At 43.3% G+C, this 144,179-nt stretch overlaps 1 protein-coding gene across 1 annotated transcript; it reads left to right on the top strand.

Annotated features, from left to right (window-relative positions):
* The first annotated feature begins 49,242 nt into the window (after positions 1 to 49,242).
* On the top strand, positions 49,243 to 116,420 carry MAPKAPK2 (MAPK activated protein kinase 2). The gene is made up of 10 exons (XM_088448553.1): positions 49,243 to 49,925; positions 86,075 to 86,214; positions 90,737 to 90,801; positions 91,075 to 91,154; positions 95,563 to 95,689; positions 109,878 to 109,953; positions 112,082 to 112,206; positions 112,596 to 112,681; positions 114,331 to 114,411; positions 114,705 to 116,420. The coding sequence occupies exons 1-10, from the start codon at positions 49,701 to 49,703 to the stop codon at positions 114,837 to 114,839; spliced, it is 1,140 nt and encodes a 379-aa protein (XP_088304679.1). The 5' UTR covers positions 49,243 to 49,700; the 3' UTR covers positions 114,840 to 116,420.
* Positions 116,421 to 144,179: the final 27,759 nt, after the last annotated feature.

Raw genomic sequence — 144,179 nt, 5'->3', positions numbered from 1 at the left:
AAAGTTATTGTGAAACAATTTAGTGTTCCTAAGGCATACAGAATCAATTTAGATCTGGCTTATAGTCATATAACTGCAGGATATCTAGGGGTAGATAAAACCTCTGAGAGAAATTTTCAGAGTTTTTCTGGCCAGGGGTCCATAAAGATGTATCTGACTACAGTACAGTACATTCTGCCCTGAGTGTCAGTACCATACTCCCAGGCCACATTATATAAGTCTGCTTTTCCAATTACCCATTATTGAGGTCCCATTTAAGAGGATAATTATGGATTTGGTTGGACCTCTAATAAAGTCTGCTCAGGGTGATCAGTATATTTTGAAGAAGTTTTTTTTTTTTTAATTTTCTTACAGAACAGAAAAACTGATATTTAAACATTGGATCAAATATCCTTGTTGTGACAAAATTAAATAGAGAGAAATAATAATAATAATAATAATAAAAAAATAAATAAAAGTAAAAATAAAATAAAATATAGTATATATATATATATATATATATATATATATATATCTACACATATACATACATACACATACACATATGTAGAAAATAGGAAAAATAAAAATTAAATATAAAAAACTATATAAGGAAAACAAAGAATGGGGGAGGAAGCAAGGGGGGGAAAGGGCAATACTGAGACATAAAGAAAGTATCACAGAGGGGCTCCCGGCAGGGAAGAAGTGTGGAAAGTAAACCAAAGATTCCACACCTGTTGATATGCGGATACAGTATTGTTTAGAAGGGAGGTAATGTATTCCATGGAGGAAACATACTGTACTCTGTTAATTAGGGCAGTTTTAGAAGGAGATTGAGGTGATTTCCAATGTTTGGCTATTAAGAGCTTAGAGGCATTACATATATGTACAATCAGTTTATTCTCAGCTTTCGACACCGAACGCAAGGGCTCATGAAGCAAAAGTACAAGCGGATCCATGGGAACAACACAGGAAATTACCTCTGACATTAAATCAACTGTCATAGACCAAAACTGTTGGATCACAGGGCAGTCCCACCAGATGTGGAAAAAAGAGCCCACCATACCACAGTTGCGCCAACATTGATCAGAAGAGTGTGGATACAAACGATGCAACCTTTCAGGAGTTAAGTACCCTCGAGTATATACTTTGAAAGCCGTTTCTTTGATGCTGACACTAATGGAAACTTTAGCAATCCGTTGTCGGATGCGGGACCAACCCTCGTCGTCCAATTGCAACCCGAGATCGCGTTCCCATGCCACTTCAAAAGTTTCTTTAGTGGGTTGTTCAGGGGCTAAAATAGAATGGTATAACACGGAGATTGCACCCTTACGTCCCACAGAGTACAAACACTGATGTTCAAATGGGGTAGGTTGGCGGAGACTCCTAGAGTGGCATTGGGTATGGACAAAGTGAGAAATTTGTAAGTAGGGGTAATGAAGTGTGGAGGGGAGGTTATAACGTTCCTGAAAGTCTGCAAATGTAGATGGAGCTAACTCACCAGATAAATGTAAAAAACGTGTAATCCCAGAGGAGAGCCAAGGTGCAGCCCATCTTGTAGAACAACCCATGGGGAATAGAGGGTGTTTCCAAAGAGGAGTTAGGGGAGATGGATAGGATGTGAGTGAGAGACGTCTATTAATAGCATCCCAGATTGACAGTGTAAATTGGATAGAAGGATGAGTGTAGGCCGAGGCTGGTCTGTGGACACGTGGTAGCCAGGGGAGAAAGTCTACACCCAAATCTGAGGATGAAGCACTTTCGATATCTACCCATTTCTTGGTACCAGGGGGAGAGTGCCATGAAATAATATGACTCAGACTTTTCTTCATTAATCTTGTAACCTGAGAGAGCACCAAATTGGCGCACTTCCTGAAACAAGGATGGAAGGGAGACAGTCGGGTTGGACAGTGTGAGAAGCACGTCATCAGAAAATAATGATATCTTATATTGGTGACACCCCAAGGACACTCCAGTAATGTTAGAGTTAGATCTAATGCGTGCAGCGAATGGTTCTATACAAAGTGCAAACAGCAGAGGCAAGAGAGGGCATCCCTGCCTAGTCCCATTCCCCAACCTGAATACTTCTGAATAAATACCATTAGATGAAATCATAGAGAGTGGATTTTGATATAGAGACCGGACAGCATGTAGAAAACGATCACCGAAGCCAAACACTTCTAAGGTATTGAACAAAAACGGCCAGGAAACCCTGTCAAATGCTTTCTCAGCGTCAATTGCCAGAATCACCGAGGGTAACTGAGAGCGATTGATACTGTGTATAAGATCAATAGTTCTACGAGTATTGTCCAGTCCCTGGCGGTGGGGTATAAAACCTACTTGATCCGGGTCAATTAGTACAGGCAAAATCTCATTGAGTCTATTCGCCAAGACTTTAGCGAATAATTTGATGTCCGTATTCAAAAGGGAAATGGGTCTAAAATTAGAGCACAAGTTATGGTCCTTGTCGGGCTTAGGAATAACAATAATTTTGGATTTAGTAGATTCAGCGTGGAAAAAGGATCCCTCTAAAATAGAGTTAAATAGATTTGTTAGGTGAGAGATTAAGGTGGCACCAAAGGACTTGTAATAAATCATCGGGAAGCCATCTGGGCCCGGGGCCTTCGAAGGCTTTTGGGATTTAAGAGCCTTGGTGACTTCATCTATCGAAATATCTCGACCAAGATGAAGCGCCGTGTGGGAGCTAATGGATGGAAGATTACATGAAGCAAGGTATTCCTTACAATGCCGTGCGGATGCTGAAGGATCAGAGGGTGTGGGCAGATCATATAGTGCCTCATAGTAAGCTTTGAATGTCTGATTGATAACCTTAGGATCAAAAGACAATCTACCTGAATTATCTTTTAGAGAAACTATCGCTTGAGCGGCACGTTTAGCTCTAAGTTTGTTAGCTAATAAGGTGTCCGCTTTGTTGCCTTTATCATAAAATTTTTGCCCAAGCCAGCGAAGACTTTTTGCTGTTTTTTCAGCTAGGAGATTGTACAGCTCGCCCCTGGCCTTATCAAGTTGTCGCAGTATCGAAGCAGAATGAGTGCGTTTATGTTCCGCTTCCAAGTGTTGAATCCGACCGTTCAAAACCGACACCGCAGCAAGTTGAGTTTTTTTACGCTGAGAAGCATATTTAATAATTTCCCCCCTAATTACTGCTTTATGCGCCTCCCACACCGTCCCCACCGACACATCAGGGGTAGAATTAGTCTCAAAATATTCTTTCAGTTTTGTAGTTAACATTGCCTGGAAATCTGGAAGCTTCAGGAGTGTCTCATTAAGCCTCCAGAAGCGCCCTCCCAAGCATGATGATGTCAGGTTTAATCGAATTACTAACGCAGAGTGGTCAGACCAAGGGTTAGCATAAATGGTCGAATCTACAAGAGAGTTAGTCAAAGAGACACAGCAAAGGAGCATATCAATCCTAGAGTAGGAGTTATGGGGGCGGGAGTAAAAGGTATAATCCCTGGCTGTGGGATAGAGAACCCTCCAGGAGTCAAACAGACCAGCCTCGACCATTTGTTTCCCCAAGGTCTTGGAGCTAGCAGAGCAGGAAGTGTAAGGGGAGCTACCTGAGCGATCTAGGGTATGTGAAAGAATTGTGTTGAAGTCACCTCCTAATATGACCTCCCCTTGGCGGAAATTATGGAGTTCTAAAAAAAAACTGCGGAAAAAAGCAGACTGACCTGAGTTTGGAGCGTACACTGTTGCAAGGGTGATGTCCCGTCTACCGAGCTGACCTTTCAGCATGAGGAAACGACCATTCTCATCGTGGCGCGAGTCAAGCAGCGTAAAAGGAACAGAATTGCGAATAAGGATTGCCACCCCACAACGTTTGGACCTATGTTTCGAATAGTAAATGGTTGGGAACCGCCGCAAGGACAACGAGGGATGGTCCGCTTGCTTAAAATGTGTCTCCTGCAAAAAAACAATGTCAGCAGAATGGGAGTGGACATAAGAAAACAACATAGAGCGCTTCTGTGGAGTATTGAGGCCCTTAGCATTCAGCGTCAAAACAGAAAACGTCATGATAAATACAAAGAAGGTAAGAGGTACAGACTGAGGAAAGATAATGAGAAAAATAATAGGGAAAAGAAAAATAAAAGGAAAAGAGGAAAAAAGGGAACAGGGAATGTGTGCGAGGACCCCCCAAGGAGGGAGACCGGCCACACTGTTAGAGCACCCTTAAGGAAGTGGGGCTCAGGGTAGGGTGTGAGAAAATTAAACCCACATGGGTAACAGTAGAAAATGTTTATCAGAAACAGTATAGAAACACCCTAAAAATAAAGTGGAGACGTGGAAAGATAAAGAAAAGAAACCAAGATATAGTGAGACACTTCCAGAGCCCTCAGATAAAGCAGAATATAGCAAGTACAACCATATTAAACAACATCGAACAGTCATATAATAATATAACACATGTAAATGTAAAGGTTGAACAACTGGTACCCAAACGAGGGAGTCCCAGATGTACAGGGGCATATAGCCCACACCAAACAGCTAAAGGGGGAGGCGTTTACAGTGGCGGGGCCACCGAGCCTCATAAGCATCAATATAACTTAATAAGATATGTATATATCAAAACAGTTCAGGTAATTGGGTCGTCATTTCCAGCAATCAAAGGGCCTGGAGGAGCAGAGCGCAGGTTCAACTGATGGAGAAGTTCTTTACCCTCGTCTGGGGATCGGATAACATGTTGACGACCTCCAATCTCTACAAAAAGACGAAAAGGGAATCCCCAGCGATATTTGTGCGAGAGTAACTTCTCTGAGATCCCTACGTTTGGCTATGGTAATAGGGGCGAGATCTTGAAAAATTTGAAGCTTTGACCCTTCAAAGGAAATGGAAGCAGCATTACGACTCGCAGATAGAATTTGTTCCTTAGTACGAAAGGATAGGAAACGTAGGACCACATCTCTGGGAGGCTCAGATTCTTTAGGTTTAGGACGTAGGGCACGATGTGCACGCTCAATGCCTATATCTGAAGGGGACAGAGAAGGCACTAATGACACAAACAGACGAGTGAGATAAGAATTGAGATTTGTAGGCTCAATTGATTCTGATATATTCCGGATGCGGAGATTATTGCGCCTTTCTCTATTCTCAAGGTCCTCATTCTTTTCCTTCAGGATATCCAGTTCACGACTAAGGTATTCCAAATCCTTGCATGATTCAGATTGAAAGTTAGAATGCTGGGAAGAGGTAGCTTCTAATGCTGTAGTACGTTTATCAAGAGCAGTAATATCCTGCTTCAGTTCGTCTACCATCTTGTGTAGTTCGGTAGTGAGGGTGTTGTTAAGGGTCACAAGTAGAGTCCGGAGATCAGAGATATCTTTCTTAGTAGCCGGTGGTTCTTCTTGGTCCATGTTGTGATCAGTGGAGCGACGAGGAGATGATCAGTATATTTTGGTGGTAATGGATTATGCTTCCAGATACCGGGAAGCGATACCATTGCACAATATGTGCTAGAGAACTAGTACATATCTTTAGCAGAGTGGGAATACCTATGGAAATCCAAACTGATCAGGCTACTCCATTTATGTCAAGAATAATGAAAGAGTTGTGTCGTCTGTTTAAGGTTACTCTGCTAAGGACCTCTGGGCCTGATTCAGGCCCGCTCACGAGCACGCATAGCTCGCAAGCGGTTCGATGGTCCCCCACTGCGCATGAGCGAGACCCAGCCAGCAACGCGCGCTTCGTTGCTACGGGTCTCGCACCAAAACGGGGTGGCTGTCGATTTTGATTGACAGCTCGCCCCGTTTGGGAGGCGGGCAGGGGGGGTGGCTGGCCAAACTGAGGCATTCCCGAAGGGACGCCTGCCGTTTGGGGGTGGCCTCAGTAGTGAGCTTCCCAACATCCACCTGCAGCACATAATTACAGCAGCCACTCCCCGTCCACACACATCTGCAGCACATTATTATCACTCACCAGCCCCCTCATGATTGGCCCCACAGATCACCTGACCACACACCCACTTCTGGAAGTAGAGGATTTAACACCTCCACTAGCATTGTACACTTACAACCTCCTTGAAGAAGGCACGCGTTGGAGACACCACCCATTCGCCCCACGATACCTGGCCTAATCCTCCGACGTTCCCCATCTCCACCAGGGACCGCCGGTGATCACGGCCGCCCCCCACCAAGCACCAGGATGCACTCCGGCTGGCCACCGTTCACACCTCCAGTGACCGACCATGCCAGCCTCCCCACGAGTGCACCTCTACCTCGAAAGTCCTGGGCAGACCACCCTCCACCAGTTGGTCCCCCCGGCATTGCAATACAGGAGTCACACTCCCAGCAGTGCCCCCCTCCAGCTTAACCGGCCCAGCTGCTCACACACCAGCAAAGGGGGACAAACCAACATGAACACTGCACAGTGGTCACCTGCCACCACAGGTCCAGTGACCTCCAGCAACAAGCAGCCCCACAGCCCGCAGCATGACCTGCGCTCCAATTGCCTTTCGCAACTTACCACCATTACAAGCATCATCCTACCACACGGCTGCAATGTCGACACACCACCTACCAAAAATTATACCGGTAGGTAAGTACTCCCAGACTATCCCCTCACTACGCGGGACGCCGCCTCGGTGCCCCACTCACCCAGCTCCAATACCCACTCAGTGAGACTCCACAGACTGTAGACCATAGGTCCAGCAGGGGAAACGTGCTGGTCACTGAACCACATGTCAAGGAGCCCCCTGAACTTCCCCACCTGGAGTCTCACCACTCCCACACCCCCGTACTGCCCGGGACCCATAAGGAGCAGCACTGTGACTTCTACAATAAAAATTTGGCCCCCAAACCTCTGCCTGGCTTTTTTAATTTCATCCATCCATACATTTTACATCTCCTCCCCCCACAACCTCCCCATTCTCATCTCCTCCCTTTTCACTTCACCACACCCATTAACCATACTATAACACCAAGGCAGAGTGCACCTTACCCCCGCCTTATCACCGATTTCTGTATATTGCAAAAGAAACATGGGAGGGGCAACCCAGTCCATATAAAACTGTTATTAAGCATGTTTGTAATACAGTTCTACATTTACCTCAGTATTCATATTGTCAATACTGACCACCATCATAATTTTGTTCTTCTGGTTTACCTTATCTTTACATTTTCCACACTTCAACACAGTAGGAACACATCTGACACATATGCCAATTACTATGATGACAACCAGTATGAGGATCAGGAGTTTACCTATGCTTGCGATCATTTCCTGGACCCACTCTCCTAGACCTGAGAACCATTTCACTGGGTTCAACCATGAAACCCATTCCTCTACCTTCTCCTCTACTTCAGCCATTAAAGCATTATAGTTCTTTCGAAACTCCCATTTTAGCTGCAGAATTTCATCCATCTTGTGGTCTATTACCTCCTTAGGGTCGCTGGTATCGTTTGTAATATAAGTGCAACACTTTACTACAAATTGGGTGGCCAAAGTTACGCAATACCCTCCAGTGACAGCTGTTAAATAATTTAACACTAGTCTGTGTTGCAGTAGTTCTTTCTTGTATGCTTGCAACTCCCTACCTATACCTGAATGTGTCATCATACATCTCTGTGATATTATCTATTAATTTAGCAAGATTTTGGATATATCTAAAATTTAGTGTACCCCGAGCGATCCTGGTGGGATCCAATGCTACTAAAACTTGAAAGCCAGTTGTCTCACTAATTAACTGAGTGGCTTTATGCACATCACCAGGTATCATATTTCTTTTGTCTCTGTGTTCATACTGTGTGTGAAGATATGGTGATGGTGTGTTTTTATGAATACCAAGCATTTCAACATGTGTGAGTGTCATAACCTCTGGGACTATTCTTCCCAGATAACACAAACCTTCAGAACTCGGAGAGAGCCACTTATACGCTTTCCTTCCACATATAAAATATACATCATCGGGGAGAACATAAGGAATAGTATGCATCATGATCATCAAACAATTTCCCTCACAAATGATCCTATCTCAGGTTCTCCCATCTGGCAAATACATGTTTCTGGTTGTATAACCTTAGCACAGTACCCTTTTGGTATTCTACCAACCATTTGGTGGAACTCAGTGTATATTTATACCGGAAGTGTCTCCCACCTGACCTAATTTTGCGTAACAGTTCATAATTCATAGGCTCACGGTCAGCTCTTAGTGAGAAGGTCATCGTCTGATTATTCCCAGTCACCTCCCAACTTCCTGGTTCATTGGAGTTGGTGATGTTTAAACATAAAAGTGATTTATCTACTTGGTACTGGTGGAGTTTAAAATGGGGTGGTTTGGTAGTAGGAAATTTTCCGTCCAGTGTCTTCCCTTTTTGCAATTCTAGAATTTCAGAGATATTTAACGGGAAGGGCACTAATCCTACTTTATGCTGTCCTTGTGGCACGTGAGAGCACACCCAACAGTCGGTTTGGTTCAAAATTTTGCCCACCATGGTGTGATAATCCTCTAAAGGATACCCACGCCAATACTGATTATACTTGGTTTGACACCGTTGGATGCATCTCTCATCAATTACGGACCCACAGAACTCACACATAGAATAATCCTCAGACGATAAACCTTCACACTGTCACCGAGTATCCAAAATAGCAGATCTCTTAACAATTACAGTACTAAGATTGGTCAAACACTCCCCTGATTGGCATAACACTCCTCCTTTCGACTCTACTCCATCAATTCTGCCATCAGCTCCCATCTCTTTTATTGGTCCCCCGTCACAGAAACCAGAAATCCCCGAACAAACCAGGATGATGGAAACTCTGGAAGAGAATATAAAAATTAACACAGCAGACCAGTCCATCGCCGCAGCAAGGACCTGCAAATTTCTTTAGCTCAGGTATCTCACTACAACCTTTTAATCCTCCCAGAACAAGCTCACAATCGACAGGTCCACGTTATCAGCCTCGTCTCCGCCTTGTTTCTCCAAGGCGGTTGACCTTTTTGCAGTTGACCTTTTTGCAGTGAGTGGAATGGACCCAGGTATCTCTCTCAGCCACCTTCAAAGATGTGGTACTCGTCAGCAACACCTGATATGGACCCTCCTAATGATCAGTTAAACAACCTGAACGCAAGAAATTTCTGATCATAACATATTCTCCAGGTTAAACATCATGATAGTTTGTTTCAGGCATATGATGGGACAACAATTTCAGTTTCTGCTGTTGCTGTTTTAACTGTTTACTCATTGATATAAGATACTTTACAGTTACCTCGTTGTTACCTTTCAAATCTTGCTGGGGACATAATCAAATGAGGTTGTCTACCAAATAGTATTTCAAAGGGGGACAGAGTTAGAGGGGGTCTAGGAGTGGTCCTTATGCTATGTAGGACCAACGGTAATGCTTCTGGCCATCCTAGTCCAGTCTCTGCCATGATTTTACTTAGTTTGTTTTTAATAGTTCCGTTCATCCTCTCCACCTTGGCACTGGCTTGCGGTCGGTAGGGGGTGTGAAGTCTACTATTAATACCCATCAGCTTACACATATTTTGAAAAACATCACTGTGAAATGAGTACCTTTATCACTCTCGATAATTTTAGGGATTACGTATCTACACACAAACTCCTGAACAATTCTTTTGGCAGTGAACACAGCAGTATTAGTGGCAGCTGGGTATGCCTCAACCCAATTGGAAAACATGTCAGTGCACACTAATACATACTTGAGATTCCTGCAGCGTGGTAATTGGATGAAATCAATTTGTATTACCTGGAAAGGTCCGTCAGTCGGAGGAATGTGAGATGATTTGGTAGGGATCGTTTTTCCAATGTTTTTCCTCAAGCAGGTCAGACAGGACATTGCTCTCTTTTCTGCTTGAGAAGAGAAACCATGTGCGCACCAGTATGCTCTCACCAATTTGCACATACCTTCCTTTCCCAGATTAGTCAGACCGGGCGCTGCCTCAGCCAGGCTGGGGTAGTATGCTTTGGGAGCCACTGGCTTACCTTGTCTGTCCCTCCAGAGTCCAGAGGACTCCTGCACACATCCCTTGGACCTCCAGACTGACTTTTCCTGGGTAGAACACACATTTTGCATCTCAATTAATTTCAGCATATCAATTGTTTGGAAAGTAAGATTTGTTCAGTTGGTACATTCATTTTTAACCCTGCTGCCCATTTTGCAGCTTCGACTGCCCTGTTGTTGCCCAGTGACACCGGATCATCTTCACATGTGTGGGCTTTACACTTTATTACTCCCACTGCTTTTGGCAATTGGATTGCTATTAATAGTCCTTTTATATGTTTGGAATGTGCCATTGGTGTGCCTGCTGCTGTCATAAATTTTCTCAGAAGCCATAAGGCACCAAAATCGTGTACTACTCCGAAGGCGTACCTAGAGTCAGTGTAGATATTAGCAGATTTACCTTTCGCTAATTCACACGCTCTCTTTAGTGCCACCAGTTCCGCCACTTGTGCCGAGTGTGTGTTGGCCCTAAAGGTTCGGCTTCTATGATGTCTTCATCATTTACAACAGCATAACCTGTACAGAATTCTCCAGTGTCAGTCTGTCTATGACAACTCCCATCCGTGTAAAATGTCACATCTACATTTTCTAAAGGTGTATTCCGTATGTCAGGTCTTGCAGTAAAGGTTTGATTCAGATATTCCATGCAATCATGTGCATCAATATACCTGCAGAACTCACCTGCTGCCAATGGCTCACCTCTCTCCACCTTTTGTGCATCATGTTGCACATATGGTAAATACGTAGCTGGATTTAACGTACTGCACCTTTTGATGGTGATGTTTGCAGGTGCTATTAAGGCTAGTTCCCATTTTGTGAACCTAGCTGAGGAGACATGTCTGGTTTGGGCAGAGTTTAGCAAAGCAGATACAGCAGGGGGAGTATAGACAATCATATCATTGCCTAGTACTACATCCTCACTCTTACTGCCCAATAGAGCAGTTGCTGCTATATTCTTAAACACTTTGGGAGTGATGTTGCCACAGTATCCAACTGTGCACTGTAGTATGCTACGGGCCTACTGGCATCACCATGTTTTTGTGCGAGGATGCCTGCTGCACACCCATCAGCTTCCGTACAATACAAAGCAAAAGGTTTTTCATAATCAGGTATTCCCAATGCAGGTGCTTTTGTCAGACTCTCCTTAAGAGTAAGGAAAGCCTGTTCTGATTCCTCTGTGTGTTTGACACGATCGGGTTTTGAGGAAGAGACTAAGGGCCTGATTCAGACTCGGTCGCAAGCGCTGAACGCTCGCCACCGGGTCGATGGTGGTCCAGAGCGCATGCGCACGACGAAGCCGGCTCCATTGTGCGCATGCGCAATCCATCGCTACGGGTCTCGCACCAAAGGGGGCGTGCTGTCGATGTTGAGTTACAGCACGCTACCTTTGGTGGGCGGGCCTGGGAGGTGGCAGCCCAGATGGAGGTGTTCTCATGAGAACGCCTACCACCTGGGGGCGGCCCCACTGACATCAAGTGATGTCAGTGGGAGAGCTTTCGGCTCTGTTTGAGCTGAAAGCTCTCTGGGGCTTGCGGCCACGAGACCCTACCACAAGGGTCTCATCGCAAGCCCGATGGTCGCGATGGTCTTGACCATCGCGACCATCGGGCTTGCGATGAGACCCTCATCATGGCTGCTCGCATTAGCTGTGGGTGGCAACCCACAGCAAATGCGAGCGGCCGGGAAGCCGCTCCATTAAAAAAAAAAAGACGCCCTGATTCAGAGCGAGCGCTCTGTCAGAGCGTCCAACTCTGAATCAGGGCCTAAGTCCTGTAATGGCAAGGCCAAAATAGAAAAACCTGGGATCCACATTCTGCAGTATCCACACATTCCCAAGAAGGTACGAATTTGCTGTTGGTTCTGTGGCAGTGTCATGTTCTGTATGGCCTGTATTCTGTAGTTTGTGAGATGTCATAACCCCTGAGTTAGGCAGTGTCCCAAATATTTAACCCTGGACTGGCATGGCTGTAGTTTGTCCTGAGCAACCTTGTGTCCTGTTTGCGAGAGATGAAGCAACAAAAGTTTAGTATCATTTAAACATGACATAAACGAATCAGAACATAACAATAAATCGTCCACATATTGTATTAGAACAGATCCATTGGCAGATTGAAAAGATTGTAAACAGTTGTGTAAAGCCTGGGAAAAGATACTGGGGCTGTCTATGAAACCTTGGGGCAATCATGTCCATGTGTATTGTACACCCCTGCATGTGAAAGAGAATAGGTACTGACAGTCAGGATGAAGAGACACAGAGAAGAAAGCAGAACAGAGGTCAATGACAGTGAAATGGGTTGCATTTGGTGGGATCTGCATGAGAATGACAGTTGAATTTGGCACTACGGGAAATTGGCTCTCTACCACCTTATTAACCACTCTAAGGTCTTGTACCAGCATATAACCCCTCCCACCCCTCTTCTTTACAGGAAAGATGGGACTGTTGGCTACACTAGCTGTATGAACTAAAATTCCTTGCTGTAACAATCGCTCAATTATAGGATAAACCCCTAATTCTACCTCCTGTTCTAATGGGTACTGGGGAATTTTTTGCCCACCGCTTTATAAATGTACCATTACGGGACTTATGTTTGTCATTATTCCAGTGTCCTGTCCATCCTTGGTCCAAAGTGTATCTGGAATTTGGGACAACATTTGATCTACCTGAGATGGATTCTCACTTAAACTGGTAGAGTGATACATTATCCTTTGGGGAGTGTCCAGCATATCCCTCACCTCGTGCGCAACTCTCTCTGGGATATCTAAAAATACACCATCAGGGGTACAATATATGACACATCCCAACTTACAAAACAAATCCCCAGTAGGTTAGTAGGAGCCGCTGCTGCCAGGAGAAAAGAATGTCTGGTATGCAATGGCCCGATAGTGACCTTTGTGGATTTTGTTAAAGGATAATGTTGCACTTTACCCATTATGCCCATTGCTGGTACTGTTTCGTTGGTTACCTGTAAATTAACAGGAGATTTTTATCACTGACCTGGTCGCCCCTGTATCTACAAGAAAAGGATATTTAGTACCAGCTACATCAACCATCATTACCGGTTCTTCCCTAGTACTTCCCATTAACCTGACTATCTGTAGACTACAAGTATGACCTGACCCCTAGCATTGTCTCCCACTCTCCAATAAAGCATTAACAGCCACAATTGGAGCTAGTGCCTGTTGGACATTTGCTGGTCTCTGTGTATATCCCTTATGGGGATATCCAGGTACTCCCTGGTTTGGGGGTCCTACCCTCTTCACTGTACAGTTCCTACTTACATGTCCTGGCTGGTTGCAGTTAAAGCACTTCCGTGAGTGGGGTGGATGAAAGGATTGTTATGTGGGTTGAGCAGGAGGGAAAGGTGGTGGGTATGGGTAAGGATATTGAGGGAGATATGGTGGTTGTGGATAGTCTAGGAGTTGTGGTTGTGTGTGATAAGTGGGGTAGGGCTGTGTTTGCGGTGGTGTAGGATTAGTGAGGACGTGTAGCTGTTCAGGTGCAGGTGTGTCTGCTGGCTGTGATGTTACCGTCATTTCTTCTAGCGCTTGAATACTAACATCCATTAGTTTCTCGCTCTGGATCTCTCTTTTTAGAGATGTTCTTGTCATGTTCAATAGCGGATTCTATGAGGGTGTCTACAGTGACTGGCTGTGAGGTCTGAACCCGGGTCTTTAGGTTCTCTTTAAGACCATCCATGAGTACAGTGACAATCATTCCCCTGTGGTGAGTGCTATCTTTAATATCTTCTAGCCTAGTGTACTGGGTGATAGCCTGCAGAGCCCGTTACAATAATCTTCTGCAGATTCACTCTCTTTCTGATTTATGGTGAAAATTTTGCTCCAGTTTACTACTACTGGAAAATATACACCCAATTGAGTTACAATGCTGGAAATGTTACCTTGGTTAATTTCATCTGTTAAGGGAACATCTCCATCCAATACACAATCCGTGATAAATTTTGTCACGTCGGTATTGCGTGGAAGACAAGCCCTTAACACCACTCGCCAATCTTTGTTGGTTGGCTCGTGAGAACTACCCAAATTTGTCAAAAATCTTTGACATTTGGCTAATTCCTTTTTGGGGTCGGAGAAATCATTCATTATGGAATTTAGCTCCGCTCTTGTCCAAGGACAATGCATTACTACTTCTCTTGAGGGCACTACACCGTTTGCATCCGCATTCCCATTCGGAACAGTTATTGTCCGGATGGGATGCAGACCGGCCGCACTGCTAGTTTTGACCTTATTACCTGGCTGGGGGTTTAGTCTATTACTGCTACGTATAACAACTTCCTCTACGGGTGCAGTGGATGTTCACTTCCTGTACTATCACTGATGGAGATGGTGGCACCACTTGTGCTTGCAGTGGTGGAGCATCTAACATGTGTACAGCATGGGAAATGGCAGACATAATAATAGGCTCATCATCCACATCATAAACATTTTCCTTATGGTTACTTAAGAGAGGGTAGAAATTACTTGTTACATTTTTATGTTTTTTTTTCAACAACTGTACCCGCACCCCCCGTCAGCATAGGGCGGCGGTGGTGTGCGTGAACCACTGGAAATACCGTCCACAATGCTACCTTGCTGCACGTGCGCACTATCTCGTGGCTCGCACGCACTGCAATTTAGCGTTGCGGGTGTACTTTCCAGTAACGTGCTCGCTACGCTAGTTTGCATCGCTTGCACATCTTTAAGCCACACATCTCCCTCATGCTGCCATAATTTTAAACATTCATTATATTTTACCTTTTTCACTCGGGAACGCACCAGACTGATGTGATCTCGGACATTGTTCAATACATTCTTATCAAAGCTACCAATTCTGGGAAACGGTCGAACACTCTTCATCATCTTAAACCATACATCACAGTACCTAATTGCATAAGCACTGTACTTAGTATGCATAATACGGCGTGCCGTCGCAAGCGGCGCCTCCAATCGCAGCACATCATTGTCTAACATCTCTACTGTTTGCGTGGCTTCCATCCTGGGACAACCCCTACGTTTTTCAATAAAGATTTAAACCGGTGAAAGACACTCAAGACACTTTCACTTACCTGTGGACGTCTTTGAAAAAGGGAATATCCACAAACCCTATGGAAGACCTCTAGACACCTCCACTCACCTATGGAAGAAAAGCTGCTTCCACGCAGAAATCCTTTTTTAACTACCTTTCAACTGCTAGGGGGTAATACTTACCCTTTGTTTTCCAGTTGATTTCGGCCACCCTCTCATCAGTTCACAATCACAATTTAGCCAAAACTATGCGGTTCAATTACAGTGCTCAAATAAGCCTAACCGATTACTGAATACTGTAATCACACTGAGAGCCGAACCCTAACAAAAATAACAACCCATACACCTGCCTTGTGTAAAGTAAATGGTACGCTGCTACCGAGCCACTAGGCCGCTCCTTATGCCTAGCACTTAAGGGTCCTTTGATACCCATAACATTTAGGAACCGTGTTACACCCTAAACAAATACTCACTGTTACACACTTCTTTCCTGTGCAGAAAATACACGTTAACCCAGCTATTGGCAAAACTTGAAAATGCAATTCAACGGCTTTGTTTAAAACACGTGGCAGCGAGACCGGAAATACGTATACGCTATTGTGCGACTAGTCGCATACACAATAATGCGACTACTACACAACACGTATTATGATTCTAACGCTATAATGCGACTTAGCCGCATACACAATGCGACTTCACCTTTTTAACACACAAAACAAAATCCAGAGAAAAACCTATCAATGAAGGAAAACAAACTTTTTCCTCCCTCGTCCCTGGATTCTAATCAGCACTCCTTTTACACAATAACCGGCAGTGCGCTCTCAGCAACAAAATGGTAACAGGCGATGGCTAAATTCGTCTCCTGTCATTGCGCCTCCACCCTTTTGCTGAGAGACAACTGACCGAGTGTTACCGTGTATTAGATAATGTGATTCACTCAGCAGAGTCCCCAACTGTTATATCCTGATTAAACCTTGGTACAATCCTGCCTATACCTTCTAGAATTGTCGCTATTTAGCGTAATGAGTCGCACAGTAAAATAAATGCCTTTAGACTTTGAATGTGTTTCCAAAGCACAAAAAGTGATTATTCAACATAAAAACAGATGGTTACACGCTGTGATCTACACAATTAGCGCAAATAAATCATACAGACCCAAGGTACAGTTGTGATATACGCACGCGCTCTGGCCCAGATACTGGCATCAGCAAGAAACCTCCGTCAACAGCATCGGCAAGAAGACTCCCGACTGGGGTCAGAGAGCACACATATATACCCTTGCAGGGATTTGGAAATACAATAGATAAGTTTAGCATGATTCCATTGGTTCTTCTTAAAGGTGTCTTGGTTACAGGGTCGTTTATTGGACAATTTCAAATGGACACAATGGCCTCCAACTGCCCTTTGTATTCTTTTCCCCCTGCATGTAAATCTAAGCTGCTAACATTACAGAGTAGATTTTTAATGTTTTAACTCTCTATAGTCCATAGTTTGCAGACGCAGGTTCCGATTTTCTCACCGATGGTACCGGAAATCTGTGGAGACACAGTGGATCAGTACAACACCAGACACGGTCTGCTTACCATGTACTGAACCTTAGATATCAAATAACCTTTATTACACAACATTAATAATCACTGAATAAACCTTGAATATTACACTTTAATACTAGGGAACCTTTCATGTAATTTGTGTATGTGTAAGAGAATATTGCATAAAGTTGCTAATATGCATGGTGCGTTTATTTGTAGAGTGAAACAGCACAACTGTGCGTAATGTGCGGTGTTTATGCATGTGAGTCTATGTGTGTGTGTGTTTTATGCATGTAAGTCTATTTATGATGGATTTAATATATGTATATATATATATATATATATATATATATATAAATATATATATATATATATATAAATATATATATATATATATATATATACAGTCAGGTGCATAAATATTGGGATATTGAGAGAATTTTCAGATTTTGGCCTCTATTCACCACCACAATGGCTTTGAAATGAAACAAACAAGATGTGCTTTAACTGTAGATTTTCAGATTTAATTTGATGGTAATTACATCCGATTCAGGTGAACAGTGTAGGAATTACAACGGTTTCTATATGTGCCTCCCACTTTTTAAGGGGCCAAAAGTAATGGGACAAACTAAACAATCCTAAATATAACTTTCACTTTTTAATACTTTGTTGCAAATCCTTTGCAGGCAATTACAGCCTGAAGTCTGGAACGCATAGACATCACCAGGCGCTGGGTTTCATCCCTGGTGATGCTCTGCCAGGCTTCTACTGCAAATGTCTTCAGTTCCTGCTTATTCTTGGGGCATTTTCCCTGCAGTTTTGTCTTCATCAAGTGAAATGCATGCTCAATCGGATTCAGGTCAGAGTTCTGAAGCATTTGACTGAATATGAGCATATAATATTGCCCGAAACACTTCAGAATTCATTCTGCTGCTTTTGTCAGCAGTCACATCATCAATAAATACAAGGGAACCAGTTCCATTGGCAGCCATACATGCCCACGCCATGACACTACCACCACCATGCTTCACTGATGAGGTGGTATGTTTTGGATCATTAGCAGTTCCTTTCCTTCTCCATACGCTTCTCTTCCCATCACTCTGGTACAAGTTGATCTTTGTCTCATCTGTCCATAGGATGTTGTAATGGCTTTTTTAGATGTTGTTTGGCACACTCTAATCTGATCTTCCTGTTTTTGAGGCTCACCAATGGTTTACATCTTGTGGTGAACCCTCTATATTCACTCTTGTGAAGTCTTCTCTTGATTGTTGACTTTGACACATATACACCTACCTCCTGGAGAGTGTTCTTGATTTGGCCAACTGTTGTGAAGGGGTTTTTCTTCACCAGGGAAATAATTATTTTGTCATCCACCACAGTTGTTTTCCGTGGTCTTCCGGGTCTTTTGGTGTTGCTGAGCTCTCCGATGCATTCTTTCTTTTTAAGAATGTTCCAAACAGTTGTTTTGGCCACACCTAACGTTTTTGCTATCTCTCTGATGGGTTTGTTTTCATTTTTCAGCCTAATGATGGCTTGCTTCACTGATAGTGACAGCTCTTTGGATCTCATATTGAGAGTCGACAGCAACTGATTCCAAATGCAAATGTCACACCTAGAATCAACTCCAGACCTTTTACCTGCTTAATTGATAATGAAATAACGAGGGAATAGCCCACACCTGTCCATGAAATAGCTTTTGAGTTGATAATCCCATTACTTTTGGCCCCTTAAAAAGTGGGAGGCACATATAGAAACCGTTGTAATTCCTACACCGTTCACCTGATTTGGATGTAATTACCCTCAAATTAAATCTGAAAGTCTGCAGTTAAAGCACATCTTGCTTGTTTCATTTCAAAGCCATTGTGGTGGTGAATAGTGGCCAAAATATGAAAATTCTGTCAATGTCCCAATATTTATGCACCTGACTGTATGTATATATATATATATATACATATATATATACATATTCCATCCCTTACTAACATATTTTTAAATCTATAATGCAAGGTGTTACAAACAGCTAGGTTCACTTTCAAGCAGGGTGGGGACCCCCAGCTGATTGTCGTTGCCACTGTGTCTGGTAAGCTAAACCTCTGACCATTGTTAACTCGGACAAATTCAATTGTGCATATCAATGTCTGGGTTATATTTCAATTGCCACAGCCATACTTGTCTATATAAAGGGCTTCCCAATTTATATGTAAAACACTCACAGTATCCTTTTTAATTACTTTTCTCAGACATGTATACAGAAGCTGTTTCTTGTTACTAACTAAACCCTGCATAAATATTGTGTTTGTCAGTGTGAAAGTGTTGTATATTATTCACTATTTAGTGTTGTGCGAATGTGTGAATACGTGCACACACTGGGTGCGTGCGCACGCAATGTTACATCGTGGATTGTACCAACATAAATCGGGCAGCGGACGACCAAATCGTCCGATAATAGTTGAATTGCGGTCGCATGCAATCATTCGACTTCGACACCATACATATAGTAGAGGGTGATAGATGAGAGAGTGAAGTGACTGCCTGGGGTGAAAGATAGTTGGAAATGCACTTCTGCTGTCGTGACAGTAACCACCCGTCTGTGCTGGTGTCAGACGACAGTGCAGCACTAGACGGGGGAGGTTCCGATGAGAGAGCGCGAACAACGGGGTGTCTAGGAGTATGTTTGCTGAAGATGACAATCATTTTGCCTAGATGGCTTGTTCACATCATGACAGGACTCACTACCTGCGAAGCTTCCTATCATCATGCAGAGCTCAGGCTGCGTATTCCGTCACTGGGGCTTAATTATGCACGTCCCTGTAACGGAGTTCAAAAGCACAGGTATGTCTGCGTTACTTTGACCACACCCTGTTTCCACCCACAAACGAAATTTGCTGTCAAAAATGTCTATGTTAAATTGCGTATCCACTGCATTCGCATACCCAATCGCTGTAGCCGGCTTGCGCACGCGCACTGCAAACGTAGAATGCAAACTGACTGGTATGAGTGCGTCTGCAGCCTTGCGACCCAACCTGAATCAAACCCAGAGTGCTTATTTTGGTTCCTACAGTAGAAAGTAAATTCTTGGCCAAATGGCATGGACCATTTGAAATCATTGAAAAAGTCGGGGAGGTTAATTATAAGGTCTACCAGCCTCCCAAAACAAATCCAGAAAAGATCTACCATGTAAATCTTATAAAACTTTGGAAAGATAGAGTACTGTAGCTATTTCAGCCACCCAGGTCCCTCCGGCAACCAGATCCTGGAGTAACAATAGCCAAAAACGTTTTGATTATTGAACAGCATGGGTCTCAATAGTTCATCGTAAGAAATAACAGCAACAGTCATTAAACATGACATAATCCCTGAACCATGAGTTAAGGTCCTAAAACCCTATTGAATGCCAGAAGCCCAACGGGAATCGGTGTATAAAGAAATTAAAAGAAAAATGTTGAAATTAGATATAATTGAAGATTCACACAGTATGTGGTCAAGTCCCATTGTACTCAGTGGGAGCTTATGCTTCTACAATGATTTCCATAAATCGAATAGCATGTCTGATGCCTATCCAATGCCTCATGTGAATGAACTTATTGAGGGGCTTGTGCAGGACAGTATTTAACCACTCTAGACTTAACCAAAGGGTACTGGCAAGTGCCGTAGACAGATAAGACAATAGAAAAGACAGCCTTTTCTGCACAGGAGGGTCTGTTTCAATAAATGATGTTGCCATTTGGGTTACTTGCGGCACCTACCACCTTTCAGAGAATGATGGAGAAAATTCTAAAGCACCATATACAGTATGTTGCTTTTTTTCTCGATAATGTAGTCAGCTATAGTCTTGATTGGCAGTCTCACTTACCCTGGGTAGAGGCAGTGTTGGATTCCATCCATGAGGCAGGACTGACAGCCAACCCCCAAAAAGTGTTGCTTAGGGATGGCAGAGGTGAACTATCTTGGATACACCATAGGCAAAGGTTTGATAGAACCAAAATTAGTAAAACTGAGGCAATACAAAATTATCCATTGACCCTATATAAGAAGCAAGTAAGAACTTTCTTGTGAATCACAGGGTAGTATTGGAGATTTATACCCAATTTTGTCGTCATTGCTACCCCTTTGACTGACCATACAGTACCAAGGGTAAAAAGTCAGTTATGGTAAAGCGGAAAAGGCAAAAGAGACTTTGCAGATGTTGAAAACATTGTTGTGCACCCAACCAGTATTGATGACGCATGAGTTTAGAAATGACCATCGCGACCATCTTCCTGGCCGCTCGCTATAGCTGTGGGTGGTCACCCATAGCTATGCGAGCGGCCAGGAGGCCGTTCTAAAAAAAAAATGACCGGCCCTGATTCAGAGCGAGCGCTCTGTCACAGCGACCGGCTCTGAATCAGGGCCTCTGATCATAGTATCTACAACAGAGCTAGAAAAACCCTTAGACTCTAGGAGGGATGTCTCAAGAGCCACGCCGTCAAAGACAGACGAGCAAGGTCCGGGCAAAGGCAAGGACCTTGAGACAACAGGTGCGGACATTGAGGCAACAGCAACGGAGTGTCAATGGAGAAACTCTGAAGATCAGAGTACCAGTGCCGTCTGACCATGCTGGAGCCACCAGCAGGACTGTGCCTCCTTCTTGTTTGAACTTCCAAATTACTTGGGGAAGCAGGGAGACTGAAGGGAACAGGTATGCAAAGTGTAATGTCCACTGTACCGACAGAGCGTCCACCAGGAATGCCTCGGCATCTCTTGCCCTGAACCCGTACACTGGCAGTTTGTAATTGTGTCGGGAGGCCATGAGGTCCACGTCTGGAAGGCCCCACTTGTCGCTTGACTAGAAGCTGAAACACCTCTTGGTGAAGAGACCATACCCCTGGATGCATGTCGTGATGGCTAAGGAAGTCCGCTTCCCAATTGAGAACTCCTGGAATGAACACTGCCGATATGGCTGGAAGATTGCCTTCCGCCCATGTCAAAATGCGTGAAACCTCTGTCATTGCCGCCTGACTTTGAGTTCCTCCTTGATGATAGATGTAAGCCACAGTCATGGCATTGTCTAAATGAACTTGCACGAGTTTGGCTTGCTGTAGGGCCCTGAAGAATGCCCGAAGCTCCAATATGTTGATTGGTAGAGCCGACTCCTCTGCTGTCCACCATCCCTGAAATGAGTGTGGACCTGCCACTGTGCCCCAACCCCAGAGACTGGCATCCGTTGTGAGAAGGACCCATTCCAGAATTCAAAAGGGGCACCCTTGGTAAGGTGACACAGTCGTAGCCACCAAGCCAGAGACAGACACACCTCTGGAGAGAGCACCCACCTGGAGAGGATCAATTTCTGCAGAGACCTGGAATGAAACTGGGCATATTCCACCATGTCGAACGTTGATACCATGGACCCCAGTATTTGCATTGTTGAGTGGATTGTCACTCGGTGACTGCAGAGGCATCTGCGTACTCACTTCTGCAAAGTGGACATCTTTTCTGCAGTCAGAAAGATTCTCTGCTGTTGGGAATCCAACAGGGCTCCGAGATGGAGCATCCTCTGGGATGGAGTCAAGGAGGACTTTGTCCAATTTATCAACCACCCGTGAGTCTGAAGCACAGAATTTGTCAGCTGTAGATGGTGGTGAAGTACTTCTGGAGACCCTGCCAACAATAAAAGGTCATCCAGGTAAGGCAACAGGCAAACCCTCTGATCCCGAAGATGGGCTGCCATGACAGCCATAACCTTGGTAAACACCTGAGGAGCTGTAGAGAGACCAAACGGCAGAGCCCGAAACTGGAAATGTTGTTGCTGTATAGTAATATGGAGGAAACGCTGGTGAGATTAAGCAATTGGAATATGCAGGTATGCATCCTGAATATCCAGTGATACCATAAAATCCCCCGGTTCCATAGCCAGTATAATTGAGTGTAGGGTTTCCATCCTGCACCGAGGTACCCTGATGAATCTGTTCAAGGACTTGAGATTGAGGATAGACCGATAGGATCCGTTCGGTTTCTGAACCAGAAAGAGATTGGAGTAATAACTCGTTCCTCTCTAAGGAAACGGGATCGGGATGACAACTCCTGCTTGAAGCAAGGATTGTATGGCTTTCTGGATTTGTAATGCCTTGTCTGTCTGACAGAGTGCTTGTGCAGAAGAATTGATGGGGAGACCTTTTGCGGAAGGCGAGGGCGTACCCGTGAGAGACCACTTCTCTTACCCAAGTGTCTGTGGTGGTCTGACAACAGCACTGGGCGAACTGAAGAAGTCTGCCTCCCATCTTGGGATCTCCCAAGGGGAGGCCCGTCCCTTCAGGCTGAGGACTTGTCATCGGACTTGGCCGCCGGATGTCTGATACTCCAGGCCTGCCTCTTGGACTTAGGCTGACTGCCTAGGAAAGGGCTGACCCTTAGGCTTACCTTGGAGCCAAAAGGACGAGGTCCGGGATCCTGAAGAAGTAGATGCTGAAGGCAGACACACAGACTTAGCTACTGCCAATGTATCCACAATCTTGTCCAGGTCAGGACCAAACAAGATCTTACCATTATAAGGTAAACACTCTAATCCTTTCTTAGAGTCTGCGTCCGCTCTCCAAGAGTGCAGCCATAAGGAACGGCGAGCTGACACCGCAGCAGCCGAAATCCTGGAGGTAAAGAGGGTGACATCCAAAGCAGCCTCGTTAATATATGCAGCTGAATCACGGAAGTCACCCACCAGAGCCACTTGATCTGTGGTAGCATCTGAAGGAAAGGACTCCTCTAGGGAGTCTGCCCAGAACTCCATAGCCTTAGCAACCCAGGATATAGCCATAGCCAGTCTGGAGACTGCCCCTGAAAGAGAATACATTGACTTTAAACACACGTCTACCTTCCTATCCGTGGTATCCTTTAAAGAAGAAATGGACGGCATAGGCAGAGTAGCACTTTTAATTAAGCACGTCACATGATTCAGAGCCGCTCGTTTGCTCCGAGCGATGTTTGCCCAACTGCGCATGCGTATGGATCGTTATACGCATGCGCGAACCAGTCAGTGCGGACGAAATTCGTTTGTTCGCTAAATAGGAATGCCTGCTATTTTGAGTGACAGAATGAGGCGTATGTGGGTGATAACAGGGGAAGGTGCTTGAAAACGGGGAGTGGAGATCCGAACGCAGGCGTGCTTTAAAGGTCAAAACGGGCGTTTTAAGGGTGTGCATAATTAATACAGCAGCGTCATTGACCACGTCACTGGGTTATTTTATAGCCAGAACTGCTCGCAAGATTGTGGTAGCAAAAACCAACCACAAGAATTGCGAGCAGTTCATACGCTGGTCGATGTACTTGATTAATCTAATAAATAGCGGACATGACGTAGGATGCGAGCGGCCAGGGGGCGTATTTTTCAAAAAAACGACCGCAAGTTTTGTTCGCTCGTTCAGACCTAGAGGCGTGAACAGACCGCAAAGAGCGAACGGTTCATTTGAATAGCCACCCCTATTTTCTGGACGAGCGAGCGCTAATTGCGTCCGGCTCTGAATCAGGCCCAAAGTCCAATGGAGGGGTAACTAGGTCATCTTTTAGCCGATCCCAAAGGCCGTTATAGAAGGCCGATGTTAATGCCTCTTCATTCCACTTTATTCTGATGCTAGCGTTTGAAACTGGATAACATACTGACTGACAGGAAGAATCCATTGTCTGAGGTGCATAATTTCAGAGGATGCAGAAGACGTTAAAGATTCTCCTGAATGATACTAGAATGTGTGAATAATTATCCAATAGAGGATCTGATCGCTCCCATAACAAGGAAACCCAGTCCAATGCTGGTCCGGACAGCAGGGACACAATATAAGCCACTTTGGTTTTAGGATTAGGGAAGTTGGACGGTTGAAGGGTAAAGTGAATAAGGAAACCACAACACATCTTGGTGTTGCCATCAAATTTATTTGGCGTAGGTAAGTGTAGACGAGGTGGAGTACTGGGAACCGGGACCGTCGGTGTGGGCTGATTGATGGTCGCTGGAATACTAACAGTGACAAGGGAAGCCTGCAAGGCATCTTGTCTGCGAGACATCTCCTGGAGGAATTGTGCCATGTGCTGCTGCAAGGCCTCCAGGCCTTTCAGTCGATTGGCAATACCCTGTAGCAAATCCATTCTAGACTCCTGTCCAGTGGCCGAGTCCATTTGGCCAGTGCAAACTGTCAGGTTTGGATTATTTTTTGAACCTGGGGTGGATGCAGGAGAAGACACTGGAACGGGTTTGCAGTATTAAAATGCAGCAGGTTTAATAGGAGTATTACAATTCATGAAATGGTGATGGATATATAAAGTGGCAGAAATAAACAAATCCAAGTGTTATGTGGCTGAAAACAAATGACTAGCAAGGAAACAACGTTCAATTACTGAGGGTGGAACCAGGTGCCAGGCAGGGAAAACAAAGTCCAATGGGGGTGTGACTGTGGAACAGAGGTCTGAAGTACTGGAGTGGGTTCTGAGTCCGGAGAGCTGAAGGGTTCACAAATCGTGAGGAATATTCACACTGCTGGATAAGTCACTGCTTACCTGTCAGTTTTGGATTATTTTTTTAACCCAGGTGGATGCAGTAGAAGAGACTGGAACAGGTTTGCAGTATTGAAATGCAGCAGGTTTAATAGGAGTATTATAATTCATGAAATGGTGATGGAAATATAAACTGGCAGAAATAAACAAGTCCAAGTGATGTGTGGCTGAAAACAAATGACTGGCAGGAAAACAAAGTCCAAATAGTGAGGCTGGAAACAGGTGTCAGGCAGAGAAAACAAAGTCCAATGGAGGTGTGACTGAGGAACAGAAGTCTGAAGTACTGGAGTGAGTCCAGAGAGCTGGAGGGTTCACAAACCGTGGGGTAACGGGGTATAGTAGGGTAGATGCGGGTATCCGGGAACAGCCTGTGATGGAGACAGAGCAGGAAACAGAGCACTGCTGTGACTGCAATAATCACACTGAGCTAAGGAGCACAGAGACTCTCACACAGCTTGTGCTGTGCATACGTTGCACTGGCAACTAGAGGGCCTGCTGAACACCCTTAAGTACTACGTTAAAGTGCATGAGTGGTTGCTGAGAGTAAACATAAGGTGCTCCAACCTGATTGGCCCATTCAGGTCACATACCCAAACCAAGATGACGGCGCCCAGCAATCGCCAGCGTGGCAGTGCTGCCAGTCTTACCTGTCGCCACATGGCTTGTACCCCTCAGGCATCCATGCGCATCTCGTGCCAACCTCCAGACACCAGCACCCCCACCGGTAGGACCATGCCAATGCACCCGCACAGGTAGAGACCGTGACTCACCAGGTGCAACAACTCTGGTCATGACATCACCTACTATTGGAGCAAAACTTTAACGTACAAGAATTGTGAGTACTGTGGAGAGCTGGGATTCTGGACGGCTCACTATTCCTTATTATCGCAAGTTAAAACATATGAGAATGCTCTCATTGTTGACATTTATTACTGGAACATTGTGGAGAGCTGTGTTTCCCGGCATCTGGCTGTGAGTGATCTAAAAGCTACATTATTTTGCTACATATCTTGCTAATCAGGGGCAGAACTAGCAGCATTCCCTTGCACCGGGGCCCGCTGTGGTGCAGGGGCCCATAGCCACCTGCATCCGACAGCGCCGCCGCCGCTGCCCGCCGACCAGATCCCCATAAATGGATGGAGCCGGAGTGGGACCGCTCCGGCTCCACCAACATGACAGACACCTGGCGCGGCCCTTGTTTTGACACGGGGTGCGTAACGTCATTTGCGCTGCTGGAGAAAGAGGTAAGAGCCGTGGTGAGGACCAGCGACGGGAAGAAGCAGACTCTGACAAGAAGAAGCCGAAGGAGAAGGAAACAAGGTAAGTGTAAGTGGTAAAAAAAAAAGCTGAGCGGGCAGAGTGGTTGCAGTGTAAAGTGTGAAAAAAAAGGCTGGGCAGCAGGACAGACACTGGATATAATGACTGGAGGGGGGGAGTGAGGTGGTGAAAAAAAAGGCTGGGCAGCAGGACAGACACTGGATATAATGACTGGAGGGGGGGAGTGAGGTGGTGAAAAAAAAGGCTGGGCAGCAGGACAGAAACTGCATTTAATAAACCAGAGGGGGGAGTGAAGTGGGGGAACAAAAAGGCTGGGCAGCAGGGCAGAGACTGGATTTAATAACCAGGGAGGGGGAGCTGGGGTGCCAGGATAGGGGGGGGAATGCATATTTTTACACCTGGGCCCACCACTCTCTAGTTCTGCCACTGTTGCTATTCATCTGCGATATAAAGTTACAAATCTGCAAAATAACAAAGCTTGCTGCATGGAAGTATTGCAATTATAAAAAAAGACTCTGTGGGACAGTGAGATCCTATTTGTAGTGGATGATTTAACTATCTTGATGTCTGCCATAAGCTAACCTACATGTGTTTGTTTTATTAGATGTATGTGCTCATTTTTTATGTATAGAGTAACATCTACTTTTAGATTGATGTATTTATAACCCCACTCCCGGGAGTTTTATAAATATTGGTTATTTACTGTCTGAAATATATCTGTTTTGTATTAATAAAATATTGATATACGATCCACTGTTGTGAGTGATAAGCTCCACCTACTATTTTGTTCTTTACCACTAAATCCACGGCTGCATACAGACATACACACACCCCTCTCAGACGAATCAGTACATGCCCTCTACACATAGCTGTTGCGTTCACCTTCTCCTTTAGAGATGGCCTCTGACAGGTCTACCATCAGAGTAGTGGCAGTAAACCATTAATGTGAATAATAATGCTAAAAAAAATGCTGCCTTTGTTCTATCAATGGTGGAGAACCATTGAATCTCTGATGTCAATGGCAAAACCATGAATGGTAAATGGCCATCCCTAAATTCACCTTGGAATGTTTTTTCAAAAGTAGGCAAGCATGTGTTGTGAGATATGATGAAAGTGATCTGCTAAGTTGAAAAATGAATGTATCTGGAAATAATTGCGCTGTCGGATGCAAAGGGCCTGATTCAGAGTTGGACGCAATGCTGATGTTTACGCAGTTGAGCGATGTTTTGCTACTGTGAAAAAAAGTACAGAAATCCCTTACTGCGCACGTGCGAAACAGAGTGTCCTATGCTGTTCGTATTTGTATACGGCATTGCTAACACTTGTGAAGGGGTTTACGATCCCTGGACGTTTCAGGGTGGACACTGGGAAGTGATTGCAAAAAGGGGCAATCTCACAGAGGTTTTATGGGAGTGTCACAGTTGGGTCTGGGAATACTGCTGCATTCTGAATCGCAAATTCACAGCTTCTGAGGCCATGATTAGTAGGATTTCAGGAGAGTAGCTAGACACTAGACTACTGGAAAAGTCAATGATGTGACCAATGTTGCTTCTATGTTGGAGAGTATACAATCTCCATTGCAAATGCACAAACCATGGAGTCTAAAAGTGGGTGTCTTAAAGCTTGTACACTCCATCGCATTGTCCAGCATAAAGACAAGGATGGGATTATTTGCATATTCCCACAACCGCTGCATGACCAACCATCTCTGGATCGGCACAAAATAGAGAATTACTATGGAGATGAATCAAACCTTAGAGAGAGTTAAAGTGATGAGAGATACCATCAGCTTCTCTCATTTTACAGGCTGTACTTGAAAAATGACAGTTAGGAGCTGATTAGTTGGTATGTAATCTCTCTCCAGTCTCTAAACTTAAATCTCCCCCTAAATCTGAAAAAGTAAGACAAGGAACCAAGGTTATGTAAGATATGGGTTTTTAAAGGCCAAAACTAGCTCTGGGTGCAGCAGTAACTAAGAACTTTGGGCCTAATTCAGAGATTTTACGCTTATGCAATCGCAACTGCGATCTCTGATGATTCGCAATAGCGAAAATATGCTAATGTCTTCCTAAGGCACGGGTGGCCAACCAGTCAGAGGCAAAGAGTCAAAAAATATCTTTAGTCAACTTGAAGAACAGATAGCATGCGCGTGCTTGCAAAAATGGGGCGGACCTAGCTGTCACAAGGCGACGCCCCATTTTAACTATTGAAGTAAAAGAAAAAGCCAGAAGAAAACATTGAAAAAGCCATGTTCTCATAAAATACACTGAAACAAGCCAGATCCACATAAAATATACTGAAAACAAGACAGATTAATATAAAATACACTGAAACAAGCCAGATCCACATAAAATACATTTTAAAAACCACATCGACATTAAATACATATTGAAATCCAGAACCACATAAAATATATTGAGAAAGCCAGATCCACATAAAATACGTTTTAAAAACAAAGGCCCTCATTCAGAGCCGCACGTTAACAACAGTACGCTCGTTGCGTTCCGATGTTGACTAACCGCGCATGCGTCGGTGTTACACTGCGCATGTGCATACGGCAGATTGCGAGCTTTTTTTCTCTCGTTCCTAAAATAGCGTACAGGAAGTGACATGTCAAATGTGATTGACAGAACAGGGCGTTTTTGGGTGTTGACGGGGGTGGAGATGAAAAAACGCAGGCGTGGCGAGGCGTTTTTGGGGCGTACATACATTAGCAGATGCGAACGTCAAATGTGTTCGGAACGTCTCATACGTCACTGGAACATCCGCTTTCCCTTCAAAATGCTCGCACAGCTTAGGGTCAGGATTACTCGACCACATTGGCGATGGCCTTCTCCTCCGTCCCGGGACTCAACGATGGTGCTGCGATTAATCGCGGCTGGTCAGTAAAGTAATTAGTGTTGGATTGAAAACCGGCTTGGTATGTGTTTGGAAAGCAGTTTATTGGGATAGCACAAAAGCGTACGCAGGTGGAAATCAGAGCTGCTAATGTCATGATTACACAATCAATTAGCGTACATTTTTGGTGTTTTATTTTGGCCACAATTTGTTGGTTATGGCCTATTGTAACAATAATGTCATCATGTTTTAATTAGCTCCCCTTTTTGGCCTAATATTTTGTTGCCTTTTTTTTGTGGCAAAGATATTTGTAAAAAAAAAAAAAAAAGCCATAACTGGTAACATAAACGTAAATACCAAAATGAAAAACATTTCACAAGAAGTGAGAGGGAAGTTTTGACCAGAAAGGAATATGAGCCAAGCACAGAAGGAGTGTGGGAAAAGTCGCCATTGCTGTCACCGTTTTCTCGCCCGTTTGGCTGGGTGAGGGTGGGCGCCAGACCGGGTCCGGGATGCCATCGGGCTGGCCTGTCCAGAGGCAGATGTTGTGGCCTCTGGACTAGGCACAGGGCTAGGCACATTTGGAGGATTGGCTGATGTTGTGCCAGAGGTGGAGGATCCGGATGTTCCGGCAGGAAGGGAGGTCGGCTCCACCATGTGCTGGCGAACGAGCTGCTCCAGGGCATCGGCGATGCGGATGTTGGCCCTGGTATTTTCCGCCAGGGCCTGAGCAATGGTCACGTTGGCCGCAGCATTTTGCTCCAGGGCCTCAGCCACCCGTATCAGACTGGCGTCCATCCTCTGCAGAATCTCCGTATGGAAATCCGATTTAAAATTGAGTTCTGTGAGGAGGCCCACTGCCTGCGAGGGGGCACGCCCTGGACTGGCTTCTGCAGGGTCCTCAGCCGGATGTACTGGTTCCTCCCCTGCAGAGCCAGCAGAAATTCTGCGGCCAAGGCTCCCCTCTGGAGCAGACTCATCCGCCTCTGTCTCTGTTAGGAAAAATGCGAAAAGACTCACATTAGAATCTACATATTGGCACAATAGCATTTCAGAGTTGGTGACATCACAAGACTTACCTTGGCCAACATGAGGAGCCGCAAAGTCTGGCATGTCCGTATCCATGTTGGACACGCCAAACACCTCCACAGCCTGCACACACCCCTGTGCCAGCTCTTCTAAGTCTGTCAACTCCAATGACACAGGGGTGGGACCCCCACCTGTCCCCCTTGCATGCCTAGCCCTGTCGGCAAGTTTTTGCTTGAGACGATATTTGAAGTCTGCCCATCTGTGGAATGAAATTGGAACCATTATCCTTTTTTTTACAATGGGGTTTGTTTATAGGATGGGAAAGTGTTTACTTACCGCCGTTTGACATCCCGGGCTAGACGGACATAATCACCCACCCTATTGACAGCAACGGCGACCTCCTCCCACATTCTCCACTTCTGGCTTTGGCTCATATTCCTGGCTGCCTGGGGCAGGATGTCAACGCACTTCTGGATCAATACCTCCATCTCCTTGCTTGTGAAATGTGGCTGCCTTTTTTTTTGGCAGCTTTGGCGGGTTGACTGGGGCCAGCAGTCTCTTCCATGTCATCCTCCTCACCTATTTGGGTAAATATGCAGATTTAGCCACTTCACAACTTGCACAATATTATGTTTTAAAAGAATCATTGAGACAAAATGCATGAAGGCCTTACCGCCGGAATTTTGGCCATTGTTTCCCTGGTCTGAAGCCATGTCTCTGCTTCCAGAATGAAATCAACCAGAAATGAAATGTGATTTCGTGACGTATTTATACATGCGTCCTTAGTTTGCGGCCGCATCATTGATTGTGCGTCCCTATGATTCATCCTTAATTTGTGCGGGAAAATAAACACTATTTATGGCTTGGTGTGTGTGGAGTCGAGGTTGCGTTGTTGGATTGTTGGCGGTTAAGTTGGTTGGATTTGGTTGTTTGCGGTTGGAGGATTTGGCGGTGTTTGTATTTTTTTTGGTTTGCTACAGTTGTTTTGGTTTTCCGTTCGCATTTTTTTGGTTTATTTTTTGCCATCGTTTCCTGATTTGGTAAGTTTTGTGCAGTCTAATTTGTGGCCAATTGGTGTCTACTTCTGGTTTTTTGTTTTATATATTTTTTTTAACACTAATTTCATCTATTTTAGTTTGTTTTGGCTTTCGGACCCAAAGACCTTTTTGAGGGAAATCTTATATATTCGATTTTGGTAAGTCCATTATTTTTCTTGCATTTGCGAACTAATTAACGCATTTTTGACTGTTGGTGTAGTGACTTGCATTTGCGAACTAATTAACGCATTTTTGACTGTTGGTGTAGTGACTTGCATTTGCGAACTAATTAACGCATTTTTGACTGTTGGTGTAGTGACTTGCATTTGCGAAATAATTAACGCATTTTTCGAGGCTTATTCATCATGTAAACCAGTTTTGCTTTTCCCTTTTCCATTTTTGGGGTCCATTTGACCCCTATTTGACGTACGGTGTGCAATGTCGTTTTCATCGATGGCCAAATGTGTGTTTCGCCTATTTTATGTGTTGGCTTGCACGAATTTGACAAACATAAAATCACCCTCTAAATTTTTGATGTCTCATTTTTGGCTTTTTTACAGTTTATACGTATCATGACAATACCCCGGCATGTAAGCAGCTATGGATGGTATCATAAAGCTAAGTTGTTTTATGTTACTTTTGGGGTGGCTCAAAAGCCTTACATTGTAAACTTTGAATTTCAGGTAGATCTGGGGCGAATTGTTCTGGCCCTGCTCCCGGAAGACGACCAACCTCAAACTCGTCCCAGGCGTAGGCATCGTAGGCATGCAAGGCCCCAGATATTTCGAACACATGTCACCCTTTTTGGAATGCCCGATGATGAGGTTTTAAGACGCTACCGTCTACCTCCCAAAATCATCATAGACACTCTCTCATTAATAGAAAGTGATCTTGAGCGGCAAATTGACAGTCCAACAGCAATACCACCACTGACGCAATTTATGGCGGTGTTACATTTCTGTGCCTCAGGATCGTTTCAAACAACGGTGGGAATAGTGGCGGGCATCTCCCAATCCTCCTTTTCCCGGATCCTGAGGGCAGTGATGGAGGCACTTTTCAAGCACCTCCATCATTTTATTAAAATGCCTTTGGATATGGGTGCCCTTAGTGTGGCCAAGGCCAATTTTTACCAAATAGCTGGCTTCCCACACATCATAGGGGTTGTGGATGGTACTCACATACCACTTCAGCCTCCAGCACGGCTGGAGGCAATATTTAGAAACCGTAAACACTATCACTCCCTGAATGTAATGGTGGTATGTGATGCCTCCCTCCAGATCCTGTCCCTGAATGCTAAATTACCAGGAAGTGCTCATGACTCCTTCGTCATCCGGCAATCAGGGATATGGCAGAAATTAACCAACCTACAAGCTGGTGATGCGTGGCTTCTGGGTAAGTGGAGACCTTTAGTACATAACAATGTTAAGCTTGATACACAGTATTCCTGATGTTGTCTATTTTTTTTCACAGGAGACAGTGGATACCCTTGCATGTCCTGGCTGCTCACTCCTTATTTGGCTTCCACACCAGGGCCACAAAGTGCGTATAATTCAGCACTTACAGCCACCAGGCAAGTGGTGGAGCGCTGTATCGGCCTTTTAAAAGGCCGATTCAGATGCCTCCACCGCTCTGGTGGCGAGCTCATGTATGTGCCGGATATGGTGTCTAAAATTGTGGTCCTGTGTGGGATATTTCACAACATTGCCATAAGGAGTGGTGTCCCAATGCAGCCAGAGGATGCCTTACCTGAGGATGGCCCCCCCGAGGTTGGTCGGAGGTCAGTATGTGGGGGGGCCATACGCGATGATGTGGTGGCCAGATTTTTTAGGTAAGTTGTAACAAAACTACAGTGTTTATACCTAATGTGTTTGTGTTTGTTTGCGAACATCTAATTTTGTGTTTTTTTTCTCACCATCTTCTGTTTGTTCACATAATCTTTGGCACTCCAACGCTCACTACTTCCTGCTACCCTTACCAAACCTGGATCTGGTCCTTTTGGGCATATATTCTGGAACCCATATCGCAACGCCATGTTTGTGGAATCATGTTGGCATGGTCCTTCGTAAACCAGTTCTTGATTTTTTGTTTTTATTTAATTATTTCTTGGTATGTGTTGTATTTGAATTTATCACTGTGTTCTTTTTTTGGGAGTGACCACTTTGTTTTCTCTGTTATGTTGTGAATAAATGTTTGGAGAGTGAAATGGTCTTCCTTTTTTGGGACGTTAACAGCAAGTGTAACCAGGTTAACACAAGTTACATTTGACTAAGGGGTAATCCAGTACTGACGCCAGTTGAGCTAAACTGAAATATGTTTTCAGCTTCCCAACCCACACCAAAAGGAAGCCTGGCCCAACCTTGGGATTTGTAAGATTGGCCTAAGCAGCTTGCGCACCAACTAGGAACCTGTAAAATGTAGAAATATGTAATTGACACTACACCCAAAAAGGGAAATGACATTGTTACTGTTATGTGTTTCTTGTGTCTGTTTGACATACAAAGACAAAACACAATCTAACTTTTAAAAAAGGGAAATCCTTGCAGGAACAGTCTACTTATGTCATGCTAAACTATCTTGGTTTTGGATTTAAAAAATGAGCCAGAACGTATATTTGTCTGAATAAATTTATTTTGAAAAGTTAACAAAAATAAAAAAACTACTGGCGAAGGAGGCCAGACAGCCGGTCGAGGGCCACCAGAATGCCAATTACATGTTGGCGCATCTGGCCAACACAATCCGCCACCTCTTGCCGACGCCTCTGTTCCTCTGTGGGTGAGAAAAGTGTGTGGGTTAATACAACAATAGGGAATCCACATTAAAAAAACAAAAACACAACGAAATCACTCCTAAACCTAAAAAAAAAAAAAAAAGGGGGTGCTGCCAAAAATACAAGGCCTATGTACAAATTCCCACAGGTGTGATATGTGTATGTTGAAATCACCAGGAAGAGGTAAAGGCAAACTGCAAAATCACCAAAAGTCAAGCCACAAAAACACGAAGAAAGGCACGACACATGATTACATACAAACAGTTTGTGCTTTAAAAAAAAACAAAATAAAAACATACCGGGAGCCAAAACGGGAGCTCCGGAAATGCCTCCATGATCCTCCTCGGAGGATCCGTCATTCCCCAAAGAATGGGGAGGAGTTATGATGGACTCCGGGGAGGGGGTAATTGGAAGAGGGGTGGGTGGAGGAGAGGGGGAAGTGGGACGGAGGGGAAGGAGGCCCGACATTTCCGGGAGAGGGTCTGGGAAGGATGGGGAGGAGTGGGGAATAGGGGAAAGATTTGGGGTGGAGTGTTGGCTGGGGGTTGGGGATAGTGGCCGGGAACGCCGTCTGGACGGACGGTGACGGCGGAGTCTTGGCTGTCCCCCTAAAATATGTCAAAGAAATTGCGGTTAGTTTATGGACAAATCCGGGGACCAAAACTAAAAAAAAAACACAACCCAAAAATAAGCCAAATAGGAGTAGAATGAATAAATCAGAAATAGAGGGAAAACATGCACACGCAGATATGAGTACAAATAATAAATAGGACAGACAGGAAAACATGCACACGCAGATATGAGTACAAATAATAAATAGGACAGACAGGAAAACATGCACACGCAGATATGAGTACAAATAATAAATAGGACAGACAGGAAAACATGCACACGCAGATATGAGTACAAATAATAAATAGGACAGACAGGAAAACATGCACACGCAGATATGAGTACAAATAATAAATAGGACAGACAGGAAAACATGCACACGCAGTTTGCCCCACAAACACAAACATTAAAACCACAATACATAACACTTACTTTCCAGGATCTGCATGCGAAAGCATGCCAGCAACCGGGGCGTTCGCCGTTGCAGGTCGGACCACCTGCGCTCCAGCTGCCCGATGTTGCGGCGTGAGCCGAAGGACCGCAGGCGGGACCGTGCCTCCGCATACGCGGAGCGCTTCTGCCGGTTGGTGATGGGTTGAGGTTGGCTGGTGATCCGGCGATCCATGACCTCCGTAAGCACCAGCAGCTCGCGCCTGGTGAATGCGGAGGCTCTCATGATGGCAATGGTGTTTTTCTTAAAAATCATTTTTGATAAAGTGTGTAAAAATTTTCTGATTGGCTAATGTATTTTGGAAATTAACAGGAGCAATTTTATTGGTTAGTGTATGAGTCATGTGTTCGACAGGGCCAGAAATCTCTGGAGAGTTATGATAGGCTTGATGCAGTGACATGCGTAAGCAAATTTAAATAAAGAAATGAACCCAGGGAAATATGCGGGGATCCACAGCAATAGAACAATTGTTTAATTGTGGTTCACATGTTTTTTGAACAATAAAAGCGAATGTTTCATCCGTACGTATTCTGCGGGTAAACACAAACACGGACAAGAGTAAAGTTTCTTGCATTGTGTTGAAAAAAAACAAACAATTAAGCTAATTGATACATTGATTGGCATGATACGATTGATGGAGGTAGGCAGAATAAAGGAGCAGGTAATCGACATCTGACAAGGCCACTTCCTGTTTATACTTGTGCGTGTGTTCCTTTCAAGCCATTTCGGGGATGTACGCTCGCTATTTCGTACGCTCGTTAGTTAGAGGAGGGGTCGTCAGAGTTTAGGGAGGAATTTTAGATGCGAACGAAAATACGAGCGAGCCATTGAATTTAAATATTTTTGTACGTACGCCTAACGTACGTGCGCCCGCTTGCGAGTGGGTCTGAATGAGGGCCAAAGTCCAAATAAAATACACTGAAAAAAGCCAGAGCCACATAAAATATGAGATATGGTAAGAACTTACCTTTGTTATCTCTATTTCTACGAAGTCCATAGGGTTCCACAGGACACCTTGGGGGTATAGGTGATGACGTCAGGCATCGGGCACCATAGAGTTAAGTTTTCAGCCTCCCAGGATGCACCCGGGTCCCCCTCCTATACCCCGCCCCCGAGCCAAGGCATCTCAGTTACGTGCCAAGCCATAGGCCGGAGAAGGAGAAGGAAGAGAGAGAAAAAAGATCTGGACACACACAGGGAGATGGAAAAAATCCGGTGACCAGAGTAAAGCTCATCTGCAGCACAGGTGCGACAGGGCGGGAGTCCTGTGGAACCCTATGGACTTCGTAGAAATGGAGATAACAAAGGTAAGTTCTTACCATATCTCATATTTTCTACATCAGGGTCCATAGGGTTTCCACAGGATACCTTGGGGATGTCCCAAAGCAGTATCCTTTAAGGGTGGGGACGCTCCTGTGCTGAAAGGAGAATCCGCTGCCCGAAGGAAGCATCCTGAGAGGCAAACGTGTCAAAAGCGTAATACCTCACAAAGGTATGGACAGAGGACCACGTGGCAGCCTTGCAGATCTGGACTGCAGAGGCACCACGTCGAGCTGCCCACGAAGGACCCACAGACCTAGTGGAATGAGCCCTCACAGAGGATGGAACCGGAAGGCCTTCATGAAGCTAAGCTTCTGAAATTGCCATACGAATCCAACCTGCCAAAGTTTGCTTTGAAGCAGGCCAACCGTTTTTATGGAAGCCATAGAGGACAAACAAGGCGTCCGACTTCCTAAATGAAGAAGTGCGGTCAACATAAATCCTTAAGGCCCGCACAACGTCCAAAGTGGCCTCACCCACTGAAAGATCAGGTGAGTTAAAAGCCGGCACAACGATTTCCTCGTTGATGTGGAAACTTGAAACAACTTTGGGAAGGAATCCAGGATGAGTGCACAGCACCGCCCTGTTCCTATGAAAAATCAGAAAAGATGGTCTACAGGAGAGAGCCCCTAAGTCAGAAACTCGTCTGGCCGAAGCAATGGCCAGAAGGAATATTGTTTTAGCTGTCAGCCATTTAAGGTCCACTGAGCCCAGTGGTTCAAACGGCGGTCCCTGGAAAGCTCTCAGGACCACAGCTAAATCCCAAGGCGCCACCGGTGGAACAAAGGGTGGCTGAATGCGAAGAACACCTTGCATAAAGGTGCGCACATCAGGGAGCGCAGCAATCCTATGATGGAACCAGACTGATAGGGTAGACACCTGCACCTTCAGAGAAGCAAGGCGAAGCCCATGGTCCAGCCCCGCTTGTAGGAAAGCCAACACTCTAGACAGACGGAACGCCCGAGGGGCATAACCTCTCGGTCGACACCACTGGAAGAACGTATGCCATACACGATGGTATATCCTTGCAGAGGACGGTTTCCGAGCTCTTAGCATGGTTTGCACCACAGAGCTGGAAAACTCCCTGGACCGTAACATGGCCGTCTCAACAGCCACGCCGTCAAAGACAGCCGAGCCAGGTCCGGGTGAGGACAAGGACCCTGTGATACCAGGTCCGGTCATAGTGGCAACCGTAGAGGAATGTCCACGGACAGACTCTGAAGGTCTGAGAACCAGTGCCACCTGGGCCACTCGGGAGCTATCAACAGGAGTGTACCCCCTTCCTGTTTGAATTTCTGGATTACCTGCGGAAGAAGGGAAAACGGAGGAAAGAGATAAGCAAATCGGAATGTCCACTGGCATCCACCAGAGATGCCTTTTCGTCTCTTGTGCGAGACCCGTACACCGGCAACTTGTTGTTGTGCCGTGATGCCATGAGGTCTATCTCTGGAAGACCCCACCTGTCCACCAGAAGTTGAAAGATGTCCTGGTGCAGAGACCATTCTCCCGGATGCACGTCCTGGCGACTGAGGAAATCCGCTTCCCAGTTGAGGACTCCCGGGATGAATACTGCTGATATAGCCGGGAGATTGCGCTCCGCCCAGACCAGGATGCGGGATACCTCTACAAGTGCCGCCCGACTTCGGGTTCCTCCTTGTCGATGTATGTAGGCCACGGTGGTGGCATTGTCCGACTGGACCTGCACGGGGTGACCTTGGAGAACCCGATGTGCCTGCTGGAGAGCATTGAAAACCGCGCAGAGTTCCAAGATGTTTATTGGAAGCTCCTTTTCTGCCGAAGACTGGCGTCCTTTGCTAACAGGACCCAGTTCACCACCCAAAATGGGCGACCCTGGTTGAGGTGGGTCATCTGCAACCACCAGGCTAGAGACAGGCAAACCATCGGAGTGAGCACCATCATCTGGGACTTTAGATTCTGAGGCAGTCCATTCCATTTGGACAGGATCAATTGCTGCAGAGGTCTGGAGTGAAACTGGGCATATTCCACCATGTTGAATACTGACACCATGGAGCCCAGCAACCTCATCGCCGAGTGCAGAGACACTCGGCGACTCTGTAGACAACTGCGCACTCTCAACTGCAAAGCAGAGATCTTTTCCCCCGTCACAAAAATCCACTGCTGTCTGGAGTCCAACAAGGCTCCGAGGTGCAGAATCCTCTGAGACGGGATCAGAGTGGACTTTTGCCAATTTATCAACCAGCCGTGACGTTGCAGTACTGCAATAGTCAGGTCCAAATGGCGTAGAAGGAGCTCTGGAGATCCTGCCACCAACAGACGGTCGTCCAGATACGGCAACATGCGGACTCCCTGCAGCCGCAGGTAAGCCGCCATGACCTTGGTAAACACTTGTGGTGCTGTTGCCAGACCAAAAGGTAATGCCCGGAACTGGAAGTGATCATTGCGGATTGCAAACCTGAGGAACTGCTGATGGCGCAAAAGAATAGGGACATGCAGGTAAGCGTCCTGTATGTCCAATGACACCATGTAAACCCCAGGTTCCAGCGCCAGAATGATGGACCGTAGGGTCTCCATCCGAAACTGCGGCACCCGCAAGGACTTGTTGAGGGCCTTGAGGTTGAGTATCGGACGGTACGACCCATTGGGTTTCTGCACCAAAAATAGATTGGAATAGAAACCCTGGCCCCTCTGGGAGAATGGAACAGGCACTATAACTCCAGCCTGGAGCATAGTGTGCAAAACCTTCCACAGTTCCAAGGCTTTGTTCCGGTCTAATGGAAGGCCTGTGGTGAAGAACCGGGATGGGGGCCTGTGCCGAAAGGAGAGGGCATACCCGTGAGAAACCACCTCGTGAACCCAATTGTCTGTCGTGGTTATCGACCAACACTGCGTGAACTGCAGCAGGCGGCCTCCCACTTTGGGATCCCCCAAAGGGAAGCCCGGACCGTCAGGCCGCAGGTTTGTCATCTGACTTAGGGACCGGACGTCTGGTACTCCAGGCATGTTTCCTGGGCTTGGCCGATTTCTTGGGCCCAGTCTGTTGGGGAAAAGACTGTGCTTTAGGCCTACCCTGGGCCCTGTAAGGCCGAAAGGACGACGTACCCTGACTTGAAGCGAACGCAGCAGACGGGAGACATGCAGATTTGGCTGCCGCCAGCGTGGCTACAATTTTGTCCAGATCCGGACCAAATAGGACTTCTCCATTAAAAGGCAAAGCTTCTAAGCCCTTTTTGGAATTAGCGTCCGCCTTCCAAGATCGCAACCATAAGGTGCGACGAGCAGCAACAGCTGCCGAAGAAATCCTAGATGTGAGGATACTGATATCCAAGGCCGCTTCATTGATGTAAGTGGCCGAATCCCGGAGACTGCCTACCAACTCGGCCTGTTCAGCCGAACAGTCGGAATCCAAAGACGCCTCCAAACTATCAGCCCAGCGCTCCATAGCTCTGGCTACCTAACATACGGCCATAGCCAGTCTGGATGTCCCCCCTCACAAGGGAATAAATGGACTTTAGGCAGATCTCCACCTTGCGGTCCGTAGCATCCTTCAAGGAGGACATGGGCAAGGTGGCACTTCGGACTAGGCGTGTCACATGAGAGTCCACTTGTGGAGGGGATTCCCACTTAGAAAAATAATTGTCCGCAAACGGATAAACCACGGCTAAGCGCCTCTGAGGCTGATACCGTTTACCAGGGTGTTTCCATGCCTCCTCTAAATGGTCTACTAACTGACCCGAAAGAGGAAACACTGTGGCGTCACCCTTAATATCCTTAAAAAAGGCATATTTGGACTTGGACACTGGAGGATCGTCATCCTCAATAACTAAAGCCGTGTGGACTGCCCGAATAAGGCCAAGAATATAAACCTTGGACTTAGCGTCTGACTCTTTAGTACGGAGAGGTTCTTGGTCAGATAGATCCAGAATCTCCCCATCATCGGACATCACGTCGTCATCCTCATAAGGAGCAGAGACGCCACTGGCCGCTTATGTGGCCGCAACACAGACTCCCCTTGTAACTCGTCCGACAAATGCTGTACCGAATTTGTCAGTGAATTAACCCATGCAGGCTCCTGTGAAACCTGGGGAGGGGAAATAGGGAGACTGTGGGGTACCATCAGTTGTCTCGGGAACCCCTGCATGGGTGACGACACCACTGACTGCTGGGACAATCCCATCTGGGAAAACGCAGGTGGCGGAGCTAACTGGCCCACTAGGGTTGTAAGCGCCTTAGCGAAACAAGCCCAGGGAGGTTCCTGTACCGGAGCCGTGACAGTAATTGGCCGCGCCAATAAATAACACTGCCGACATAGCCCCTCCACGTTACCCTCCCCCTCCGCTATTGGTACATTGCACTTAGTACACATAAGCTGGAGAGGAAATTCACTCTCAGACATGATGGTAAGTATGTGACCCCTCTCACAGATACTCGTTAGTATAGTGGGAGAACCACCCTGCAATCACCGCACCGCAAGGGCTTTAGCAGAGGAAGAGCAGGGACAGTAAAATGGGTGACAGTAGAAAGTGAAAGTACAGGCAGCAGATGCTAGCAGAAGACACTTACAATGCTGAAGAAATCAATCCCTGCACTATCAGCGCTGTTCTTCAACTACACAGACACAGAGTCTGGTAGGACACAGCGCTGCATACACAGACTTGTAGTCAACGGAGGAGAGGTATGCCGGGGGACCCAGACCGCGATGCCACCGATCAGCAGCTCCAGCAGCGGAGGAGGCGCCGGCTGTGTACAGGGAAGGTGCGCTCCCCTTGCATGCAATTAACCCCTGGGACGCCGCAGTGCTTGCCGCTCAGCTGCTGCCCGCTGTCCCAGGGGGGTAGTGGAAGCGCAGGTTAGTTACCTGGCTCCACGCTGCAGCCAGTCCCCAGGGAGCCCCCTGCCTGGGGACTGTGGACCATGTGCTCAGCAGGGACCCACCGCGGGACCCCCGCTGCTTACCTGCTCCCCTTGAATCCGGCCATGGTCCGAAACATCTGGGGTCACCGCTAGCCATGACCCCAGATGCTTACCAGCATCCCCGGATCAGTACCGGCGTTCTGGTACCGGCGGGGTGTAGGGGAGACAGCATGGACGTCAGCAGTGACTGTCCATGCTGTACTCCCAGATGTGCAGCCACAGCTGCCTTGAAGAAACTTCAGGGGCTATTCTTCGCCCCCTTCTAAACATGTGCTCCGACTCCGAGCCGGGCACCAACGAAAACTGAGATGCCTTGGCTCGGAGGCGGGGTATAGGAGGGGGACCCTGGTGCATCCTGGGAGGCTGAAAACTTAACTCTATGGTGCCCGATGCCTGACGTCATCACCTATACCCCCAAGGTATCCTGTGGATACCCTATGGACCCTGATTTAGAAAATACAGTCAGGTGCATAAATACTGGGACATTGACAGAATTTGCATATTTTGGCCTCTATTCACCACCACAATGGCTTTGAAATTAAACAAACAAGATGTGCTTTAACTACAGACTTTCAGATTTAATTTGAGGGTAATTACATCCAAATCAGGTGAACAGTGTAGGAATTACAATGGTTTCTATATGTGCCTCACACTTTTTAAGGAGCCAAAAGTAATGGGACTATCAACTCAAAAGCTATTTCATGGACAGGTGTGGGCTATTACCTCGTTATTTCATTATTCAATTAAGCAGGTAAAAGGTCTGGAGTTGATTCTAGGTGTGACATTTGCATTTGGATTCAGTTGCTGTCGACTCTCAGTATGAGAACCAAAGAGCTGTCACTATCAGTGTTGCAAGCCATCATTAGGCTGAAAAATATCAAAACAAACCCATAAGAGAGATAGTAAAAACATTAGGTGTGGCCAAATCAACTGTTTGGAACATTCTTAAAAAGAAAGAACGCATCAGAGAGCTCAGCAACACCAAAAGACCCGGAAGACCACGGAAAACAACTGTGGTGGATGACAGAATTATTTCCCTGGTGAAGAAAAACCCCTTCACAACAGTTGGCCAAATCAAGAACACTCTCCAGGAGGTAGGTGTATATGTGTCAAAGTCAACAATCAAAAGAAGACTTCACAAGAGTGAATATAGAGGGCTCACCACAAGATGTAAACCATTGGTGAGCCACAAAAACAGGAAGACCAGATTAGAGTTTGCCAAACAACATCTAAAAAAGCCATTACAGTTCTGGAACAACATCCTATGGACAGATGAGACAAAGATCAACTTGTATCAGAGTGATGGGAAGAGAAGAGTATGGAGAAGAAAAGGAACTGCTCATGATCCAAAACATACCACCTCATCAGTGAAGCATGGTGGTGGTGGTGTCATGGCGTGGGTATGTATGGCTGCCAATGGAACTGGTTCCCTTGTATTTATTGATGATGTGACTGCTGATAAAAGCAGCAGAATGAATTCTGAAGTGTTTCGGGCAATATTATATGCTCATATTCAGTCAAATGCTTCAGAACTCATTGGACGGCGCTTCACAGTGCAGATGGACAATGACCCGAAGCTTACTGCAAAAGCAACCAAAGAATTTTTTATTTTTTAAGACTAAAAAGTGGAATGTTATGCAATGGCCAAGTCAATCCCCTGACCTGAATCCGATTGAGCATGCATTTCACTTGATGAAGACAAAACTAAAGGGAAAATGCCCCAAGAACAAGCAGGAACTGAAGACATTTGCAGTAGAGGCCTGGCAGAGCATCACCAGGGATGAAACCCAGCATCTGGTGATGTCTATGCGTTCCAGACTTCAGGCTGTAATTGCCTGCAAAGGATTTGCAACAAAGTATTAAAAAGTGAAAGTTAGATTTAGGATTGTTTAGTTTGTCCCATTACTTTTGACCCTTAAAAAGTGGGAGGCAAATATAGAAACCGTTGTAATTCCTACACCGATCACCTGATTTGGATGTAATTACCCTCAAATTAAATCTGAAAGTCTGCAGTTAAAGCACATCTTGTTTGTTTAATTTCAAAGCCATTGTGGTGGTGAATAGAGGCCAAAATCTGAAAATTCTGTCAATGTCCCAATATTTATGCACCTGACTGTATGTTTTAAAAACCACATCCACATAAAATACATTTTGAAATACAGAACCACATAAAATACATTTAAAATGCAAGATTCACATAATATTCACATCAGCTCCTCTGTGTGTCAATTCAGCCCCCTCCCTTGCCATTCCAACCCATATTCATGTGTCATTGCAGCCCCCTCCATGCCACTGCAGCGACCCCTCATGTGTTACTCCAGCTACCCCCCCACCGCTCAACAGCCCCACTCTGCTCCCATAAACATGAAAGTAGGCATCATTGCCCTAGTACTCAGGCTGCCCCCCCCCCACCGGCTCTCAGGCAGTAGTGCCCATTATGCTGTGCCCCCTGAATTTGTGCACCTTATTCAGTGCCCCCTGTAGTTGTGCCCCTTATTTGTGTGCCTCTTATGCAGTGCCCTGTAGTTTTGACCCTTATCAGTGCCCCCTGTATTGTGCCCCTTATGCACTACCCCCTGTAGTTTTTCCCCATATGCAGTGCCCCCTAAAGTAGTGCCCCAGATCCTAACTAGATCCAGCAGGCGCTCAGGGCTGGCTCCTAACATCGCGGGTGACGTCATGACAGTGCAAACATTGGGAACAGTGACTCTGAGTGGTCTGACCTGTCTCAAACACCGTGGACCTCATTCAGAGGCGGTCGAAGAAGCGATCGCTCTCTCTGAGTGAGGGCGGGCGCTTTTTTTTTTTAGGTGCAGCCTCCTGGTCGCAAGCTAAGCTGTGGGTTACCACCCACAGCTTAGCTAGCGACCAGGGTGATGGTTGCGATGGTGATCACCATTGCGACCATCGGGGCTTGCGACCAGACCCTAAAGTTGGGTCTGGTCACTCGCAAGCCCCAGGGAGCTTTCTGCCCTGATGGAGCAGGAAGCTCCTCACTGACATCACTGATGATGTCAGTGCGGCTGCCCACAAAACGGTAGGCGTTCCTTAAGGAACACCTCTGTTTTGGAAACCACCCCCCCGGCCCGCCTACAAAAAGGGGCGAGCTATCGATCAACATCGACAGCCGCCTCTTTTGTAGCGAGTTCCGGAGCGAGAGAGTTTCTCTCTCGCTCCGGGGCTTGCGCACGCGCTGTGCAGCCGCTGCGCGTGCGCACGGCTACCCATTGACCCGGTTGCGAGCACATCGGTGCTTGCGACCGGGTCTGAATGACCTCCTGTGTCTCTCCTGAGAGCTCTCCTTCTTGCGAAAGAGATTATAATGGCTAATGTGTGCTCGCCCATGAAACAGCGTGTAAACGGCCAGGCGCATCTGCATTTCCCTAACAACCTGGGCCGGATTAACCATGGGGCGGATGGAGCTACAGCTCCAGGCCCTACATTAAAATAGGCCCACAGACAGCCACTGCTGTAGACAGGATTTTTTTTCCTGCTACAGCATTCCCAGCACCAGCCCGAGGCTCCGGCCACTCAAACATTACAGGCCGTCAACCCCACCTCCCCGGCATTCTGCCATTGAAAGATTGGGCACACATGACGGCTCAGTCATTAGCTTCTCTGGCCGTCTCTGCGCTGCTGCTGCATACTGCATAGTGACTCGGCAGCCAGCGCAGCGCATCCTCCTCACCATGTGACATATCTATGACATCATATAGATGCCGCCCCATTACTGTCAGTGAGTCCAAGCTCCGCGCCCAGAATAGCTGTCTGCTCCGTGAAGGCAGCCCATCCAGGAAACTTATGCTGCTACTGAATGACTTGTCGGTGAGTCCTTATCAGGGGCGGGCTGGGGGGCCGGTCGCATTTTTAATGTCTTGGGCCGGCCGCTGGCACTTGCAAACAGCGATACAGAGACCGGGAGGAAGCTTCCACTAATACAGCGGCAAAGCTCACAGGTGGCCCCGTCCTCTGTGTATATCTCTCTCCTCTCTTCCCTGCTTTCTCTCAGGCTGATTTACACGCTGACTGCCACAGCTATTATAAGCCGCATCCGCTATTACAAGCCCCCACTCCACATCAGGGATGGTCAGCCCAAGCTTTAATATATGAACAACACCAAACAGCTGCAGGTGGTTCTATAAGGAGGTGGAGCCTCTTATGTCAAGGGGCGGGGACTCTCAGTGACGCACATTTATTTTTCTGGCCTCTGTCCTGCTGCCAGAACATAGGACACGGAGGGTGGAGTGGCACAGGAGTGGAACTGCATGCACTGGAGCCCAGCAGTGCATTCAAGGTGAGATAAGCTGTGGAGGGATCCTGGGAAGCTGAGTTACAGTCTGTAGGAGCTGGCTCACCCCCTCCACATAGCCACCTTGTTATGTGTATTCCCATCCAGTCTGTACTACAACTTCCACCCCCCCAGCTGCCATCTGTGTCTCTGCTCCTACTATCTCCCAACATCTGTGTCTCTATTACTAATACCACCAGCTGTCATCTGTGTCTTTTCTACTACTACCTCCATCCACCTGACGTGTTCCTACTTCTGCTACTCCAGCCCCACTCCAAGCCTACCCACCTGTCATGTGTCCCTATGACTACGCCCACACACCTGTCATATGCCCCTACTACTATTATTACTACATATCTAGACGGCAATAATAATTAAAACATTTATTGTCAGATAAAGCATTTTTTCTTTATCAATTTGATTTAACCAATTTTTTTTTTAAACTAGTAATATTTTATTGATAAATTGTGGTGGTAAGGGATTTTTTTATTGCTGCAATACTGTAAGTGGCATTTAAAAAAAAGTGCTTATCAGCAGAGAAAGCTCATGTTCTCTATATGTTAAACCATTTTTGGATGGGCCGCTGCTTGTTACCAGTGCTGTGGGCTTGCCCCCCAGACTTAAATTTGTCAGCAAGCCCCTGGTCCTTAGGCCTGCAGTGCTGATTCCAGCAGTGTCCTACAGGCTTCAGCCTGAGCTTAAGTGTCCGTGTATTGCAAAAGCAGAGATCACACACTGTATACAGTATATTTATTAAATGGGGCACAGGACATTTTATAGACAATAGCCATCTGGTGCTCTGTATGGCAAGAATAGTCTCAGTGAAATATTTTGTCCTCATCACATCTGTTACAGGTTAAAATTGGATTTTAAATGGACTTCCCATTTAACAAAGAAATATTGTGTCAAAGTTAAATTTACACTTTTGTTATGCATTTGTGATGTGTACTTGTCTGAGACTGTACTATGGACCTGATTTAGAGACGGATGGAATGCTGATGTTTAGTTGAGCAGTTATCGGTGATTTGCGTGTGCGTCTAGAGTCGCACTGCGCACGCATCAAGTTTCATTTTTGCTGGCAGTGAGCATAAATTCACAAAGTTATTGACAGGCAGGGACTGTTTGAGAGGTGGCTCAAACGCAGGTGTGTTGGGATCGTTTTAAAGGTTTTTCTTAGCCTGCAACTGTGATCCTATATGCAGTAAAAATGGCTCTGGCAGCTCAGCCATTCTGTGCAACCATAGGGTTACTCAGAAGGTCGATTTATCCACTAATCTGCGACCGATACAGTCCTAACTGTGTGGAGTTTGTATATTCTCCCTGTGCTTGCGAGGGTTTCCTGCGGGTACTCCGGTTTCCTCCCACACTCCAAAAATATACTGGTCTATCAGACAAGCCAAAGACGATAAGTGTGAATGTGAGACAGAGCGGTTTTAGGAAAGACCTAGTACAACATTGAGGACATCTTATTTGGAACTGAGTTTCCCTGGAATCCTATCCTCTAACCTGAGACTAATATATTGATCTTTGCTAAGAATGACACTCAAGAAAACTAGCAACGCCAAAGGTGTCAGGACATCCATTCTTATATACAGTATTGCGACCAATACTGCATCTTTGCACGCAGTCAACTGGATTTGCTAAGCCGTTGGTGGGCATCTCAATACAAATCCAGGAGGCTGCAACAATTGCATATTTCCGCACAGCTGCTGCGTATATATTTGCTGCTGTGGTGGAATTTGTGAGCGAACATCTTTGAATAAGTTCCTATGTGTGTAATATGTCAAAAAAGAAGGAATCCTGTCTTTGTAATTTGGTTTAGCCCCAGCTGTAGTTTCCATATAGTATATAAATAACAATAATATGTGGATTAATTAATCAATCTGGAAAACCTTGCTCCTACTGTAGGTCTTCTCCAAAACTGGCCAAATGCAGTAAAACAGTGTGAAATAAATTATACAACAGAAACAGCCATCGGGCTGATGATTTTACTGCCTTGGCACTTTGTCCATAATGAATATAACTACACCATTATTTGAACTTTTTTTTTTTAAATGTCATGGCTTGGAATTTTTTCTGCTTGAAAATCATTTAGCAATAAGCACCTTTTTTGATATATTTATTACTTGGTACTGTGTCAGTCTGGCATTTTTGTCAGTGTTTATCTGGATCTTTAAATTATGCACCCTCAATGAATTGAAGCTATTTGTGTGTTCGAATTTCCTCTGGTTACTTACTATGTATAAATGTGTGTATATGTTTATAGATTAGCTATGCCCTCCATGATGCTAGCCACTCTCCTTGTGCAGACAACACCCCCCAGCACTGATCCTGCACCAAACATCACTACTCACCCCCCCGCTGTGCTGGTCACACCCCCTGCAGCGGCACCCAATAGGCCCTTTAGAAATTTCAGCTCCAGGCCCATGTGGACCTTAATCTGGCACTGCTAACAACCCCACGTTACCTCCCCCAAACGCTGACTACCTGTTCACGTTGCGAGTGAATCCTCTGTGTGAGTGTAATTCCAAATCAATCGCTGAGTGTGAGCAGTGCAGCTTTCACGTGTGCACATTGGCTAACATTCGCTCAAGCTGCGTAAATATCGGCCTTACGTAAATCTCTGAACCAGACCTCGCAGGTTTGTGTACATCTCTGATGGCAGGTAGATTGTGCATGTGCATGACCGGTTCTGCGCATGTGCAGAATGGGTCCTGTGTCATCGCACACAGTGACACGTAAGCCACAGCCTGCGGCTGCGACTGTTTAGGGGTGGAAAAAGGTGGCGCCGGGTAGCATTACTGAAATCAGGGGGGTGATGCACTTGTTTTCACAGAGTGCCAAGGCTAATGTCTGCACCTTCTGGCGCAGATTTACTAGCTAAGGCAGAGGAGTTCTGGTGGCCAGTCTGAGTAAGTTTAGGCTTACTCAGATTACTCCCTAACGCAGCAGTGGATCACAGAAGCCAACATGAGGCGTTTATTTTACATGTTATTAAAAAAACAGCAGCGATGCTAATAGTGGGCCTGATTCACTAAGGATCGCTAATATGCTAATGTCATCGCAAATGCCATCGCACAGCCAGCATAGACACCCGCTACCTCACATCCGCAATACTTGCAGTCCTGCGTATACATCGGGAACATTGATTAACATCGGCCCCTCGCACAATTACAACAGGTCTGACCATACTCAGATATTGCTAACCTCGTCTCATGCAGTGAGTACTCAAGCTGCGTTTCTCCAACTACTCCCGTCACCACCCACAAGCGCTGACGTCCTGTCACCAGCACTGCGATGACTTTGTTTCTGTGTGGGTGAACGCTGTGGGACTGCAATGCTAACACGCGCACTGCGATAAATACAAAGTATGTACCATTGACCGCTCTGCGTACGTGGTTGCAATTGCGACCCGTAATGAATCAGGCCCTATGTTTCCTCACTATGATGCCACAGAGCTCATCCAACCAAGTGATTTTCCTAAAAGTTTAGTCACAGAAGTTATCCCCAGCCCCAGACAGCGCTCACGTAGCACTTGTCTAATTGCGGCTGATAATAACAAGACGCTTATTACGAGTAGCAGGAAGCTGCCGGAGCTTGTGCAGGTGCTGCTGGCCCCACTCCGCACAGAACATCGCTCTTGCTGTCTTAACACAACAGTTTGTGTCGCCCTTTTAAGAGCGGCAGCCGATGCCGAAAGCGAGGCAGTGACGTCATCGTGGAAGTGATCCGGCGCTGGAACGTTGTGTAGCACCCGGACTGACGGTCGGAGAGTCAACGATCCAAAGAGCCATCGGTCTGGAGCTCCGCGGGAAGCCGGTGTTCTACGGACTCTCCTTCGCCAAGCCGTTCGAGGGTCCCCCCCCATACACCTCAACCTGGCGGCCCCGACTTTCTGCTTACTTTGTAGGACCTTTAAAGGCTGAAGTCTCAGGGGCCCCTCCCCCACTCCTTATAGGGTCCCATAGAGTCTTAGGTTTAGGGGCCCCTCATACGTTCTTTATGTCCGATTAGGACCCCGTGATTGTTATAAATTAGATTTCTTTGTTCTGCCCCACCGAGCCCTAGATAGAGATCCCCTAGAAGGTGGATCCAGGTACACCCAGCACCCGCCCTACCGTCCTGTTATTCCTGTATAAGGGATTATATATAGGTCCTAAGCATGATGAACCCGGGACTTCCCTTCCTCAATCCACCAACCCTTAACCAGCCCCCAGTCCAACAACAACAGCAGCAGCAGCAACAACAGTATAAATCTGCCCTACCCATCAAGAAGAATGCTATTACTGATGACTACAAGGTGACCAACCAGGTCCTGGGACTGGGCATCAACGGAAGAGTGTTAGAGATCTTCAGCAAAAAGACTGGGGAAAAGTTTGCCTTGAAGGTAAATGGGATAATGGAGGAAGGGGTGTTCCCATCTGACAATAGGGAGCAGATGGCTGACACTGGCCATTCATACAAATAGTTCGCAAGTATTTGCTTTATCACAAAAAAGTGGAAGTTGTACTGTCATTTCTAAAGGGAAACTGTTATTGCATCGGGCATTTTATCAGCTATTATGACAGAAGGAAGTGTAATGTATTAAGATACACTGCTAAAATATCATATTGGAGTAGTCCGCTGACTGCATTCAAACGTGTTGTGTGGGGTAATCTGCATGTGTAATCTGGTGTGCAATTGATGTTGGGATTTGGCAGACTCTGTGGATAGTTGTGGCATTGATTTGCTATTGCAGTATTTTGTTTTTCATTGCTACTGTCTACAGTTTCCAGGAGTGCAGTCTGCTGCTGGGAAAAGGCCACAATTGTGTTTGATTGATAGATTGAGTGTATGTTTGACAGCTGTTTGAGCAAATCATCCTGTATACATGAAGGCAGTGCAAGGGACACCTGTCATGGTAATTGAAGCACGTGAAGGCTACATTGAGCATTGCAAGGGGTTGACTGTTTCCTTTTTTAGACTAAAGTAGTAATATAGAACAAAATATCTACTTATTGCAAGTCCTTTTTATTCTGCAGCCAGTTGGTATTATGGAAACCTAACTTTCAGGGCTGTAGCTGCTTCTTTTTGTTTTGTTTAAACTGCCCCTCTTTCTGTGAGATTTGATACTTTTGCTGTTGAGCAAAGGCCTTTCTCAATACTGCACATTTCAGATGACCTATGTTATACAAGGTATCTGGTGGAGGAAGCCTATGACTATCTTTCTGAATGGAGAACTGATGGGTAACCTTTTACTAAAGCATTTTATTACTATGAGGTAACTGTTGAGTTCTTTAACTGATCAAAGGTCAAAATAATTTAGATGTATAAACTGTTTTGAAGACCAGTGGCTTTTACCTGTACAATTGACTGAGTGACCAGTTATCATGTTCCCTTTCAACAGTTGTTGGTTTTGAATGCACACAGCCATTTATTTTCTGATAAGGTAATCCTACTTTACATATTACCACCCTACTTGCATCACATTGTTTTTTAATACACAAATATAAATTTAGGCGCACAAATAATAATCATTAATTTTAACTCTATGATCACTTGTCAAAGACGCAGCTCCCATTTAAAGCACTGGTTTGCTTAATAACAAAAATCTATTTCTCAAAGAGAGTGCTTAATTATAATACATTTTGTTTATTTAAAGACTTATTGAGATCACATAATAAAATTCAAAAATGGGTTAAAACCATCAAATGTTAAAAACATTTTCTTTGCACAAATAAGGCAGGCTCCCTTAATAGTGATCGTGCTGAGCGAAACAATTTGTGGGACCCCTCACAAAAAAGTGGGGTACTACTCCACTGTTTCTGGTTCTCATCACATATTATAGGTGGTGAGGGCAGGCAGCACTTGGGACACTGCTGGGGGTAGGCCTGAAGAAGTTGGGGTAGAGTAAGGGCAGGCAGTGCTGAGTGTAGGGAGAGGGTAAGTGCAGACAGTTGCAACGGTCCTGGTATTCTGCAAATGAAGACCTAGTGGGCGTGCATGTGGAACATCAAAAATAAACAGTGTGCAATGTAGTCTGCATACAAGAAGACTCTTGCATACAAACCTAAAACTCAAATTTTACAGGTTCTAGACCCAAACCACTTCATACCCAAAATGTACAGCCCCATGACGGCATCGCAATAATCCCAACACTCAGGCAATATATTAGATAGTAGATAACATTATATAGTAGCAAGTTTTAATCCCCACAACAGCTAATATGTCCAGCAATATGCATACAATCTACAAAAAAGTAACATGCTAAGCAATACATAAATAGTGTAACTTGCCAAACAGTGTAACATGCCAATTAAGATACCCCTGTGCTGTGCCCAGATAGATGCCTAGGATGTGCATAGCATGATGCCCCATGATTATTATTCTTTATTTATATGGCACCACAAGGGTTCCGCAGCGCCTTATAAAGTACAAAAACAAATGAGCACACAAGACAGTTATTAACAGTACAGACAATGCAGGACAAGTACATGATTTATAAACAATGCTGCATAACACCTAAATAAGCAGCAGGGTGTCAGTAAGCAGTTTTAGGTGCCATTGTAAAAGTAAGGCAAGAAGAAGCACGTGAGGAAAGAGGGCCCTGCTCGTGAGAGCTTACATTCTGAGGGGAGGGTCAGACAAACAGGGGTGACACAGATGGGCTAGATAGTGAGGAAGGAGCATAAAGTAGTGGGTTAGGATGAGCGCTGGAAAGCATTGAGGGAAGAAATGGGTCTTGAGGGCCCATTTGAAGATTAAGAGCCAGGAAGCCAAGTGATGGAGGAATTTTGCAGGAGCAGTGGTGTCAGAGGGGTAAATCCAGGATTTGGTGATGGCAAGGAGAATCAAGGCATTGCAGATGAAGTGCTCATGAACGGAGACCAGTTTATTATAGACAAAACTGTCTTTACAGAGGGAACAGGAGAGAGGGACAGAGTTAAGAGGCGAGAGGAGAATGAGATTATTAGGGTTGATGTAGTGTGGAGGTGATATTGATCTATAGAAGGCGGATAAGGAGTGTGGGATTATGTGGCTGGCTTCTGAATGAGGAAGGGTTACAGCAGGTGGTGGGTAAGGTGGAGGTTTAGTGTGGTGTGGGGGGGAGGATGATAGGTAACTTGGAGAACTGAAAAGATATCTTTAGCTGTTAGTAACTACTAGTACATAAAGCGTGTGATCTTTTTATGTATTGTTTCCTGTTCCAAGGATCATTCAAAACCTTGTCCTCCAGTGTTGTGCCCCTAAAGGTGAATGGACCCCTATCCCTTATTCCCAGCAAGCATCAGATCAAAAAATATATACATTTGTATAACAAATGTTATACAAAAAGTTATTTACACACATGACCATGGAAGCCTTACACAGAGTACAAGAGAGGACTCACTATGATGATGTGCAATCCCATGATAGTGTGGGCAGCTACCACTGCTTACTACCAGGGTCTAAGAGGGTTTCCACTCAGTGCATCGTGCTAGGGTGGAACTACAAGTCTCAAAATGCCCTGCAGCTTGCAAGTCCCCTTCTGCCCGCTGCTGATTCCCCGCTATGTTCACTTATCCACCCTCCAGGTCCTGGATCTGCAGTGCAGCAGGTAATATTTCTTGCTGTCCTGTGGTCACTGGCTCTGCTCTTGACTGTTCCCCCACCTTCCTGATGGTGGTGCTGCCCTTCCCCTTCTTCTTGGGTGGCATCATGAGACCGGGATGCTCAGACTAATGTTGTCTGGCATCCCGTTATTAAGCAGTGAGGAGGCGGTCCGCTGAACAGAAGTACCTGTCCATATTGTCAGTTATCCGATAATCCTTATGGCGGCTCTGGCTGTTATGCTGTACATCCGGGCCTGCTCGTTGTGTCTAGCAGATGGGGAACTGGGGATGGGGCGGGCATCCTCATTGGTCGAGGAGCCGCCCGCGCTGATTGGTTGGGAAGATCCTGGGGAAGTTACTGGTCCGGCTGCTGTGGCGGACACGCAGTGCGTCCTGCAGAACCCACTCGTTTTTAAAAAGTGAGTTCCTATGTGCCTGTAGCACGTAAAGTAACTTTTTTTGTTTTTGTCAGATATCTAATATATATATATATATATATATATATATATATATATATATATATATATATATATATATGAGTCAAGTGCATAAATATTGGGACAGTGACAAAATTTTCATATTGTGGCCTCTATTCACCACCACAATGGCTTTGAAATGAAACACACAAGATATGCTTTAACTGCAGACTTTCAGATTTAAATTGATGGTAATTACATCCAAATCCGGTGAACGGTGTAGGAATTACAACGGTTTCTATATGTGCCTCCCACTTTTTAAGGGGCCAAAAGTAATGGGACTATCAACTCAAAAGCTATTTCATGGACAGGTGTGAGCTATTCCCTCATTATTTCATTATCAATTAAGCAGGTAAAAGGTCTGGAGTTGATTCTAGGTGTGACATTTGCATTTGGAATCAGTTGCTGTCGACTCTCAATATGAGATCCAAAGAGCTGTCACTATCAGTGAAGCAAGCCATCATTAGGCTGAAAAATCAAAACAAACCCATCAGAGAGATAGCAAAAACATTAGGTGTGGCCAAATCAACTGTTTGGAACATTCTTAAAAAGAATGAACACGCACCGGAGAGCTCAGCAACACCAAAAGACCCGTAAGACCACGGAAAACAACTAAGGTGGATGACAGAAGAATTATTTTACCCCTTCACAACAGTTGGCCAAATCAAGAACACTCTCCAGGAGGTAGGTGTATATGTGTCAAAGTCAACAAACAAGAGAAGACTTCACAAGAGTGAATATAGAGGGTTCACACAAGATGTAAACCATTGGTGAGCCACAAAAACAGGAAGACCAGATTAGAGTTTGCCAAACAACATCTAAAAAAGCCATTACAGTTCTGGAACAACATCCTATGGACAGATGAGACAAAGATCAACTTGTATCAGAGTGATGGGAAGAGAAGCGTATGGAGAAGGAAAGGAACTGCTCATGATCCAAAACATACCACCTCATCAGTGAAGCATGGTGGTGGTAGTGTCATGGCGTGGGCATGTATGGCTGCCAATGGAACTGGTTCCCTTGTATTTATTGATGATGTGACTGCTGACAAAAGCAGCAGAATGAATTCTGAAGTGTTTCGGGCAATATTATATGCTCATATTCAGTCAAATGCTTCAGAACTCATTGGACGGCGCTTCACAGTGCAGATGGACAACGACCTGAAGCATACTGCAAAAGCAACCAAATAGTTTTTTAAGGCTAAAAAGTGGAATGTTATGCAATGGCCAAGTCACTCCCCTGACCTGAATCCGATTGAGCATGCATTTCACTTGATGAAGACAAAACTGAAGGGAAAATGCCCCAAGAACAAGCAGGATCTGAAGACATTTGCAGTAGAGGCCTGGCAGAGCATCACCAGGGATGAAACCCAGCGTCTGGTGATGTCTATACGTTCCAGGCTTCAGGCTGTAATTGCCTGCAAAGGATTTGCAACAAAGTATTAAAAAGTGAAAGTTAGATTTAGGATTGTTTAGTTTGTCCCATTACTTTTGGCCCCTTAAAAAGTGGGAGGCACATATAGAAACCGATGTAATTCCTACACCGTTCACCTGATTTGGATGTAATTACCCTCAAATTAAATCTGAAAGTCTGCAGGTAAAGCACATCTTGTTTGTTTCATTTCAAAGCCATTGTGGTGGTGAGTAGAGGCCAAAATATGAAAATTCTGTCAATGTCCCAATATTTATGTGTGTGTATATAATTATTAATTATAAAAAAATTCAAAATCTCTTGCACTCAATAGTGGAATCAGATATTGGCTTTTGCATTATTAAACAAAATGTTTCTGACCTGTTTAGTGTGGACTGAATCATAGGTCTGTTTTATTATTGTCTATTTAATCTACCAAATGTAAAATATGCTGTTTTATGTTATGCTGGGCATACACTATACAATTAACTGTCAGATATCTGTCCAATCTGGCTGGTTGGAATGAAAACCTGGTAATATATGGGAGCAAATGACAATAGAAATTTGCTCCCAAACACTAGAAAACGGACCAGATTTTCCTTCCCACCAGACAGATTTGACAGATATCTGACAGATAATTGTAGAGTATATGCCCAGCATAAGAATGGGTGTTTATACATAATGAAGGTAAATTATAGTAAGCACATTGTCATTCTACATGCGATTTACACTGTTCTTTGTAGTGTGAACTTGATTTGAAAAAATGTCAGTTGCCTAGTTAAGTTGTTAAGAGTTGGCGAGTACAGTAAATTCATCTAGTCTACGTATTAGGTTTGCCCACTACTGATGGTGATGTCTTCTCAGCCGGTTGTATGTTAAACTACTTTCTAAAATATCCTGCTGTAGTGATGTGTAAACAGACCTAATGGTCTATTTATTATTGATGTTTTGTTGAAAGGGGTTCTCGCTGCTTTGTCCTATTTAACAAGTGGGCTACCACAGAGAAAATGTATTTCTTCTGTGGCCCCTCTGATTTTGGATGATGCTCATGGAGATTGAACAGCTCAATTTATCAGGTAACACAAAGCTTGGCTTTACATCTCTAGGTAATGCTGCATACACACACAAAGATTTTCTGTCCAACCTCCAACTAGTTGATTGGTTGGAATGAAAATCTGGGAAGGTATGAAAGCAAATGACAATCAGCAATTTGCTCCCAAACGCCTTAAAATGGACAAAAACTGTTGTTTGAACAAATTGTTTAGATCAAACATTTAACAAACTTGTCTGACGACCATTTTCACCTGTTTTCTGGCATTTAGGAGCAAATAGCTGATCATCTTTTATTCCCATACATTACCAGATTTTAATTCCAACCAATCAACTAGTTGGATGGTTGGACTGAAAATCTTTGTGTGTACCCAGCTTAATGCTTCGGGGGATTTGCAAAGCTGGAGAAGCTTCATAGGATCCACTCCAGTACAAGTCTCAATCCTGGCCGCGTATGTGCATTTTGCAGCAACTCCTCGATGCAGAGTTGGACTGTGGTGAGGTGGGGAAAACCACTGCGTAGAAACATGGTTCTGCCGGATGAAAATTGCAGATAAAATACATTATTTATCACACCATTACGGTACACACCCACTGAACCTCCAATAATAAATTGACCCTTTTTAATGTTTAAGGTAATCTAAAAAAAAAAACCTGCTTTAAGTTTTTAGTAGAAATGGTAAAAGTTAATGTCACAATAAAAATCTCTGGAATGCTGGTTTTTATGAGTCATGACCAGAATGTCAGCACATTCATTTTAAAAAGGTTTTCACACCTTTTGAAAAAAGGCGTCACATAATTTGATCATAAGAAACGTCAACTCTAAAAATGGTCACAATAGTGTAGAATTTAGGAGCTGGCCTGTCAAATATAGGAGCCAAATAAGTAATTGAAATTCATAGAGATGACTAACCTAAATACCAGCAGCATTTTTCCTTTAGTATCACAGTGATGCAAACAAAAATGCCACCAGTATTTATCAATACTTACCCCTCCAGTGAGGTCCAGCGAAGTCCTCCTTGTCGGCAACGTCCAGCGCTCGGCTGCTGGCAGCCTAACGCTGCCAGCGACGGGATTCTGTGTAATGCACATTCTGTCTGCGCATGTGCGTGACAATGTAACCTGGCGGGGACCCGGCAGTGCCTGGAAGGCTTAGCTGAAGCAGGAGAGGCAGCGCTGGGTCTCCATTGCCGGCAATGGGAACCACAATGCTTTCGCCATCTAAAGATGGCATGATCGATGCAGTGACAAACAGCAGTAGATTACCGCTGTTTGTTGCATACAGAATGGATGACATAACCCCTTTAGCGCTCACAAAAGGGGTCGTTCTTCGTTGTTAAATGGAGCCCTCTGTTAGCTGCAAGATTCTGTCAGTTTTTAGGGTAATAAGACCTCACTTAATACAAAAATAAGCAATGTTTTACCTACTATAATACTGCTAAATGCTCACTGAACAGGCCTCCAAGTGGTAGGTATTACGTTTGTAGGTGCATTAACTGTCAAGCCCTGCCTACCCAACTATGCCTTAATATTAATATGATAGTATTCTGACATCTGTGAAACATGTCTGTCAAAATTTGCTTTTAAAAATGGCCTCTGGTCCTTTTGTATTTTATATTTTAATATAAATTTTTACATTCGAGCTCCAACCACTTTTATCAGAAATACCTAAGGGGTGAATAACTTAATCAACAGTCCCTCTGCATATACTGTGGGTTACTTCGGGGGAGTGGGGGGGAGGTAACCTGGCCTGTTTTTGCTCACACCTCTATGGAACGCGTTTTGACGCTAACTAAATTTGCTCCCAAGTGCTACGAGAACTGCTGTAAAGCTGGGACCTCTCAATTCAAATTCTTCTTTTTTTTTTTTTTTTTTGCATGCAGTGCTGTTTTTTTCTTACAACATTTGTACAATGTCACAATTTTGGTGATAATACTGCAGCTAACCTGGTGTGATTTGCATTGTTTTGTGTAGTAATATGTAACAAAAAAAAACCTGAAATGACAAGCACTTCCTTATCTTGGCAGAGAAAATACCAGAAAATCTCCTTCCAAAGAAAAACAAAACTACTAACTATGGGCTCCATTTACTAACTAAACATAACCACTTCAGCGCTCGCTGAAGGGGTTATGCCACCTTTCTGCATTTAATAAACAGCACTAATCTAAGATTACCGCTATTTTCACAGCATCGCTCTCACCATCTTTTAGATGGTGAGAGCGATGCGGGCCCCATTGCCGGCAATGGAGACCCAGCGGTACCTTTCCGGCTTCAGCGATGCCTTCCAGGCACTGCTGGGTCTCCGTGTCATGCACAGACGGACCATCGCGCATACACATAACAATGAGCCCCGTTGCTGGAAGCGTTAGTCTGACAGCAGATCAGCGGAGGACCTCGCCGAGGACTTCGCGGGACCTCACCTGAGGGGTAAGTATTAATAAATACTAGTGACATTTTCGTTTGTATCACAGTGATACTAAACGAAAATTGCCGCTGGTATTTTCGTTCGTTAGTAAATGGAGCCCTATGTGCTTAGTTGGCATGATTGGGGAAGACATTTTGGGGTATGTTTACTAAAGTGTGGGTTTTTAGAAGTTTGTTGTCCATAGCAACCAGCCAGATTCTAGCTATTATCTTCTAGTAGGTGTAGAATCTGGTTAATATTGGCAACAACTCCACTTCTATAAACCCACACATTAGTAAATCTACACCTTTGACTTTATAATATACCGTGTTGTGTTGCATTTCAGTGACTTTTATGCTATACATTTACTACTTAATTATGGACTCTAAAACACGTGGCGTGTAACCAGACACACCGCCCTTACTTGTGAACTGGCACATAAAGTAGAACCACGCTACTATAAAACATATCTGCTGTAAATATGCATCTTACATAATCTACAACCATCTATCTCTACAAGAGGTGAGCCAGTATCATTAATTGCTCAGGAGGGAAAAGGGTTAACTGGAATTAGATTCTTTCTGCCAGAGCATTAAACAGGCTGCAATGTTGGTTCAGCGCCCAAATTGTTCCTCTTTGTTCTGTGAAACAAACTCAGGGCAACTTGTGATTAATCGTTGCCAGGAAAATGCACTGAAGATTAATGGTGCCACGTGAGGCATTACAGAAATCGGTCAATGTGACTGTATCTGTAAGATATACTGAAGATTCTGCTTAATGAATACTATTGTAGCAATTTAGCTATGAGAATGGTTAAAGCTTTTATTAAAATTTTTAAATTGGAATAAAATGATAAACTTTGGTAACCAGTTTATTAACAGACATCTGTGAGTTAAACGTTCATTAGATGTTTCTAACTAGGTTTTGGTGTAATAACCTGAACAGTGTGGTATGCAGGAGACTTGGTAATGACCGCATAACAATTTATATATTTAAGACCATTTTCCATAGAGTAATCACATGGGCTGACTACAGTATAGTTACTCCAATGTCTTCAATATTGTTTTGCATTGTCAGAAGAGTAACCTTAAGTGTTTTGCTTAGTATATAGCTGGTGGACATGGGAAATGTCTTTTGCTTTCCCTGTCAGGGAGGGATGTTATAAGTGAGTGGGAGTGGCCTTCTGTGACGAATATTCTATGTTGACACCATGATGAGTGAGCCTGGGTGACCCTGGGGTCGGCTGACTGCCTTGATGCCAATTCTGTGTGCGTTTCAGTGACATCAGCAGCTAAGGGCTGTGCTGTTTCTCCTGTCACTCTGTTCACAAGAAATGTTATCTTATTGCATTCATCAGATTTCACTTTACTGTTCTCATTCATTTGATCTCCCATCACAAGATTCTTTTGGTCTTGATCTTTACATTTCCCCACACCCCCACTTGTCTAGTATTCTTATTATTGCTCAATGTCTTTCTTCACCTTGCAGTCATGTGGTGAGGTTGAGGAGTTTCCGTTTTTCTGAATGAATACAGGCAAAGTGTATCATGGGGGTTCTCTGTGGAATTCTGTCAGAATGCTCACACATTATGATGAGCTTACATATTATTTTACTCTCCATCTCCACTGTTCCACCTGTAAACTGTATAAGCTTATTTATATCCATTTTGTTGCTGCTCTTGTTTTGTGAACTGTAACATGGCAGTGACCATAGGAGTCAGTGACATCTTCCATCCCAAGTGCTACTGTACATTTATCTGGTAACATGCACACTTTATGTATGTAGAGCAGGCATGTCAAACATGCGGCCCCAATAAACAATTTCTGCGGCCCCAGAGTGTGGGCTAATTATATATATATATATGTGTGTGTGTGTGTGTATGTGTATATGTATATATATATAATTATTTTTTATAATATGCGGCCCACACCCGTGCCACGGCAACAGTGGTCTCTGAAGTGATGAGGAACCTCTGATCGCTTCAGAGGCCAATGTTCCCAGTGATGCAGCGCACGGATGACGTCGCCCGGAGCTTGCGCCTGCCGCTTTGGATCTAATTAGATCCAGTCAGCGGCAGGTGATACAGCGCGCGGGTGATGTCATGACGTCGCCCGCGACGAGCGGAGCCTGTGTCTGCCACTCTGGATCTAATTAGATCAGTCAGCGGCAGCATCTACGCGGGACGGCGAGGACTGGAGCGGTGCCCAGCAGCTGTCATGAAGAATGGTAAGTATTGCACAGACAGATGAGTGGGGCGTGTTCTATACTGGGAGGGGGCACAGCATAACGGGCATTACTGGGGGGCTCTGCATAAGTCATTACTGGGGGGCACAACTTAAGGGGCATTACAGGGGGCTCTGCATAAAGGGACACTATGGGGGCCTCTGTATAAAGGGGCACTACTGAGGGGCTCTGCATAAAAGGGCACTACTGGGGGCCTCTGCATAAGGGGCACTACTAAGGACATTACTGGGGCACTGCATAAAGGAGCACAAATACAGGGGGCATTGCAAAAGGGGCTGTAATACAGGGTAGAATTGCATAAGGGGCACTTCTACAGGGGGTACTGCATTGGTTTTCAGAAATTATAAACCTTTCAAAATTACATATAAAACTTTTTTTTTTTGTTCCGGCCCACAAACTCAGATCTTGAATATTTGGCCCAGTTGGTATTTTGAGTTTGACATGCCTAATGTAGAGTGAAACTAAAAAAAACATAAATGTGAAAATGCCTTTTCCATTAAAAATGATTGCAAATGTGTCAGCTTCTTTCTTTTTTTTTTTTTTTTAATGCGACTGTCATTCCCCCTTTTAAACAATAAACTTGAATTTTCATAGCAGGATAATGTGATGGTGCATGTTTTGTAGGCAAAATTAAAATGCCTGTGGTATTTTGCTCAGCTACTTGATGTATGTGGTATTGATGGCTGGTGGTGTGCTGCCAACAGAGGATAACTGGCATACTTGTGGCCTTTCAGGCTAAAGTAGAATAAGTATTAATAGCTAATGCATGACTTAATATGTAATATATCTGAATGTTCATGTCAGCATTGCAGTCCTCCTCCTTTATACTGTCCATCTCACTGTGTTCTTCTCTTTTATGCCACCTTCATGTAACACTAAGGGGTAGATTCAATTAAATCTGGTCTGTACTACATGGCTAAAGCTCCTGTGTAACACCCCGAGCTATTCAGTTATTGGGCAACTTCCCCATGTTGTAAACCCATGGCTAATGATCGTTAACACATAATGGGTCCAGGTTAAGTGTCTGGAATCTATGGGTTACCTCATGCGGTAAGCCCCAGTGGGTGCATTTACATTTTTCCTTGCAGTTCCTGAGGCTGTGAGTAAAAATCCACATAAAGTGCACCTACTGTGGGGTAATGACACTATTTGAATAGTTTGGGGCAGAGCCTTCGATGAAAGGTAGACTCTGCAGCTAATTGAATCTGCTCGCAAGTATTTTCGTGGTAAAATATGAGATCCATTATGTCCACCTCCTATATAATACCCTAAAGGCTACAAAACTAGTTTTAAAACCGTTCTATTTTGTGTACTTACAGATGTGTCCACAAACCTCTTACTTCCTTGCGCATTAAACAGCACTTCTAGTCGTACCATGCCGTCGTACCATGCCGTGGTGTGACACGGTAGTGCAGAGATTCTTTTCATTCTACTTTTGTATCTTCAAATGCGTCTTATTCACAAGGCGATGTGAATAAGGCTCACAAGCAACTTCTGCTGATTAAAATTATATATGCGGCATGTCTATATTCTGTGTGCGACTGCTGATGCGGCCTCAGTTGCACACAGAATATACTGTAGGTATAAAGGCGGTGCACTAATCAGTGTCTACAGGCAACAGTGAAGCATGGTTAAGGTTCCTTGCAAGTTTGGGGCTGCATTTCAGCAAATGGAATTGGGGATTTGGTCAAGATTAATGCTGTGCTCATGGTGAGAAATACAGGCAGGTACTTATCCATCATGCAATACCATCAGGGAGGCGTCTGATTGGCTCCAAATTTATTCTGCAGCAGGACAAACATACAGCCAATGTCTTAACAATTATCTTCAGTGTAAAGAAAAACAAGGGAGTCCTGGAAGTGATGATATGGCCCCCACAGAGGCCTGATCTCAACATCATAGAGTCTGTCTGGAAGAGACAGAAGAATTTGAGCAAGCCTACATCCACAGAAGATCTGTGGTCCATTCTCCAAGTTCCTTCAAAAACTGTGCAAGTGTACCTAGAAAAATTTATGTTGTTTTGAAGGCAAAGGGTGGTCACGCCAAATATTGATTAGATTTAGTTTTCTCTTCTGTTCATTCACTTAGTTTATTTTTATCAATTAACAAAGTGCTATTAACACTTCTAGTTTTGAAAGCATTCTTACTTTGCAGCCTGTCTAAAACTTTTGCACAGTACTTACTGTATGTGGACGCATCTGTAAGTCCTAAATGCACTCTTTTACCACTGACGATGGCAGGAGCTTTTGGATTAAGGTTGTGCTACAGATGTGCCCTTACACATCTTTGCTGTAGTCACGCTAAAAAGACTCTCTCTGCACGCCAGGTCCCATGAGACTCTGCTAGCGCTGGGCATTTTATTATTTTTTTTTTACTGCAATGCGACTAGCACGCACCTGTAAACTTTGCTGATTAATTTGATATGCAAAACTTGTATATCTGTGTACAACTGAGTCTCTGAATCTGTATACAAAGTGCTACAATGTAGCTATCCGCAGATTTTTATTTAATTTTTTTTCATTCCTACTTCTGTTGTGCTCCATATATGAACTCTGGTGCACACAGATATAAAAGTATTGCATATCAGCACAGTCTGCTGATACGCCCTAGTCGCATTGCACTGGGACTTCGATGCATTTTCGGCAACAAAAGATCCCCGATGCTAGCAAAGTAACACGGGGCCTGGCGGCTCACACACACCAGGCAAGTTGCGCTATGTCACGTATTGAGGCTAGATGTAAGATGACACATCTGTATGTACAATCTACAAAAGAGAATAATAAGAAGGATTAGATTTGTTACAACCCCCCCTCCCCCCCATCCACAATAATACAAATAATTATTATTACGAAGATACTTCTAGAGGGTGGTGTGACACAAGCACTTTTCAAATAAGTACCTTTCCAGCTTCTGAAGAGCTGCTACTTAATCTTTAGAAACACTCTTAGTGTGGCTGGAAAAGCGTTGTGCGCTGTTTAACATAATGGAGCATGTTTAGTATTTCGTTTGAGAGACTTTCCTACTTCTGTTACATCCTGTTTTACTCCTTGAAATTAATTTGGAGCATTTATAGTACTGTACATTCTTTAACCACTTAACTGACATTTTTTTTCCCCCAGTAAACCGCTCAAAATTATTTTATATATTTTTTTAATTATTTAATAAAGTTTAGAAATTATTTGTAATATATTTAGTTTATTAAAAAAATATATGTATTATATATATTTTATATACCATTCAAAAGTTAGGGGTCACTTAGAAATTTTCTTATTTTTGAAAGAAAAGCACTGTTTTTTTTTCAATGAAGATAACATTAAATTAATCAGAAATACACTCTATAAATTGTTAATGTGGTAAATGACTATACTAGCTGCAAACATCTGGTTTTTAAAGGAAAATCTACATGTATAAAGGTCCGTTTCCAGCAACCATCACTCCAGTGTTCTAATGGTACATTGTGTTTGCTTAGTGCGTTAGAAGACTAATGGATGATTTGAAAACCCTTGTGCAATTATGTTAGCACAGCTGAAAATGGGTTTGCTCATTAGAGAAGCTGTAAAACTGGCCTTCCTTTGAGCTAGTTGAGTATCTGGAGCATCACATTTGTGGGTTCGATTATATTCTCCAAATGGCCAGAAAAATAGAACTTTCATGTGAAAACTTGAGTCTATTCTTGTTCTTAGAAATGAAGGCTATTCAATGCGAGAAATTGCCAAGATACTGAACATTTCCTACAACGGAACAGCACAAACAGGCTCTAACCAGAGTAGAAAGAGAAGTGGGATGCCCCGGTGCACAACTGTGCAAGAAGACCAGTACATTAGAGTCTCTAGTTTTGAGAAATAGATGCCTCACTCACACGTCCTCAACTGGTAGCTTCATTAAATGGTACTCTCAAAACGCCAGTGTCAACGTCTACAGTGAAGAGACTACTTCGGGATACTGGCCTTCAAGGCAGAGTGGCAAAGAAAAAGCCATATCTGAGACTGGTCAATAAAAGGAAAAGATTAATATGGGCAAAAGAACACAGACATTGGACAGAGGAAGATTGGAAAAAAAGTGTTATGGACCGATGAATCGAAGTTTGAGGTGCTTGGATCACACAGAAGAACATTTGTGAAATGCAGAATAAGTGAAAAGATGCTGGAAGAGTGCCTGATGCCATCTGTCAAGCATGGTGGAGGTAATGTGATGGTCTGGGGCTGATTTGGTGCTAGTAAAGTGGGAGATTTGTACAAGGTAAAATTAATTTTGAATAAGGAAGGTTATTGCTCCATTTTGCTACGCCATGCCATACACTGTGGGCAGCACTTGATTGGAGCCAATTTCCACCTCCAACAGGACAATGACCCAAAGCACACCTCCAAATTATGCAAGAACTATTTAGGGAAGAAGCAGGCAGCTGGTATTCTGTCTGTAATGGAGTGGCCAGCAGAGTCACCAGATCTCAACCCCATTGAGCTGTTGTGGGAGCAGCTTGACTGTATGGTACGCAAGATGTGCCCATCAAGCCAATCCAGCTTGTGGGAGGTGCTTCAGGAAGCATGGGGTGAAATTTCTTCAGATTACCTCTACAAATAAGATTAACAGCTAGAATGCCAAACGTCTGCAATGCTGTAATTGCTGCAAAAGGAGTTTGAAGGACAAAATTATTATTTCAAATAAAAATCATTATTTCTAACCTTGAAAATGTCTTGACTATATGTTCTATTCATTTTGCAACTCATTTGATAAATAAGTCAGTTTTCATGTAAAACACGAAATAGGGTGACCCCAAACTTTTGAACGGTAGTGTATATGTTTTGTGTGTATATGTATATAATATATATGTATGTGTGTGTGTGTGTGTGTGTGTGTGTGTGTGTGTGTGTATATATATATATATATATATATTATATAATGTATATATGTATATGTCAGGTCCATAAATATTGGGACATTGACAGAATTTTCAGATTTTGGCCTCTATTCACCACCACAATGGTTTTGAAATGAAACAAACAAGATATGCTTTAACTGCAGACTTTCAGATTTAATTTGAGGGTGGTTACATCCAAATCGGGTGAACGGTTTCCATATGTGCCTCCCACTTTTTAAGGGGCCAAAAGTAATGGGACTATCAACTCAAAAGCTATTTCATGGACAGGTGTGGGCTATTCCCTCGTTATTTCATTATCAATTAAGCAGGTAAAAGGTCTGTAGTTGATTCTAGGTGTGACATTTGCATTTGGAATCAGTTGCTGTCGACTCTCAATATGAGATCCAAAGAGCTGTCACGATCAGTGAAGCAAGCATCATTAGGCTGAAAAATCAAAACAAACCCATCAGAGAGATAGCAAAAACATTAGGTGTGGCCAAATGAACTGTTTGGAACATTCTTAAAAAGAAAGAATGCACCGGAGAGCTCAGCAACACCAAAAGACCCGTAAGACCACGGAAAACAACTGTGGTGGATGACCAAAGAATTATTTCCCTGGTGAAGAAAAACCCCTTCACAACAGTTGGCCAAATCAAGAACACTCTCCAGGAGGTAGATGTATATGTGTCAAAGTCAACAATCAAGAGAAGACTTCACAAGAGTGAATATAGAGGGTTCACCACAAGATGCAAACCATTGGTGAGCCACAAAAACAGGAAGACCAGATTAGAGTTTGCCAAACAACATCTAAAAAAGCCATTACAGTTCTGGAACAACATCCTATGGACAGAGGAGACAAAGATCAACTTGTACCAGAGTGATGGGAAGAGAAGGAAAGGAACTGCTCATGATCCAAAACATACCATCTCATCAGTGAAGCATGGTGGTGGTAGTGTCATGGCGTGGGCATGTATGGCTGCCAATGGAACTGGTTCCCTTGTATTTATTGATGTGACTGCTGACAAAAGCAGCAGAATGAATTCTGAAGTGTTTTGGGCAATATTATATGCTTATATTCAGTCAAATGCTTCAGAACTCATTGGACGGCGCTTCACAGTGCAGATGGACAATGACCCGAAGCATACTGCAAAAGCAACCAAAGAGTTTTTTAAGGCTAAAAAGTGGAATATTATGCAATGGCCAAGTCAATCCCCTGACCTGAATCCGATTGAGCATGCATTTCACTTGATGAAGACAAAACTGAAGGGAAAATGCCCCAAGAACAAGCAGGAACTGAAGACCTTTGCAGTAGAGGCCTGGCAGAGCATCACCAGGGATGAAACCCAGCGTCTGGTGAGGTCTATGCGTTCCAGACTTCAGGCTGTAACTGCCTGCAAAGGATTTGCAACAAAGTGTTAAAAAGTGAAAGTTAGATTTAGGATTGTTTAGTTTGTCCCATTACTTTTGGCCCCTTAAAAAGTGGGAGGCACATATAGAGACCGTTGTAATTCCTACACCGATCACCTGATTTGGATGTAATTACCCTCAAATTAAATCTGAAAGTCTGCAGTTAAATCACATCTTGTTTGTTTCCTTTCAAAGCCATTGTGGTGGTGAATAGTGGCCAAAATATGAAAATTCAGTCAATGTCCCAATATTTATGGACCTGACTGTGTGTGTGTGTATATATGTGTATATATAATATATATATATGGAATGTTTTTTTTGCAACCCCCATTATAAAATAACTTCTCACCCCTATAGGCAATAGACCCCACAAGGGTCATAAATCCTAATAATAATAATACCCTCCCCCATTAGTAGTGGAAAAAAAAAATAATCTGTTTTCTAAACCAACCCTCCCCCTGTAAAAAGACACATTTAATTTGCCTCCCTTCTCCTACCGTGTGACCAGTAATGTCTTACTTTTTTAAATATTTCACCCCCCCTCCAGAATCAACCAACGTTTCGGGGCTCACACATAAAGTGGCCACTTTACCTTGACAAAGGGGGCGTGTGAGCCCCGAAACATTGGTGTAATGTGAGGGACCACATTTAAACTTGTTCAAAGTCTCCGAGTGCCACTGATTTAAATTTTTCTATACACCAGTTGTAGATGGCACATGAGCGCTGTTTTCCCTGTATAGTGGAGTTCTGGTCCAGTGTGTGTGTGTGTGTGTGTGTGTGTATATTTATTTACCCCTCCCCCACTGATACTAGATACCCTCCACCCTGCTTGGACTGTCACAGATCACCGCATTCCTTCTGGGGAGTCGGAGGAGATCCGTTCTGCACAAGTGCAGAATTGATCTCCTCTGCAAAAGCTGTGGGAAGCAGCGGCTGGCTACGGTCGCATTACACGTGATGCTGCCAGGTAAGGGGTTAGTGCGGAATCACAACCCCTTAAGGGGTCTATTTAATAAACTAAAAATGTCTTCTCTCATTTTTAGCTTCACCATCCCTAGCAGATGGCACAAAGTCATCGCCCATGTAAGCTACAATAAATACAATGGGTGTGTCCTTTTTAAAACAGACCTAAAATATATTTTGCTATAAATAACAGCTACTAAAGCTGGGTACACACCTGAAGTTTATATCGGTAGATCGACCTGATCTGCAGATAGTTGTTCATACACACTGAACAACCATCTGGCCAGGGGCTTGCTGGCGGGGGTTCGTGTCGCGCCCCCCTCCCTTCAGCAAGTGTACGGGCGGTCAGCTGATCGCCTGTACACAGCGCAATGTGCAGATATATATCGGCAATCGGCTGTGCTGCACAGCTGACGTGATATGTCTGCGAACGTCGTCATTCACAGACTTCTCATCTGTACGCCCTGGTCGACGAATACACGATATATTGCCTGTTTTAATTGACTGGCCGATATGTCGGCTAGTGTGTACCCAGCATAAATATCTATTAAAGTTCCCGTATCTTGACAGAACGAAGACAATTCATGTAAAATTTTTGCTAAACGTCAACTATTGTCTGTTTATCAGCCATTTTTGTACAAATCTTTTCACAAGCAGCTATGCAATCCTACATGCTAGTGGGAGGGATCTATTCAGTTATTTGTTCTGCTGAGTGCGAGTGCTACGGGCGCCCATATCTTATTGCGGATATCTGCTCGCAGTGAAATCCGACCAAAGTAGGGATTTTGGGCGCCTTTACCTTATCACATCTGGCTATTAGGTCTCTCACATGGCTAATTCCCTGCATTTTGGGTGTGACCTCTGCTATAAGTGATGGGCTCCAGTGTCACTTGCGCCCAGCGGCATAAACAATTGTATAGTGCCTGCCATTTTAGACAGGAGCTATGGCTGCGGAAAAGCAATTGAATGTCCATCCCTAGGGAGAAAAGGGCTTATGTTCCAGCTTGTAATGTGTTGTCCTTTTGTCATAATAATTATCATCTAAGGGTTTAATTGACAGGTAAAGCTAAAAGACCAGTTTCAACCCAACCACAATGGGAATTGTGCACAGTTGGAAGTGGATCAGGCATGCTTGGACAAAAGTATGTAATTTCTGTGCGATGCAGCCACATCTGTGTGTGTGTGTGTGTGTGTGTATAGTATATGCACCCGGTGTGATACTAGTAATCATCAGTGACCAGCTGCCCTATACTGGGTGCTAAAGAACAGCTTCCAAACAGGTGTACTTTTGCCAATGTCCACTCTGCGTAGTCCGCATTGAACATTGCCTACTTGATAGGGCCCCATTACTGTTCCACCTTTAAGGCGGGTATCCACTTACCGATTAAAATGCGCGATTGAACGATAACGTTATCATTCAATCGCTCATTAATCGTGCACAAATCGTGCATGAATGTCGGAAACGACAAGTGATGCGCGCTCCCGCTGGTCGTTTCCGCCATCAGTCATCGCCTGAACATGCTGCGACAGACAATGTTCAATGTAGGCACTGCTGGGAAAGAGGAATGACTGATTATAATGTTGTAATCGTACTGTCTTCCACAAGCTGCTAGTGGACACGCACCTTCACAGTCGTAAGTGTAGATGATGTCTGAATACGTATGGCTGCATCGCGCATATTGGCATGTGCCCTTCTTTTCTAGCATGTATAGTGCAATTTAACGCAAGATGCACTCTGCAATCGAGAATACATTTTAGATCCTTATTAAAGAAAGAAGGAAAGAAAGAAAAAGCCTCTGCCTGTCTATGGCCATCTGTACGTGATTGGCTCATTGGACTAATTATCCCAGTCCCTATAATTTCCATTGCAGACACACAGGCCAACATCAGTTGGAAGTGGTATGAAATACCGCCGGCCGCAGCCCGACAGGAGCAGAGTGCGACGCAGCGAAAGCCCGACAGCGCTGGAAATCCCGATCGTGGATAGGTAAGTATTTACTAACCTAACCTAACCCCCCTAACCCTCCTTAGGGGTGCCGAACCCTAACTTCCCCCCCAAGTGCCTAACCCTAACCACCCCCTTCCCCGCTGCCTAACCCTTAGTCCCCCCCGGGGGTGCCTAACCCTCCCGGGGGGGTGCCTAACCCTAAGTCCCTCCCGGGAGACCTAACCCTCCCCCCCCCCCCCCCCCCCCGTGGCTGTCCGCTCGTGGCGCATCATCGGGGAAATGCGGGCGCCTAAATCTAGACGCCCGGCATTTCACCCTTGCCGGGAAATGGCAGTCGGGAAGCCGGCTGCCGGTATTTAGGTAGTCGACTTCCCGATTGCCTCCCCATCAGTTACCCAGTACTGTATTTCTCTTACATATGACATTGCTGATAATGATAGACTGGAATCAGATCCTATCAATTGTTAACTAATGTCAGACATCTAAACTGTCAAGGTAGAGACATTTTGAACATGTCAGAGTTTGTCTTGAAATCCATAATGTAAGCTCTGAGCTCACTCCCCTGTAAAAGGATTAGTCACTTTGGTTAAGCTCCTTTGAAAATCTGACTATTTATGGACATAAATGCAGATAATTTAGCTAGGCATTCATAGGACAAACTTATTCCACCTACATCAGCTGTGTCTTAAATGTCTTTACTAAAACAATGTTTCAAAATTTTGCATACACAGGTATGTCTGTGTACGATTTGTATCATTGGGGATAATGGAATACTTACCACCTTGTATTACTATTAATTCTGTTCCAACATATGTTTTTAAAATACTGATGGATGCAACAATCCACAAAATCTCTTGTATGTTATCAGTGTAGTAATTGCACTTGTCATATCGCAGATTGAGGTTTGCAAAAGACCTCTAAATGGGCAGTGGCACCTGTTAAATGCAAAATAAAGCACTGGCTACACAACTGTGTTATAATACAGAACAATCCTTGTATCACCATCCCACTGGCATCTAACAGTGGTCTGTGACAACCACCCCTCTCTTACAACTTCCATCAATGAGCTAACATGGTGTCACACTGGCTAGCTTTACTCCCTTGCTGTGCTGAAGCCATCTGTTCTATTCTTGCCTGGGGTGCTATCTGCTTGGCATTTGTTACCCCCTGTAATCCAAATACATACTTGTAGGTTAATTGGCCTCTGAATGGTCCTTTCTGTGTGTTGTCCCGTAGCCGTGGCTGATATTCATGAATAAAAAGCTCTACTTGTACAGTACTACAAAGTGTTGGCAGTTATGTATTTTAAACTACTATACCACGCTTATAGTATATGTCTAATTTTAATCAGCATTGAAACTTAAGAGGGTCTTCCACATTAAGTGAAAATGATATTTGAATACCAGGGAAACCCTGGCATGCTAGCTATGCTTCCGTACTGCTTCTCCTAATTCTTTCAGTGCAGACCAGAGGGGCGACACTGATTTGGAGAAAAGGAAACCGATTCAATAATAATCCTGTTTGAAATGTGCCAAGAAAAGTGATAATTTGTATTTACTTTGCAGCTCTTATTTGTTTAGCAATGGGTTGTTAAATCTTTGTATTAATGCAGGAGAACTATTATACAAACAAAAACTTTTGGAGCTGGACATGTCCCTTTTAATAATGAGGAATGTGTCATCCTGTTTCTGAAGGTTCACTATCTGATTATGGTGGAATTTTTCCTGGCTGCAGGTTTCTAAAAATAGGTTAAGGACAAAGATTTGCCCTCTCCTATGTGACCTTCTAATCATTTTAATAGCAGTGTGTTTTTACATTGACAGGTGTCTTGTATGACTAGACTAATACATGAGATTGTAGGAGAAGAAAGATCTAAACCTTATGATGGCCTCCCTCCCGTATATTGAGCAAATATGACTTCCTTGCCTCCCTCACATTTTTTGGTTTCCTGTTATTACCCTCTGACCAGTACTTGCATAGCGATTGTGTTGTAATCTCTTTCTACTCCCTTATTGCTGAGTCAAGGAGTAATCCTAATCCACCTTTTCCTTGAGTCTGTAAATCTTTAGCTTTTAATGTTTGTTTCATCATAGGCCCGAGTAACTACTGTATGTTTAATTGAATCTTGGCCATCTTGACTCTCTTTGCTATGTAATGATCTCTCACTTTTTTTTCTTCAGATTTTTGTACTACAGCTTTGCCTGTACACCTCATAAATTGCATCTTGCTAATTGTCACTGAGCCCTCTCCCACTGATCCTGCGTGTTACATCAGCGCTGAGGTGATGAATTCTTTCCACATCAGCTCATACGTGACAGAGATGTCTAAGCTGCCTATGATCTTTCTCGCTGTAAGGGGACTCCTCTGACCAAATGCATATCAGTGCTTAGGAGGGCAGTGTATATTCCAGTATCCTGTTTGACCGAATGGTGGCTCATCTACTAGTGATTTATTACCACTTGTTTTGTTCACTAGAAACCAATTCAAGTGTTTGTTTATAACAAAGTTATAGGTGTGTTAATTTATTGTTGCTCTTTTTATTCCGGCTCAAGATTTATTTATTAACAGTTTCTTATATAGCGCAACATATTTGGCTCCTATATTAAATCTCATGTTTGATTTGTATAATTACACTTTTTCTTGGCCTTTCTTTACCTTTTGACACTGACTTTTTAAGCAAATGAGAGCGGAAACAAACACAAGTCCTGAGTGAAAAGAGGTAGATGCCAATGATGTAAACAAAATAATTCTGAGTGAAATTGACATGATTTGTAAGAGGACACATAATGCAAAATTGTAATTATGTAACAAATTGGATTGATGCTCTGCGTTTGAAGAGAACCTTTGAGTATTTCATTGACCTACACCTAACCCTTTGGGACATATCCATTTGCAGGCAAAATTTTCTGGCTGCAAGGTTTTTTCTATTCAATTACTGGGTAGAAAATCAGTTGCTTTCTATAGTAATTACTGCGGCTATATTCTCGCAGCCCCAGAGCAGGTCTAAAACAAATTTTAAGTCCCTATTTTAGTCTAAAAATGTCAGGGACCCTTTCAGAAACCCTTGGCCACTCCCCCCTAATGCCTAATTAGGCAATTGGAAGTTTTCAATTAGCCTAATGGGTCTAATAATTTATATCATTATTGGTTGTTAAAACCAATAATTACCATAAATTACCACAAATATTTTTTATTAATATTTGCTCCCCAAATTTAATTAAAGCAATTATTTTAAATGAAAAATAATTCCTTTTATTTTTTATTTTAATTTGGGCTAAAATTACCTCAAATTACTTTTTTTTTCCCTACTTTTTTATTTTACATTTTATTTGTTTGCAATAAAACAAAATGGTTTGCTTTTGTATCTTTTGTTTTTCACTTTTGAAAAAAAAAAAAATTAACAAATCAGCCATTTTAATGTATATTTAAAAAAACAATATTTTTTGGCAGGACTGTAATAACCATTATTACTGTTATCTGATATTATATTTTCTTTAGGGTACAGGCTGTTCCCCTTTTTTATTTTTGTTTTACATTTCTTGCTGGGTGTTTCACTGAAGAAATTTTGCGGCAGCTTTTCTTTTCTAATAGCTACTGCGGGTATCTATTGGATACCTTGTGGCCAAATGAATATGCCCCCTAGACCCAAATACCTTTTGACCCTAGAGGAGATATATCAAATCTTTTCAAGAGGAAATCTCCCATAGCAACCAATCAGCTTCTAGCTATCATTTACAGAATGTGTTTTACAAATGAGTCTCTGTGCAACTTCTCCACTTTAGAAGGTTTGTTACATCTCTCCTTTTAATGCAGGACTTCAATTCTTAGTAATGTTAGGCCGCACACATTACCTTATAATTAAGTAGGTATTCTTTTCTTGTGCAGACCTATGGTGTACGAGAATAATGAGGATACTGGTCATTTGGCTGCATTCCACGCACATTACTCTGAATTCAATTCCGTCCTAGATGACCACCTTTAGTTAACATGGACAGACTGAAGTATGGAGAATTCCATTGTTCGATGTTAAATGCTGCCAGTCACACTTTTAATTGCGCAAAGAATCTTTTCCCTACTTTTATTTGATGCAAGTTGTATTTATATAAATTTTTTAAAATCTAGATTTGGAACAGAATGGGTGTACAAATCGTGTATGGTATATAGGGCTACGGCCACCTCGATGTTTGTCTAGTGCGCATGCGCACGAGGGAGCCGGCTCCTTCGTGCGCATGCGTGAGACCCGCTACGACCGACAGCGCCGGTCGTAGCGGGTCTCTTTCCAAAGGGGGCGAGCTGTCGATGTTGATTGACAGCTCGCCCCGTTTGGAAGGCGGGCCGGGGGGGTGGCAGCCCAAACGGAGGCGTTCCTATGGGAATGCCTGCCGTTTGGGGGAGGTCCCACTGACATCACTAGTGATGTCAGTGGAGAGCTTTCGGCTCTGACTGCCAGAAGCTCTCCGGGGATTACGACAAGTGAGACCCTACCCTAGGGTCTCGTCGTAAGCCCCGATGGTCGCGATGGTCAATGACCATCGCGACCATCACCCTAGCGGTCGTTAGAGCTGTGGGTGTTAGGCTGTGGGTTAACGACCGAAACAGAGGCGGCCGGTCAGGATGCAAGCGGCCGCCCAGTTTCTGAGCGACCGCTTGCATCCTCCGACCGCCTCTGAATGAGGGGCCATAGTGTGATCTTTGCACACTTTGCTTGATGCCATTAAGCCACCACACGTGGCAGTGAAACAGTTCCTATATAGAGGAAACTAACTTATTGCCTGGTGTTTACAAAACAGACGCCTTTAGGTTTCTGATCCTGAATGTTTGTTCACATATTTTAGCACTACTGATCATAACCACGATATATTTTAATGGCTTCCGTAAAATAAAATTCCGTGTTTGGCAAAACATTGCACAAGCTTAATGTGTTATCTGACTTGTGGAAAGACTCTAGAATTGGAACAGACACCGTCTTGGAAATTTCTGTGATTCAGTTAATCTGGAACACCTGTTTAATATAAGTTTTAGGATTAAAGAGCATGTTAGTCCTGTATTTGTCTTCCCAACATAATTGCTGCCTAAATGTTTAAGTAAGGAACATTTCCTCCTCACAACTGCAGTAGCCTTTTTTTTGTATTTTTTTATAAAACTAATGGGGGTCAATTCAATTAGAAGCGAGGGGGCCAAGTTGCCATTGTAACAGAGTGGAAAAGCTGCCAGCAGCCTGATCTCATCCCGACCTTGTGGATTTTTGTACACAACCTTATGGGTTTGGGAATAAAAATGTGCGAGTCCGACTGTAACATACAGTAAGTGCAGCATATAGCCACGCATTTGCAACCGCAAGTAAGTCTCTTCAGATTGAATCGATCCCATGGAATGTTTTCTGATCAGACCCCAGGCAGAGCTATAACCGCTGCTGCTTCAATTAATTTAGAATGGTAGCCTTTACTACCAATTTATGTGATGCCATTTTGAGTGTATGTATTCATGGCACTCTGCCTCATTGATTTGCGTAGCATGTGAGCGCTTCACAGTAACAAACATCATGAGTGATTGTGCTCTGATGGTTCTGGACAATGTGAGACTCTGGCATGCCCTGTGTACTGTTGAAAGGTTAAATAGCAGAGCCCCAGTATAGTCACTCACAGCCAGGGCTTGAATGAGCGTACCTGGCGAGGATAGTAAATTTCGATATGATGCATTCTTGCAAAATTAAATGATAAAATTAAAAACAGATAAAATTAAAGTCAATTAGCATTTTTTTATAAAGATTATTAACTAAAAACTAAGCATGTTTGGTGGACTAATAAAGTCAAGACCGCTATAATGAATATTGGCATTAGTACAAGATACATTGTTATGGGAGGTAGTTATTAGACTGGAGGACTGAATGCCGCCGGTCTAAATACTGACGCCTAAAGCCCGACACGGGACTTAAGATATCCGTTGAAATACAGACTCTGGAAGACAGACAGACACCAGACCGTTCGAGGTAAAATCGGCGCGTCTTAACTGTTAGCTGCTTAGGTTTAGGCACCCCCCGAGGAGGGTTAGGCTAGGGGGAGGGGAGGTTAGGGTTAGGTGCAAAAGGGGGGAGGTTAGGTGTAGGGTGTGGGAAGTGGGTGGGTTAGGATTAATCACCCCTGGGGGGATTTAGGTTTAGGCACCACCCATGGAGTTTTAGGGTTAGGCACCACCAACAGAGGGTTAGGGGGCGGGGGGGGGGTGAGGGAAGTGTTAAAATATTTACCAGCCCCATTCGGGATATCCTCCTGTCGGGCTTGTGCAGTCGGGATTTGAACCGGCAGCTAAACAGTCACTGGTATTTCAATCCCACTTCGTTGTTACAGTATGTAAACATGACATTTAAGGCTGGGTACACACTACACGATAAATTGGACGATTTGTTGTTTTGAGACGAATTGGTATGACAAATTGTCCACATCGTGTGTGTGTAATCACAGTTGCAATCCTTGCTGAATCAGGCCCGATATTGTTTGTTCTGGGGATGAAGGGAAATCTGGATAATCATTGCGTCATTTGCACATCGTCTAATGTGTACCCAGCCTAAGATTAATCTGCACAAATTACCTTTTGTTTTATATTGCAGGCATTGTTAAAACTAACTTCCTCACCCTATCGAATATGAGTAATAGTTTAAGCAGCATTGTATATTCTGGGATACAATGACCTTGAAACGGAAAGTAGAGCTGGCCTGGCCTAAAATAGCATACCATCTGAGATTTTAGTCAATACTATTTAATTTGATCAAATTGGCGATTAGGAGTAGAAATAACATAACTCCTTTTTTTTTTCCAAAACTGGATTGGGTAATGAAATGCAAGCTGTAGAATGACTTATGAAAGTCAGTGCAACGGAAAATGGTTGTATTGGCTGGGCTGCTTAACCTTTTGTTGTGCAATTTAGTAAATTAATTTAGTTTGGCTGCTATGTGCAACACAAGCTGCTTCCTTTTTGCTCTAGTTTTTATAAATGTTTCCCTGTGTTTCTCTTTGTGCAAAATGTGTTTTTAAGTGTTCAGTAATTGCTCCCTTAAGAAGTAACCCATATCTGTTAATATTTGTTATAATATTTAGTTACTTTTCAAGACATGCCCTGATGGATCCTGGAAGGTAATGGAGATACAATGCTCCAGGTGGTATTGCAGCTTTCTAGTTTTAACTTTTATTTTTCAAACAAAATAAGATGGTCATCTTTATCAGATTGTGTATTCCAGACTTGTTATATTAAAATAGTTTGAAATTTTCAAAGTTGCGGGAATGAAAAGATAGTTTTGAATATTTGATACTTTGTGTTATGAATTCTGACAAACAAGATACCTCTGACAGGTTCTCTATCTTATGGTGCATGCACATGGTCAGATTTTGTCAGATCTGACAGATAACGTTTTAAAAATCATTCAGAACTGATGTCTGATAACTATATCTGACATATGGTGTGTTTGCAGTCAGATTTGGACGATTTCATTAATTTTAATACTTTCTGAAATTGTTCAGTCGTTCAAATCGTTGGTAGGCGTGAACAGTCTGCACTTGTTAAGCTGGGTACACACCTAGAAATTTTCTATTCAACTAGTTGATTGGTGGGAATGAAAATCTGGTAAGGTATGAAAGCAAATGACAATCAGCAATTTGCTCCCAAATGCCGGAAAATGGACAAAAACTGTTGTTTGAACAAATTGTTTAGATCAAACATTTAACAAACTTGTCTGACCGACCAATTTCATCTGTATTCTGGCATTTAGCAGCAAATTGTTGATCATCATTTGCTCCCATACGTTACCAGATTTTCATTCCAACCAATCAACTAGTTGGATGGTTGGACAGAAAATCTTTAGGTCTGTACCCAGCTGCAGATGTTGGTTGAAGTGCTTTTTGCTGACTTTTTTCTTTGTTAGGGTTGTCAGCACTATTTATGGAATAGGAGAGAGTACTAGGGCATATATAATTTTTAGTGTTCTTGCCTTAACCATTTTTTTCTTTTTCAAAAAGGACATAAATTGTCGAATTATCTTTTTATTAAGCTAAGAACATATTTTTTTAAAATGTATTAAAGTATTTTATTGTCCATATGTTCCCATTGAAACATTACCTCCCACCAGCCAGGGTCTATAGGTCCCCATAGTTGCACTTTCCTATATGTCCGTGCCAGTTAGGAGAGTGAACAGTTTTGCCTCATCCGTCATGTAATTCTCCCCCACAAGTCTGTGCATTACATCATAACACAGGGACTGGGTTTTGATGACACAATTCAATTATTATGCCAAACCACTGATGCTTGATGGTGTGAAAAGTGTCCTCATGCACTGAAGACTATGCCTGCTAATGTGGATCCTATCAAGATACCACCCCTATTTAACAAAGATATGGAAGCCTCCTGGACTTTCCATGAGAGTAAGCAAGTATAGAATGAGGTGCTCTGTACCTTGGATGGCAGTATCAATCGCACTAGACATTCAAGATTAATGTAGTGTTAATTCATCACACATCCTGTTTCAGCTTTTTTATTTTTCAGAAGGCTACAATTAAAATAATACAGTACATGATTTCTATTTATCCAATATATATTTTTTATTTTTTTTAAATGCTTTGTTTTTTTGAGTATTTTTAAAAAGAAATCCCTAAACTTTAAAAGCTTCCTCCTTACGTTTTTCAGTAATATTCTAGGGAAGGAAAATTTCATCTATTTAATTGCACAGCTCATGTACAATAGACTATAGTTAGCCTTGTTGTGCTGCCTGCAGAATAGAGCAGTCCAAACTCTATGGGACGATTCAATTATTTTTACCGCAGCTATTTCTTTTAGACGCCTGGAGGAGCAATACAATGATCTCTCTGTTTTGGCGTGATGCACACATTTTTGCTCGCAACTTCCCAAGTTGGGGAGCACAAGTGTGCGATAAGTCAGCTTTTTGGACGTCCCACACAGTACATTAGATGGGTTTAGCCACTTTGCGCCTCTAAACCTTGTGCTTCATTACATTGGGTGCCCAAAAAACAATTGAATCACCCTCCTATAACAATTGTGAATCAATGGGAAATAAGTGCCGTCCAAATGTATTTCAACAAGACTAATGCTAGTAATAGCACTATTTCTCTAAAGATGACTGTAAAACATTCCAAATTGGCTACTCTTCAGAAAAGATAAATGTTGTGCAGCATAATTAATTGTACGAAATGAGTAAATAGAAAAATTCCACTGTATCTTGCAAATGTCTCTAAATGCAGTCACTTACACTAAGCACTAAAACATTCCGTTGTAAATCCCACTGTATTGCAGTTCGTCTGTTGTACTTCCAGCACTCATGATCCACCTGTATTACAATGCCTCACACTTTAGTAACAGCACCTCATTGGGAACAGTATCAGGTACTTATGGGACACTATGATAGATGAGAAGGAATGGTACTCTCCCTTTGTTTTACACTACTTTTGCTGGTCTCAACTTCTGTGTCCCTTTACGGCTGTGGTGTGAGTGGATAGTGTGGGGTTGAGTGGATGAATAACTAAAGTTGTTTATTAATAAAAAAAAATATATACATTATCTGAGATGACGTAAGCAGTTAGTACAGGTTGAGTCTCCCATATCCAAATATTCTGAAATACGGAATATTCTGAAGTACAGATTTTTTTGAGCATGACTGAGATAGTGACACCTTGTATTTTTTGTTATGGTTCAATGTACACAAACTTTGTTTGAGCCACAAAATTATTGAAAATATTGTTTCTCTTTCATCCACTAGGGGACACTGGAGGTGCTTACGCTGGGGTATAGAGGCGTGGATAACTGGAGCTGGCACTTTAAAATAATCTAGAAGTGTGAAGCTCCTCCCCCTCTATGCTCCATCAGCCCTCAGTTTAGAAAATGTGCCTCATGGAGCTGGTCACATTATGCTGTGCTCCAGCAAATACATTTATTTTATTAAATTTTTTTTTTATTTAAAAGCATCTTTACACTCCTATAGGTACCCTTCGCCACCTATCTAAAAGGTGGGGTCCGGGTACCTGGCGCCCTGGTGTTTTAGCAAACGCCAGGAAGGAGTGCACAGGGCTCATTACAAGAGCTTCTGACAGCTCCTTACCGCCACAGCAGGTCTTCACACAAGAAGAGAAGACTGCTGACCTGCCAGAGAGAGACTACAGGGGACACGCAGTGAGTAACAAGCTGCGCATCCCCTGGCTCCTGCCCCGCTGCCCAGCGCTAACACAGCATGCTGCGCTGTGTTAGTGTGTGAATAGCACAGTTAAACAGCGCTACACCTGTGCGCTGTGTAAGGGAAGCCCGCTGTCGGCGCTGCTCTGCGCTGTCTAAGGGAAGCTGTGTGTACACAGTGCTACACGCGCGGCTCCCTGCTTCTCCCCTCTCCCCGCTGATACATGCGGGTAGCGCGGAGGGTGGGGGATGGACCACATAGCAGCCATAATGGAGCCCTTAGGGCATGAAGAAGGGGGCGGAGCCTAAGCAGCGCTGGCTGTCTCTCCACTATACGCGGCAAGCGGCTGTAGTAACAGCGTGGCTGCCATTTGTTAACTGTTTCATGCCTGCATCTCTCCCTTATCCAGGAAGAGTGCAGCAGAACTGAAGGCTGGATTCTTTTGCTCCCCATTCCTGGCTAAAAAGCTACAAGTTAAGCACAGAAGGCTCTGGTACAGAGGCTGTGCATAATACACTGGGGGTGCAGGGAATCTGATCTGTGGGAAGGGAGTGGGGTGTGCTCCTCCTCTGTGTCCCAAGCCAGCCTTCTGTTTTTCTTTACCTCTGTATATACTCTGTCCCTCTGTGTGTGGTGACTGTGTGTATCCATGTCAAACAGAACAAAGGCATCTCAAAGGATGTTTGTTTGTTCTAGGTGTAACAAACTAACCAAGCCGCATGCTGCTGGGTCCACGTTATGTGATGCTTGTATAGCAATTGATCCACCTATGGCTATTATTGCCTCACCTGCGCCTACATGGGCCGCTGACATGGTAGGAGTAATGACGGATTTAACGTCTGAGTTAGCTGAGGCATGTAAGTCTCAGTCTCCCTGGGTTGATGGGCTAACCAAGTCTCTTGACACCCTGGTACAGGTTATGGGTACAGCTGTGTCCACACCCTCCACTTCCTTACAAGGACCGACACAAAAGCGTCCTTTATCGACTGTTCTCCAGAAGAGTCTGACGAGTAATTCCTCGCTACGGAAGAGGAAGGGGAATTGGAGGAAGCGTTACAGGACGATACCCCTCTAGAGTTAGAGTCCACCTCTCCCAGGGTGGAATCTCTAATTTTGGCGGTCAGAAAAATCCTTAAATTACCTGAAGATGTTATTCCTGCATCCCAGGAGTGTGAATTATTTCATAAACAACCAAATCGGCGATTTTTCCATTCTCACTGCATCTTCAACAGCAGCTCTGTGGCCTGGAAACAACCGGATAAACGGTTCCAAATTCCGCGCCGGTTTCCTTCTAGCTACCCTTTTCCATCATCCATGATGGAGAAGTGGGAAATGCTCCCTCCAGTTGATGCGTCCGTCTCCCGTCTCTCTAAGGCACTCCCAGTACCGGGAGTCACATCTCCAATTTACGATCCGAAGGATCTTTTAGTACTAACGATAAGATCTATTTATACTGCAGCGGGTGCTCAGCTTAGGCCCACCCTTGTTACTGCTTGGGTTAACAAGGCTGTGGTTTGCTGGGCTGACCAGTTGATTACAGGTTTGGACTCTGGTACTTCCAGAGCAGGTTACGCATACTAACAGAACACATCCGTGAGTCTACAGTTTTCCTGGGAGAAGCATCAAAAGATAGTAGTCAGATTAGTGCTCGCATATCTGCTTCTGCTATTTCGGGCTGCAGAGCCCTCTGGTTGCGTGCCTGGCATGCGGACGCAGAATCCAAGCGTGCGGTGGAGGGTTTACCATTCAATGGCGACATGCTGTTTGGCCCGGAATTAGACAAATGGATATCCCAGGCCAGGGGGGGGGGGGGGGGGGTAAATCTTCCTTCCTCCCGTCAACTGCACCGGCTCCCAGAAGAGCTTACGCTGGACCTTCGTTTCATTCCTTTCGTGTGCCACTTTCCTTTCGTGGAAGAGCCAGAGGGGCTCCCTCCCAAGCAAGAGGCGACAGAGTAGAGGCCGCCCACTCATGGTTGCATGTAGACAGGAGCCTAAGCCAGCTGAGAAACAGGTAGCATAACGGTCTTCCGTCCCACCTGGGACCACCTACAGTGGGAGCCCGCCTGCAGAGATTTCAACAAGTTTGGAACCAGACGTCGCCAGAACCGTGGATCCGCAGACTAATTTCCCTGGGGTACCGAATAGACTTCGAGGTCCCCCCTCCACCTCGGTTCTTCACTACAAGTCTGACAATACCTGCAGACAAGGCCAGGGTTCTACAGGAGGCTATCCAGTCTCTAGTAGTATCATCTGTGCTAGTTCCGGTTCCAGAACATCAACGAGGTATGGGGTTTTACTCTAACCTGTTTGTAGTACCCAAACTGGATGGATCGGTCAGGCCCATCTTGAACCTCAAGTCATTGAACCTGTATCTGAAGATGTATCGGTTTCAAATGGAGTCTCTGCAGTCAGTTATTGTGAGCTTGGAACCAGGAGAGTTCCTATTATCCCTGGATATCACGGATGCCTATCTCCACGTTCCCATCTGGGAACCACATTCCAACACGGTTGGATAATAAACTTAAAGAAATCAAATCTCAATCCGTCCCAGAAGCTCCTGTTTCTGGGCATGATCTTAGATACGGCATCACAGAGGATCTTCCTTCCAGTAGCCAAGGCCCGGGATATCCGGTTGTTAGTTCAGCTGGTCCTCAGACCAAAGAGGGTCTTTGTCTGCGTCTCCTGGGGAAGATGGTAGTGGCCTTCGAGGCACTACAGTTCAGGCGGTTCCACTCCAGGGTGTTTCAGCTGGACCTACTAACATAGGGGTCAGGGTCTCATCTGCTCCTTCATTGCCAGATCCGTCTGAGCCCAGCTACCAGAGTGGCCCTTCTCTGGTGGACACAATCCAACAATCTTCTTGCGGGCTGGAGATTCGGAGTGTGGAACTGGATCATCGTAACAACGGATGCCAGCCTTCGAGGATTTGGGAGCTGTAGTCCTCGATTATCATTTACATGGTCGATGGTCCCCTCTAGAACAAAAGTGGCCCATAAATGTGTTGGAACTCAGAGCGATCTACAATGCTCTGATAGAAGCAACAGAGTTTCTAAGAACTCGTCCGGTAAGAGTTCAGTCCGACAACGCGACGGCCGTCGCGTACATCAACCACCAAGGAGGGACTCTGAGTCGCAGGGCCATGTGAGAAGTAACTCAGGTTCTCAGGTGGGCCAAGAGCCAGTCAGTAATCCTGTCGGTGGTATTCATCCCGGGTGTGGACAACTGGGAAGCAGATTACCTAAGCCGCCAGGATATCCATCCCGGGGAATGGAAGCTTCATCCAGACGTGTTCAACGCGCTGATAAGTCGATGGGGATGTCCTCAGGTGGACCTCATGGCGTCACGATTGAATAGTCAGCTCCCGGTATAAGTGTCAAGAACTTGAGATCCGCAGGCAGTGGCAGTAGACGCTGACAGTTCCGTGGATCTAGGACTTCTTTGACCTTTTTCCTCCGATTCCACTACTTCCTCGACTGCTAAAAAAGGATAAAACATGAGTCAGCCTCTATCATTCTCGTGGCTCCGCACTGGCCTTGGAGAAGTTGGTTCTCGGACCTTCGGTCCCTATTGGCAGACGATCCGTGGCCCCTTCCTCTGCACCCAGATCTGCTGCAGCAGGGTCCTTTCATACACTCCAACCTAGCGCAGCTGCGTTTAACGGGGTGGCTCTTGAAACCGTTGTCCTAAGATAAAGAGGAATCCCAGACTCTGTTATTCCCACCATGCTACGTGCCAGGAAACCAGTTCCGGCTTCGCATTATCATCGCCTCTGGCGTTCTTATATCTCGTGGTGTTCCAGTCAGGATCTTCCCTCTAGGACTTTTCGGTGTCCCGGTTTCTGTTTATTTTCTTCAGACTGGTCTGAATTCTGGCCTTCGTCTTGGAACTTTAAAGGTGCAGGTTTCTGCCCTTTCCATTTTCTTTCAACGGCTATTGGACCTCATTCCTGAGGTGCAGACGTTTCTTCAGGGAGTCTTGCGTTTGCAGCCTCCTTTTTTTTTTTGTACTTCCGATAGCTCCCTGGGTCTTGAACTTGGTGCTTCTGTTTCTTCAGTCGTCCATGTTTGAACCTTTGGAAGAGGTTGATATTCAGTACTTGTCTTGGAAGATGGTCCTCCTCCTGGCTCTAGCATCGGCTCGTAGAGTTTCCGAATTGAGTGCTCTGTCCTATAAGCCTCCTTACCTTCTGTTTCATGCTGATAGGGTGGAACTCCGGACGGTAGCCGCCTTCCGTCCCAAGGTAGTGTCGGCTTTTCATATTAATCAGCCTATTGTGGTACCATCTTGGGTGGAGGAGTCTGGTGGTTCTTCTACCTTGGATGTGGTTGAAGCTCTCCGCATCTATGTTGACAGGACTGCTTCCCTCCGTAAGTCTGAGTCGTTTTTTGTCCTCTATGATGCGGTTCGGAGTGGTTGGCCAGCGTCTAAGCAGACTTTGGCAAGTTGGATCCGGCTGACATTCATCAGGTTTAGGTTAATGCCGACCGCCGGCCTCCTTCGTCCATTTCGGCTCATCCCACATGTTCTGTGGGTGCGCCATGGGCGGCCGGTAGGGGAGCCTCCACGTCACAATTGTGCCGTGTGGCCACTTGGTCTTCAGTTCACACGTTTGTCAAGTTTTACAAATTTGATACGTTCGCTGTTTCGGCATACCGTTTTGGCCGCCTTGTTCTGCTGGTGCCGCAGAGTGCTCCCGTCCGTGGGGAAAACTTTGGGACGTCCCCAGCATAAGCACCTCCAGTGTCCCCTAGTGGATGAAAGAGAAAATGGGATTTTGGTACCTACCGGTAAATCCTTTTCTCTGATTCCACAGGGGACACTGGACGCCCACCTCAGCGCTCTTCGCCTGCCTGTTCGGTTTGTTCCGTATGTTGTATGTTTTGATTATTGTGTGTTCTTCTATCCCTTTTACTCCGCTTGTTCTCCATCTCCTCTCGGTCTTCATTTTCTAAACTGAGGGCTGATGGGGCATAGATTCTAGATTATTTTAAAGTGCCAGCTCCAGTTATCCACGCCTCTATACCCCAGCGTAAGCACCTCCAGTGTCCCCTGTGGAATCAGAGAAAAGGATTTACCGGTAGGTACCAAAATCCCATTATAAAACTATCTGCAGGCTGTGTGTATAAGGTGTATATAATACATGCATTCTGTGTTTAGATTTGTGTCCCATTCCCAAGTTCTCTCATTATGCTATGCACATATTCCAAAATACGGACTATTTCAATATCCAAAATACCCCTGGTCCCAAGTATTTTGGATATGGGAGACTTAACCTATATCAGGCTGTCTGATAAAGTGCAGGCATTGATTGTTATAGTAACATCTGTGACACCAGTTCAGTCAGTGGAGGGTGTTTGGCTTTATGCGTTTTGTCACATTTAATGTGACTACCTTAGGGATTGAGGTCTTGTCCTGTTGGTGACCCTCTTGTACTATGGGGTTGGAGAAGTTGCCCATAGCAACCAATCGGCATCTACCTATCATTTTATAGAATGTACTTGATAAATGGTTCTTCAAAGCTGATTAGTTGCTATGATCAACTTCTGCACAGGTCCACTTCTCCACTCACTGTTTGATACATCAGCCCCTTTATCTCTGATCCCCATTGGCTCAATGGTCTATCATTTCTTTGCTTTGATTGTGCTCCCACAGTTTTGGATCAAATCTCCCTTAAAACAGCTTTCTATACCAATGATTTGAAGAAGTGCTCCTACTCCTCTCAACTGGTATTACTGTGAGGTTCTCATGTATGAAAGTCCCTGCAGTTTTCCATATACTCCTGCCTGAAATGGTCATATGTCCAGGAATTGAAAACCTTGAGGACTTTGAATGCAGCAATCAGTTCAAATATCTCATTGTTGATGACCGGATCTCACAAATCCTAAATATTCTCAAACAATGCACATTCCATCTCCAAATGTCCATTTACACAACCTGCAAAAGTGTTCCCATCCCTTGTTTATCTACTGTAATAATGTATCCATTGTCTTATTAAGTCTGTGTTAAATGAATCATCATGTTTTTATCCATAGATGCTGCAGGACTGTCCCAAGGCACGTAGGGAAGTGGAACTGCATTGGAGGGCATCTCAGTGTGCACACATCGTAAGGATAATTGATGTATATGAGAATCTCTACCAGTCTCGGAAATGTCTGCTTATTATTATGGAGTGGTGAGTGCCAACGTGGTTGGTTTACTTTTGTACAGTAAACCATCCACATGTTCCTATCTCATGATATAATAATCAAGGTTTTGGTGACTACTTGAGCCTTATTTATTTTTATGTAATGTGTTTTAATGGTTTCCCGTTTGGAAATAAATAACAGCACTGTAACTAACTGGGTGCTGCCAGCATGCAGGTACAGTGTTCTCCCCAGGCTTTATTTAAAGGGCAGTCCGCCTGGCAAGTGCTGCCCGGGACCTGCCGGACGAGCTGTTTGTCCTGTATGCTGTGCCGCAGAAACCAATCATAGCCGGTTTCTCAACCAATAGCCGCCGGCAGATTCTCTTCACTACAGCTCCCAGAATCACCCTGGTCTGCCTTCTGCAACTGCCGCCCGCTCAGACACAGAGTTCGTTACTCTTCCTGTGCCCCATGTTCCTGGCTCACTCAGCCACACTCCGGTCCCTCTCCATCACACGCTGCTCCTGCCACAGCCACTCTCCATTCACTATGCCTCAGGGGGGTTGTCAGACCCAGGCTGGGGAGGTGTGCAGACCCATTGGTGCTGCAAAAACCCTTCCAGAAGCTGGTGCCGCTGCTGCTCAGGTGTAAACAGTGCTGGTAGAGGAGCACACTGAAAGGTGAGGACCCTTGTCCTTGGTGTTACTGGCTGGCTTTGTGGCCTCTGTCACTCCCTGGCTGTGTGGCCCCTTCGCCTGGTATTAATTCCCATTTGCCCTGACTGCTGTGTGCACCCTCCTCCTTACCCCTAGCACTGCCTGTCCCTAACCTCCTCCTTGTCCCCAATACTGCCCTAGCTATCTACCCTTGCCCCTTCTCAACACCAGGCCAGGTATAGTGTGCAGTAAGGGGCCATACTGTGTGGGCATAATGTGCAATAAGGGAGCATACTGTGTACATAATGGGCAATAAAGGGGCCATATTGTGTGGGTTTAATGTGAATTGTTACTATTGTGTGGCCACACCCCCTCCATGTAAAGCTATGCCCCTTTTTGCACGAAGGCTGCCACCCGGCTGCTACTTGATGCCACCCGGCTGCCAAAATTTTCTGGGGAGAACACTGAGGTGTATGAGGACAGAAACTTGATATGTCTGCGACAAATGCACATACATCAAGAGAGACCCGTATAATATCCTGGATTAAAAAACAAAACAAAAAAGAGAATAGGAACTCCTCTGGATAATGGCCCTCTGGGTTGCATGCTTTACTGTGGCATACCTCGAGACCAGAATGAATTGATCAGTTTTATCACTCATTATTTTTTTTTTTCTTCTACTTAAGTTTTACCCACAATCACCATGTCATCCAATAAAGTTTTCATAATTTCTGCATAACTAACTGTCCTCCTTCCACAAGGAAATGGTCCTAGGGGTAAACTCTTACAGGCAGATGTACTAAGCTTTGGAAAGTGATATATAGGAGAGTAATAAACTACTAGCCAATCAGCTCCTAACTGTCATTCAAACACAGCCTGTATGTATATATAGTTTATCACTTTCCAGAGCTTAGGACATATCCCCCTTACTAATGAGAAGATGTGGATAGAAAAATCTGCCAAAAGCAGTGTTTCTATCCATAGGTTTCAAAGAAATCTGTAATACGATGGTCATCCCTCTTGATGAGTGAGACATGTAGGACGTAACAAGCAAAACCTTACAGTGCAATGTATTGTGTGTTTGTGAACATAACCAGAGATTTTCATCATGCTCCAGTGCTATAATAAAAACAGGTTTTTTTTTTTAATTGTTTTTTTAAGGCAAAACCAGGTTAGAAGGTTGTCAAACCTAAACCTTTATCTTTTGCATTAATGTCTACATTGGGGGCGATGCAATTCAGCGTGATGCTAGATAGCCCCGGCAAGGCGTTCCCAGGGCTATTATACTCACTGCGCTGATTAAGTCCGACTAGAACCACTTAAGTTGGAAAACCCACCTAAAGCTGGGTGTTTAGTCACGCTTACAGGCATTCTCCGACTAAAGTGGCGACCGCGTGGCTGTTGGCACCTCACGGCCGACAGTTACGTCTGTTTTTTGCTCGCACCTCAGGAGGTGAATTGAATGGCTCCAGGAACTCCTTCACAGGGCTTTTCAGCATCACACTGAATTGAATCGTCCCCTCTGAGTGAAAATTGTCTCATTAGTGCTGACTATCTCTCTGATCATTATGCTTTAAATAGAGTAGCCACACTTCTGATACATTTTTGCACCTTATTGCACTAAAACTACAGTATGTAACTGTAAAAGGAATCAAAAAATTAATAAACATGTCTGCAAATGTTTTTAATTTCTTTATTTTATTTTTTTATTCTAATAACTGCTTTTTGCAAACATTTCATCTATATTGATTACAGAAATAACTAAAAACACATTAAATAAAATTATATAACACACCACCCATATGACACTACAAGCCACTTACTGAAGTAAAACTCAGGAAGCATTCCTTTTTAACTAATTGACAACTTTTCACAGAAAACCACTCAGAAATTGTCAGGTTTTTTATTATTTAAAGTTTAAAAATTATTTTTAATAATATATTTTATTAAATGTATATCTAGGGGTTTTGAACCCCCCCCCCCCCAACACCCCTTTGCCCGTATGCCCCCATTATAAAATAACTGCCTACCCCCTATAGGCAATAGAGACCCCAGGGGTCATAAATCCTATTAATAATACCCCTCACACCACATTAATTGTAAAAGAAAAACCCTGTTTTCTAAGCCAACTCCCTCTTTAAAAAGACCTTTTCTTTGCCTCTCCTCTTCCTCCTCCCCTGTTACAAGTGTAATAAATATATATAAATTATATATTTTTTTTGTTATCCCCCCTCCAGAGTCATATTTCTCCTTATTAACCCCAGCCCCCACGGGCATACAAACCCTCCTCCCCCATATGCAGAGCGCAGCAGAGCGTCTGCCAGGGAGGACTGGTGATCAGTCCCCCTGCTGAAGCTGATCTCTGCACTTGCGGGTGCTGATACTAATGACTGTTGTGGTGGCCGGCGTAAAATCACTCATGAACTCCCAAAATAGTTAAACTGATTCTTGCATTAGCATAAGGTAGTAAATCTGGCTTGTGAGGTTGCTCACAACTACAGCCACCTTATGTGTGACTCAGGACAAGCTCCATTGGCTGCTTTTGTATTAGGGATCAGAGGGCAGTTTATGGAGACCTGGGGTCGCCGTGCTTCTCACCCATGCAGTATCTACATAACTGTGATGCTGTGTGTGTCTGGTCAGAGAGATTCTAGCCTTGTGAGCTCCCAGAATTTCCTTAGTTATAACCGTGATTCCCAAACTTTAGTGTCGCCTCCCCCTTGGTTCTTAAATTGACTCCCATACCCCCAGCCATTACTCAAACTTTATTGAAGTGTTGAATAATAATTTTTTTTTATTTAATAACCTATAACAGTATTAATTTAATGCTAATAATAAGCTAAATTTTAATTTATAACACACAAAGCAATTCACATTTTTCGTAAAATTATTATATTATTCTATCAATTGGACTTACCTGCTTTTCTCAGTGTCACAGCCCTCTGATCAATTTTGGTTCTCTTTAGATTTCCTTTGCCTTATGCTTCCACTCTAGCACTGAACCTTCTCCGCGCTCACCCCTCATCGCCTACCTGTGCTCACTCCTTTGAGAGCGTAGGTAGTTTATGCACCCCCCTTTCTGTCTCAACGTGTCTTCCTGCTCCTCACAATCTACCTCTCTTGTGCTGCTGAGCATGGTGCTTCAGGTTCATTCGGCTGTGTCTGACTCCTGGCAACAAGGGTTCAGTATGTTTGTCCCTACAGTGCCCCTCATCAGCCCCCATGCAACCTAGGGTAATTCAGCGTCATCCAGTGGGTGGTACCACCCAATTTGGGAGTTGCAGAGTTAGGTGACCGTAATAAGCTGGAGTAGCCATTAGTACTCTCGGGAAATGTAAGTGAGAAATAGGCAGTCTGTTATGTACAATGTAGGGAGTTTGGGGGGGATTTTTATTGTTGGGGATATCTGTGAATGGGGTCTGTGTAAAACTGTATACACATGGTACGATCTGTACCACCAATGACTTGAAAGATATCTTTCAAAGAGACCTTTCAGTGAAGTCATCCTGCCACATCTCTGAACAGGCAAAGTTGACAATACTGTGCAAGTTGGCCTGCATGTACGGACGAGCATAGATATCGTTATCATTCATGTGGGAATGCGCATTGTTGGTCGTTCACTGCTTAAAATGAATGGTATGAATGATATATCGTTGAACGTTATCGTTCATAGATATCGTACCGTGTGTACGCACCTTAAGGCTGCACACAATATGTTACTGCCCCCGTCTGAGTCTAAGTGATTTGCTTACCTAGAAGATGAGACGATGCAGTTCACCTTTCTCTAAAATTACAGTTTTCCTTTTAAGGTGCAACAGACATCTTTGTGAGAACAAGTCAATGTGATATCTACAATAAATTACACCTGGTACGGTTGACCTGTCCTGTACTAATGCCCGAATTCTGTCTTTCAGCCTGGATGGTGGAGAGCTCTTCAGTCGCATTCAAGACCGAGGTGACCAAGCTTTTACTGAGCGTGGTATGTCTATATTTTGCTAATAATCTGGTCTACACCTCACCCGACCATCATATACTGTCTATTCATTATAGTATTATACCTGTCAAACTATTCTTTAAAAAACATAATTGATTTGTATAATTTCTGTAGTTTAAATTAGACTATAAGATTACCACATCAGGAAGGTTTTTGTCCAACTGAGTACAAGACAATTCTTTACAGTAAATAAAGGAATTTAACTTAATGTTAATAGCCTTGCGATGTTGTCTCAGTATTATGAATTTTGATTTTCAGAGGCTTCTGACATCATGAAAAGCATTGGAGAGGCTATCCAGTATTTACACGCCATCAATATTGCCCACAGAGATGTTAAGGTATGTGCAAAAACATATGGGGTTTCTTAACATAACTATTGTAGGAACTTTCAAGATGCCACAGACGGAGGTTATTATTCTTACTTTTTTTTTTTTTTTTTAAAAAGAGAATCCTTTTCACATGAGCACTCTATTTGTCTGTATCTGTATCGGAGAGTAAGCAGTAAGGATCTGTTGATGGCTTACTTAGCTACTGGTTTGTTATACACTGTATAATCCAGAGCGGGGCCTTTCACTCACTGAGATGAGTCTTGAAATATTATAGCCTTTGGTGCAATGGGAAATTCCAATCACAAGCACTGGCAGCATGCTTCCTGGAGAGCACTCTAACTTCAGAGCATGATGGAATATGATTAGAACAAGTCCTCCTGTTTACTTCAGCTTGTTGTGGTGATCAAACTGTCAGTGCAGAAATTCAGACAGCAGTCAAGAGAATATGGACAATCTACACAGTTACACACAACGCTAAAAAACAATGCATATATCGATCTCTCTATCGATCTAACTACTCAGAGATAGATAGATAGATATAGATATATATATATATATCTCTATCTCTATCTATCTATCTCAGGCAATGCCGGAAACATTGCTGCTATCTTTAGCTATGCATTGAACTTTTTTTTTTAATTGTGGGATAGGTCATAAATAAATGTTCTTGACCTAACTCAATCATGAATAAACTCCTGACTTTCTTTTCTTTTTATTGAATTAGGTCAAAAACTTCTAACATTGATTGTTATTATATTGGTTATCGATGTTCAGAATATCATGACTTTGATTTCACACTGGGGGACTGAGGGGTGGTTCATTTACATTTTCCTGGCAGCTGCTCCTCTCTGCAGCTGCTGGGTGGGGGGGTCCAGCCATGCTGACGGATCAGCAGTGATCGGTAGCACAGCAGACACTGGGGGAGGATGCAGAGGGGCTGAGAGATTATCTTCCGACAGCCGCCCACTGTGCTTTTTTTGAGAGGTCACATCAGCAAAGATGCGACTGCGCCAGGCAAGTGGTTAAGACTAATAAACACATTGGTGTTTTTCTACAACCGTTGGAGTGCTGTGCATCTTTATAACATATTCTGTTGACTTCTCTGGCACCCTAAATTGATGTACAGTACCTGCTGAGAAGAGTGACCATCTCCTCACCTCTTATTATATATAATTATCACCACTTGGCTTTATATATACAGGTTGAGTCTCCCAAACCAAAATGCTTTGGACCAGAAGTATTTATTTTTGATATGAGATTTTTTCTTATTTTGGAACATTTGCATAACATAAATGAGATATCTTGGGATTGGAACCCAAGTTTAAACACAGAATGCATTTGTTTCATATACACATAAATGAGTATAGGATTTTTTGTTTTTAAGCGTTCAGGCGAAGTCCTTGCGCTGGTCTCCGTAGCATCCACGGATCTTGGCAACCTAACAAACAGACACTCGGACCAGAACGGACTGTAGTGATGTATGTCTGACCAGATACATTACTACCTGGCTACTGACTGTAATTAATCCCGGGTGAGATTTACCTCTGAGGAAGGCAATAGTGCTGAGGATTATTGGAGCGAATGCATCAACCGAAGGATAGTGCAGTTGCAGCCCAAGGCTGGAGAAGTTTGACAAGGTGAAGATCTGGTGGTCACGGAGCAGCCTTGAGGGCTGGAGATGCTTGGCAAGATGGTGACCTGATGGTCACTGAGCAGCATTGAGGGCTGGAGATGCTTGGCATGATGGTGACCTGATGGTGACTGAGCAGCCTTGAGGGCTGGAGGTGCTTGGCAAGATGGTCACCTGATGGTCACGGAGCAGCATTGAGGGATGGAGATCCTTGGCAAGATGGTGACCTGATGGTCACGGAGCAGCATTGAGGGCTGGAGATATCCCGAGAGGCAGAGCAGCGAAGATAACCTTGGTATATAATATAGTCCACTCAGACGCTCCACTGCAGTTAATGCCGCTGGGATGGTGCGGCAGTTGGGAGATGAGGTGTACACACACTACGGCGGTAGTTGAGGTGTTAGGCTGGAGACCCTCAGACGCAGCAATGCGCACTGTGCCGCTGGAATATGACACGGCACTTGGAAGGCTGGAAGCACTCTGCAGAGGAGATGGCTGCGATGTTATGCTGGAACCTCTGACACTGCAGTGCGGTTAATACTGCTGAGATGTTATTCAACAGAAGACTCGACAGACTCAGGACTGGAGACGCTGATAATCACAAATGAGAGATACCAACTCTATGGAACTGGAAACACGTGTAAGACGCTATCACCGGCACCCGACCAACGCATCAGCAGGAAAGAAAAAGGAGGAAGAACCAATCCAGTCCTGGCAGAAATGACGTACAGCCAAATGGGAGGATTTCATGAGTTGACAGCGTGGCGTCTCTGTCTCCCAGCAACAGGTCTAAGAAAATCGCTAGGAGCACCGTTGTCCAATAAGATGCGGCCACACATCCCACGTGGAAACTGTCAGGAGCCGGCAGCAAATCAGCGGCTACTAACTGTAGTGTTAGCCAAGACCCATTGACGCTACGAAGACCAGCGCAAGGACTTAGGTGAGTTTAGGATTTTTTTTTTTAACAGGTACACCTATGGATTACTACTGGTCAAGGGGACAGAACAGCTGGCAGCAGGTAAGTATGTGTGAGTGTGGTAAGTATGTAATAACATTTTACTTACTATGGTGTGTGTGTCTTGTGGTTTTTTTAACAATTTTTTTTTACAGTGGGAGTACGGGTGCTGGCCGCCTGCTAGCACTTGTAGTTCCACAAGTGCAAAAGGGCTGGCACCTGCACTTCCACTGTAAAAAAACAAAACAAAAACAAACCCTATATTTTCACTATCGCCCCTGCACCCACCGCTCCAGGGGTGTAGGAAAGAGCCTCGAGCCCCAATTTTTAAAACCAGGACAGGCTCAGCAGCCCAGTGCCGGTTTCTAAAATATGGAGGAACACTACACATATTTTTTTTTCCCCCGTACTTTTAGGAACCAAGACTGGCTGAGGGCCGCCCGGGGCTGGTTATGCTTTTTGGGGGGGACCCTACATCATTTAAAAAAAATAAATAAATAAAAATAACACTTTTGTGTATGTTTCTGCATGTAAACTACCTAATCACACGTATCTGTATGTTTCTGCCCAACTTGCAGCTGAGGAGGTGGTCTATTTGAAACTTCTGTTTAGCTCGAGTTTACTAGATAAATTCCCAAGTTGTATCTTTTTCATTGAAAGTACTTTTGAGTTTGACCGATGGTGAGTTTAATCATGTTTGCAATCTCACTCGAGTTTGTCAGTGGAACTAAAGAAATCTCTCCCAAACTCACCCAATTTTTTCTTTAGAAAATTTGCGAGTTGAAAAAAATGCCTAAACTCACCCGAGATTGCAATCTCGACCAAACACAACCTTAGTAAATTTACCCCTCAACTTGTACATGTATAGATGGTGTTTCTATTGTTTTTTTTGTTTTTGCCTATTTTAAACCCATTATTTTTTTGTAATACTTTATTTTATATTTTCTTACTCAAAAAGTAGTTCATATCTATGTAGTTTTGTAATCAGAAACTGGTTCAGTTAATTGCCAAAAGCAGACTTAATTTATTAAAATTTACAGAAAAATAAATCTCTGCTGTAAATGTGCTCTCCGATTTTAACTCACACACTTACAGCAACCATATGATGGCGGTGTTCCATGTTTATAAAGTGTTGGGCAGAACACAGTTGAGTGTGCAATACTGAAGTCCAGCAAGGCGGGAGGGGGAGTACTCATTGGAGTTTGAGCCATGATCATGGCACCTTTTACCTATAGCTAAACACTGTTCGACATCATGTTTTTAATATGTATTACAGTATGTGAGTGTGAAGTGTTGATTTAGACTTTCCATTTGTGGTAAGTATGATGTAGTTGGCGGGGGGTGGGTTTGGTTGGCAGCAAGATGAATCTGTGATGGTCTGACATAGGGCAGCTTGCAGCATACATGCATGCGCGCAGTCTACCTGCCATTTTGTATTTCTCAACACAGGGCATTTATTTTAAATGAAGTTAGGGAGTGAGATAAGTTGTTGTTTGTTTTAATAGCAGCAGGTTACTGCTAAATCTGGCTATATTTATTTTTTCTGGAGCTTTTAGTTCACATGTTGATGTCATTTTAATCAATCTTCAACTTTATGATACTGTGTATGTGTATATATATGTGTGTATATATATATATATATATATATATATATATATATATATATATATATATATATATAGTGTATGTGTATATTGTGCAATTCAACATACAAGAAAAAAGGGCTGCCTCAGCAATAATCTGTCCAAATTTTAACCTTTTCACGCATGTTTACATGGTAATTGCCAGTATTCCGATGGTAATAGTTATTCTTAGCTTGTTTCATATTGCAGCCAGAAAATCTTCTGTACACGTCAAAAAGACCAAACTCCGTGCTAAAGCTCACAGATTTTGGCTTTGCCAAAGAAACCACTTCACACAACTCGTTGGCCACTCCCTGTTACACACCTTACTATGTGGGTAAGTATTTCTGTTGAATATAAATTTAATTCTTTGTGAAACCTCCATTACCATGGACTATGACGTTAACATATGTTACCTTATTTATTAAGCAAATGAAGGTGTTAGGGATAATCTTTTAAGAATCAATAACAATTGATTCTGCATACTAACAACTCCTTTACTTTCTGCTAGGAATTAAGTCTTCCTTTCCATGTTAATCAATGTTTATCAACAATGGCAATTTTAGCGTTCCCGCTAGACTGCGGGCAGGGAGTCTATACACGTACCTTCGGTTAACGCGCTTTCGAAAAGGGGGCATGTTTTTGTAACATGTCCCCAATTCATCACACTTGCGGGCGTGACCAGCACTTACGGAGGTGTTGGGCTTCCCCGGTGAATTAATGCCGTGCGCATATGCATGGCCTCTGTTCACCCGGTGGTGATCAGTTGCCGCAACCTTTCCTAACTGTAGGACATTGCGGTCCGTGGGTGGGGAAGGCACAAGGCAGGCTGTTTTAACGGGGCACCGTTAAAAGTACGGGGCGCTTTGCCCCTTTAAAATTGGAGAGGGTCTGGCGCCCCGCTAAAACAGCCTAGCGGGAACACTACAATTTAGCCCCAATAATATTTCTTATTGTGGCACTAAGGGCGATGTATCAAAAGACACATGCAGGGACAGGGGTTCAGATAGTGTAAATAGTAAAGTGATTGCTTTTGCGATCATGCATTGTCGTTAAGGTCCTTATGCTGAAAAATGTAACACAATGTAGCCCATAGGTTGCAATGACTGACACCATCAAAAGACGTTCGCTATCTGGGGCCAAGCTTCAACTTGGTACATTTGATAGGTTTCAACAGGGACTGATACCTGCTGCGCTGCCTCCACATAATTTATCTGGTGCTGTAGTCATCCTGTCTTACATTCTTGGGAACCCTAATTTGTTGCTCGAATCATCTGAAAGTGACGGTTTTTGGAATATTTCCTGAAACATACTGTTAATAAATAAAGTTATAGTTGATGGTCTTAAAAATTGGTATGTGTTACTGTGTGTCGCTTTTTTTTTTTTTTGCATATTTGTAAAGTCACATTAAATATTTATGTTTGGTGAGTAAATGTAGTCTTCAGGCAGATGCTAACTGTTGGAAAAATATAATTACTACCATCCTTCTCTGCCATGTAATTGCATTTCCTTAAACATTCAGTTATATCCACAATATCCCTGCTATCTGACCTTTTTAATTTTATTTTCTCCTTCCATCTAGTGGACATTCTAAAGTAGGGGTTGGCAATAAGCTGCCCCTCAGCTGTTGTAGAACTACAAATCCCAGCATGCCCTTCTACAGTTTTGCTTTTTGGCCATGCTAAAACTTGCAAGGCATGATGGGATTGTAGGTCAACAACAGCTGGAGGGCCGCTTATTGCCCACCCCTACTCTAAAGTGGTCTCCAACCTGTAGCTTGCGAGCTACTGGTAGCTCATGGTATTAATTTTTGGTAGCTCACCTAGCTGCAGTACTGCAGAGTCAACTAGGAGGAAGTCACCACTGACATGTGCTCCCCTGTGGCATCGACGCCATGGGTGGAGCCACAGAAAGCATGTCAGGTGATTGCTGTAGAAGCTGCGGCAATCACCTGAAGTGCTTCTCTGTGGTTCCACCCATGGCGTCTACGCTACGGCGGAGCGAGTGACTCCCGCCCAACCCTGCCAGAAAATCACACAGCAGCCCTACCTATATCTTTTGCTCCTTTACTGCACATACCTCCATGGAGTTGGTAATTAACAGTGAAATGTTCCTGTGTATACATTTTATTTACAAACTACAACAATATCACTGTAATAATTAAATGCATTTTTGTTCCATGAAACTTCTGAATTTATAAAAAAAAAAAAAAAAAGAAGGTTTAATTTTTCTACAGTAGCTCACATCTCAATTAAGGTTGGCAACCACTGATTTAGACCATGTGGTGTAGTGCGAGCTGAGGCTCTAACACTTAGATAGATAGATCTAGCTATTTTTTTTTATCTATCTAAGGTATATAAACTCCTCCTCTCCAACCCCTTCCTAAATTAAATCCTGAGGTAATAGGTCAGCACTAACATAGCTAGTGTGTGTGTGTGTGTGTGTATATATGTATGTGTATGTATGTATGTATGTGTATGTGTATATATATATTTATTAGGGATGTGCAGGCTCGGATAGGTTCGAGTTTGCACGTGGAGTTCGGATTTTTCCCTCCAAAAAAACGGAACTCAGAAAGAGGCAAAACGTCATCTTACATGGACGAACATCATCATTCCTGGACAAAAGTATATATATATATTTAATATGACTTTAATGATTCCTTGACAAAAGGGCTGTATATGCCCTGAAACGTTGGAATAAACCACCTTGCATTCTAAGACCTTCAGTGCCGTCTTTACTTCTCTTCTGCATACCAATCACAAGGAAGGCACGGAGGCAACATTGTTACTTGTAATACATGAGTGCCGGAGTGTTTGGAGATATTTATATTATATTATCTCTCACAAATGTGTCCACATACATCTTCTTTGCGTGTTAAACATCCATTTTTAGTCGTTCCATGCCGTGGCGTGACTTTGTAGCGCTGAGTGTCTTTTCGTTCGACTTTACCTTCAAATGCGTCTTATACGCAAAACAATAGGATGCACAAGTACCTTCTGCTGATTAAAATGATATGCGGCATGCCTGTGTCACAGCTGCTGACACTGAAACATAGCATTTTGCATGCAGAGTTAATCGCAGTTGCACAGAGAATATAAGCATGCCACATATAATTTTAATCAGCAGAAGCTGTTTGTGCACCCTATTGACATCCCTTTGTGAATAAGATGCATTTGATGGTAAGAAGTCGCACAAAAAGATGCTAGGTGCTACCGAGTTGCACGGCGCACATGCTTTATGTTTAACACGACGTGTGTGTGTGTGTATGTGTGTGTGTACATACATGCTTACTGAAGTGCCAGAATTCATGGGATAGATGTCTAGAATCGTGTAGGTCCCCCTCCAGCCTGGCAAAGTGCAGCAACTTGATGTGGCATCACTTCCACAAGGGGATGTAATACCTCTGGAGAGATGCTGATTCATACCATCTGGATAGCTTGCCACAGCTCCCTGAAAATTGTAGGTGCAGGATTTTGAGTGTGAATGGACCTCTCCACACGTCCCATAAATGTTCGATTGGGTTCGTGTCAGGCAAACGTATTGGCCACACCATTAGTCAGAACTCTCCAGAATGCTCCTCAAACCAATTCTGAACTGACGACATAGTGCATTATCCTGCTGGAATATTTCATTGTTGTGGGGGTACATGAAGTCCAGGAAGGGCTGCAAAAGGGCATCAAGGAATGCAACGTAGCGCTTACCAGTCAACGATGTGTTCAGGCGGACCCGCAGACCCAGCCCATGCCACGTGAACACACCCCACACCATTATGGAACCACCACCAGCCTGCACAGTGCCTTGTTGACTACTGGAGTCCATGGGGTCTGCGTCATACCCGAACCCTACCATCAGCCCGAAACAAGTGGAACCATGACTCATCGGACCACACCACAAGTTGCTAGTCCTCCAGTGTCCAGTTAGCGAAGTCACAAGCCCAGGTGATGCGCTGTGTTCGGTGGTGTTGTGTTAACAGGGGCTGTCTGGTGGGTCTTCTGCTCCCATATCCCATGGAAGCTAAAGAATATTGCACTGACCTGCTAGATGAGTCTGGTACCTCCTGTAATTGGAGCCAGTATTGCTTGTTTGTTACCATGGACAATTCTGGCCAGACGAGACTGGTCATTATCATTAAGCACCCGTGGTCTGCCGCTGCTCTGTCCACGGTGGGTGGTACACCCTTTTCACCGTAGATTGAGGAATGTTGAATGTTTGCACAACCTCGGAAGTGGAAGGTTCCATTCATTCGGCACCCACTATCATGCCCCATTGGAACTCCATTAATTCACGCTGCCTTGCCATGAGCAGCCTACCTTTTGTTCAAACTGACCCACTAGATTTTCAGATTACAACTAATACAGGCCTGGGGGTGTGTGTGTGTGTGTGTGTGTGTGTATATATATATATATATATATCAGCAGAGAACCCGCACTCACAAGCCTCCAATTTCAGCAACTGCTGGGGTGCCACATCTCAGGGAAGTCCATCACACAGGAACACCCAGATATATCCAAAGTATGTTTAGAGAGCACTCACCAGACTACTTAGCATTTTTATGCAAAAGGTAAAAAGTCTTTAATCCATAGAAAATTTGTCGACGTTTCGGCTCACAACAAGCCTTTGTCAAGACATGAATCAAAATTCACCAACACTGGACAAACAGCAGCTAAAAGTGTGTGCATAATCAGAGCATCTATATACCATAGGCAATTAGCCACTAATTGGCAACATACACTAACTTCAGGAAGTATCCAGAGTACTGGTAAGAATGCAGCTGGACCCACCTTAAATTTAATGTGAGCAGTCTCATCCACTCAAACTCCGGGAACGGCTTTACGTTACCGCCGGGCTCAACCGTAAACACCATCACGAAGCATCAAACGGGCGGGCGGACGTCATCACGCACGCCCACATCATGTGGTACATTGCATCAGAGCTTGCTAGGCAACACATACCCGGAAATATCAACAATAGCAAACTACTCCGTGTAGCGCGTCCATTCTAATAGTGACGCATTGATCCCCAATCGAGCATACTCAGCCCTCTTATCAAACATAGAAATACTGTGGTTATGCACACTCTTAACAATATTATACATTATAAAAGATTTATTGACGATATCCTATTAATATAGTTGGGGGATGAAGAGTCTTTTAACGCCATGGTTTTGAGTCTGAATAGTTTATCAAGTCCTATTCGCCTTACCTCTACTGTAAGTGGTCAATCAATCAACTTCCTTGATGTAACGATTTTTAAAAGTATAACTGGATTGGAATATACTTTATTTCGGAAACCAACCAACAGAAATACCCTCCTATGGGCAAGTAGTCATCACCCGAACCCATTGAAATCTAACCTTCCAATTTCACAATTTCTACATATATTAAGAAATAACTCTGATCACTCTCTGGCGGAAAAACAAATTGTGGAATGCTGTGAGAGACTTAAAGAACGTGGTTACAGGGACTCTGTAATCAAAAATTGCCTTACCAAAGCGAATAAACGTTTTCTTGCTAAGCAGCATGTACGTAGAAAGGAGTCTGATATGGAGATACCCTTCATAATAAATACAAGGTGTGATACCAACCTGACGGTTGTTCAGAAATCCATAAGGAAGAATTGGTCCATGTTGACTACAGACCAGTCTTTTAAGAAATTAGGGAGAGCACCACCGCTACTAAGTGTTAATAGAGGTCCAAATTTGAAGGATCTTTTATTTCGTCCAAATATGCACCCGTGGGAGAAACCTGATGATAATTGGTTGACCCAGAGGAATGGATGCTATAAATGTCTGGGTTGCACCACTTGTAGATCTATGCTGACAGGGACATTTTTTTGTCACCCACATAATGGAAGAAAAATCTATCTTCGTAAACGATTGACTTGCCAGTTGGACCATGTAGTCTACTTTCTTACGTGTCCGTGTGGACTAATGTATGTGGGCAAAACGATCAGATCATTTCGGGAACGGATGAATCAGCACCGTTCATCAATTCGTTTGGCGTATGCCACTGGATCTTCAGACAAACCAGTGGCAGTACACTTCCTAAAAAATGGGCATCAGATTTCTACATTAAGGTGCATGATAATTGACTGGATTCCCCCACCAGTGAGGGGTGGTGATCGTGGGTTGACCCTTCTGAAGAGTGAGGCTAAGTGGATACACTTTTTGGATACTACAGCCCCAAAAGGACTTAATGAACTTAATTCTTTATCTTTGTTCATCTAAATTTAATATACCTATAAAGGCTCCCATGGTGTGTAGACTCGGCACAAAAAAAGCGAGGAAGATTTATACTTGATGAATAAGTTTATGAGATGGTGATACCAACCTGTATTCTAATTGAATCCAATGTGTATTGTGTTCTATTGTTAATATTAGTGTTGTTTGTCTAGTGTATAATATTGTTAAGAGTGTGCATAACCACAGTATTTCTATGTTTGATAAGAGGGCTGAGTATGCTCGATTGGGGATCAATGCGTCACTATTAGAATGGACGCGCTACACGGAGTAGTTTGCTATTGTTGATACTTCCGGGTATGTGTTGCCTAGCAAGCTCTGATGCAATGTACCACGTGATGTGGGCGTGCGTGATGACGTCCGCCCGCCCGCCCGCTTGATGCTTCGTGATGGTCTTTACTGTTGAGCCCGGCGGTAACGTAAAGCCGTTCCCGGAGTTTGAGTGGATGAGACTGCTCACATTAAATTTAAGGTGGGTCCAGCTGCATTCTTACCAGTACTCTGGATACTTCCTGAAGTTAGTGTATGTTGCCAATTAGTGGCTAATTGCCTATGGTATATAGATGCTCTGATTATGCACACACTTTTAGCTGCTGTTTGTCCAGTGTTGGTGAATTTTGATTCATGTCTTGACAAAGGCTTGTTGTGAGCCGAAACGTCGACAAATTTTCTATGGATTAAAGACTTTTTACCTTTTGCATAGAAATGCTAAGTAGTCTGGTGAGTGCTTTCTAAACATACTTTGGATATATATATATATATATATATATATATATATATATATATATATATATTACACACACACAAGTTGAGTATCCCAAATGCTCGGGACCAGGAGCATTTTGGATTACTCCGGTTTTTGGAATACCTGGGGGGGGGAGGCCAGGGGCCGGTCGGGCCCGGAAGGTGGTCCGGCGGGTTTCGTGAGGGGTCCGGTGACTGAGGCGGAAGGGGTCCGGAGGGTGATGCGGGGGGTGGCCTGGCGTGTGGACCACGCTCAGGCCGCTAGTCATTGGCCGCTGATACTAGTGACGTCACGTCACATATGCACCGAAATATTCCGGTTTTTGGAATATTACGGTTTTTGGAATAACTGATATGGGAGACTCAATCTGTGTGTGTGTGTGTGTGTGTGTGTGTGTGTGTGTGTGTGTGTGATATATATATATATATATATATATATATATATATAACAAACAATTTTTTTTTTATACACACAGTACCAGTTGGACAAAGTTTGGACACCTTCTCATTCAATGGTTTTTGTTTAAATTCTTTTCAACATAGTAGATCAATACTGAAGACATCAAAACTATGAAAGAACACATATGGAATTATGGAGAAAGTGTTCAACACATCAAAATATGTTTTGTATTTTAATCACCCGATTTAAAAACCCAATTGAGCTTGTTGGGATGAGTTGGACTGCAGAGTGAAGGAAAAGCAGCCAACAACTGCTCAGCACCTCTGGGAACAACTTCAAAACTGTTGGAAAACCATTCCAGGAGACTACCTCATGAAGCTGATTGAGAGAATACCAAGAGTGTGCAAAGCTGTCATCAAAGCAAAAGGGGGCTACTTTGAGGAATCTAAAATATAAAACATATTTTGATGTGTTTAACACTTTTGTTTTGTTTACAACAAAATTCCATATGTGTTCTTTCATAGTTTTGATGTCTTCAGTATTAATCCACTATGTTGAAAATTATTTAAATAAACAAAAACCATTGAATGAGAAGGTGTGTCCAAACTTTTGACTAGTACTGTACATACATACATACATACATTGTGCAAAATTAGTATTGAACACATCAACATTTTTCTCAGTAAATATATGCTGAAATCTATCAGTAATTAGAAGGCAATCCTGCCCCTTGTCAGTGCAAAGTAATATAAGCTGGTTCAGTCCTAACTGATGGCCTATAAAAAGGTGTTTCATTACCAAGGTGTCGCACAAGAAACATCTCATGGTGGGTAAAAGCAAAGGGCTCAAGACCTTCGCAACCTTGTTGTTGTAAAACATACTGATGATATTTGGTTACAGAAGGATTTCTAAACTTCTGAATGTTCCATAAACTGGCCACGACCAGGTGCTCCTCTCAATATTCCTGACAGAGGAGTGAAAATAATTATCAGAAGAGTTGTCCTAGAGCCAAGGACCACTTGTGGAGAGCTTCAGAAAGACCTGTAATTAGCAGGTACAATTAATTCAAAGAAAACAATAAGTAATGCACTCAAATGCCATGGCCTGTATGCACCCTCACTATGCAAGACTCCATTGCTGTAGAAAAAGTGTGTTGAAGCTTGTTTAAAGTTTGCTGCACAACATTTGGCAAAGCCTGTGAAATACTGGGAGAATATAGGGCCTGATTCAGACCCACTCGCGAGCGGCTGTCCGCTCGCAAGTGGGTCGATGTTCTGGACTGAGCATGCGCACGACGGAGGGAGCTCCGTCGTGCGCATGCGCCAGACGCGACGAGCGAAGGAAAGTCCTTCGCTCGTTGTGTCTGATCAAAGGGGGCGTGCTGTCGATGTTGATTGACAGCACGCCCCCTTTGGTAGGCGTGCCTCCCTGACGGGGGCGTTCCCACGGGAATGCCTCCCGTCAGAAGCCGGCCCACTGACATCACTAGTGATGTCAGTGGGAGTGTTTTTGGCTCTGATAGAGCCAAAATCACTCCGGAGCTTGCGGTTGAAAACCTCAACCGCAGGCTCCGGCTCGCAGTTTCGATGGTTGCGATGGTCACGACCATCGCGGCCACCAAACTGCACGCTCGTATAGCCTGTGGGTGGTGACCCACAGCTATACGAGCGTCCAGGAGGACGCTCCATTTTCATGGAGGCCGGCCCTCATTCAGAGCGTGCGCTCTGCTCAGAGCGTACGGCTCTGAATGAGGGCCATAGTCTGGTCAGATGAGACCAAAATGTAACTCTTGAATGCCATAATACACACCATGTTTGCAGGAGAAATGGCAGTACACATCACCCCAAAAACACCATACCAACAGTGACGATTGGAGGTGGAAACATCATGGTGTGGGGCTGTTTTTCAGCATATGGTACTGGCATTCTTTGAAAGAATGATGAATGGAAAAATGAACCAAGACATTCTTTTTTAAAATCTGCCATCTACCAGGATGCTGAAGATGAAACAAGGGTGGACATTTGAGCAAGACAATGATCCCAAACACACAGCCAAGGAAACTCTCAATTGGTTTCAGAGAAAAGAAAATAAAGCTGCTAGAATGGCCCAGCCAATCACCTGGCTTGAATTCAATTGAAAATCTATGGAAAGAACTAAAGATCAGAGTTCATAGAAGAGGCACACGGAACCTTCAAGATTTGAAGATTGTGTGCAAGAATGGGCCAAAATCTCACCTGAGCAATGCATGCAACTAGATTCTCCATACAGGAGGCGTCTTGAAGCTGTTATTACCAACAAAGGCTTCTGTATGAAGTATTAAATAAATTTCAGTAAGCGTGTTCAATACTTTTTCCCTGTCATTTCACATGATTATACATAAACTTCATTTATGAACATCTATGGTTTGATTTGTTTGCATGTGTGGATTGCAGTTGGCAGTTCGGCCGCAGTTGCCTCTTTTGGAGGAGTTTAAAGATCAACGAGGGGACTATGAATAGCGCAGCTCTGCAGAAAAACTTACTCTCTGTGTAATATAGATGCCGGCCATTACAGATTATTTCGGCCAGGAGCAGGAAGTGTAATCCGTACCAGCCCACCCTGCCTATTTCAGAGGGCAGGTGGCTGTATCTACTGCAATGGTCTCTCACCCAATTAAGAGGGTCAGAGTTGGAGTGGATATATCCAGATCCTACCCTGAACCGGTAGGTTAATGCACTTTGGTATGGCTGATTATCGAACAGCATGGAGGAGTTACAGCACATGGTACAGTCCAGAACCTGAAAAGAGAATCTACTGATGACTGCTGTGAAGCTCCTCTTTTCACACTCCTCTCAGGGACTCAATATGGCTGGAAGTCTGGGATAAGTATCTAGCAAGTCTTAAATTTTTTTTTTTTTTTCTATTCAGATATTACCCAGTGGGGACACGCATGCTTGCTGCGCTGCCTGCCAGGGTGCCTGTTATCAGTGTTTAGTTATGGAGGTCCTTGCTGGCCCTGTGGAGGAACCAGTTTGGGCTAGGTCTTTCACTCTTTCCATATCTTCTGTAATGCGAGAGTTGTCAAATTGTATAAAGTCAGACTAACAAAATTGCTGATGCACAATTGGGTTCATCAAAGTTGAACCAGAGTGGTACAGACCGTCTTTTATTTGGGGGTCTGGGATCTTGGGATCCGCGGTGATGCCAGCTTGGACTAGGGCAATGGAATGGACTCTTAGGATTGGAATGGATGTTTGTTAAATAAATTGTTGTTTTCAGCTGAGCCCAAGATACGTGAGCGGCAGTTTATGGAGTATTTGTCTAGGTTTTCTGATGTTTCCTTGGAAGAGGAAAACAGCAGGTTGATTCTGAATTTGAGAAAACTGTATCCTTAATGGAAGGAGGATAAAGTGTTCCAAGAGTAAATGCCCTGGTTAATGCAGTGCATCAGATTCTAAACCTTGGAGATATTGAAAATCAGGAGACCCTCTCTGATTTTTTTTTTTTTTTAAGAAGTCTTAGAAAAGATCTCTCTATCCCTTCAATTGTCAGAATTAGTAGCTGAAACTTGGCTAAATCTTGGTGAGAAGTTTTAGATTCCATGTAGGTTTCTTTCTATGTATACTATTCCAGATGATGAAATCTCTTACTGGGAACATTCACCAAGTTCATGTAGCTTGCTCTTTTCTAAGGTCACAGCCCTCCCTATTCCGGATCGGGCATTTTCTTTAAAGAATGCTTGAAGTTTTTGGCATGTATAGGCATCAAGGATGCTTCTCTTTACATGCCAATTTGGGAAAGCCATCAATGGCCCTCATTCAGAGCCGCTCGTTAGCGGTAGTACGCTCGTTCCGAGCGATGTTCGCACATCTGCGCATGCGTACGGTTTTTAGTACGCATGCGCGAACCAGTCAGTGCGTCCGAAAATCGTTTGTACGCTATATAGCGAGTGCCTGCTATTTTGAGTGACAGAATGAGGCGTATGTGGGTGGTAACAGGGGAAGGTGCTTGAAAACGGGGGAGTGGAATTCGAACGTAGGCGTGCTTAAAGGTCAAAACGGGCGTTTTAAGGGTGTGCATAATTAATCCAGCAGCGTCATTGACCACGTCACTTGGTTTTTTTAAACTCAGAACTGCTCGCAAAATAGCGGTTGAAAAAACGAACCACAAGAATAGCGAGCAGTTCATAATCTGTACGATGTACTCGATTAATCTAATAAATAGCGGACATGACGTATGGTGCGAGCGGCCAGGGGGCGTTTTTATCAAATAAACGAGCGTATGTTTTGCTCGCTCGTTCAGACTTAGAGGTGTGAACAGACTGCAATGTGTGAACGGATCATTTGAATAGCTACCCCTTGTTTTTGAACGAACGAACGACCGCAATTAGCGAACGGCTCTGAATGAGGGCCAATGTCTTTTAAGATTTGAGGTAGGAGGAAGTCCTTTCCAATTTCGGGCTTTTCCATTTCGTTTAGCCACAGCACCTCTAAATTTAACAAATGTTAAGATAGTCTCCTATGATCTATGGGAATAAAGATTGTTTCCTCTTTAGACAATTTACTTTTCAAGACTCAAAGATTTCTCTTCAGTCAAATCTGCAAAGGGGCAGTGGACGTCCTACCGTCCCATGGCTGGGTTATCAATTATCAAACTCCAAGATGATATCCAGTCTGCATGAGGTTTTTAGACCTCATGTTCAATACCCAGCTAATCAGGGTCTTCTTGCCAACAGAAAAGATCAGAGACATTCAAAATTATTAAAACCTCTGAAGGTCAGAAGGCCATTGATTTTTTTTTTTTTTTTTGTATGAAACTTTTAGGGAAGATGGTGTTCCCATTCGAAGCAGTCCAGTATGCAAAACTGTATTCCAGGATGTTGCAATTTAACCATCTGCTTTCAATTCATTTATTATCATGTCACCAGAGACGAGCCAGTCTTTTAGATTGTGAATCCAGTCAGAAATATTGAACAAGAATAGGAGCTTCCTCATTCAGGATTGGTTGGTTATCACGATGTCCGTTTCCTAGGATGGGAGGGCGGTCATTCTGAACCATCATTTTCAGGGATTCTGGTCCAGAAAGCAAACAAGGCTTCCAATCAATGTGCTGGAACTAAGAGTGGTTCTAAATGCAATGAAGAAAGCACAGTCTCTTATTCAGGGAAAGCCTGTAAGGATCCCGTCATACAACTCTACAGCAGACCAGAAATTGCCTGGCGATGAGAGAATAGTTTCAGATCCTATCTTCGGCAGAGATTCCTGTTCCAGTAATATATGCAGTCTTTATTTCAGGAATAGAGATTTGGAAGGCAGACTTCTGAGTTGCCAATCTATTCTTCAAGTTGAATGGTCTCTGCATCGGTAAGTCTTCAACAATCTAATAACCAGATGGGATCAGCCAGAAATAGGCCTTATGGCTACTTGGCTCAACACAAGGTGGCCAAGTTTTAATGCAGTGTCGGAATCCATGAGGATCATTCCATGGTATCGTGACATAGCAAACAACTAGCAATTCCTGTAAACATTTTTTTAGATCATGACCTGTCTTATTATTTTCTCAGTAAATAAAATAAATTTTACATAAATTCCTTTTGCCGTCTTCCTCTTAAACAGAATCTGTTGTCTCAGGGGTTGATTGTTTGTCAGGACATCCATTGGTTAAATTGATGGCATGATTCTTGTAACCAAGATCTTAAAGAAGAAGGGTATCTCAGATTCAGTAGTTCTTACTATGATCAGGGCAAGAAAGGAGGAATCTTCACACAACCATTATACAGTCTGAAAGGAAACTTGTTTACCAAGTTTCCTTTCTTCAGGCAGGCCTCGTGTTAGGTCTCTGGTTAGGTTCGCTTAAGGTGCAACACGTGTTTGTGTGTATATATATATATATATATATATATATATATATATATATATATATAATGTGTGTGTGTATATATATGTATATATATATATATATATTATATAAATAATTATATTATATTTAAATAGAAGATTACTTCTGGAAATAGAGACAAAGACCTTCATACGTGGTGTATTACACATACATCCCATAGATTCTTGGTACCTTAATCCTGTGTTGTCAGCACTTCACTTTACCTCCCTTTGAACCTTTGCAGGAGGTAGTCCTGAAGTGAGTGACTTGAAAGTTATCTTTTATTTTGACTATTTCATTAGCTAGGAGAGTGTCTGTAGACCTGCAGTTCTGATAATTCAGTGTTACATGCACTACATTCCTTTCAACCTGAAGTTGTGTCCACATTTCATCTTAATTAAGATATAGTAGTACCCACTGTTAGCTAACAGATCTGAGTCAGTTGTCTCTATTGGGTGTGGTTAGAGTGCAATAATTTATCTGGAAAGGACAGCTTGTATAAGGAAGACTGATAGTTTACTTAATCTTTATAACGAAGTAAAGAGTGTACAAGCAGACTACAGCCAGATGGACTAAAGCCACTATTCTGCGGGCATATGATGGGGCTGTATGACCTATCTCAGCTCATTCCACTCACTCTGTTGGAACTTCGTTGGTGGCGCGGGATGGAGCTTCCACAGAACAGTTATGTAGAGCAGCTACATGGTCCCCAGTTCATAAATTCACCAAAATTTAGATTTCATGTGTTTACATACAGAAAGGTTTAGCCAAGGCTTAACATAACTTCCCCTAGGGGCAGCTTGTGTACATCCTCATGGTCTAGAGTGTTCCCCAGTTGGAGGAAGTAGTAAATAAAATTTTTGGTACATACCGTAGAATCTTTTTATTCAAGCCCATCTGTGGGACACTAAAACCCCTCCCGTATTGGATTGCGTGTGTTTATATATATATATATTAGGGATGTGCAGGCTCGGTTCTACTCGGTTCCGTTCGGTTCTTTTTACCGGATCTTATTGGGTTTCAGCTGTCACGAGTTTTGGATAGCCAATAAGATTCGGTAAAAAGAACCGAACGGAACCGAGTAGAACCGAGCCTGCACATCCCTAATATATATATATATATATATATATATATATATATATATATATCCACCCTTACTAAACCCCATGATCTAGAGTGTCCCCCAGATAGACTTGGAGAAAGATACATTTAATGGTAACTACCCATAAACTTATTCTTCTTTTTACTTCAGAATCGTCAGACTAATTCTCTGTTTTCTTCTAGCTCCTGAGGTTCTAGGCCCAGAAAAATATGACAAGTCATGTGATATGTGGTCACTTGGTGTCATAATGTATATTTTGTGAGTATATAAAGTGTTACCAACACTATCTCCGTATGTGTTTTATAGCATGTTTTGGGCTATTTATTACTTGACTATTTGCAAATGTCGGTCATTTTAAAACCAATATATATGCAGCAACACTGGAGTCAAAGATCTGGTTAGCTCGCTGCTTCAACATGGCAAGTAGTGTTTTGAAGTGCCATGGTGGTTCTTTTCACCCAACAAGGAGTTGTTTTCTTCCCAAATGCGAGCAAACCAGACAGAGTTCCCTGTAGTCAATTCACTTTCCCCATCTGAAAAGATGGGATGCTCTGGAAGATTAAGTGTGTGTGTATGAGCGCTAATCTATCTTACCAGCCATTACCCTTCTTCATACTGGAGTTTTATTTAATACTGTGGTATACAACGATCGGCCAAATTATTATGACACCAGGCTATTTTATATAAATGGGCTATTTTGTAGATAATGCTGACGTATGATGTCTGAATCTGTATAAGAACGCAAAGGTATGCAGAGACTAATGAGGCGTAATAAAGGGGAAACAATGCGATCTAACTGACTTTGAACGTGGAATGATAATTGGTGCTTGCAGCAGCGGTGTGAGCATTAGCAATGCAACTGTACTGGTGAATCTTTCGAGGATGGCAGTTGTTAAAGTGTACACAGATGGACCAGCAGACACAAAACTGGGTCTGAGCGCAAATCCTGTAGTCGTAAATGGCTACTGGATGCTCGAGCGGAACAGAGAATGGGCAGATTTGTTCAGTCCCGCAGACGGACAACAGTGCATCCGATTATGGATAATCTGACTTTGTGACCAATTCAGATGGCCTCTCCTCAAACAATGCGCCACACATTACATTGTATGGGTGACAGAAGTAGAAGGCCTGTCCATATACATCATTGCACTCTTCTGCAAACAGGGTGAAATTCCTCCATTTTGCTCAGTAACACAGGAATTGGACAGTAAAATGACTGGAAACAGGTCTTGAGGTCTGACGAATCATGTTTTCCATTACACCATGCAGATGTTAGGGTGAGGATATGGAGACAACAGCACAAAAGCATGGATCCTTCTTGCATCGTCACGACTCTTCAGTCTGGCGGAGGCAATGTTATGAATATGCATTTGGACTAATATTACCCATGAAGAATACAGACAGTTAATAAAACTTGAATTCTTCTAGGCATGGATTCTACTAAGTGCAAAATGTGACCCAACAAAGTACTATCCCGTGGTCATAATAATTTGTTTTGTGGCGTTTCTCTCTTTTTTTTTTAATTTTTTTAATTTTTATTTTTTTGGTCTTCACCAGTTCCTGAATTCAGTTACATGAAACAGTCAATACAAAATTATTATGATTGATCTGTTAATGTAAAATTCCCTAAATATTTAATGCATATTTTAACCAAACAATCATTTTTTAAACTACTTTATTGTATTTCATGTTGTTTGTGAGACTAGTTAAGCTATTTCAATGGTCTAACAAGGGAAAGTCTATTAGAATTGCAAAACACAGGGAAAAGCATGCAAAACATTTTTTAAAAAGGAAAAAAAGTACATTATTCTTTTTAAGTCATTTAATGCAACCTATTACCCCACAAAGTTTCTATTAGTTCCCCCGATAAGGGTGTCAATTAATTGAATATGTTTATATTCTTTTAAACCCGGGAGTCTCTCTTATGCTTTAGTTGATTAAATATGACCTGGTTCTGAATGCAACTGACATGCAAGCCACTGTTAGGTGACTCTGGGTCTCACTGCTGACCAGAAGGTGAAGGTAAGACAGATCTTCCATGCCTCTTCCTAGGCTTCCCTTATCTCAAGGATATTGTCATTGTGACAGCAAAGGACCTCCCTGTAACGAAGCAAAAGTTTTAGTATTCTATGTACAGCCATTGGGTTGTCATTAAACAAAAATAACTGCCCCCAGCAACATAACCAGATACTGAGGCTGTCATTGACAGCTGAATTCCTGGTATGTGATTGTGTACTGTACCAATCTCCTTTCATGTTGTGCTTATGTTTATAAACCACTGTTCGGCTCAGTATATACAAAAAGACAGACCTACTAGGTGGGAACAGGTTATTTGAATAATAATATATATTTTTTTAAAACTTGTCATCACTCTCTTATTTTACAGACTCTGTGGATATCCACCATTTTACTCCAACCATGGGCTGGCTATATCCCCTGGAATGAAGAAAAGGATCCGAATGGGCCAGTATGAGTTCCCTAATCCTGAGTGGTCTGAAGTATCCGATGAAGGTGAGAATATTGTTTTTAATGATCTGGTGTACGATAGCTTTATGCAGCTGCAAAGAATGAAGGAGTCTGTACTAAACCTTTGAAGAGATATAAAGCACTAACCTATCAGCTCCTAACTGTCATTTTTCAGGAGCTGATTGGTTGGTACTTTATTTTTGCCCCCTTTATCGCTCTCCACAACTTGATACATAGACCCCTAAGTCTGTGGCTACAGCAATCCAAGTGGAGGAGATGACTTCATAGCTTGCGGTACTGCTTTATAGGCCATCATGTGGGATGTATCTAGACTTCAAACTAAAATAATTTCTTACCAGAATAGAACACCTTTTTAGTACTTGCTTTAGTTTGTCTCTCCATGTAAATTTAACATATTCGTTTTCTTCATTTAGTCAAACAACTGATTAGAAATCTCTTGAAAACCGATCCAACTCAGAGGATGACCATCACAGAATTCATGAACCACCCTTGGATAATGGTATGTATGGACAATGTATAGTAATGGGACAGATGTTGGTTCCATCAATTACAGAAACTTTAGTGCATGCAGCCATAGCTCCTTTTATTTGATAGGGTCACCAATATCCCCCATTGCTTACACTGGCTTTTTTGTGAACAACTTTAAAGCTAACATGTTAAGTTGGCAAGTAAAACAGTAAAGCAACCAAAATGTTAAATAAATACATTTTATGGAATCATTATTATAAAAGTAAATGCTTCCTTGAAAGGAAACTGATGTGAAGTTAGTTAAGCTTTATACCATTTGTTTTGCCCTCCAGTGGGAGCTCTGCCTGTAAATTGAGGCTTGATCTTCACCTCCGCTGTTGTGGAATCAGTGCAGAATGCCTCCTCCCTATTAATACTTGCAGCTATTAGGGGAAAAATTTTATGAAATGGACAAGTCATTTGACACCTGTGCCACAAGCCTCAGTAATTAATCTGTGCCCTGATTCCACCATATCAGGTGGCAGCAGAAGTAGCTGTTTGATCAGTTCCTTTGCTAGAAATGACAGCTGGCTTCCTCTCACCTGCTCTCCAGCAGCTTCACCTGCCTCTGTGACACTACACTATGGTGGGCAGTAACAAAATCTTGGAACCCTATCGTTAATCAGCTGTCCTAATAGTTTGAGGGAAAGGGTAAAGTTGGCATCAGTGTGTGTATGAAAAATCCTAGACATTGGTTTTATACATTTTTTTTTTTTAATTCTACTTCCATCTGCCATAACATTAAAACCACTGAGAGGTGAAGTGAATAACATTGATAATCTCGTTACAGTGGCACCTGTCAAGGGGTGGGTATATTAGGCAGCAAGTGAACAGTCAGTTCTTGAAGTTGATGTGTTGGAAGCAAGAAAAATAGGAAAACGTAAGGTTCCGAGCAACTTTGACAAGGGCCAAATTGTGATGGCTAGATAACTGGGTCTGAGCATCTCCAAACAGCAGGTCTGAATCCGATTGAACACGTGTGGGATGTACTGGAAAAACAAGTCTGAGCCATGGAGGCCCTACCTCGCAACTTATAGGACTAGGATCTGCTCCTAATGTCTTGGTGCCAGATAACAAAGGACAGCTTCAGAGGTCTTTTGGGTGTCCATGCTTCAACGAGTCAGAGCTGTTATGGCGGCATGAGGGGGACCTGTGCAATATTAGGCAATTTGTTTTAATGTTATGGCTGATCAGTGTATTTCCTTGATCACCTCTAGCAGTGCATGTTCTCTAGATCTTCTGTCTAGTGCGCAAAGGTATTCCTTATATCTTTCTTATTCTAACATCATTGCTTGCTACTCCTTTTCCTTTTGTGAGGAAAACGTGCACTGTTGGGGATTACTTATCAAATAGAATTTCTTTGGTAGATTTGTGTCGTCCTATAGAAATTTCACAATCTATATTCCCTTTTGAATAAACCAGTTTTAGAAAACCCTTTTGCAGGAAGCAGTTTATTTTTTTGCATTTTTTTCTTGTTTAGAGTAGATAAAAATAAAATAAATTACAAATCACCTTGCATACAGTAGCTTTTGTTTATAAGATTTGAATACCATAAAACTACTGCATGTACTTATGATCAATCGTTTTATTTATTTACATAACAACCCTTCCTGAGTTCTCCTCCCTCCTCTCTCCCAACAGCAGTCCATGCAGATACCACCAACTCCGCTGCACACCAGCCGGGTCTTAAAGGAAGAGAAAGATTTGTGGGAAGATGTCAAGGTGACTGTTTGTTTCATACAGTATATGCACCTTATTTTCATACTATTCATTTTGTCATGTTCTATCCAGATTTTCCTTTTTTTTTTTTTTTTTTTTATCTTTTTGTGACAACTTTTTCCAACTGGGTTTTGACGATGAAAAAGACTCATTCATTTTTATTTTGCCTCTTCCCCTCTTATCTATGTTTTGAAGCTCTGTGATTCATGGGCCCATTATAACTAACGTGCCCTCTGTAGTATGTTTTTGTTTTCTTCTTTTTCTGCTATTAAAAGCATTTTCCCCCCGTATTGCAGGAGGAGATGACCAGTGCCCTGGCCACCATGAGAGTTGACTATGAGCAGATAAAGATCAAGAAAATTGAAGACGCCTCCAACCCACTTCTGCAGAAGAGGCGAAAGAAGATAACCCCTCATGTGCCCAATCATTGAGCTAACAATTCTTACTATTCTCTAGAACTGTTGGTGCCAACCACACCAGCTCAGTGTTAGCTGTAAATGTGGTTTATTAGTGCCACGGTAATAATAGATGAAAAAGGCTGTCGGTCTGTAGGATTGATGCCTGGTATGGAAATCCTTGTGTTTTCCTGCTTACTACTCCATTTTTAGCCTGGAAGTTTTTATAATTTGTGTTCTTTCTTTTTTTTTTTTTTTAGAGAATATTCACAGTATATTTTATATATATATATATATAAATTTAAGGTATTTTAAAATGACTCAAGTCATGGAGAACTTTTGCTCGGGAAACAAACAGTGGAGTCTCCCGGCCTTAAAAATAAGGGAGAGGTAAGTTGTACTCCCATATGAAGAGGGGAAACTTATGATTTTTTTTTCTTTTTAGAGAGCAGTGGTAGTGGAACGGTGTAGCTCTGCAGAGTATTACCTTCAGGTGTATGTCCTTTGCAAAGCTGTGCAGAGCTGGTTTGACCACTTTGCGTATTAAGCATCTTGTTACATGGCACATATACTGAGGGTGCCAAACTTCACTCTCTATAACTCTGATTAAAGACTATATTTCTATTTTTCGTCACATGGCTTTAAAAAAAGTACCACCCTATAGTTGTGTTAAATTTGTGTAAATATAGCAATTTTTTTATTTTAAAAAATTCACAGTGTGTCTTGCTTAAATAGCAAAATTGTATTACTGTTAATACCTCTGTATAAACTTTTATTTCTTTTGGGTATGTTTTCTTCGTGTTTAGTGCCTGCGTATGCATCAAGTTGCCTTATATGCAACCAAATATAGATCTTAAATGGTCTCTCTTTTTTTTTGTTTTTTGCCGTGTATGTATATTGTATTGTGTCTGTGAAGTGGGACAGCAAATCATAGCTCCTCTAGTGTTTAAGGGCTGTCAGGCCTATAGATATCTGTCTGAAAATCTTCACATTTGATCTCATACAACTTATTTGGCAACCAAAGCAAAGGTACCCAGTTCCTTACTGCCAAATATGTGATGTTAATGCTGCTGATGTTTTTCCTAGCTACATTTTCCATATCTGATAAAAACGTGTTGATAAATTATCGGAGATGGATATAGTTTAGGAGATCTGAATCCAGTATGAGTTTTCGTGGAGCCTCTCTCCTCCTCACAAACTCTGCCCAATGAGCATTCTACATGAATCTATTGCAATTCCAGAATGCTATAGGCACTGGTCTCTTGTCATTATTGTGATGATGATGAAATATCCTGTGGTTTGCAGAAAGTGAAGGTATTATTTTTGTACAGTTGCCCCATTCAGTGTGGAAATGCTGTCACTGTGTAATCTGATAACTTGTACTTTAGGGGCAGATTTGGGGAATGAAGCCTAGGGACATATGAGGGTATGCTGGGATATTTTTGTAAGTCCAGCTTCTCTGGAGTTTTCTGCAAATCACTGTTTTCATTCTCTGCTCTGTGAGCTCATGTATGTTCTTTTCTCCTGAAAGCAATATTCCTTCCTTCTGGAATTCTTGTAAAATTATAATTTTGTATGATCAAATTGTTTTACTAAACAGTTTTAATATTTGGAAAATCTGCCTATCACTCATTTGTTTAAGTACACATTTTACCATGTGCGATGTCTCATGAGCTTTTATGTGAATGACTGGGTATATTTGTCACCTTGCGTATGAGTGCAATTAAGCAACATACACGACTCTTTCATTAAAGTAATGTACATAAAATGCACACGCTTTCCAGTCAGGTCATTTGTAATGAGTTTTTATTTATAACAGCCAAATTTAGAAAATGAACAAATCAACTATCCCCAAGTGAGAAAGATCGAAACTACAGGTTAGAGGGTCATCTCATACACATGAAGTAATAGCAGTACAGCATAATAACCCAGTGTGCTGCACAGGACTGTAGTAGCTATTGAGAAATCATTTAATAAATGTGCACGCTGTTGAGCCTGATGTACCTTTTGATATGTGCAATGGAGTGTTTTACCCTGCAGTTGTTAAGAATAATTCTGTCCTTTTAGAAAGCAGCAATAATAATGCAGCACTGTACATTAAATCAGAAAGAATTTGTTCCTTTCAAAATACGCTAGTCATTTTAAAGTTGAGGGGTAATAAAAATGGTAGCCAAGACTACAGTTGGCCAGGGGTGGAGGAAGTGGGGCAGTGAATAACATATATATACACAGTTGAAGCCGTTTTTGTGCCACACCTGTGTGCGGTCAAATTGGACATTTATCCTAATGCTAATGGTAGGATTGTCTTGTATGGGCAATAGAAGTCTAGTAGACTTCCTGTTCCTTCTACCTTCATGCCTACAAGTTAACAGCTTTTATATGGTACAGTATCATGTTCTACATATCTATGAAATAAATCTGTTGAGTGAGTGCGTGCTGTGTGAAATATTTGGCATGCGGTGTACAAAGTGTCCTCAAAGTGTTTTTAGGCAAATGATTTAGAAGGATCTCCATGAGCCAGTGATAGCATATTGCTTTTCCACTTTGCGAGATGGTCTCTGCTGATTGCAAAGTGTCAAATAAGAATCCCTGTTTTTCCATTTCAGAAAGTGGGAGCCCTGAATGCAGGTTGTTGGTTTTTTTTTTTCTCTCTGCATAACTTGGCATACACACGAAGGCTGCCCAGCTTAGCCTTGGATATCTAATCACAGAGCCTGAGCTATGGATTCACTATGTAACAATTTTTTTGTCTTGGGTAGTAAGTGCTGTTTCTTAATTGCTTATGTCTCAAAAGTACGGAAATTGTATTTATTCCCCTGAAACTTTGCTTTTGTGACCAGGACATTATATACTTTGAAACTTTACCTATTTCAGATGAGAAAAGGGCGAATTTGCATTTTTTTACACAATGTGAGAAACAAAATCAACATATGTATGAAAATTAACATCTAAAGTTGTACAAACATGACCACAAAACAATTAGGAGTGAGTAGCTTTTTCAAGATTTATGATTATACAGTACATCACGTTCACGAATCAGCCCCCAGATGTAGTCTCCCATCATGTTCTCGTTATACTATCCTTGGTAGCGGCATTCAAACTCCAGTATATCCTGGTGGAAGCGCTCACCTTGCTCCTCTGAGTACGCACCCATGTTCTCCTTGAATTTGTCAAGATGAGCATCAAGAATATGGACTTTGAGAGACATCCTGCACCCCATCAGCACCTTCCTGGAGTCCTCCAGTGGCTCCCACTTGACGTTATTCCTCTCCACACAGAATTTTGTCCGCTGTGGCCAGTGTCGTCTGTTGTAGTGCGCCTTGGTGTCACTGCTGTCCCAAAGGCAAGGAAAGCAGGGAAACTTGGTAAAACCACCTTGGAGACCTATTAGGAATCCCAATGTCCTTTAAAAATAAAAACATTTCAAAGTATCTCTGAAAAAGCATAGTTTGTGGGGAATAATTGTAATTTTCTATATTCTTGGGGCATAGGCAATTAGAAAATAACACTTCATCACAAAGACAAACAAAAAATTTAATTTTGTTACATAGTGTTATATATTCATATACAGGGATGAAGCAATACCATGGTGTGTTTTATATGTTACAGGAAGAAAAATAAATATTATGGTAATGAGTGTCAAGTATTGCAGATATTGTTATCCACATAGTTATGTCAGAGTGAATATATTTTGGACTTTTGTCCTGTAAAGTTCCTGGAATGGTATACTGCCTCTCGTAGGAGAGGTCCCCAGGATGGTCTCAATGTTCATTTTCCTAAATGATGTGTGATGGACCAAAATAGCATGCAAGTAATGGAATGTGTGGTGATTAGACCAATCTGAAAGCCCTATATAATTTATTTAAAAACTAAAGTGAAATGGACTTTGGTGAATACCTGCGTTAAATAATGTATGGCCTGACAGATTGCATAGTGTCTCTGTTTGTAAGTACAGAAAATACGTCTGTGAACGACATCGTTCACAGACAACGCATCGGCCCTATAGAACAGCCGATGCTTATTATATCGGTACATCTGGCTGTGTGTATTCTTGCTGCAGGGCTGATATCAGATGAATGGGCACTTCCGCGGACTCTCCTTACTAAAATACTTCCCATAACATGGTCTGGCCATGCCCCCCTGTAGTGGATGTTGAATATCCAACATTGCAAGTCGCCTGCTTGACACTGGAGCTTCCTGGACTACCTTCTGACTGATACTGAGACCCATCAAGCTGTTAAAGACTCATTATCATTTTAGTTGTCCATAAATTCCCCAGCAGACCCTTCCATTTTCACATATTGGTGCTCTCTTAAGGCCGTACTGTGGGTACTACTATCCAGAAAGGGTCCCACTTGAAAAGAAAACACCTACAAAAATGCAGGCAGACTTGGCATCCAAACTTACCTGGAGGTGGAAAAATGGTGCCCTTCCACATCTTTCAAAAAACAAACTTCATAAGAATCCACATCCTCTCCAAAAACTGTTCCGAACACAAATGCAGTCAGCCTTACCCAAACTCCACCCGAAAATTTCACCACAGGTGTCTACACTACAGTATCCATGCCATCTTGGTCCTTGTCTTTTGACTCCAAGTCCATTTCAGCGACTGTGAATTTAAAGTTACATATGAATTAGATTTTTCAAAGAGTAAGTTTATCTGATATTCCCAACAATTTACTTCTATCTTCCTAGATGGCAAAACGATATCTGCATGTGATCCAAGGAGCCAAAATAAATACTGAATATAATCTAAAAAAAAGTTGAACTCCACTAGAGAACTATCCGTAAGAAAACAGTTTATTTACAAATCCAGTTACAATCTGCCCACAGAAAGCATTGATTAGCAAGCTTATCTGATATGCAGTACTGCACCTAATCATTTTCCAGCAGAATCAGCAATGGATACCAGCATAGTCCAAAGATTCCAGACCGTAAATACTCTCCAAACTCCGATAACAGACAAACTCGCACTTCAGATACAGGTGGGTCTGCGTGATATAATGTTTGGATTACTCACATCCCAGGTACACTAGACACTCCCCCATTGCTTTTCAATTCCCCTATTGGAGTAGAATCCAAATTACCAAGAATGCAAATGCCAAAATGGCACGGTTAATCACAACGGTCACAATTTCATATCTTCATACTGAGGTTTACCACACTTTCATAAAGTAATGTCTCCTGTGTCAATTGTGAACAGTACTTAATTTTTTATTAAGTATCCGATGCAGTGACCAAATATGTCCCATCATATATCCTTTTTAAGTATGTCTGTCATAAAGTAAAAAAAAAATACTATTAACATACCGACCCAAGTATTTAATTTTAAAATGTGACGGTGCTTTGCTGAAATTCCATGATTGACTGCACTGGTCGGTCACTGGGCAACCACTGTTCAGACTTCCTCCCTTGCGCCTCAATAAAAATGCCAGAAAACGTTCACTTGTCATGCCAACATTATGTAATCTTTTTGATGATTATGTCATGGCGGGGAAACAATTACTGTTTCCTTAGGGTGTATGGAAGGAAGTGATTGGTCAGCGGTTGTTTTGTGAGCGAGCAGTCCAGTCCGGATGACTACTGCCGCAAAGCAATAATCACATTTTACAATGAAATACTTGTACCCAAAGTGGCATATCCAATTGGCAGTGAGATTTTGCCAGCAAAATATTATGCTAACCTCGCAACCAATTTTGGATTACTGCAGGTATGCACACTCCCATTACCTGCTGTATCCAATTGAAAAAAAATTGGTTGCAGGGTTTTTTGTAGGCAAAATCTCGAAAAAAAAATAAAAAATGTTTATAGTCAACCTGCGGACGCTGTATGCAGGGAGTAGGAGCAGGGTTACTTAGTAGTGTATGTGGGGAGCGGGTGCAGGGTTAGTATAGTGTAATCTGCAGGGAGCAGGTGCAGGGTGAGCAGTAGTGTGTGCGGAGAGGGGTTGCGGGGTTAGCAGAGTAGTACCTGTTCTGTGCCTCGTCCATGGAAGCTGTTTGCGATGCTGGAGAAGATTCGGAGGAGGAGGACAGAGCTGCAGAAGGTGAGTAATTAAGGACTAATTAAGCTAATTGGGGTGTCCAAAAGGGTCCAGAGCAGGGTGTCGACAAATTTTCCTTTAAAATATGGATTTTAGGAAAAATTGGTCTTGCTCTGGATGTGCTTAAGAAAAAAAAACCCTGCACCCAATTGAATACCAAAAATCTTGCACCTACAGGTGCAAAATATTTGGTAAACTCGCGCCTACTTGAATATGCCCCAATGTGTGCAAACTTACCCCACCAGGCTAAAAGCTGTTGCAGCTAAAGGTGGTTCTAACGAGTACTAGTCTACAGGCGTTGAATAATATGTTTTTAAAAATTGACTGTCATTTGCAATACAAACAATTCTGTTGACTTTTTAGAGCACAGGTTCTCAAACTGCCCTCAGAACTGCAAACCGTGCATATTTTCCAGGTCTCCTCACAGAATCACATGTGAAACAATAAGCTCCACTTGTAGATTTTTTAAAATGTATCAGTGAGTAACGAATACACCTGTGTACCTGCCAGGAGACCTGGAAAATGTGAACTGTGTGGGGTCCTGAGGACCGCGTTTGAGAACCACTGTTTTAGAGGGTTGAATACTTTTAAAAGTCTGAGTGTGCACTCCTACAATTCACACTTAATTATAATAAAAGTTGGGTTCAAAATGAAGATGGATTTCCTCATGGGATCCAAACCAGCATGGATCTAAGGGCCTGACTCACTACGGATCGCTATTCTGCTTATATGCACGGAACTGCGTTGCTAATATCAGCGGTGATATTTAAATGTGTGCATTCGCATTGCGAACGCAGCCTGACATAAGGATGCCCACATCCCCTTACTCACATCCGTATACTTGACCAACTTAGTGAAACAATCTGTAACATCGGACCGTTAGAGAAGCCCAGAACTTACTCAGGAATTGCTTACTTATGCGCACGCTATGATGCCTCAGACGGCATCTGGTATCGCAGTGGATAATTTATGCAGTGAAACTCACTGGCACGCCCACGTTCGCCCGACACACTGTTTGTAAAGCATATCGCGCAACACTGCAACGCTTCACTTTTTTCACATTTTGTAATGTTACAGCCTTATTCCAAGATGGAATACATTTTATCCTTAAAATTCTACACACAATACCCCATAATGACAACGTGTAAAAAAAAATGTTTGAGATTTTTTTCAAATTAAATATTAATAAAAAAAACCCACTAAGAAATCACATGTACATAAGTATCCACAGCCTTTGCCATGAAGCTCAAAATTGAGCTCAGGTGCATCCTGTTTCCACTGATCATCCTTGAGATGTTACTTCAGCTTAATTGGAGTCCACCTGTGGTAAATTCAGTTGATTGGACATGATTTTGAAAGGCATACACTTGTCTATATAAGGTCCCACACTTGACAGTGCATGTCAGAGCACAAACCAAGCATGAAGTCCAAGGAATTGTCTGTAGACCTCCGAGACAGGATTGTCTCGAGGCACAAATCTGGGGTACAGAAAAATAGCTGCTGTTTTGAAGGTCCCAATGAGCACAGTGGCCTCCATCATCCGTAAATGGAAGAAGTTCGGAACCACCAGGACTCTAGAGTTGGCCGGTCGTCTAAACTGAACGATCGTGGGAGAAGGGCCCTAGTCAGAGAGGTGACCAAGAACCCGATTGTCACTCTGTCAGAGCTACAGCATTCCTCTGTGGAAAGAGGAGAATCTTCCAGAAGGACAACCATCTCTACAGCAATCAGGCCTGTATTGTAGAGTGGCCAGAGAGAAGCCACTCCTTAGTAAAAAAACGCATGGCAGCCCGCCTGGAGTTTGCCAAAATGCACCTGAAGGAATCTCAGACCATGAGAGACAAAGGGCCTGATTCAGACCCACTCGCAAGCGGCTGTCCGCTCGCAAGTGGGTCGATGTTGTGCACTGCGCATGCGCACAACGGCGGGAGCTCCGTCGTGCGCATGCGCCAGACGCGACGAGCGAAGGACTTTCCTTCGCTCGTTGTGTCTGATCAAAGGGGGCGTGCTGTCGATGTTGATTGACAGCACGCCCCCTTTGGTGGGCGTGCCTCCCAGACGGGGGCGTTCCCAAGGGAACGCCTACCGTCTGAAGCCGGCCCACTGACATCACTAGTGATGTCAGTGGGAGTGATTTTGGCTCCTCCATGGCATATTGCGACCATGGAGGAGATACAGTAACTTATTACCTCCGCAGTCCCCCTCCTCCTTCCGCACACTTGGTGCATGGACCCATGGGCAGCGATTGAGGTTTACCCTCTAGAAGATCTCTGATATGTACTGATTCTCTAGATGATATGTCATGTTTCACCCCCCCTACCCCCTGTCTCACCCTCCAACACTCTGTTTACCCCCCCTCTTTTCTACCAAGTATTTTTGAATAGTTTTGTTTGTCTATTGTTTAAAAATATGGTCTGTATTGGGTTTTTGTGACCCTATATTTGTTCTCTTTTTTGTGTTAAATCTTATTCTGATTGACCATTTAAAATAAAGAATTATAATTAAAAAAAAAAAAAAGACTTGAGGCTGTAATTGCTGCCAAAGGTGCATCAACCACGTATTGCTCTTATGTACATGTGATCCAGTTTTTTAGTTTTTTTTTAATAAAATCTGCAAAAATCGCAAAAAAACTTTTTACACGTCGTCATTATGGGGTATTGTGTGTAGAATTTTGAGGACAAAAATTAATTCCATTTTGGAATAAGGCTGTAACATAACAAAATGTGGAAAAAGTGAAGCCTTGTGAATACTTTCCGGATGCACTGTAGATTTACTAAGCCTTGGAGCGTGAAAAAGTGGAGAGAGATAAAGTACAAACTAATCGGCTCCTGTCATTTTTCAAACACAGCCTGTAATATGACAGTTAGGAGCTGATTGGTATTTTATCTCTGTACACTTTATCTTTCTCCAAGGCTTAGTACATCTCCCTCATGTTGAGAAATCAATGTAGGTGTCTCCCCCCACCCCACACCAAAAAAAGAAAAATAATTATTTTGTTTGACTACAGTTCATTTACATTTGAGATGCAACTCTTAAAATAAATAGGCAGCCTTTGTCTTAAGATGCGCACACACGTAACGATTTTTTGAACGATTTAACTATGACGTCGCAATCGTTCAAAAAATCGTTCAGTTTCTGAGTTATAACGATGAACGAAAATCGTTCATGCTCGTTCCAGTTTGTAGTTCATCGTCCATTTCTGACTGACCAACTTAAAGATTTTCAATAAGGGAAGGAACATTTTTCATTCATCGTTCAAAAAATTGTTCACTTTTTCAAAGGAAAAACTGAATGAAAATCGTTCACTAACACAATTGTTACGTGTGTATGCACCTTCATAGTGAAATAATGTTAATATGGTTTATGCCTTTATGTTAAATACACATTCTACATCATTAGAACACTAGGTGGCACTAGTCTGCTGCCGAACAACCAATGTGACTGTATAATAATAAAATAATATATTTAGCCTGTGTCACAAAGCAAATCTCTACATCATGTAGGGAAGTTATACATCATTTTGTAATACGATCTTTTATGAACCATTAAGCCGTATTTTATTCATAAAATTATTTTAATTGAAACTTAAGCCAGCAATAAATAATAATAATGATGATAAAAAAAATACAATTTAAAGATGTATAACTGATGCCTGGGAACATGTTTTCTATTCTATTACATCATACATACATAAGACTGCCCTCTTATATGGCTGCACAAGTGTTTTTGTCATGCTATTAAATTATGTGGTTAATCACATATACAAAACAGTGACTACATTAAGGGACTATTAATTATTGGGGACCTGTTGGTCCCGATAAGTATCCAACTCAGTGCGATTTGTGGCAGTGGACACTTAAGTACAGAAGCAAACCACTATTGCTCCAGCAGAGGGACAGCTGCTCCGAAAAGCAGCTGTCCCTGATGCCTGACACTAATTACTAGCAGTGAAAGTTTACACTGTCACACATTGTAAAGCTGGGCATCCACTATACAATTATCTGTCAGATATCTGTCCAATCTGGCTGGTTGGAATGAAAACCTGGTAATGTATGGGATCAAATGACAGTCGATGATATGATTTTAAAAACTGAAAAAAAGACAAAAACAATTGTTCTAATTGGTTAAATTTGTGTGTTTTAACCAATTTGTCTGAATGACCATTTTAGGCTATTTTCCAGTGTTTGTGCGCAAATGACGATTGTCATTTGCTCCCATACATTACCAGATTTTCATTCTAACCAGACAGATATCTGACAGAAAATTGTATAGTGGATGCCCAGCTTTAGTTTGCATGCGTGAATTTTGCTAAATATGATGCGCACGTGCAGATCTGGTCCTGCGACATAAGTTGCAGTGACCTAAATGCCCCATCATGCTGATGGCGTTTGGGACTGCAGAAGTCAGTGGCTGCATCCTTGGACACAGCTTCACTGGCCTTGGCAGCGTGATTTTGTCGGACAATGTGTGTAACACTCAGATATCCGATGTTCCTGCAAATGATCCGATGCTTCATCTTCGGATGCAGCAGTAGATCACATAAGCCGGCAGTGGGCACATTTTTAATTCACCTCCTGCTGTTTGTGCATAATTTCGCACAGCCGCTGCGTTCAAAGACAAAGCGGAGGTGACATTACCGTCCTTCTCTGAAGTAGGCCCACAGTGCAGTGCTGAGAGAGAGATCAATCCAGCTTACTGTACCCAAATCTTTATCACTGCTCAGAACATGGTGCCAAGTCATAAAGAATTAGCACAGCACAGAGTGCTAGCGTTACATACAGTGAAGTTGTCATTAGGAATCAGAGAGAATGTTATGGTACAGTGAGCTGCATTAAGTATTAATTTACTAAATGGCCACACCAATTATCTGTTTGCCCACAGAAATTAAAATCGCAACACTATTCTGTGCAAAATTAAATGCATTGCAGTTTTAATATCAGCGGTCAAAGCCACAGAGAATTGTCAGCTTTGAAAAAGTGCTGTTTAGTAAATAAACCCCTTAAGTTATGATATAGTATACGGATAAATTATGTTTATTTTGGTTTCAGTAATATTTGTGCAAAAAGAGAGGATGTGTATAAATGTGTAGGAAATAAGGATTTTAAGAATGCAGCAATTTGTGTTTTCAGCTAACAATACTGTCTGTCCTTTCACTCCCCAAACACAGATACTTTGCTTCTCTAATATCAATCCATTCTTCTAGCCCACAAAGGGTTTTTGCCACCTTAAACTAGTGGTACTCCTAAAAACTCTGAGATGTCTGACACTTGGCTGTTTTCCAGACCAAGCTTGAATTGGTGGTTTATCTGTTAAGGGAATTGTGGGTACACGATTCTTCAGATAAACTGCTGTTCCGCCCAAAATTGCTTGTTTAGGCCGTATTCTTCAGCATACATCTGATTCACTTATACCATTCTATTCTGGCATGTACGCAATGGTCAATTGCTGCTCAATTCCATGCTACTTTGGGAAGAATTCCACATCTTTGTTTAGATACTCTCCTCCATTATCAGAGCTCAAGGTCTTTTCTACCAATCTCTTGTAGTCTGCAATATTCTTCATCACTTCTGACTTTTTATAATTGAGTAAATGCGTTTCATTCTTCTGAGAACATCTAGGAATGTTATGAAGTTTCTGTATCCACTTATCGATTTGACTTCCATCAGACTACACACATATGTATGCACAAACTCCAGGGGTGCCCCAGCTGTATTTTCTGATTCTGGAAATGGACAACAAATCTGCTTTCCTGTTACATAGCTTTCACACATGGGCTTTTCTGTATCAGATATGGATATTCCTGTAACCATCCTTTAAGTAATCTCTGGACATTCTCATATCCAAGGTGACCAAATCTTCTGTGCGAGAGCTCCATGGACTGTGAGACAGTTGTTATCTTCACATAACACTTTTGTGTGTCTAGGACATATAATTGAGGGCACCAGGTACCTGTTATTATTACAGTTCCCTTTTCTGTTCCATACAATGCACTTTCATTTTGCATAATGGACTCTGTGACCTCTTTGCTCTAGGACACTGATGGCTATGAGATATTTTTCCCCAGATCTGGTACTTAAAGGACATCTTGGATTCTGTGACTTTTTGGTTTTAGTCCCTAATTGTAATATGTAGTAGCTGTCCCAACATTTGTATCTGTAAACATTTAATTTCAAATTCCTTTGATTGTTATAGGATCACACATGTATAATGTATTGAACCACTCTTCATTGCATCTGAAATGGCTGTTAGCGCCTGAATCAATACATCAGCAAACCTTTCTGTGACACTCTTAGCCAACTCATCTTTGCTGTTGCACTTATTATTTTGCATAGCATTTGCATTTTTCTGTTCACAATCAGCAGTTTTGTTTACCTATTTTGTGACTTATATAACACTTGTACTTGAATTTTCCAGGGTTTTCACTCTAAGGCCCATATTCAATTAGCCACGAAAAAGTATTGTCGATTGTGACTTTTCGCAAGGCGGAAACTTATCTCCGTATTCAATTGCATTAACTTTTCGTGTATGCGAAAACGCAATGCAATGTAATAGGCGAAAAAGATTTGCCTATGAATAGGTGTCGGAGTAAAGTGCAAAATCGCTATTTAGAGTTGCAAAGGTGGGGAAACCACACAGCACCCTTTGGACAGCCCCCCCAAAGGATAACTGCATCAAAAAAGCCTAAATAAAAATGAGGAACACCAAAAAAAATTACTTAGAAATGGGGCAAAAGTGCAGGGGTACAAACTTCCAAAATAGACTTTTGGGGGGTCTGCAAGTAGGGGTGAGGTGTTTTCTTGATTGCAGGTGTTTGCTTCAGGTGCGTTTAGAACTTTTTTTAAACTTTAGCGACTTTAAACCATTCTTGCCCCCATTTTCAAGTACCCCAAATTTGACAGGAGTACTTTCTTCCTCCCCCCAAAAATGCTTAATGCTATTCTTCACCACATGTGCAGAGACGCTAATTAAAAGATATTGATGCACCTTAAGTACCCCAAATAGCTTTATTAGGGCTAATCTGGCGGCATGTACATTGATCCCCAATGTTAGTGCATCTTTTAGGGGGTACCAGGCTGATTTCCACAATTCTGACAGCACTTTTCGCCTGTTTTGCATTTGCTGGGTTGCGTTTTCGCGTGTTTTGGAATTGAATATGGCAATTTGCGGGGACGTGCACGAAAAGTTTCCGCAGCTAACATACATGATGTAGACAAAGTCCGGCATGCGAAAAAGTATCGCTGGTGCAAAACTCATTGAATATGGCCCTTAGGAGGGGAAATTCAATTAGGTGCAGGGTTTACCCCACAGCTAATTAAACACGCTGGCTGATTCAATTAACTGCGGGAAAACTATGCGCTAAGCCCCAGAGGGTGGTTTTTCATTGCAGCCTCTGGAAGTGTAAGGAAATATCCGTATTAAAATGCAGACTCTGCATTTTAACCTGCGGGGAAACCAATGGAATTTGTGCAGAATCTATGAGCACGCATTAACCCATGGTTTATCACGTGGAGAAAATGTTGTTTGAATAGCTTTTGGCATGAAACCTGGAGCTATTCTCCACGCGACAAACCCTACGTCTAATTGAATTTCCCTCTCGGTGTGCAATGCAGTCTTCGCAGCAATTAACTCTACTAGCTGATGTTCTTGGAACTATAGTAGTTTTGTACGGCGGTCTTGGTTAGTGATTGATACCCACTTAAAGGAGCATAATGGAAACTGCACAATCCATATCTCAACAGTATGCACAGCTCTTGATATAAGTAAGCCCGAAAGCTGACATTTAAGCATGAGGGACATTAAACCACAAGTGTTCTGAGTGTTGCCAGCTTAATAACGTGTTGGATATTGCCCCTTTAAGTTTAGCTGGTCTTATGCAGCCAATGAATGTTTCATGGGGAGTGGTCTAAGAGTATGTAATGGAGTGATGTATGTAAATCTGCCTCTTTGTTCCAGCTTTTTCCCACCCACCCACCCTCCCTCTCTTTGTTTTTTGTTTTTGAATGTATGATGGTTGGTTTGGTGGTTGCGAAAAAGAACGACACTTGGAGTTAGTTTATGTTAATAGTTAGGCTTAGTGGGTGCGCTTTCATTAAAGTGGAGTAAGGCGACAGCCAATTGTCCTGGACGGGAAATGGCTCTACCACCTAGACCGGTGGTTTGAAGGTAAAGAGAGTTGATCACCAATGCTTGGCTTGTGTTTGTCTTTGTTTGAGTTGTTTGGTTGTTATTGTCCTGTGCGTTCTTTTTGTGCCGTCACCCTTATTAGTATTAACTTAGTCTAAAAAATAAATTTGACAAAATATTTAAACGCCAACACTGTTGTCTGTGTCTTTATTCTTAGAAGTTAAGATACATTGTATTTAAGACTGTTGTTATATGGTAACACGATAATACATGTTAGTGAGTTTGGTGACTGGTATACCTTCACTCCAGTCTCAGCCACTGAACTCTGTAGCTCATACAAGTGATAGTTGGCCTATCCATGGCTTCCCTCACAAATCTCCTTTTTTTTCCCCTGATGTTGAGGGATGGCTTTGTCTATATTGTGCCTGGGTGGTATGATGCAGCTTCTATTTCCTCCCAATTGATCCAACAGTGCTCACTGGGATATTATTTTGCAGCCTTTTCCTATCTTGTGCATGTCTATAACTTTATCTTTCATTTTTTTGGAATTATCTTTTGTTTTTCATTTTCAACACCTTTCATTCAGACTCACAGTGTGACCAATGTTATTTGAATGAGGGAGTCTTTTGTCTATAAAAGCTGACCTTTCTCTAAATGATCCACAGGTAGATGATCATTTAAAGCTGCAGATAAATTATGAATTAGAAGTTTCAAAATGTGCTTTAAGAGCTTAAAAACCTGATGATTTGCGTACAACACAGATTGTGAGAGAATTGCACACACGCAGGGTCTGTACTGCGGATGTGCAGGTCTCCCATTGTTCCCCCAAACCGCAGACTGATTAGCAGGGTGCAGACATTTGGGGCGGGGAGAGTGCAGGGCCGGCCTCCTTTCCAGAAAACAGAGGCATGTCAAGACCTCCTGGCTTATGCTACGGAGCTGCGAGGCGGCAATCTGGGGAACCTTAGGGTTAATCAGATTGCCAATGGTATTGCAGAAGATATGATGCTAGTCTTAGGATGCAATATTTGGATCTGCAATGCTGTCGGGAGGTGTCTATTTACACCACATGCCTCCTGTTGCATTAGCACAGGGGTGGCCAACCAGTCAGAGGCAAAGAGCCAAAAAATATCCGTGGTCAAGTTGAAGAGCCGATCACATGAGCGCGCCGAAATCGCACGTGCACAAAATGGGGCGTGGCCTAGCTGTCCCAAGGCCACACCCCATTTCTGTGCGAACTCCTTTGGTATGACATTCGCAGTAGCATGACCTTGTGTCACACCCCTGTTTTTAGTCACACTGGCGGCGAGCCCAGCACATTGAAAATACACAAGTTACATAAACTTCCCAATATCAGTTTTTCACTGTTGAAGTGAAAGAAAAAGTCGGAGCAATATAGAAAACATTGAAAATAGCCACGTTCACATAAAATACACAGAAACAAGCCAGATCCAAATAAAATACATTTAAAATACACATCCACATAAAATACATATTGAAATCCAGAACAACATAAAATACATTGAGAAAGCCAGTGCCCATTATGCTGTGCCCCATGTAGTTTTGCCCATTAAGCAATGCCCCAGTAGTGGCCCTTATGCAATGCCCCCTGTAGCTGTGCCCATTTTGCAATGCCCCATATAGCTGTTCCAATTAAGCAATGCCCCCTGTAGCTGTGCCCATTATGCAGTGCCCCCTGTAGCTGTGCCACTTCTACATTGCCGCTGTAGTTGTGCCCATTATGCAGTGCCCACAGTAGTTGTGGCCCTTATGCAATGCCCCCTGTAGCTGTGCCCATTATGCAATGCCTCAAGTATTTGTGCCCATTATGCAAAGCCCCCAGTATTTGTGCCCATTATGCAGTTCCCCCATGTAGTTTTGGCCCTTATGCAGTACCCCCTGCATTTGTGCTCCCTAAAGTAGTGCTCCTTAAGCAGTGCCCCCTGTATTTGTGCCCCCTAAAGTAGTGCCCCCAGCCCAGTACTTAGCCGATTACTTGGAAATCAAATGGAGGTTAATCTCCAGCAGTCGGAGTGTGCAAGCGGCTGAAGAGAGACTGTCACAGGTTGACGTTACTGGAGCTTGTATGTACCTTCAAACCGGAGTCTTGTAACTATGCATGCGGGCTGATTGGGATTGACCACACCAAAAGTTCTTTATTATAAAGGACTATCATTGTGAATATCCCGCTTTTATTAAAACTGAAGAAAATTGGTCCGTGGGACTATTAAAAGAACTTCCTTATATTTACAAGTCTGGTGAGAGTCAAGTGTTTTTAAAATACTAATACTTAACTGTGGCACTATGGACTAAATGTTAGGTCCTAGTATAGATATATGAGGATCCGAATTGTGGTCTATATTTTATAAATTTTTTATGTGTATTTGGTATATGTATATTGTTATTTGATACTTGTTATTGATATATAAAAAATATATTGAGTAAAATATTGGCGTCTTGGTTTAAATTCTGCCCTGTCAATCCTATTTTAGTGTTTAATCATTTTTTATTAGCGCACCACTATTTGGTCATTTTCTGTGGTTATTGCAGATTTTCCTGGGAAAATTGTTTTTTAGTAGGTATACACAACCTACTGGTGTGTGCTGCTGTATGGTGATATAGTGGGATTGTTTTTGATTAGCGCCCAGCTTTTTTGGTGTGTTGGGGTGGTACTATTCTGAGAGAGTAGGCAAGTTTGTGCTAGAATAGAAGATTAAAAGGGTCTATTTACTAAGCTGTGTTAGGAGATAAAGTAAGGGGTGATTAGCTACCAGCCAATCAGCTCCTGTTATTTTTCAAACACAGCCTATGAGATGGCAGTTAGGAACTGATTGGCTGGTACCTTATCACCCCTCACTTTATCTCCTAACAGCTTAGTAAATAGACCCCTATATTTCACTGCACACAATGTCTTATTCAGCAGTGCACTACTGAATGCAAATTCTCGAAGATCGGGAATCTGCGGGGGCACCTGACGCATTCTGCACATGTGCAGAATGGGTCTGCGATACCTCACGCAGACTGGCAGCAGACTGTCATTGACAGTCTGTTGCCATTTGTGGGCGGCGATGGCCTCTGTTTCCCGAAACAGAGGCGTGTCTCTTCCATTGGGGTAGGGAGGGGAAGGTAGAGACCAGGAACTCCATCGGCGGACAGAGATTTTCTAGCCTCTTCCTCTCATCTGCGGCGGCCGGCTGCGTGACCCCATGGGTCACTTAGCCAGCTGATGTTCCCACAGAGTATCCGATGCTGCGTTGGACAATGCAGCTCGGATAAGTAATGCAGCAAGAGACGTGATGCCTCCTGTGCACTACCATATCTGCAAGGATCGCAATTGCAAAGCTGCCTGCGTGCATATATCGTATATCTATAGCCTGCGTGCATACATCATATATCTATAGCCTGTGTGCATACATTCATATATTTATAGCCTATGTGCATACATTCATATATTTATAGCCTGCGTGCATACATCATATATTTATAGCCTGCGTGCATACATCATATATCTATAGCCTGCGTGCATACATCATATATCTATAGCCTGCATGCAGCTTAGCAGTTGCGATCCTTGCTGAATCAGGCCCACAGCACAGATTTCCTTTTCTTTTACAACCTTCTTTGTCTAACTTGAACATGTATAAAAGTTTTTCAGAACTGTTTGGTGGCCATATAGAGATGTGAGGACAACATAGAACAATGAGCAGCGGATGTGAGGCGCCAGAGGTGAGCGTCTCTGTGCACAAGATGGTTGCTGATTCATTGGCACATTTTTACAAGTCCACTGCTTACGGGATGGCAGCGGCATTGCCTACATCTCTGAATCAGGCCCAATGTGTGGATTTCTATTACAATAAAACTGATTAAAACATAATGCTTTGCACAGCAGTCCAGTTTTTCTTTTACCACCAAGTACCATGTAACAGAAAAAAATATATAATAACAACTACTAATGTGCAACACCTTAGCTTTTCAGATTAGTTGTTGTTATAGTTATTTTTCTGTTACATGGTCCTAGGTGGTAGAAAAAAAAAGAAAAAATACTGGACTGGTGTGCAGAACAATAATATATCATTATCTGTAAGTCACTTGTATACAATTTGTTTTTGTACTTTGTAAGGCGCTGCGGAACACTTATGGCGCCATATAAATAAATGATAATAATAATAATAATCTGATACAACCATTGTAGATTAGGATAGATAAACTGTAACTTACTGTTCTGTAAAGCAATGACTATTATTTACTAATTAATGAAGGCATTTCCTAGAAGCATGACTGATTATTGTGTCATAAGAACACAATTTAAGAATATCTATTGTAGGTTTTATCTCTCTGAAATATGCTTCATATCTGAACTTTAAATGCTAAATGTCATCTCAGCATCTTATATGTTCTAACATTATTAGTGCCCTTAAGTCTGTCTGAAAGCTCCTATTTCGTAGAGTTGTACCCATTAAGTTTGTGATTCATTCACCGAGGTGCACTGTGACCCAAGTGGTTTTCACAGCTTTAGGCTGTTCTCATTAAAATGCTCACCACACTGATACTACTCACGCAGGCATCTCTACAATTAGTGCTGACACAGGCTTATTTGCATCTATTATAGCATTTATATGCCATCCTATGATGTGCATTAGCATCTCAACACAGTTACAATTAGGTTCTAATTTGATGGACTTGGTATCTTTTATTTAAACCTCACTTATGCATACATTTAATCAAGCATTTGTAACACAATCTTTTCTACTCTGTTGTAAATGACAAAAGCAGACATATTATATGAAAGAGATTGAATGCTATTCAATATCTTACACTTCACTATGAAGAACCAAGAGTGTCCCAGTGTGGGTGTTGTTTGTTTCTGAGTAGTTTCAGGGACCAAAATTACTGGTCCAGTGAGATTAGTTATTCAACACTAATATAGGCTTGAGAATATCTCTACTTTCTTTGCTTTACATTGTAAGGTCCTTGACACATATAACACATTTCTCATGCCTCCACTCCCACACATTTTCTTACACAAGAGTCCATACTTTACAGAGTAGCTATACTGTGCATATATGAGCTCCTTAGTTCAAAATAATGTTTTCCCAATTAAACATGTAACTGGTAGTAGAGTCGTTATTTTACAAGATTACCATGATGCTTAGGACAGCTAGCTCTCAGATATGCTATAAGTTGAAAAGTTTGGGTAGGAAAGGAGTCAAGAATGGTAGTATTTTACATTTATTCAGACATAATATTCTAAGTACAGCTGTGAACATAGAACTAGATCATACAATTAGTTAAGTGGCATATGGCACAGACATGAACTGTATTGTATCTATGATATAATTTGGGCCAAAGTAATGTTTTTTTTCTAGATCATTGTATATAATAGTTGTTTGAAGAATTATATCACAATGCATTATCTATGTTATTTTACCTGGTGTTTTATAAAGCCTGTAGATACATTTAAATAGCCTGTTCTGGTTGCGTGATTTAAAGGGGTAATAATATTATATGCAAAACACTCTTGGTTTTGCAGTTAATATGATTGCCATTTTAAATCCTGTGGGCAGAACAGATGACAAGAAGCAGCTTTGAAAAACCACCGCTTAATAAATCCCCTAGTATTTTAAATTGTCATTTCCACAATGAGTCAAGGTAGCATGGGTGTAACTACCATAAGTGCAAGGGGCCCAGAGCTGAGAGGGGGCCCATCTTCCTTGTCAAAATTACATGTGTTATATACATTTTTCACCATTGGGTGGTACATAGGAGCACTTACAAACTTTTGCTATTAGGCCTTCAAACACCTAGTTACGCCCCTGAGTGGTAGTGTCATATGTCTATAGACTGTGAGCTTGCATGCAGGTGCAGAAGGTCCCTCTCGCCTCTGTCTGTCTGTTAGTGCCCAATCTTGTTTTATGACCATTCTATTACTGTTTTGTTCCCAATTTTAAAGCGCAATAAAATATGCTGGAACTATATATGTACAGTATATACAAGGGAGTAACTACCATAGGTGCAAGGGGTGCAGTTCTATGGGGCCCAGAGCTTAGGGGGGGGTGGGGGGGCATCTTCTTTGTCAACGTGACATGTATTACATACATTTTTCACCTTTAGATGGCACAAAGGGTATACAATCGGGAAACCGGCTGCCTTAATATCGACAGCCGGCTTCCCGACTGTCATATCCCGTTGAGGGTGAAATGCCGGGCGTCTATATCTAGATGGCTGTCATTTCCCCGACGCAGGGAGACAAGCGCCCGGCAACCCAATCGAAGGGATGCCGGGCGCCGTGGGCGGACAGCCGTGGGGGTTTAGGTTTAGGGCACCCGGGGGGGACTTAGGGTTAGAGACCCCTCTGGGAGGGTTAGGGTTAGGCTAGGGGGAGGGAGGGTTAGGGTTAGGCACCCACAGGGGGACCTAGGGTTAGGCACCCTCCCCCGGGGGACTTAGGTTTAGTCAGCGGGGAAAGAGGGATTAGGGTTAGGCACTTGGGGGAGGTTAGGGCTAGGCACCCCTAAGGAGAGTTAGGGGGTTAGGTTAGTTTATACTTACCTTAGCGACAATCGGGATTTCCAGCGCTGTCGGGCTTCCGCTGCCAGGAACTCTGCTTTTGTTGGCCAGGCGCTGCCGGGAATCGAACCGCCGTGCTGCTAGGAATCAATTGTTTTTTTTCTAATAATTGTCTGTGTCTGTGCATGTTAAGCTTAGCCGCACAAGATCTAGCAAGTCGGCAACGCAACCTAGTGCCTCCCGACTCCAGTCGTTATCAATCTGTGCTCTGGGACTAAGTTCTGGACCCGGAAACCCGCCCCCCCCCAAAAAAAATAGTGTCTTTTATCTATTTATTTTCTGTGTGTGTGCGTGTTAGGCTTAGCTACACGAGATACAGCAACGCAACCTAGTGCTGCTTTCCAGTCATCACCAATCTGTGCTCCGGGCCCAAGTTCTGGACCCGAAAAAAAAAAAAAAGTCTTTTGTATAATTTTTTTCTGTGTGCGCACGACTGCACTCGTGTGAATTTTGTAACCAGACCTTGGCTGCACTATTGGTACTTGTGACACTGCTTCAAGACAACAGAAAATCTGGAGGGCTGTCACATGACAGGAGAGCAAGACCAAGAACCACATGTTGTAGCTGCCACCACCAGTCATCATGATAATGCAAGGCCGTCAACTTCCTTGTCTTTTATGAAGGCCCATGCCTTCAAACCTCAAGGGTATCCCAACCATCTTCTTTGCACAGTCCTCAACTGTATTAATAATTATATGAATCAGTTTTGAGCCAGCAAGCTGGATGCAACCTTTTGGCCCTTTAGATGAAAAAAAAATCAATATTTTGAGCTGTGAGGTAACCAAAATTGACTGGAAACCAGTGAAAATAAATGTCATTGAGGTTATTAATATTGTAGGAACAAAAAAAGGCAAATTTTCTGTGATTTTAGCGTTTTTTTTTAGAAAAAAATCCAGATCCAAAACACGAAAACAAAAACACCAAGGAAAAAAAAAATCCAAAACCAGATTCAGATCCAAAACCAGAACACGAGTGTCGGCGCACATCTCTAATTACAATGTTTAAATGTGTTTCTAATTTAAGAGGTTCAGGTGCAGACGGGCCAGTGGGCAGGGTGACATTTATCCCCTGGGCTGGCACGATTTTGCTTCAGTGAGGGCCGCTGCACATACAGTACATGACTGACGGCCGGGCGACAGGTAGCAAGTGCTTTGCAGTTGCTCCCATTCTCTGCCTGTTGCCCGGCTGTCAGTCACATCCATGCAGCTTGTGATTGCACACCTCCTAAGTCCGCTCAGGTGCACTGGTACTAACTCTGTTTCATTTTATGAACCACCCATTGTAGATGGAGTCTGATATGTGTCAGGAGAGAGCAGCCTGGATTATTTAAAATTGTGATGACAATGATATTATTACTGCTATGGTGAGATGGCTCCTACCACAGATTAGAATTACACTGCTTGACGACTGTAAGAGTTGGGTGACTCCCTCTGTCTCCACTTCTTCCCAGACCATTATGCTCTCCATCTTTACCAGCTGTCTCATTTCCTGCCAGGGGCATTTTAAGACAGGAGGGGGCCCGTGTGAAGACATAGTGCGGCCCCCTCCTCTCTCTAGCAATACCGCGGAGGGTGCAGTGGATTCTGGCTTAGTGCCAGAATCTACTGCTCATGAGTGGGTCTCTTGGAAAATGGCACTTGCGCCGTTTGCCCGGGGACATCACTACTGCGCATTCGCGAGACACTGGGAAAATGGCCGCCGCAATTTTCCTAGTGATTTTTATTGCAGAGCAGCAGTCTGAAAACAATGGATGGGTAAGTATAAAGACTAAATGGGTACAGGGTGTGCGGTGTGGGACCCCCTGTTTCCAGGGGTCTGTGTGCACCGCACACCCTGCACCCATTATAGATATGCCCCTGTTCCCTGCACTCTCGGCCATCAGTTAAAAGGACCATCTCTGCAAGACCTGTGGGAACAAGTGCTGCCTCCGCTGCTTTCCCTGCTTCCTGGGGCCAGATTTGGAAGTGTTGCAGGTGTGATGCTAATAGCGGTTGTGTACAGAGACGCACAGCCACGCTCATAGGAAACCATATTAAGATGGAGAAACTGCACCTTGCACCAGATGGTAATGCAGCACAAGTGGGCATTTAGGTACTTGCACATTTGGATGCACAGATGTACATCAGGGAAGGTCTTTGTAGCAGCATTAGTATAGAGTTGCAGATGCGACTGAGGGCCTTATTCCGCTTGGATCACTATTGCGATTACAGCTGCGATTACGCATGCAATTCAACTGCGATAGTAGCTAATTCATTGCGATCACTATGCCACCGCAGCACTATATAAGGATGCCCATTTTATCTTTGACACATCCGTAATGCAGGGTTGCCTACCCTCCCGATTCGGGCGGGAGCCTACCGATAAACGGGTGCAGCTCCCGCCCCCCCGGAAAGGCAGGCAAGCCTCCCGCCTGCCGCCGATTCCCCGAACCCCCCTCCCCATTACCTGATAAACCCCCGCAGCGGGGGAGCCGCTGACGCGATTCACGTCATTTTGGCCCCGCCCCCCTGCTTTGCAATGCCTTTTTTCTCCATTGTGTAGCAGGGGCGGGGTTAAACTGACGCGATCGCGTGGCCCCACCCCCTGTCATGCCCGCAAACCGACCTCAGCTCATTTGGACCCACCCCCTTTTGCCGGCCACGCCCCCTGTTCTGCCGATCTGGTTGCTACCTCCCGGAAGGAGCAACCAGATTGTCGGCAAGTATGCCGTAATGTTTAGCAAGACTGCGAAAACATCGGTACCATCGCAGCCTCATGCACACTTGCACAAGGTCAGACCTTACTCAGAAATTGATAACTTCAGCACACGCTATAAGAGCTCAGGCTGCATACGGCATCGCAGTGGATAATTTATGCATGGCTCTGCAACAGCGTTCAAATGCCCTGACATACCTGCACTTCGCCGACCACCCCCCTCTGTGTAGTCACTGCAATCGCAGTCCCAATCGCAGTGGTCGTCTCGCGCACGCTCACTGCGATGCATGCTCAGAACGCAACAATCTGCCGTTTGCATGCATATTAGCAACTGCGATACAAGTTGAATCAGGCCCTGAGTCCAACTCAGCATCAGGCTGACCATGCTGCAGCTTTATAGCAGCTTTATAGCCTATGTGCCCATTGCAGATATACTAGATGTGCTATTTGCTTATTGTTTACTAACAACAAGTAGAATACTGTACTGTACATTGTTTTATGCCATGTTAGTAATGTTTTTATTTATTATTTAACATGTAGAATTGAGCTTCATTAACTACATTTATTAACCTTACTTTTTATCAGTTATACAATGCAGGGACTATGATGTCAGTCCCTACAATGGTCTCTGTATTGTATATCGGTCACTAGAGTACTGTGTACATTTTGACGGGTCACTAGAATGGCCTCTGCTTTATTAGATATGGCTGATAGCTGTATTTGTTAAGCACACCCAGATTAAACAAAACATGCCTACAGAGATAATTATATCACGTGTATTTCCTTCACCTACTTGTGTCTGCCCCCCAGAATAAAAGATGCCAGCCAGTCGCCTGGGGCGGCACTGTGACCGCTCCACATCCACTGCATCTGGTTAGTATGCGGCAAGTAGCACTGCTTTAATGCTGCCCGGAGTATCTGTGATACCCCAATAGGTGTTGTGCAAGTGTGGAGTGATGTGTTCCAATCTTACTAGGTTAGGATAGATTTCTCACTTCCTTGATATCTCAGAGGTAAGGAGGATTGTTCCAGACAAAATGGGGTCAATCCAATTATATGCGAAGGGTACGAGTTGCCATTGCAATGGCGTAAAAATGTCAGCAACAGACCGGCACCTCGCACCCTTTGTAGCCTGCGCCGAGCCTGAATTTGCTTAATTTTGCTCAATGCCCTATTGGGCTGCGAGCCCTTTTTAGCGAATCTGGGCTGCCGTAAGTGCTGTCATTGCCGTGATGATCTTGCGGATGGATTGAGCCTCGTTGCTACCATATAAGTTTCAGTTTATTCAAAACAACCATTTTGATAAACACAATTATTAGGATAGTTTCTCAGCATACATACTACACTCAAGTAACCGTTTTTCAAATGTATACAAATCTAATATTTTCCATAGACACAAAGAAAATGCTTTATTTTTCAGGAACACTGGAACTCAGCTGTTGGAGAAAGAAACATTTAGTATTACACTTCCTTCCGTACCAATACAAACACTGCACCTTAACAGGAAATTAAAACAGAGTAACAACAATATCAGCAATTGTAATATGTAACACTTGCATAAGTTAACATATTTGGCTCACTACTAAAGAACACAGTTTCAACTAGAGCAGGGGTGGGGAACCTTTTTTCTGCCGAGGGCCATTTTGATATATATAAAAATTTTTGCGGCCCATGTGCAGGCCACACCCCTCAGTGTGACATCACACGTGGGCGGGGCCACAATCGCCAGTGATTACAGCAATGCCCGCAGCATCCTGAGGATGCTCAGTGGAGCTGTAAGTGTAGCGGTGTGACCGTCTGAAGATCCTAACAGAACTCTCAAAACTGAAAGTGGATAAATCAATGGGGCCAGATGGGATACCACCAAGGATACTAAAAGAGCTTAAACGGGTGCTGGTAACACCATTAACAGAATTATTCAACCAGTCACTAGCTACTGGAGTAATTCCAGAGAACTGGAAAAGAGCAAACGTCCCACTGCACAAAAGTGGAAGCAAGGAAGAGGCAAGCAACTAACAACCAGTGAGCCTTACATCAGTAATAGGGAAATTGATCGAAACACTCTTAAAAGAAAGAGTCGTAGATTATCTCAAATCCAACAATTTGCAGGATCCCAAACAGCATGGATTTACTGGGGGGAGATCATGTCAAACAAATCTTATTGACTTTTTTTTGACTCGGTGACTAAGGAAATAGATAAAGGGGGGGGCCATAGATATAGCTTATCTAGACTTTAGTAAGGCTTTTGACATTGTTCCACATCGCAGACTGTTAAATAAACTGGGATTGGATACAAAGATAGTTGAATGGATAAGATCATGGCTGCAGGATAGGAAACAGAGAGTTGTAGTAAACGGAGTGCAGTCTCAAGAGGGAAATGTTACCAGTGGAGTACCTCAGGGATCTGTACTTGGACCAGTGCATTTTAATATCTTTATTTGTGACATTGCAAATGGTATTGAAGGGAAACTATGCCCTTTTGCAGATGACACAAAGGTATGCAACAGGTTAGACACACCAGGAGGGGTAAAACAAATGATTGATGATCTAGGTAGACTAGAGGAATGGTCAAGAACGTGGCAACTACAGTTTAATACCAAAAAAATGCAAGATCATGCACTTGGGTCTCAAAAATCCAAAGGCTAAATATAGTATTAATGGCACTATACTGGAAACTACTGAAGAGGAAAGGGATATAGGAATCACTATTTCAGGTGACTTAAAGGCAAGCAAACATTGTAACAAAGCAATGAGGAAGGCAAGTCAGATGCTTGGTTGCATAGGGAGAGGAATCCGTAGCAGAAAGAAAGAAGTGATAATACCGCTGTATAGTTCATTGGTACGTCCTCATCTCGAATACTGTGTTCAGTTCTGGAGGCCATATCTCCAGAAGGATATTAATATATTAGAGACTGTACAAAGAAGGGCAACTAAAATGGTGCAAGGTCTACACCACACAATGTACCAGGAAAGACTAAAAGATCTTAATATGTATAGTTTGGAGCAGAGAAGGGATAGGGGGGACATGATAGAAACATTCAAATATATAAAGGGTTTTAACAAGGTAAAGGAAGGAGACATTCTTCAAAGAAAGAGACGTATTAGAACAAGAGGACATGTTCTAAAACTGGAGGGTGGTAGGTTCAGGGGAAATTTGAGGAAAAATTTCTTCACAGAAAGGGTAGTGGACAAGTGGAATAACCTCCCATCAGAGGTGGTAGAGGCTAAGACAGCAGAGCAATTTAAATATGCATGGGATAGACATAAGGATATCCTTCAGAAGAAGTAATGATCAATAAGGGTTATATTTAAAAATGTTGCAGACTAGATGAGCCAAGTGGTTCTTATTCTATGTTTCTATAGATTCTGGCTGCAGGGTTCCATTCTAGGCACCCTGCTAGCCAGATGAGGCGAACAGAAAAAAGCTCTGAGGGCCACACCAAATGATTCCACGGGCCTTATACGTCCCCTGGGCCTGAGGTTCCCCATCACTGAACTAGAGGTTATCTGATTTTAGTTTCTTACGCAACATCCTATATAATATTTAGAAAAAAATTGTCAAACAAAATGGGAATAATGATTTTTTTTTTTTATCAAACAGTCTTTCTCACACCTGAGAGAGCCTGCGGGCCTGCTCTCCCAGGTGTGAGACACTCAGCCACAACTAAACCTAGCTTATCACAGCTATTTCCAGGTGAAAGCCCTAATGAGCCTGCTACCAGGCTGAAAGGCCCAACACCCAGATTGGCCTGTGGATGGAGCTCTCCCTCTCCTCACATCTACAGCCCCAGAACCCATTCCGGCTTTTCACTAAAGCCGACATTTCTAGCCTGTTTTCCAAACAGACTTCTCCTGGGGGTTTTAAAACACATAGGACAGGAATCTGGGACAGACATAGAAGCCATTCAAAACTGCTACAGTGCTTCTATCACATATCCCCCCCTTTGTTTCGACCTGTGGGGCAGAACAACTGTAGCCCCCAAGTAATGAACATGTGACAAAGCATCTGCATTGGCCAGTTGGCTTCCTGGCCTGTATTCTACCGAAAATGTAAAGTTCTGTAATGCCAAGAACCACCTTGTTATTCTCCCATTGGTCTTCTTGTTCTCTAACATCCACTTCAACGGAGCATGGTCAGTGATCAGCCTGAATTTCCTTCCCACCAAATAGTACCTGAGAGTTTCCAACGCCCATTTTATGGCCAATGCTTCCTTCTCAACTGTAGCATAATTTCTCTCGTGTACATTTAATTTCCTGCTTAGGTAAAAAATAGGGTGTTCCTCATCTTCCTTCCTCTGGGACAGGACCGCTCCTATACCTACTTCTGATGCATCAGTTTGCACAATAAACTCCCTGTCAAATTCAGGAGTCATCAGGACTGGTTGAGAACACAACGCTATTTTCAACTCCTAAAAAGCCTTCTCTGCTTCAGGACTCCATTCCACCATGACTTTCTGTTTGCCTTTGGTAAGGCCAGTCAGTGGGACTGCAATGGTGGAAAAATTGGGTATAAACCTCCTATAATACCCAGTAATCCCTAAGAAGGCTCTCACCTGCTTCTTATTCAGGGGTCGTGGCCAGTTTTGTATTGCCTCAATTTTATTGAGCTGTGGCTTTATCAAACCCCTGCCAATGGTGTATTCAAGATACTTTACTTCTTCCATCCCTAGTCCAACACTGCTTATACTCTGGGCAAGTGAGACTGCCAATCAGGACTATGAATGACCACATCATCCAGATAAGCAGCAGCATACTGTCTGTGGGGCCTTAGAATCCTATGAATCATTCTCTGAAAGGTAGCAGGTGCCCCATGTAGCCCAAAGGGCAACATCTTGTATTGAAACAACCCCTCTGGTGCAGAAAAAGCTGTGTTTTCTTTGGCATTCTCAGTTAACAGCACCTGCCAATACCCTTTAGTTAAGTCAAGAGTGGTTAAGTATCTGTCTGTCCCTAGCCTTTCATCCACCCTAGGCATTGGGTAGGCATCGAACTTTGACTATTCAATTTCCGGAAGTCATTGCAGAAACGCACACTCCCGTCGGGCTTTGGAATAAGCACAATGGGACTTGACCACTCACTATGCGATTCTTCAATTACATCCAACTCTTAACATTTTTTTTATTTCTTTCGATACTGATTCTCTTTGGGCTTCTGGTAACCTGTAGGGCTTTAGGTTAACCTTAACCCCTGGGTCAGTAATTATGTCATATTTAATGACTGTGGATTTTCCTGGTATGTCAGAAAACAGCACCCTATTTCTGATCAGAAATTCCTTAACTTTCTGCTGTTGAATTGCTGACAGGGTTTTTGCCACTGTCACTTCGGGAACCAAGGGCCCTGGGTTTACTGGAGAGGCTCAGACAGCTGACAGTGCTGCTCTATTCTTCAAGGGTTTTATAAGATTTACATGGTATATCTGTTCTGGCTTTCTTTTCCCCAGCTGGTAAACTTTATAATTGACCTACCCCACTTTTTCTAAAATTTTAATGGGTCCTTGCCATTTAGCCAAAAGTTTACTTTCCACTGTGGGAACCAACACCAACACTCTGTCCCCAGGAGCAAAGATGCATGACCGAGCATTGTGGTTGTATACCCTCTGTTGGGTCTGTTCCAAGTGCTCTCTCATTATCGGCACCACAGCAGCAATTCTTTATTGCATTTGGGAAACATGCTCAATAATGGTTTTGTACGGACTGGACTGCCCCTCCCATGTCTGTTTGGCAATGTCCGGTAACCCCATTGGGTGTCTCCCATAAAACAAATCAAAAGGTGAAAACCCGGTGGAGTATTGAGGAACCTCTCTTATGGCCAACAACAAATAAGGCAACAAGTAATCCCAATCTCTACCATCCTTGTCAACTACTTTTCTTAGCATGTTTTAATGTTTTGTTAAACCTCTCCACCAACCCATCGGTTTGGGGATGATAGACCGAAGTTCTTAACTGTTC

Source organism: Taudactylus pleione, unplaced genomic scaffold (assembly GCF_031769625.1).
Source record: "Taudactylus pleione unplaced genomic scaffold, aTauple2 ptg000458l, whole genome shotgun sequence".
NCBI classification, from domain to species: domain Eukaryota; kingdom Metazoa; phylum Chordata; class Amphibia; order Anura; family Myobatrachidae; genus Taudactylus; species Taudactylus pleione.
Note: the sequence above shows the minus strand (reverse complement) of the source record. Positions and strands in the feature narration are given on the sequence as shown.

Excerpts from the sequence above, each read along its gene's own strand:
- MAPKAPK2 (XM_088448553.1), top strand. The coding sequence starts at position 49,701 with ATGATGAACCCGGGACTTCCCTTCCTCAATCCACCAACCCTTAACCAG. Across the intron at positions 86,215-90,736 it reads CTGCTTATTATTATGGAGTG|CCTGGATGGTGGAGAGCTCT; the intron begins GTGAGTGCCAAC and ends TCTGTCTTTCAG. Across the intron at positions 112,207-112,595 it reads GTCTGAAGTATCCGATGAAG|TCAAACAACTGATTAGAAAT; the intron begins GTGAGAATATTG and ends TTCTTCATTTAG.